Here is a 123269-nt window from a genome sequence, read left to right as displayed (position 1 = left end):
ACCTTGTGTCTTCCAATGTGTTTTTAACCAGTGAATCACATATGAAGTACAGTCACTATTGTAGTTTGGGAAACAGGGCATCGTAACTGCACGGCAGGCTCCCACAAACTGACACAAAAACATGGATCAGGTAATCTGTGTAGGAAAATAACTGCAGATGCTGGTACAAATCGAAGGTATCACAAAATGCTGAAGTAACTCAGCACATCAGGCAGCATCTAGGAGAGAAGGAATGGGTGACGTTTCAGGACGAGACCCTTCCAAAGGGTCTAGACCCGAAACGTCACCCATTCCTTCTTTCCCAGATGCTGCCTGACCTGCTGAGTTGGATCAGGTAATCTGGTAATTTTAAGGATTACAAATTCTCCACACGGAGCCCACGCTCTGACCTTGCCGGGGACTTTATTTGGTCAGGGATCTCATGCATTGTGAAGGTGAGGAAATTGATCAGAGTTACAGGGGGAGCTCACCAGAATAGACCGGCGATTTCAGGGGTCTTCTTACAAATGCAACCTCGTCCTTTGCATTGTTAGATGGCCTGGGAGAGTTAGCCGATGCAAAATTATGTTAGGGGATACAAAATTGGCATCATGGAAGTAAGTAAAGGGTGATGGTGGAAAGTTGTTTTTCAGACTGGAGGCCTGTGACTAATGGTGAGCCTTAGGCATCCATTGCTGCCTGTGGTTAACATCAATAATTCGGGTGAGAATGCATATGGCATGACGAGTAAATTTGCAGATGACACTAAAGTGGGTGGTATTATAGATAGTGAATGTGGTTATCAGAATTACAGCAGGATCATTTGGGAAAGTGGGCTGAGAAATGGTTAATGGAGTTTAACCTGTTCACTGCCAAGTTTTTTTTACACTATTGGCCATGGCCGGAGTATATTCAGGGGTGGCACTGAACAGGTTAATGCAGATAAGTGCAAGGTGCTGCATTTTGGGAAGTCAAACCAGGGCAAGGTCTTTATAGTGAATGGTAAGTCTCTGGGGGTTGTAGAACAGGAGTGCAGGTACATGGTTTCTTGAAGGTAGCATCGCAGGTGGACAGAGGTCATCAAGTTAGGGAATTGAGTATAGAAGTTGGATGTTATGTTACAGTTGTATGAGATGTTGGTGAGGCCACATTTGGAGCATTTTGTTCAGTTTTGGTCACCTTGCTATAGGATAGATTTTGTTAAGTTGGTAAGAGTGCAGGGATGATTTACGAGGATGTTCCAAGATGAAGGCCTGAGTTATAGGTAGAGGCTGGGCAGGCTAGAACTGAATTCCTTGGAGCGCAAGAAGGTGACGGGTGATCTTATAGATGTTTGTAAGATCATGAGGTGAATAGAAAGGGTAGACACACAGTATTTTACCCAAAGTAGAGGGACATAGTTTAAGGTGAGAGGGGAAAGTTTTAATAGGAACCCGAGGGGTAACCTTTTCACGCAGTGGTTGGTGAATATATAGAACAATTTGCCAGAGCAGGTAGTCTTTTAAAGATATTTGGACAGAAAAATGGATAGGAAATGTTTAGAGGGATATGGGCAAACGGGGAAGAAAGGTCTCGACCCGAAACGTCACCCATTCCTTCTCTCCAGAGATGCTGCCTGACCCGCTGAGTTATTGCAGCACTTCGTGTCTACCAGGTAGGCCTCATATAGATCGTCTATCTTGGTCTCATGTGCAACTTTGGCTGAATTAAGGTGATATCGGCTCACCTGCTGAAACAGGTTGTCAGTTTCGGCTTTGGGGCATCTGTTGACACTTCCACCCTCACCAAGTGGTTTCCGGCTTCCGATTTTGCTCAGCTGTTGCTCGGGGCTTCTCCAGGGGGCCTCCCCTCCAGCCCATCATTCCTTCCAGCGCTGGTTTTGTCCACACTTAACAGTGCAGTCCCGCACCAAATCCTGAGGGGGAGCGGTGGTGAACCACAGCGTTTCCAATTCACACAGGTCTCTGCAGAGCCAACAAGGCTCAGGACTTCCTCACGGGGAGGCTGCTTTATCTGCAGTGAGTCTGAGCTCGGTTTGTGCAGGAAACCAGTGCTCAGTCTTGTGGTTGCCTAGTTTTGGTTTCAGTCGTTTCTGGTTGCAGCAACAACAATATCTAGGTGATGAAGACAGAAGTGACTGGAGCTATTGGAATCAGGAATAAAAAACAAAGTCTGTAAAAACTCAGCAGAGGCAAAAACATTGAATTTTTGGGTTGAGACCCTACATCAGGACTAAGTGGGAAATGCTAATCTGTGGAAAGGAAGAGGTGGAGGGGCTGAGACAGAGGGGATGGAGATCTGGCTCACTATGAAGGTGTCATCTGAAAATTTGTAAATGGAGTTTGTGCAGAATTTAGCTACGCAGTCGTGAGTATAATGGGAGGATAGTAAGGAGATCTGTGCAGCGTTGCAGAGAAGGGGAGTTGAGAATTATTATGGAAGATAAGTTGTCTACCTTAACTGACAGTGGTCTGTGGGTCAGGAAGTCATGGATCCAGTTGCAGAGTTGTAGGTCTAGAAATCTGAAGATGATTTTGATGGCAATTAAGGTGTTAAAGTCAGAGTGATAGTCAATGAACGGGACTCTGAAGGTTATATATACACCGATCAGCCAAAACTTTATGACTGCTGACAGGTAAAATGAATAACATTGATTATCTTGTTACAATGACACCTGTCAAGGGGTAGAATATATTAGGCAGCAAGTGAACAGTCAGTTCTTGAAGCTGATGTGTTGGATGCAGGAGAAATGGGCAGGGGTAAAGACCTGAGCGACTTTGACAAGAGCCAAATTGTTATGGCCAGACAACTGGGACAGGGCATCTCTGAAACGGCAAGGCTTGTTGGATGCTCCTAGTCAGCAGTGGTGAGTACCTACCGATAGGGGTCCGAGGAGAGACAAACCACAAACCGGCGACAGGGTGTTGGGCGCCCAAGGCTCATCGATGCGCGAGAGCAACGAAGGCTATACCCGTCTGGTCCAAACTGAAGAAAGGTCTTGACCCAAAACGTCACCCATTCCTTCTCTCCTGAGATGCTGCCTGTCCCGCTGAGTTACTCCAGTATTTTGTGATACCTTCAGCATGTTTGTGATGATTCCATTTGCTAGAGAGTGGTCACGGTGTATGAGAGCAAGTTTATAGTAGATAAGCAGAATAAAACCTGAAATACTAGAAGATAAGAATGCAAACAACTGAATATTGGAAATGTAACAGGCATGTGTGAAATAGCTCACTACCTAAAATGATTATATTTGTCATAGAGTCCTGACGACAACAATGTGCTGAGTTGAAAGATGAGGTGATTTCCTTCCTTCAGTTTATGGCAGATGCTGGAATCTGGACTGATGCACAAACTGCTGGAGTTATTCAGACATTCTGGTACAGAATCTCAGCCCAAACCGTGACAATCCCTCTCTCCCCACAGATGCTGCTTGACCCGATGGCTCGCGAACCGTTCTGCACAATTATAACCACAACCCTGGCTCAGCAACAAACTACCTATGGACGTTGCACTAATAAGGTTGCACTAGATACTTTAGCTTGCACTATCATGGTCTGGTTTTCCAGGAAAATTTGATAATATCATAGGACATTGGTTGGCGGAACGACCAAAATGGAGGCAACCGCTGCAACAGCTCTTTAGGGCCGGTTACAGCTGGGACTGCAAAATGATGCCAAATTTGTGCATCTTGCATCTGTAGTCAGTGGGCTGTTCTGTGCATTCAGCACTGACGGGGATAGTCTTACTGAGCTGTACACGATAAAGGTATTTCACTGTACCTTGAAACGTGATAATTTAAAAAAATTGAACCACTGAATTTACTATATATTTATTTTGTGTGATTGTTACGTTTAATATGCCTGTAAGACTGCAGCAAGTAAGAATGTCATTGTTCCAGTCCCCCTACCTTCCTGACTCTTGTTGACTCAGTTACCGTCCCATGGTAAATATAAGTTGTCAAGAGGAGACACCAGAAGCACAGACTGACAGTAATTCACAGTGCGGTATGGCACCACATCATAAAGGGAAGTTTGTGGTTCACCACAATGTGTTTGTCATTGTCACAGCTTCCTATCGGTGGCCTAGTAGTGAAGATCAGAAGTTTATTGAGCCGACCACATCCGCTTTGTGTGATGCACTTTGGTGAATGGAATTCAAGAGCAAGTGAAGAACAACCATGGACAGACTAGAGGAGCTGAATGGTCGACTCCTGCTCCAATGTTCTCATATTCTTATATATCCTGCCAGACGCCTTTAGAAGTATATACCTCATGACGTTATGACATATATTCAACAATGGAATGTCCTGTGAAGGAACGAACGTTACTTTGTCTAATTCTGTTCCATCTTTTCTCATAGGACTATACCCTGTCCCAGTAATTGATGTAGTGAACCTTAGCTGTACTCCATGCCAAATGAATATTTCCATATGCCAACCACAGATGTCAACAAATGATTCAGGGACAGTTTCTTCCCAACTGAACCGTCCTCTCACCTGCTAGAGAGGGGTCTTGGCATCCCATCAACTTAATTGGAGACCTTTGAACTATCTTTTATTGGACTTTATCCAAATTTATCTTGTACTAAATGTTGTACTCTTCATCTTTTATCTGTGCACTGTGGACAGCTTGATTGTAATCATCTATAGTCTTTTATTTGACAGGATGGTACTCAACAAAAGCGTTTCACTGTACCTCAGTCCACTTGACAATAAGAAACTATAAATAAGCTAAATGTATTAAGCTTTGTAAACTAATTAAACTAATGTAACTAATTTTTTAAAGAGTACTATGTTAACATATCTGTTGTACTGCTGCAAGTAACAATGTAATTGTTCCATTTGTTGACACATGCCAATAAAACATTCTTGACCCTTGTCTCTTGTCTGAAGCCTGATGCATCCACTGAAAACTTTGACAATGAAGAGTGTTCACTGTGTAGCTAACCCCCTCTGCTGGTCGCACTGATATCTGCAGCCTTTGGATTCCTTCAGCTTGTCGAGATTCAGAGCTTGCATTTGCAGCTCAGGAGATTGTGGATTTAATACCCACTCAAGGGGCGTAAGCTGTTGTTCTAAGCCATGCTCTGCTACACTCGGCAATTAACTGGTTTTGGAATGAGAAGCTAAACCAAGGAACTTTCACCTCACAGTGAAATGGAAAGATCCCTCAAAGCTGTTTGATGAGCACTGAAGCTTTCTTGTCCTGACCAACATTTATCACCAAAACAGATGGCTTAGTTATGTTAGAGACACAAGAGACTGCAGATGATGGAATCTTTAACTAACCACAAAGTGCTGTAAGAATTCAATAGGCTAGAATCTGTGGAGCGAATGGACAGACATCGTTTCGGGTCAGAATCCTTCTTCAGACTGACAGTAGAGAGGAGAAAGCTGGAAAATAGAGGTGGGGATGGGACAATGTCTGACAAGTGATAGGTGGGTACAACTGGGGGGGTTGATTGGAAGATGGCTGGAGTAAGTGACAAAGACTAGAGATGGAAACAAAGGTTGTTAGATGAGGAAAGGAGAAGATCGAAGGAAATATGGCAGTAGGGGATGGAAGAGGAGCACACGGAGGGGTTAGTCACTCAGAGATAACTTTGGAGCTGGGGGTGGGTGAGGTCAGGGTGCTATGAGATCAAGGTAAAGAGCTAAACCTGATTATCATCGAGCATTGAATAAGAAAGACATTTCATTTAGTCATACTAATTATCTGCTCTGCTTGATCTTATGCCCATCCTGATGGTGGGCAATTTAAAAGAGAAAAAAACTTACTCTTGTTCTGCAAATAGCAGGGATAATAACCTTGGGTGTGTTTTGATGAAACAATAAACATGTCCAGTTCCTTTCTCCTCTCTCAGCTTTCTGAATAACCAGAGTCAGTGATTTCTCTTCCTCAGTCACAATCTTTACTCCATCAGTTTTGCCATCACCATTGATCCAATCCAGTCTCGTTGGCTCAGTGACGTGAGACACAGAGCAGGTCAGGGTGAGGTTGTCTTCCTCAGTCGCTGCATCAGACGGTTCAGCTTGTGACTGTGGAAAGAAGAAAATTATTTTAATCTCTCACTGTGAGGGAAAAATAAGTATGATTTCTGTTCTGATTTGCAGCTCATTCAGTAGGGGAGGATCCATCATGTTAAATTGGTGCCAGACTCTGGTTGGTGTGTTTCTTAAACATAATCTTATAATTTAAAACAGGCAACGATATTGAGTTTCTTACCTCTCACTGTAATTAGTTTAATGGTTTGATACTTTCTGTTGACAGTTAACGTGTTATGTCGGCATCATTGAACAGCACGGGGCTCTGTGAACAGTAAACCCCCACCAAAATGTTTTCTTGCAATTACATTAATTCAATTCTCAAAGAATATCCGACTCAGTTCCAGATGGTCTTTTCCTGAAGCAGCGACAATCTGCCTGCCTTGGTTTGGAGAATGATATATGACTTCCAAAACAACACAGTTGGTGCCGCTCAGCTAAAAGAAATAAGACGCCAAATCAGGTGAAGTTCACTGTGAACTGTGCTTGACTGGTAACGTGCGTGGTCGTGCCATTCTGTAAAACATCTAACTATAAAAAGCAAAAAAAAAACTTTTCTGAGCAAAGGTACAGAAGATAGAATGCGGATCAAGTTGGAGATACAGCAGATTCCATGTCCCCATTTAGTAAAATATCCTGGTTCCAAGTTCCAAAAAGGCCTTCAAGCAAGTTTATCATTTTATTTTACAGGTGCGCTTTGTAGGTCAGTTGAGGATGGAATGCACCTGAGAGATCTGAACTTTTTTCTTGGATTAAGATCCAAACTGTTCTCTCTATTTACAGTCAATGGCTTGTCTGCCCCATGTCATCCCTCACCTCTCATCTCATACACAACCGTGACCAATAGTCTCTTTCTCTAAAGATCCATTTCCAGCCAATTTTTCACCCCATGATTCCAGGGAATGATTAAATTGATCTTTCAGCTCCATTCATGCAATATCTCCCTTTATCAGGTAAGGAGGTGATCACTGAACATGGTCCTTCATATTAGACCATAAGACATAGGAACAGAATTTGGCCTTTTATCCCATTGAGTGCTCTCCGACATTCAATCATGACTGAATGTTGAGGCCAGTTCATTGGCTATATTTAAGAGGGAGTTAGATGTGGCCCTTGTGGCTAAAGGGATCTGGGGGTATGGAGAGAAGGCAGGTACAGGATACTGAGTTGGATGATCAGCCATGATCATATTGAATGGCGGTGCAGGCTCGAAGGGCCGAATGGCCTACTCCTGCACCTATTTTCTATATTTCTATGTTTCTATTTTTTCCTCACAACTACATTCTCCTGGCTTCTCCCTGGATACCTGCATAATCAAGGACCAATCTCACCCCGGTCACTCCCTCTTCTCCCCTCTCCCATCAGGCAAGATTTACAGAATTAGAAAACGCATAGCTCCAGATTCACAGACAGTTTCTATCAGGCAACTGAACTGTCCTCTCACTAAGTAGGGAGCGGTTCTGACCTCCCATCTACCTCACTGGAGACCTTCAAACTTTCTTTAATTAGACCTTACTATATTTTATCTTGCCATAACCATTATATCCTTTATCCTCTGTACATCATGGATGGCTTGATTACCATCATGTGCAGTCTTTTTGCTGACTGCATAGCATGCAACAAAAAAGCTTTTCACTGTACCATGATGATAATAAACTAAACAAAATTAAAAACAATCTTATGAGTAGGATGTGAGAAGGCTATTAAATGAGCCAAAGTTAGTAGCCAATGCAGATCTATTAGAGTGCTTTACCACTAAAGGAGATCATATCAAGGCCCCATCCCGCCACTCATTAAGGGGACAAATGAAACCATGGCAACGTTTTGAAGATGAGCATGGAATTTCCACTGGTGTCCAAAGAAATGGCCATGTGACAAAAAAACCCATTCTCAACAGTAACTACCTGAGTGGTGGATCTGTCCCAGTCCATTTGTAGGTTTAATAAAGTGAATTGTGCAGATAAATTTAAACATGTGTGGAATGTTGAGGAAATTATTGGGATGGGATGGTTGGAATTGAATGACACTCTGCATCGAGCTAGCGTAGTTTCTATCACAGTTTTGAAGCTATACCGGATGTTGGTGAGGTCACACTTGGAGTATTGTGTGTTGTTCTGGTCACCCATCTGTAAGGATGTCATTGAGCTCGAGAAGGTGCAGAAAAGATTCACAAGGATGTTGCCAGGACTGGACGGTTTGAATTATAAGGCGAGACAGGATTGGCTGAAATGTTTCCCAGTAATATTGAAGGCAGAGAGGTGAATTTAGAGAAGGTTATAAAATCATGAGAGTATAGATAAGGTGGACGGACCCAGTCATTTTCAAGGGTCAAGGGAGTCAAAAACTAATTGAATTGAATTGAATTTCTTTATTTGTCATTTAAAACAGGTTTGAACGGAATTTGGTTACCATGCAGTCACAAGAATAAAAAAGCATCAAAAACACACAACTAAACATAGCACAAAAAGTAAGGAAATTTGTGTTTGGTAGATTATTTCTTTGTTGTAACAATGCTTCTTGGCAATAAATCTTATACCGTTGGAAAGCCTGTTTATTTCCCTTTTAAATGGTGCCACATTTGTAAGGAACATGCATTTGTGGGATGAGCAGCAGAGCTGAGTATGTGGGTTGCGCCCATGAAAAATCTGCCAAATCTTCTCTGCCAATGCCAAACAGCTTATTCTGCCATTGACTCTTGTTCGGTGTTGTTCGGTGGATTGGATGATTGAAGTCTGAAGAAACAAGACATATTGGCAATTTAACAATTTATTCATTTAATAAACAGGAGCCACAGTAGCGTGTGGAAGAACCATACACAGCCATAACAGCCTGGCACCTCCTCCTCATGCTGGTCACCAGCCTGGTCACACACTGTTGTGGGATGGCATCCCATTCTTGTCAGCACCTGGGGGTACCAGAAGCTCAAAACAAAAGTCAATAGCAACAGCAGAATAAGCTGTTTGGCATTGGCAGAGAAGATTTGGCAAATTTTTCATGGGCGCATCCCATATACTCAGCTCTGCTGCTCATCCCACAAATGCATGTTCCTTACAAATGTGGCACCATTTAAAAGGGAAATAAACACGCTTTCTAACGGAATAAGATTTATTGCCAAGAAGCAGTGTTACAACAAAGAAATAATCTACCAAACACAAATTTCCTTACTTTTTGTGCTATGTTTAGATAATTCAACACAAACATCCATCACAGTGACTCTCCTCCAGGCACCTCCACACTGCAATGGAAGGTAAAAAAAGAAACTCATCTCTTTCTTGCTTCTTCATGCACAGTCGGGCAGTCACAACTGCTGCGTCGAGACGATCAAGGCTCCCGACTCTGAAAATCCCGCGGCCAATTTTAAGCCGCGCCGGACGATGAAAAGTCCCGCCAACAGGTCGACCCAAGGCCCACTATACTGGGCGGATGACGATGTTATTGCTGGAGCCCCCGAAAATCAGTCGTCAACCAGGGACCTGTGAGCTCTCGATGTCACAGTCCACAGGGTACGCAGCCGAACCCTCCGAAGTCAGCCAGCACCGCGATGGTAAGTAAGTCCACGGGCTCTGCGACCGGAGCGCTCAAGGTCGATTCCAGCCGGAGGCCGCCAGCTCCCTGATGCTGGGCCACAGCACGAACAGAGACACGGCCCGGAAAAAGGTCGTATCTCCGTTGAAGAGATTTAAAAAGTTTCCCCCCACCCCGCACATAATACACAACTAAAAGTAAACTATAACATTCATCTAACATTAAAAATAAGACGAGAAGGTAATAAGACAAATGGACCGCAGGCGAGCCGTGGCTGCTACGACAGCGCCGCCACCAAAAGAGCATGGGTTTACGGTGAGCGGGAGAAGATTTGAAGGGGACCTGAGAGGTACGTTTGTCACGTAGAGGACATTGAATATATAGGGTGAGCTACCAGAGGAAGTGGTGGAGCCTGGCACAATTACAACCATTAAAAGACACTTAGACAAGTACATGGGATATGGGCCGAATACCAGCAAATAGGATTAGTTCAGAAAGGACCTTGGTAAGTTGGGCTGAAGCACTTGTTCCATGGTACATAAATCAATGCAATTTATTGTGATTCTAACCTTGGTGGACTTGTGAGTGTGAAAGGAACAAAAGGGTATGGTTATGTGAAATCAGAAAATTCAATGGTTATATCATTGATCTTATCCCTCCCACATCTCCAGGGATCCAAGTCTTTTACATCAACTCCATCTCCAACCAAGCAAGTCAGCAAATATTGTCATATTTAGTAACATTCTAAGTAGGCTCACAATCCAACATAGTCTTGAACGAGTGCAGTAAAAATATTGATCCATGACTGACCATTATCTACACCATTATCAAATGGTTATTTATGGAAAGTTTGTGTTTGCAAATTAGCTGTTGTTTCTCCTGCACTAACCACACTTCTGTTCTGAAGGGAACCTGGACATGCCAGGCTCAAGTTGCTTCAGGGACCAGGAAGAAGACAGAGGCAGCTTTCCATACAAATTCCAGAACTAAGGCTTCAACTAACATCGTTAGCAGTGCAATTCAAAGCTAAATGTCCAAATGATTTGTTTTGTCACATGCTACATATAATACCATGATACCGGCAGAAAAGACATTATTGATAATAATAAGATAGCACAAAGTGCTGGAGCAACTCAAGAGGTCAGGCAGCATCACTGGAGAAAAAGGATGTGAGACTTTTAGGGTCGGAACTCTTCTTCAGACTGAAACTGTTATAATAAGAAATTGGTTTCTTACAGACAAGCTTAGCTGATTTGAACATTTTCCATCAGGTTAAGAAGACGAGGCGGCACAGTGGAGCAGCGGTAGAATTGCTGCTTTACAAAGCCAGAGACCTGGGTTCGATTCTGACTACGGGTGCTGTCTTTATAGACTTTGTACATTCTCCCTGTAATCACATGAGTTTTCTCCAGGTGATCCGGTTTCCTCCCACATTCCAAAGACTTTCAGCTTTGTTGGTTAATTGGCTTCTGTAAATTGTCTCTTGTGTGTAGAATAGAACTAGTCTACATGTGATCGTTGGTCGGTGTGGACACGATGGGCCAAAGGGCCTGTTTCCATGCTGTATCTCTAAAATAAAATAAACAATACCATTCTGCATACCCCTGTATTGATCCTCCAAATGGGAAGGAAAAAGGTACTCACTGTGTGCTGGGACGGTCTGAAGTAGGAAAATCAAAAGGCTTGACATCAAACCAACGAGCATGTTTCCCCCATGAATGTAGCACACAGTGTCTCTTGCTTCTTGTCTCTGTGTCCAGTACGTTTCTGGAGATTTATTGAGCTACACACTTCCAAAATGTCGCAAGAGTGAAAATGTTGCAAGAGTGGTTTCAGTCAAAACACTTCCTCAAAGAAATATACAAATAAGAAAGTGTGCTGGTGATTAACATGTTAAAAGTTCAGAGATGCCTGTATCCTTGCAAGCCCCATTGGGAATGTGCTACTGGACTAAATCTTTTTGAAGTGAGGAAACAAAAGAAAAGTGCATATATTTGTGCATGATATTTGAGAAGATTTAACTGTTTTCTCCAGAACCAAGTTTGAAGAGTAGTCAGCATTTAGTTCTACAATACTGGTAGGAAGGAACTACAGATGCTGGTCTAAACCAAAGGTATACACAAAAAGCTGGAGTAACTCAGGGGGACAGGCAGCATCTTTGGAGTGAAGGAATGGGTGACATTTCGGGTCGAGATCCTTCTGAAGAAGGGTCTTGATCCGAAACATCACCCATTCCTTCTCTCCTGCTGATATCTTGTTGCCTCCTATATGCTTCTGAGATCTGGACATTCCAGTGCAGGTATCTCAAGGCATCAGGAGCTATTTTCCTCCCTCACACTTTACAATATATACTCTTGTTTTTGATAACCCTGCCATGGTAAAAATAATGTTGTCTATCTACCTTATCTCTGGTTCAATATTAAAACATTCTCTGGCTCTATGTCAAGCCAGAACAGGGAAGTTATACTCCAGACAATATACGTTCCTCACTCAACATTACAAAAATACAATTTTCTTCTCATTTTCATATTGCTCGTCGTGAGAATTTATGGTTTGCAAATTGAATGGAGTTTTCTGATGAATAGCAGTAGATACAGTCCATTGGTGGGATGTGAAAGGAGCTATAGAAAGGGCAGTTTTAATATTTGTTGCCAAGATGGACTCATAATAAAGGGAAAGTAAATAGGTATCAGCTATTTCATTACAGCTAGAAAGGGGAACAATTAAAGACATCATCATACAAGACTCTTTTTACTGAATAGATGTATTGACTTATCGAAGTTCATGCCAACATTTACATTTCATTTGACGCAAATTCTGATTCTTGAATAAATGCATGAGAATGAATCACCCAAAATCACTGGGCAAGTTGAAGTAACAATACTATAATACAATAATGTAAATGTACAGTATTTACACAAGTGTGGTTTACATTAAGGTTGAAATTTCAACAGATTTTACTGCAATCCAAATTCATTACATTTAAAGTTAATAAGTGAAATGTCATATTATTAATGATACGTGTTTACAGTAAAATTGTGCATACCTTTTACAAGTGGTAAAAAAGAATATATATAATGTACATAACATTTTTAATCATTTGGTTTCACACTTGAAGACTATCCATTATTTACAAGGACAGAATATTGTGACCTACAAAGCTCATAAAACACTTTGGTGTTGGCTATTTCTCAGACAGATGCTAACCTGTTGCACACTTGGGAATGTGATGCAAATACACTTAAGCAGGAGCAAGTGAACTTTATCAATGGACATATCTTCTCTTGCGGGTGATTAACAACACTGACCTCTACCCGTTGGCCACCACAGTTGACAAGCCAACAATCTAAAAGTGTGCTATGCCACAGTGGAGCTGTTCAGAATCCAGTGGATAACAAAGGGATCAGATTTGACATTTATTATCCAGCTGGGGTCATAATAGAAAAGAATGTATCAGCACTTTCACTACAGATAGAAAAAGGAAGAAATGAAGTCAGCACATAAGTTTGTGAAACAAATCGCCATAGGTCTTTGGGCTGGCATCTCATTGAAGATTATTGGAAGCGCTGAGTCATTTTTTAAATCGCAACATCCTCCTTGTGGCAAACTTCTCCTCTCTTCTTCAAGCTTGTGCAGAATGAAACGAGAAAATTGGATTTTTCTTGTTATTCAAATTTAGCCTGAAACCCTGAAACATTGAAATGTCAAACTTTGTAGTCTCAAACTGTCTAATATATTATAAAGATCAAAAGTTCATGGAGACGTGAGGAGAGGTTTAGGAAAAGGATTGGTGTTGCAAGCCCTCAAAGCTCCATTTAAAGCTTCAGCCAGCTGAGGATAGAATCACACTTCATCTGTAATGGAACAGGGGGAGAGAAATAGCCTCAGACTGAATGTCAGAGATGCTCCATCTCTCTGGATCTCAGCACTTGGTTCCTACACCATGTTTTTCCCTCATGAGCCGGTGTGGTTACCACTTTAATCTGTTGCCGCCTGTCATTGTAATTGACGTGATTTTTTGTGATAGGATTACAGAGACCTTGTACTCCTCTTCAGATATCAGGATCATTGTTCATGTGCTCAACCTTTGCCTCCTTCCCTCAAATGTACAAAACTCCAGCTGAATAGGACCACATGACTGCCATTTGTGGCAGAGGTGCAAGGTCTGGTGCATTGGTTGAACAAGATCAAAAGTTGAGAAGGTGTAACAGTCCAATTATATGCTGGATGCCCACAGATAAGTTCAGCACTATCTTTTACCTGGTGCAAATGTGCACGGGCTTAAATATAGCCATTGTTTAAACCAAGCCCCAATCTTACTCATTATTGCCTAATCATTTCAAACCATTGGATTTATTTTCCTGTTTCAGGGCATTGAACCGATACTTTGTTTCATTTGATCACTATTCCATTATATACCTTGCTTTTTTAACCATTCTTTGCAATTTGGGATGCAGTGAAATTCTGAACCTGTCTCAGTAGAAAGTATTATTGTGTCTTGTACTCTGAAGAAGACTAATAGAGAAGGAATGAGTCCAAGAAAGTCAGTTGTGAGCTTCATTTCAATCTCACATAAGTGAGTGGATAAGAGACACAAAAGTAGTTAAGGATCTGCAAACTGAAATAAATAAATCAGTGCGGTGGCTTTCCTTCATCTTGAGGACATTTTATCAACGAGTCTTGTACATGAATTCTGCTCTCAGAACTTGGCTGGAAAATACCAAAGTTCTCCGAGAGATTGACCAGCGAGTGAACCTCAACTGAGCCTCAGGAAATCTCACATTTTAAAAAAACCCTTTTATTATGACATCCTCTTACTGAAGGTTACAGAACAAGCAGTTAAGAAACACATTGAGGAGAGTGTTCAGGGGTGTGTTCAGGCAATCTCCCATCAAAATTGAAGATTTTCTCTGAGAACAATGTGTGACTTCAACTGCCCTTTTCAATAGGTTGTTTAAAGAACATTGAGCACATCTCCCCCGTACATGACAGTGATCGTAGTGGTCATTGATAAAGGAGTGTTCAATTAAGACTGTGAAAGGAAAATCTTACATCAACAAAAAGTATTGCAGTGGAATTCCAACCCTGGCTATTTACATGAGGTGCACAACATAACAATGGCCAGGTGTTATATACTACGTTCTCCAAAAATGCCGGCTCGTTGACTTTGTGACTCTACAATCTTGAAAAGAGCAAGTGACTGAGAATGAATTTCTACCTGTGGTCTCACATTCAGACTGGCAAAATTAATACACCCCAAACTCTCCATAATTGAGCTTATATGGTGCATCAACATAACAATGAGTGGTCCCAAGACCATACACAGTATTCAGTCAGTGAACCCCTGGATTATCCACTAGGTATTACAGCTTGGTGATATCATATTGAGGTTCATTCTTTCTGTGAATGGCTGAACTCAGTTCTTGCAGGAACTTGTCCTGTATTGGCGAGTTTGTGACTGGGTTTCTCTTCACCTGTGTCATCAGGATTGGCATGGGGTCTGTCGGTGAGATGTCTGGGTTTATCGACAGCATCACATTGACATCCTGCACTTCTTCATAAACGGGATCATTGCTGGAATCCTCTTCCTTCTGTTGCTGTTCAAACATGTCTTGCTGCATCTTCATAGGCTGCAAAGAAGCAAAGCAGTAAAATGCAAATGCCTCCTTTACATCAGCGAGACCAAGCGACTGTTTCACCGAACACTTGCGCTCAGTCCGCCAAGGCCTGCTGGATATCCTGGTTGCTAACCATTTTAGCTTCCCTTCTCATTCCCACACAGACCTCTCTGTCCTGGACTTCCTCCATTGTCACAATGAGGCCTCATGCAAACTGGAGGACAGCATCTCATATTCGGCTTGGGTAGCTTACAACCCAATGGAATGAACACTGAATCTTTTCAATTTCAGGCAACTAACCAATAAATACATGCATCACTTTTGACCCTTCCTCTCTTCCCCGTACCCCACCAGGATATGCACCAATTTCTCCTATATTCCCCCCCCCCCTTCACCCTTCCCCTTTCACCTATATCCCTTTCACTCACTTCACATTTCATGATTCTTCTATCCTCAATCATTATCTCACAGCCTTTAAAAAAAAATTGTTATGCCCCACCCTGGTACGCACCCCCCTACCACCCCACCCCCCCCCCCCATCCCCTTCCACCTATTTCCCTCTCGCTGGCTTTACATTTCATTCCTCTTCTCTCCTTGTCTGACACCCTTTAGTCTCCTTTTAACCTCTATCCTTTGTCCACCCATCTGCCAATCAACCCCCATGCCCCACCTGTATCCACCTATCACTTGTCCTACCCCAACCTCTTTTCCAGCTTTCTGCCTCCTTCGACAATCAGTCTGAGGAACAATCTCGACCCAAAGCATTGCTTATTCATGTCCTCCTGAGTTGTTGCCTGACCCGCTAAGTTACTCTAGCACTTTGTCTTGTTTTAAGAAGTAAAGCTGAATTGCCAGACAAGTAAGTGCAGAAGGTAGTCTTCAATGCTGTATTGCCTCTGGATATTCCCCCATTCAAGCAAGGTTACACTGGCTTTCTTATCAAGTTAATTTCTCATAACTAGGCATGCAACATATGAGTTCATGCAAGGTGTAAGGAGTACAAGTTTATGTTAAAGAACAGAATTGTAGGCATTCAAGGAGAACGTTAATTCCTGTGATAAGCAGGAACATCACCAATTAAGGTATTTCTTCATTTATAATCTCAGGGATCACACTTCAGTTTGTAACCAGTTTGCCCATTACTTTAGATTCTATGTTCAGCAAAGTTCCCATATAAGTAGTGGTGGATAGCAGCAGAAGGATTTTTGTAAATATTTGATACTCTGCTCCATCAGAATCTGGAGCAGAGATGAACTTCAACTTGGCCACTGATAATGAACTGACATCAATCAAAATCCCAATGTGTCATCAGTCTGAAGTATGGAGAGTAAATGGTAAATACCTAGTGTATCCTATTACTTTGCTTCGCCAGTATCTGGATTTGTCAACACTCTCCCCATCTCCCCTCATAAAGCAGGATGCCAGGGAGTTCTAGGGGTTATAAAAATTTGTGTCCTGTTATCACTTCATTCTGCCTCAGCAAGGCCACCAGCATGATCAAGGACCAGTCTCATCCCGGTCACTACCTCTTCTCCCCTCTCCCATCAGGAAGAAGTACAAAAGTGTGAAAACACAGACCTCCAGATTCAGGAACAGTTTCTTCCCATCTGTTATAAGGCAACTAAACAGTCCTCTCATCAACCAGAGTGTGATCCTAACCTCCCATGAACCTCATTGGAGATCTTTGAATTGTCTTTAATTGGACTCTATCTGACTTCACTGTTATATCTTTAAGCTGAATGTTGTACCCTTTATCATTTACCCATGCACTTTGAATGGCTTGATTGTATTCATGTGTCTTTTCTTTGACTGGGTAGCAGGCAAACAAGTAGCTTTTCACTGTACCTCAGTACACGTGACAATAATAAATGAAACTACTTGTGATTGCCAGTTTATGAAGACTGCCCCAAAAAGTGTCATTTGGAAGGTATTAAATGGATCAGTACGGTGGGATTTAATGGACTAACTGGGCAAGCGTTAAAAATCATCAATGGCCTGAATATTCAAAAAAAAGATCCATTTGTTAAATTACATAATCTAGAAACATAGAAACATAGAAGAATAGGTGCAGGAGTAGGCCATTCAATATGATCATGGCTGATCATCCAACTCAGTATCCTGTACCTGCCTTCTCTCCATACCCCCTGATCCCTTTAGGCACAAGGGCCACATCTAACTCCCTCTTAAATATAGCCAATGAACTGGCCTCAACAGAGTGATAAGGAAACTGAAAACAGGAAGTTCCCATTGCCTGCACTTCCTGTGGTGCGGACGAGGGAGTGCAGGTTCAAGAGAATTTCTAAAAGAGGAGAAAAAATATTTGCTGATGATTGAAAACCATGCTGTGGCTATGAAATGTAATTCCAGTGAGGTCACCAAGGAGCATCTCCCATCTAAACTTTGTATAAATGAAAAGCTTTACCTTCTTCAAGACCTGACCCTCAAAAGCTTAAACGTGGCGAAAATTTCAATTTGCCACTTTTCTAAATAGAACCACAAATAAAACTGAACAAACAATAACCATGCAAAATCAAGCGTATAAACCGACACAAACTAAAGAAGCAAAGCCATGCTCTAGTGCATTAGTGTATACAGATTGTGGATGCCTCCTCCCTCAGGGTCGCTCTGATCCCCGTTACCAGCTAACAGGCCAGGTAGAGCTGAAGCCCAGCTCCCTGGACAGCGCCTGCCTGCCAGAATACACCAGCACCACGGACAGCGCTCCGCACTGAGCTGAACCCACAGCAACCCCATGACTCCCAGCTGCAACCCCATGACTCCCAGCTCCTCCTCGTCAGTCCCAAGACTGAACTGCTGGGACAAGCCCGAGACCGTCAGCCCCTCGTATTCAAGGCTAAGATTGAATCACTGGGAAGGCCTAGGCCACCAGCACATCCTCTTCGAAGCTAAGGCTGCTGGGACAAGGCTAAGAATGCCAGACTTCTCCATTTCTCTGTACTATCCTTCTTCTCCTCCTCTCTCTCCTCCACCCGGCAGGAACTGCATTGCTTTTAAGGAATAGGTTTAATGAGGTGCAAGCGAGTTGATCCAACCCCAGCTAATTGGATGTGGTTTCAGCTCAGTCCGAAGTCCTTTCCATGGCCCTGATGATTGCTGTCAGGCAGGCGCTGTCCTTGGTGCTGTTTTTCAGCTTCTCCTGACCTCTCTGTCATTAATGGGGAGCAGAGCAACACTTAAGGAGGAGGCATCATTGCAGGAGGCATTAACATTATTACTGAGACCATTAGGCATCAAGTCCCAAGTGAGAATAGGTGTTTTAGTGTTGTAGTTGTCAGACAGGAGCACAAATGTACTTACAAAGAACATTGAGAGTGTTCTCCGAGCATGTAGACGTCGCTAGAAGGAAATGGGCACAAAGACAATAAGCAGAGCAGAAAAGCACAAGAAATCAACGGGACAGTTACAATCAACATTCAGGTAAAAAGCGGAACCAAGCATCAATTTCCTAATCAGTTTGATCCATGTAGGAAGGAACTGCAGATGCTGGTTTACACACAAAATGCTGGAGTACCTCAGTGGGATAGGCAGCATCTCTGGATAGAAGGAATGGCAATACAAATAGACAATGTGGTAAACAAGGCATATGGTAATGTTTCCTTCATTGGTCAGGGCATTGAGTATAAGAGTCAGGAAGTCATGATGCAGCTTTAAAAACATTGGTTAGGCCACATTTCGAGTATTGCGTGCAGTTCTGGTTGCCCCTTTACAGAAAGGATGTGGTGCCTTTGGAAAGGGTGCAAAGAAGGTCTACCAGAATGATGCCTGGATTAGGGAGTATTAACTATCGGGAGAGGATGGACAGACTTGGATAGTTACAATGAGATCTGGGTGTCCTAGTGCATCAGTCACTGAAAGGGAGCATGCAGGTACAGCCAGTGAAGAAAGCCAATGGAATGTTGGCCTTCATAACAAGAGGAGTTGAGTATAGGAGCAAAGAGGTCTTTCTACAGTTGTACAAGGCCCTAGTGAGACCGCACCTGGAATACTGTGTGCCGTTTTGGTCTCCAAATTTGAGGAAGGATATTCTTGCCATTGAGGGCGTGCAGCGTAGGTTTACTAGGTTAATTCATGGAATGGCGGGACTGTCGAATGTCGAACGACTGGAGTGACTAGGCTTGTATACACTGGAATTTAGAAGGATGAGAGGGGATCTTATTGAAACATATAAGATTATTAAGTGGTTAGACACGTTAGAGGCAGGAAACCTGTTCCCAATGTTGAGGAAGTCCAGAACCAGGGGCCACAGTTTAAGAATAAGGGGTAGGCCATTTAGAACAGAGATGAGGAAAAACCTTTTCAGTCAGAGAGTTGTAAATCTGTGGAATTCTCTGCCTCAGAAGGCAGTGGAGGCCAGTTCTCTGAATGCTTTCAAGAGAGAGCTAGATAGAGCTCTTAAGGATAGTGGAGTCAGGGGGTATGGGGAGTACCACGGTATTTGAAAGGACACATTGTACGCTTAAGAATTTCCTATAAGAGGCTCATGATATTTCCATTAAATCAATGGAGATTTTCCAATTTGCACAGTTGAAGTTTAATGCACTTGAGTGCCTGTGTTAGATGGGTGGGAAGAAAGGAGGTGGATTCCAATTTGCACTGCAGGCATGAATGATAAAACATCGCTTCAAGCAAATTGAAAGCTGTTTCCTTACATTTGACGATTAAACTGTACCGACCCAACTAAGGGCTGAGGTGCAAGAAAATTCATTCTGATAGTGAAATGATGGTCGACTCCTGTTAGTCACTCATATTCTACATTGGGAATGTGCCATTTTTTCAAAAGGAACAGCACCACAGACTCAGGTTCAATCTTGACTGTGGGTGCTGTCTGTATGGAGTTTGTACGTTCTACCTGTGACCACATTAGCTTTCCCCGGGAGCTGCGATTTTCCCCACACTCCAAAGACAGGTTTGTAGGTTAATTGGCTTTGGTAAAATTGTAAATTGTCCCACGTGTGTGTAGAATAGTGTTAGTGTCAGCATTGACACGGTGGGCCAAAGGAACTGTTTTTGCGCTGTATCTCTGAAGTCTAAAGTAAACAGATTAAGACTCTTAAATAATGATTTCAGAGTAGTCAGTGTTTCTTCTATCAGTTGCAGGGTGTGCCAGTGCAGAATTCCTATTGATTATTCAAAGTGAATTTCCCTTCAGGGCATTAGGGAAGATTTGGAGGTGGCAGGTTTTGGAACTGACGAGTTTCCACCTGCTATTGAAAATGTAGTTGTGCTCCTTAGCTACAAAGGCAAAAATGAAGGAAGGAACCATAAACAGAGATAAAAAACTGTACAAACAGCAAGCATACAATACACAGAGAAAGGTCTTTGCACAATGCACCTCAACTCATTTTATAATGCTTGTCACTGTGTAATAGTTCCTTATGTCCATTAAACCAGGGGTGATTTCCAATTTGCACAGTTAACACAGTTAATAGCAAGGCTCAGACAACACTTTATTCATTGAAGACGCTATTTAAGATGAAACAATCATCTAATATGGGGAGGGAGGAATCTGTTGCCTCCTTAATCTGGGCCAGGAGTGTTGGGTGATGAAGGCAAAGGTTTATCATTTTAAGATAATCTGTGACTAAGAGGTGAATTTTGCTGTGAATTGTTATGATCAGGAGCATTTTGCCCAAAAGGACAAAAGGTGTAATTTCCACAGTAAAATGGAGATGGGACATGACTCCAAATGGAAGGAACCACAAGAGGTGTCGAGAAGACAACGGAGTGGGACTTATTGGACAGCTCTTTATTCCATTGATCTATCACCTTCTCTGTGTGGCCACCAAGAATAGGCTCACAACCCAAGGAGTAAGTGTTGCTCAATCAGATCACGTCACCTTCCCCAGTGTGGACATTCCTTAGCCAGAGGAGGTAGCCGAGGCAGTACTAAAACAGCATTTAAAATACACTCAGACAGGTACATGGATGGGAAAGGGTTACAGAGATATGGAGCAAATACGGGCAAATGGGAGTAGCTTAGATAGGTTATCTTGGTCAGCATGGTCGAGTTGGGCTGAAGGGGCTGTTTCCATGCTGTATGACAATAGACAATAGACACTAGGTGCAGGCGGAGGCCATTCGGCCCTTCGAGCCAGCACCGCCATTCAATGTGATCATGGCTGATCATTCTCAATCAGTACCCCGTTCCTGCCTTCTCCCCATACCCCCCTGACTCCGCTATCCTTAAGAGCTCTATCTAGCTCTCTCTTGAATGCATTCAGAGAATTGGCCTCCACTGCCTTCTGAGGCAGAGAATTCCACAGATTCACAACTCTCTGACTGAAAAGGTTTTTCCTCATCTCAGTTCTAAATGGCCTACCCCTTATTCTGAAACTGTGGCCCCTTGTTCTGGACTCCCCCAACATTGGGAACATGTTTCCTGCCTCTAACGTGTCCAACCCCTTAATAATCTTATACGTTTCGATAAGATCCCCTCTCATCCTTCTAAATTCCAAATTCCTCTATGACTATGTAATTATTCAGTAGCAGCGGGCTTTCACGTAGGAAACAACTGAATCATCTTATATTGTTGGGAGTGAAACCTGACACAATGGAGTCAATGCACCTTGACATGGAAATGTAACCGCATTTCATTATTGTCGCTGGTTCAAAGTCCCATGTCCAACAGCGCCGTAGGGACAGCGGGAGTCAACAAGGTGGCTCAACCAACAAGGTCAATGGGTTTGAGATCTGGCAAATTCCATTGCACAGTGGGAAGCAACAGGCCAAGTGCGAACTAACCCAATTAACTTTTTAAAAGAAGAAAATGGCCAGGAGGAGCAATCTTGGTTTTACCAGAGTTTGATTTGCAGACAGCATAATGGCGTTGCTTTCATCCCCATGGAGTGAAATAAGGGGCATGGTTCCAAATTTCTGCTTGGATAAATCGGAAGATGAATGGCGTCTTAATATTGTAGGTCGGAGGTCATCATGCTGAAAGGAAGGAAAAAGAACATCACTTTGTACCCTTGACTATGCTTCAAGACTTTATTAACTGTAAAGGGGACTCGAGTGTTATAAGAGCATCAATTTCTTCCTTTGCACTGAAACTAGGAAATAACTCGTATGGAGACACAACGAACTGCAGATGTTGGAAACTGGAGCAAAACCACAAGTGTTGGAGGAGCTCAGCGGGTCAGGCAGCGTCCGTAGTGGGAATAGACAGGCGATGGTTCGGGTCAGAAACCTTCTTCAGATTGAAGGGAGGCACAAAGTGCTGGAGTAACTCAGCAGGTCAGGCTGCTCAGCATCTCTGGAGAAAAAGGAAATGCAGAAAGAGGATTCACCCATCCTTTTCCTCAGTCTGAAGAAGGGTCTCGACCCGAAACATCACTCATTCCTTCTATCCAGAGATGCTGCTTGTCCCACTGAGTTACTCCAGCATTTTGTGTCTATCTTCAGTTTAAACCAGCATCTGCAGTTCCTTCATACAGAATTCCTCCAGGGTTGTGTGTTTAAACTAAATCATCTGGTTTACAGTGGCATCATCTGTGTGCAAATTATGTGAATAAGCCCTGTCTTGGTCTTTTCATTTTTTGGATTGAAAAATGCTGATAATTACATTTGTTTTCCTCCTAGAATAAGTGAGCAACATTAGACAGGTAGAACATAAGGAAGCACATGCTCAACCAATGATGAGATAAATCAATTATACTGTTTAAATTCCACGTGAAGGTCATTAATCCCGCTGAATCCTACACCTTCCGCATCGGATCCATTCTGTCAGGGTCAATGAAATGATATGTAATTTATATATAATCTACGTCTAATTTTATGTTTTCATGCGTTGTCGAGCCTGCGTACCTGTGATGCTGCTGCAAGCAAGATTTTCATTGTACCCGTATCTCACTGTACTTGTGCATCTATATACTAAAATTCTCATTTGTTTGTTTGTTTGTTCCTGAACTACAGCCAAAATGGTACACGATGGTGCACCAATTTTAGGCCCACCTTACTCACCGTCGTCCCTCTCGCGCTAATGGAAGAAGTTTCATTGAAATCGGTGCAATATTTTTAAAGTTATTCACATTTTAAAGTTTAAATCTGTCTCCTATGTTTGGAGGGAGAGGGGTGGAGGGAGGAGGGAGGATAAGGGGGGTTGAGGGGATGGAGTGTGGGAGAGAGGAAGTGGGAGGGGAGGGGGAGGGGGTGGTGGGAAGGGGTGGAGGGGGGGTGGAGGGGGAGATGGAGGGGGAGGGAGGGGGAAGAGGGAGGGTAGGGGGGTGGGGAGGAAGGGAGGGGAGGGAAGGGAGGAGGGAGGGAGGGAGAGGGGACGGGACGGGAGGGTGCTGCACCAATGCAGGAGAGGTTTGGGCCCAACGGGTCCACTTGGTCTTAATAAATTTGACTTGACGACATCTTTTGAAGAACGTCGCACAGAAGCCAAGTTCTATCACACAATCTCTGGAATATTTATCAGCACATTCCTCCCATCACTCCTTGGTTCTCACTTTTGTTTTTTTTTGTATACAAAAAGCTGGTACGTTTGATTAATAAATATACGTGTCATGTGCCAGAAAATAAAATGATGACATTGAACCTTTTCAAGGGTGGCATTGCACTGTATTGGTGTGTACCATCACAAAAACAAACACTTGTTCTAAGAGTGGGAACTATGTATTAAACCCATCAGTTCATAACTATCAGAACAAGTGTTTTTAGATTTAGAGATACAGCGCGGAAACAGGCCCTTCGGCCCACCGGGTCCACGCCGCCCAGCGATCCCCGCACATTAATACTATCATACACACACTAGGGACAATTTTTACATTTGCCCAGCCAATTAACCTACAAACCTGCACGTCTTTGGAGTGTGGGAGGAAACCGAAGATCTCAGAGAAAACCCACGCAGGTCACGGGGAGAACGTACAAACTCCGTACAGACAGCTCCCGGAGTCAGGATCGAACCCGAGTCTCCGGCGCTGCATTCGCTGTAAGGCGGCAACTCTACCGCTGCGCCACCGTGCCGCCCTAAATTGAATTTGTTAATATTTGTTAATACGTTAACATTTGAATCGAACTTTCCTATTTTCATTAAAGCATCTTCCTCATACTAATGCTAATTACTACATCAGCTTTAGTTTCTGTTCCTAACCTATTTCAGAAAATTAGTTTTAATCCCTTCTGTGTAGAGGCGTTTATAATCTGCTTGGGCCCAATAAACCTGGACATGGAGACTTGTCCTGGAATGGAAGGTCTATCAAGAGCTGTAAATCCCTCTGACAGAACAGAACCTAATTGGGAACATCTGCGTTTCAGATGACACATTAAAGTAAGGTCCCAAAGCAGCTGGAGTATGTACATCACTTTTATTAACAGTTGAATTATTCCTCAGCATCCTGGCCAATACCTTTCCCTCATCGTCACAATGTAGTTGGTGGGATCTTGCTGTGTACTAATTAGTGCCACATTTCCTACAGTAACAGTGGGCACACTTCAGAAGTATTTCATTGGTTGTACAGAACCTTGAACGGCCTTCAAAAAGCACAACATAAATGCTAGAATTTATTCCTCTTTCATAGAGCTTAGGACAAGATAATGTAATATTTAAATTGAATGGGTGATTTTTGATGCCTCAAAACATTGAACTCATACAAGAAGAATTAGGGACAGCACGGTGGCGCAGCAGTACAATGCTTACAGCACCGGAGACCCAGGTTCAATCCTGACTATGGATGCTGTCAGTACAGTGTTTATATGTTCTCCCCGTGACTGCATGGGTTTTCTTTGAGATCTTCAGTTTCTTCGCACAGTCCAAAGACGTACAGGTTTGTAGGCTAATTGGCTTGGTATAAGTGTAAATTGTCCCTAGTGTGTGTAAGATAGCGTTAAAGTGCGGGGATCGCTGGTGGTCCCGGCTCGATGGTCCAAAAGGCCTGCTCCCATGTTGTGTCTCTAAAATTTAAAAAACCAAGTCCATATCAATGCAAGATGTTCTTTACCTGAGCTCTAAGGATGCTGGCTGTCCATTCCCACATCTCAGATTGTCCTGAACAGCACAGGAACCTGCAACACAACAACTACAAGCCATCAAAACCACATGGAGAGAGAAATCCAACAACAGACCATCAAGGCAACTGTCCTGGGCAAGTGTAAGACTAGAACTTCCTTGAAAGTAGCATCACAGGATGATCAAGAAGGCATTCGGCACATTGGTCTTCATCAGTCAGAGTATTGAGTATAGAAGTTCGGAGGTCATGTTACAGCTGTATAAAACGTTGGTGAGGCCACATTTAGAGTATTGTGTTCAGTTTTGTCACCATGTTATCGGAAAGATGTCGTCAAGCCGATGGGCGCAGAGAAGATTTACGAGGATGTTGCCAGGACTCGAGGGCCTATCGGGAGAGGTTGAGCAGGCTAGGACTTTATTCCTTGGAGTGCAGGCGAATGACGTATGATCTTATAGAGGTGTACAGAATCATGAGAGGAATAGATCGGGTATAGGCACAGAGTCTTTTCAGTAGGGGAATCGAGAATGAGAGGGCATGGGTTTAAGGTGAAGGGGGAAAGATTTAATAGGAACCTGAGGGGTGACCTTTTTACACAAATGGTGATGGGTATATGGAACGAGCTGCCAGAAAGGGTAGTTGAGGCAGGTACCATCCTTATGTCTAAGAGACATTTGGATAGGTTCATGGATAGTATAGGTTTAGAGAGTTATGGGTCAAGCACAGGCAGATGGGAATAGTGCAGATGGGGCATATTGGCTGGCATGGTCTGATGGGGCTGATGACTTGTATCCAGGCTGGTCTGACTCTATGACTCTATAACATATGTAATAAATGGTCACATCCCACGGAGAACTGAGGAATAGAGGAATCATGGCGTTTAAGTCCAATAAATATTATGTCAGCAGGAAGGCTATGACACAACTTTTCAAAATATTTAGAGAGAAACAAGGAACTGCAGATGCTACCCTAATGTGTAGGGAGCGGATGTAAACTTAGAACTGGTGTAAACAGGTGATTAATGGTCGGCATGGACTCGATGGGTCAAAGGGCCTGTTCCCATGTTGTAACTCTAAACTAAACCCACGGACTTCCTATATTAATGGCACGAATTGTGCTGCAGTGTTCATGCTCAATCACTAGATGGCAGCAGAATACCACTGACAGAACTGACTGCACAGTGGAGCAGTAATTCAGTAACATAACAATCTGCAGTCCAGTGATTCAGTCATTTTCTTTCGTTCATCAATGTTTCACCTGGTTGTGGAACTGCAGGACACATTGCATTGCAACCTTCAACATTCTGAGCTCTCTGCGCCTCTGCAAGTCTGACGTTTGGCAAATGTCCAGTTTGCTTTGTGTCATAATCCATGTGGGATCTTTCAACTGCTTTGGATTAAACTCCTTCCTTTACTCTCCTCACCTCTGTTGTTACCTACAAGACGGACCTTCTAATTCACAGCTTTAATGTTGTGTCTACTTTCTACCTTGTGATCAAATTTCACTTGATAAGTCCTTGTAAATGGCATGGGATTGTGAAGGCACTTTGGAAACTGTAATATGTAGGAACGAACTGCAGATGCTAGTTTACACCGATGATAGGGACAAAATGCTCAGCTGAGTTATTTCAGCCTTTTATGTGTCTACCTTCGAAAGAAACTAATATATGTTTTTAAGTGCATTAACATATTTCATGTCAGAGTTGGTAGATATTTTGAAAAGAGAAATGGCTTTTCTAGAACACAGTGCCTGAGGGGGTGGTGGAGGTACAGAATTCAAGTAGCCTCAGGATGAGCATTTTAATTGTCAAGGCAGAGTAAGTTAATGTTGATAAATGTGATTCGTATATAGGTGGACATAAGTGTGTATGCAGATGGGAAGCCATGGGACCTGATTCTATGGTGAATGGCTCCATGACTACTTGGACTCAGCGGCTCTATTCATGATTAAAAGCCAAGATTTAGTTGAACATGCCCCGGGAATGGTTTTAATCTTCCCATCAGGTGTTCTGCAGATGTGCATTCCATGCTGTGGACTTGCTCAGCTCTTCAATTAGACATTGGCCAAGTGGTATTTCATGCTGGTTATGAGCATCTTAGCCACGTTTGCTTCTTGACAGATTCCTTCGCCACCTTGACTACCTCTCTGTTGCCTGTTTGAAGTTGTGCAATACGAAACAACAAGAATGTGTTCAATAACTGTCTATTTCATCAAGGTCATAAACAAAATAGATTAAATGGAGGCCAGTACATTGAGCACATGGGCGTTACGGACTTTGGACTTATATATGCAAAAAGAATTTCACTGTGCAGTTGCTTATGTGACAAATAAAGCACTCGAATTCCTGAGAAATAAGCTCTTCCGGTAAACATATGGACCTGCATTTTTGGCAATTACAGGAATTTGATTACTGGTGAATTAAGACCACCTTCCAAACAAGACGAGTGAAAATTCTTCCTGCAATTATGTTGGATTTCTACACATTCAGTATGATGTTAGACCTCAACCCTTTCAGCACTTTGGTCAATGTGGGTTGTGTTTAAATGTGCTATACAAATAAAATTGACTACTTGATGCACCCGGTGCATATGGCAAAACTCATTGATGGCCAAAAACGTTTCAGCTCCTTGTCCATGCGTTGCAAAAACTCTATCCACCTTTTCAATGTCCATTCCTAAATACTTATCATCGCCAAGTCTTTCTGCAACTTAGTCCTTTAGTATAAGAAAATAACTGCAGATGCTGGTACAAATCGAAGGTATTTATTCACAAAATGCTGGAGTAACTCAGCAGGTCAGGCAGCATCTTGTGAGAGAAGGAATGGGTGACGTTTCGGGTCGAGACCCTTCTTCAGACTGATTTTTTCGAAGAGAGGAGGAGAACTTCTTCAAAGTGGACCTTTAGTAGGTTTGTTGAAAGTTTCGGCTGGTTTTACTGCAAAGTCTTCACCGACCTTTACTGTGTGAACCCATTTTCACTTTCAGGACAGAAACCTGGGATTGATCCTGACTACGAGTGCTCTCTGTGCGGAGTTTGCATGTTTTCTCTGTGACTACATGGGTTTTCCCCGGGTGCTCCGGTTTCCTCCCACATTCCAAAGACGTGTGGGTTTGTAGGTTAATTGGCTTTAGCAGAGATTGTAAATTGTCCCCTGTGTGTAGGATAGTACTAGTGTATGGGGGATCGCTGGTCGGCGCGGACTCTGTGGCCCCTAGAGCCTGATTCCATGCAGTATCTCTAAACTAAACAAGAGTTCACCTGAAGCAACCAAGGTGCAAGACCCTCAGTGTGGATGGATCACACTAAGATCTTCAACAGAACAAAGTGTGGGAGAGTTGTCCATGTTTACTTACCATTGCTGCTTATCCATAAAAATTGTGAACCCCCACCTAAACAACAAAGGAAAATGATCCATTATTACAATTCAGAGAATAAATTCAAATGCAATTAAGTTCAGTACTTTGTTTTTTTAAACAGAGATACCAGAGCACGGAGTCAGAACAGGACATTGATACACTCCTTATGGAAACAAGTTTTACCATATGGTACGTTGCACAATGGTGTATATTCAATAAATTAACCATCCTTAACAGAACACTGCACTGCAGGAGGACTGACTACTTTCATCAGCACAGAAATGTGTGCACTCTTTTCGGCCTCGCTAATTTTCTGGTCATAATAATGAGCCATGGGAATATACAGTCATAGAAACAGACTGCCAGCATAACCTCCGATCAGACATGCTGACTCGGACTGTCGTTTTGACTGATTGAAAGATACAGCGTGGAAACGGGCCCTTTGTCATGCTGAGTCACAGTGACCATCGATCTCCTGTTCACACGAGATCAATATGATCCCACTTTCCCCATTCCCTGCACACTAGGGGCAATTTACAAAGGCCAATGAACTCAAACCCTCTTATTTTTTAATGTGGGAAGAAACCAGAGCACCCAGAGAGAATGTGGAAACTCCACACCAAAAGCACCTGAAGTGAGGATCTGGAGCTGTGAGACAGTAGGTCTACCAGCGGCACTACTGAGCCGCCCATTGTATCAACCAACCCTGAGGTTTAGAAACCATTACAACCGATTTCCAACATTTCACCCAAGGGTGCTTTAAAAAACTACGGGTTTCAAGTCTAATCATTCTTGCAACAGATCGCATAACAGGTGGAGACCGAAGATGTGTGTCAGTGAACATGACCAAGCTGTCCAGTACAATTTGGGTTTTCATTTCAAATCCCCCTGCTTGTCCCCTCCCATCACCCCTCCCCCCTGAGATTGTTAATAATGCTCTTACTGCACTGTTGGTGCTTTCAGCTTCTTCTTAATGCCCAAGTAAACCTTCAGCGAGAAGACAGACCACTCCCGCTCTGGCTTGGAGCTCTGCAAAATAGGACAATCACATTCTTCATCCATTGCACGTTTATTAACCGAGTCAGCCAAAGTTGTAATGTTGACCTGTTGGTGATGTTGTTTTAGACGTTCTGGAACACCGTGTCACCTGTGATTTCTGCCCATTTCCGTACATCAGAAAATCACATTTCCAGCCATATATCCAGCCACAACCCATTCCAGCACAGCTACCCTTTTCTGCAGTTTCATATCCACATGCTTTGATGTCATCAACGTTCATGACACTGACTAGCAGAAATTGCTCCAGAAATGTGCAACGTATCACCTTCAACATCGGGTAGAGAGTCAGAGTGGAAATGGTAAAGGCTGGAGGGCATAGCTTTAAAGTGAGAGGGACAACATTTAATCGTGGTGTGCAGGGCTAGTGTTTTTACACAGAGTGACGGGCGACTGGAACGTGCTGCCAACGGTGGTGGTGGAGACACGAATGATAGTAGCATTTCAGAGGCTTTTAGACAGGCACGTGGATATGCAGGGAATGGAGATCAATGCAGATTAATTGAATTTGTCATTACGTTTGGTCATGTATTGTGGACCAAAGGGCCATGTTCTATGTTGATCATTTCTGACTCTCAGTCAAACATGGAACAAGAAGTCTGCAATTGGAAGTGAGGGAATCGGGGCATCAAATGTTTGTGCCCTCTGCACATGCTTAACTGAGTTTTTATCTCCCTGCAGATTGCAAAGATCGTTGCTGGGCCCAGTATTTAGTTTGTTTTCATTTAGATACAGCAATGGAAACGGGCCTTTCGAACCACAGAGTCTGCGCCAACTAGCGGTCCACGTACACGAGCACTATTCTACACACCAGGGACAATTTACAATCTTTACCAAAGCCAATTAACCTACAAACGAGTCTGAAGAAGGGTCTGGACACGAAACCTCACCCATTCCTTCTCTCCAGTGATGCTGCCTGTCCCGCTGAGTTACTCCAGCTTCTTGTGCTTATCTTCAGTTTAACCAGCATCTGCAGTTCCTTCCTACAAACCTGTACATCTTTGTAATGTGGGGGGGGGGGGGGGGGGGGAGGGGGGGAAACCGGAGCACTCGGAGAAAACGCTGCAGTCATGGGGAGAACGCACAAACTCGGTACAGACGGCACCTGTAGGCAGGCTCAAACCCGGGTCTCAGGTACTAAACTAAACCCCTCAGCCTCTCATGCTCCAGGGAATAATGCCCTGCTGATCAAACCGTTCCAGATAACTCAAGCCTTCCAGTCCTTCTGCATCCTTTCTAATTTAATGACATCCTTCCAATTGCAGAGCGACCAGAAATGCAAATAGAACACCAAGTGTTGTCTGACCAATGACTTGCACGGTCGATCTTCATTTCAGATTTCCAAGTGACTGTAGTTGGAAATTTTCAAATGGCTTGCATATTAGGCCAAAGAAAAAGCACATTTGGCTAACACGGCTAGCCGCTGTTCCAGAAACAGTTTCAGCACGAATAATATAACCGACCACTTTCAAGAACTTTATCAGTTTACCTTTTTATCCTTAAACAGAAGCAGCTTGCGATCTCGCAGAACGAAATATCGCTCCTGGAACTTGTTTGCAGACAGGAGTTTTGGTGGTTCCTCTCGACATTTCAAGACCCCGCACTTTGGAGTCTCACTATTAGTGGCTGTCACATGTGGCATAAAAGAAAACAGAGTTATGTCTATCATATTGGTTTGTTAGAGCATTTATGCACAACAACAAGAGTAGTAGACTTCTCTTTGATAGATTAGTTTAGTTTAGTTTAGACATACAGCGCGGAAAGATGTCCTTTGGCCCACTGAGTCTACGCCAACCAGCAATCACCCCATACACTGGTTCTATCCTCCACACTAGGGACAATTTACAGAAACCAATTAACCTGCACATCTTTGGCATGTGGGAGGAAACTGGAGCAACTAGAGAAAACTCATGACGTCACAGGGAGAACATACAAACTCCGTACAGACAGCATCCGTAGTCAGGATCAAACCCGGTTCTCTGACTCTGTAAGGCAGCAACTCTACCGTTGCACCACTGTGCCGCCCGAAAGGATTGTGGATTATTTAGACGAGTGGGTTATTTAGAAATAGACAGGAAATTACGGCTGAGGTCAGGTCAACTACGATCCTCCTAAGTTGCACATTTTCCATGAAAGGGTAAATGATTTAAATGAAATGAAATAGCTGCCTCTATTTCTGATGACATGGCTTGCACGTTCAACTTTAATAGAACAATATAATGATTCCCAAACTCTATCTCAGATGACACAATCAGAAAACCTGCTGCCTCACTGTTCCAATGTCTTGAGTTAATTCTTGATTAGCAGAGTTGTCTATGTGGAACCAGCATGTTCTTCCTGTGTTAACATGGGTTTCCCCCGGTTTCCCTTCACATCCCCAAAGATATGACAGTAGGTTTCAGTTTTAGTTTAGTTTTTTGTCACGTGTAGCAGTGTACAGTGAAAAGCTTCTTTGTTGTGTGGCATTCAATCAGCGGTAAGTCTATATATGATTACACTCTAGCCATCCACCGTGTGCAGATACAGGATAAAGGGAATAACATTTAGTGCAAGATAAAGTCTGATTAAAGATAGCCCGAGTGTTTCCAATGAGGTCTATCCGCCCCTACACACCAGGGGGCAATTTACAGAGACCAATTAACCTACAAACCTGCATGTCTTTCAGATGTGGGATGAAACCGGAGCACCCAGAGGAAACCCAAGCAGTCATCGGGAGAAGATGCAAACTCCACACAGACAGCACATAAGGGTGGCACACCCTCGCAGTGGTAGAGCTGCTGCCTCCTAGCACCAGAGACCCGGGTCCGATCCAGACTACGGGTGCTGTCTGTGCGCAGTTTGTACCTCTCCCTGTGACTGCGTGGGTTTTCTCCGTGTGCTCCAGTTTCTTCCCAGATCCTAAAGACGTGCAAGTTTGTAGGTTAATTGGCTTCTGTAAAATGCCTCGAGTGTGCAAGATGCCTAAGTGGAATAATATGGAACTAATTTATGTGTTCGATGGTCAGTGTGGACTCGGCGGGTCGAAGGGCCTGTCTCCATGCTGTATCTGTATCTCTAAACTGTCCTCTTTGACGATGGTTCTGATATATACCCTAATAACACAAAGCATTATCCATCCATTCCCTCTACAGATGCTGCCTGACCCGTTGAGTTCCTCCAGCACTTTGTTCTCTGAGTGATTGGTGGCTGGTGTGGACTTGTGGGGCTGAAGGGCCTATTTCCATGCTGTATGTCTGTACCTCTAATCAGCACCCAAGGTCAGGATCGACCCCGGGGGTCCTTGGTGTCGTGAGGGAGCAGCTCTCGTGAATTCTTACCCGAGTAAAGGTTTCCTCCTTCTTCCGGGAGTCTCTTCACTACCAGATAAGCTGAGCTGGGCTCCGCCAACTTACACCATTGGAGAGCTTGTTCCAGAACCTTTTCCTTCGAGTGGAGAGGCCTCTCTGTGGAGATGAGCGAATATATTGAAGAAGATAAGAAGATGACAAACAGGGAAAAAGCACAGCTCCCATCTCCACACAAGTACAGGAGACCAATATTAATGAGGTGGCATTATCATCATATCATATCATTAGAATACAGGAACCTCATAATTACAAATGTTTTTTATCTACATTCAATCTGCTCACATCATTACTGACCTTCTTACAACCAGAAAGCTGTTGATCTACATTTTGTACTCAATACAGGATTGGATAAGTTTCTAGATATCGGTGGGATCGAGAGATATGGGGATAGGGCAGGAAATTAGTGTGAACACTGCCCATTCCAGCAGTGGAACTGACCGCCCCGCCATCGAAGGGATGTACAAGAGTTGCTGCCACAAAAAGATTCCGTTTAGTTTATTGTCACGTACAGTGAAAAGCTTTTGTTGCATGCTAACCAGTCAGCGGAAAGACAATGCATGATTACAATCGAGCCATTTACAGTGTAGATACATGATAAGGGAATAGACAGCCAGCATCATCAGAGACCCACACCACCCTGGCCACATTCTCATTTCATCCTTACCAGCAGGAAGAAGGAAAAGGTGCCTGAAAACTCAAACATCCAGGTTCAGGAGCAGCCTCTTCCCTTCAACCATCAGGCTATTAAGCGTTACAACCTCCAAATAGACCCGGAACCATATAGATGTGGGGACATTATTTTTGACTTTGCACTATTATTGTTTATTTATTTCTGTGTGTGTGTGATATATATATATATATATATATATATATATATATATATATATATATATATATTGACTTTGTCTTTTTTTTGTAAACCAGTATCTGCTGTTCCTTGCATTTCCAGAGAGATTGGAGTTCTGTTGCAATCATGAATATTAAATATAGCAGCAAAATATAAATTTCGACACACTTTCTCACCGACACTCAAGTGAAAGGATTTTGACACTTACCCAGTTCACCGTTTTCAATGCACTCGAAGGTGACCCAAAACTCTCTTTCTCCTGATAAAATGTTCTTCATGTCTAGCACCTGATTCGTCAGTTCCTGTGATGTCATTGTAGGAGATACCTGCAAGGTCAGGTTAAGTTTAGTTTAGTTTAGAGATACAGCACAGAAACAGGCCCTTCGGCCCACCGAGTCCATGCCGACCAGCGATCCCTGTACACCAGCACTGTCCACACACTAGGGTCAATTGACAATTTTGCAGCCAATTAACCTTCAAACCTGTGTGTCTTTGGAATGTGTGAGGAAACCAGAGCACTCTTAGAAAACCAACACGGTCACCAGGAGAAAGTACAAGCTCCATACAGCCAACACCTGTAGTCAGGATCAAACCTGGGTCTCTGGCGCTGTAAGGCATCAACTCTACCGCTGCGCCACCGTGCAATCAGAAATAATTTTGCAGTATGACCAGTCCAGAATGGCCTGACAGACACACAGCTTATGCTAACAGGAGTTCAAGAAACAGTAGCTCACAGTGTTACAGTGCTAATTTTTTAGGTGCTGGAGCTGTCAATGGTGCCGGAACGGCCGTTGTTAAATTCCCCGCTAGTTAAACTTCCCCGCTGTTTATTTTGGCTTTTTTCTTTTACAGAGGTGCCGGAGTGGCGCTCCGGTGAGCTCCAGCAGCACTGCAATCCCAGTAGCCCAGATGCACATATTAACCCGTCTTCATTCCTGGGGTAGCTGGCAAAGTCACCCTTTATTGTCCATCCTTAATTAGCTTTTGGGTGGCTTGCTGGGTCATTATTGAGAGTATATAAGAACCAACACATCTGTGGGCGTCTTGTCACACACAAGCCAGAATGGGTTCCTCTCTGAAGTACACTTAGATTGTTTAGTACTCTCTGGCCACGTCTCTCACTGTCCTTTACTCTTTGAAGGTTAACAGAATTCCACATTTTCCATACTGAGTGGATGAGAAAATAGGATAACATAGAACTAGTGTGAGCGGGTGATTGATGGTCAGCGTGGACTCAGTGGAGTCAGTACCTTCAGCTGAAAATATGCCAGCAAACCTACCTTGAGGGTCATACAACTGTCAGTTGCTTTTGTCTCAACGTACACCTCCATGATCAGATCCCCAGCCTGGGAAAGCTGTAAACCAAAGAAACTGTCAGGAGAGATAGAAATTGACGACCTTCAAATGACCATATCTATCTGGGATTTATTTTTAGTGGTTAATATTTATCAATTTAATGTTAAAAATAGAAGCTCTGTAATTTTAATCGGCAACAAAAATAATGTGCTGGAGGAACTCAATAGGTCAGGCAGCATCTGTGGAGGGAAATGGACAGGCAGCTTTTTGGGTCAGGACTCTTAACTCAGCATTCTGCAACATAACAAAGGATGGTAGAAACAGTGAACTGCCGATGCTGGCTAATACACAAAAGGATAGAAAGTGGTGGAGTAACTTGGCAGGTCAAACAGCATGTCTGGAGGACATAAATAGGCGATGTTTCAGGTCTCGATCTGCAACATCTTTGGAGAACATGGAATAGGTGGCGTTTTGAGTCTCGAAACCAGATCATATGATATAAACCAGACCACCTAAGGACGGTAAATTTCCCGAAGCATAATGAATAAAATGGATGAGTTTACCGCAATCTAAAAGTTAATGGCTCTGGTAGGCTATGGGACTAGATTTTTAAAAAAAAGTTTTAATTACTTAAGAGAAACAAAACGAAACAGGCCCTCCGGCCCACCAAGTCCACACCGACCAGCGATCCCCATACACTTGCACAATCCTACACAGTAGTGACAATTTACAATCTTGTTACCAAAGCTAATTAACCTACAACCTGTATGTCTTTGGAATGTGGGAAGAAACTGGAGCACCCTGGGAAAACCCACGCAGTCATGAGGAGAACATATAATCCCCAAACAGGCAGCAGCTGTAGTCAGGATCATACCCAGGTCTCTGGTGCTGTCAGACAGCAACTCTACTGCTGCGCCACTGTGCCACACTTGCAGACTTTCTCCAGCAGACATTATGTAGTTTGAGCTTACATTTGGTTGCTATACTCGCCCACGTCCTGACATTTACTTTTCTGTCTGTAATACCGTTAGGATACCCTAAATGCTGTGTAAACTATTTGTCTATTATTCTTACCTAATCTCTTTTCTTCCCCTCCCTGTGCAAATAGATTGGTAGGTGGTTTTGCTGACTGTCTTAAGTTTCAGGCTTCCTGGAACGTTTTAATATGCTATGGATGCCATATAATTTTGGTTGCTGCTGTCCTTTTCAGAGTTAAATTTGGATCTTGCAAACATTGGACAAAATCTGGGCTGTCTGGGCTGCCACGTGACCATCTAGAGGCTAACCATAAGGCACACACCCAGGTCTGATCACCCTGCGGTGGGCCTGCCTCGACTGAGGGTGTCTTGTGATAAAAGGCCGAAACACCCAGTGACGTTGAGGTACACAACTGAAGATGTGTCTGAATGGTAGCAACATCACCTGGTGGTCACCCCCAAGAACAACACCAGTCAATTGTAGTGCAAACCTTAGGGATTGTAACATCTAGTCCTACTAATCAATCCCATTTCCCCCTGAAGCTTATCGGTGATGTCTTGTTTCAATTCACAGTCTTTTACTTCACACTGTCGTGTAGACTTCATGTGTAATTTATATATAATTTACACCTATCTTCAGCTGAATACAGTGACCATTCATTGTTCTCGGGTAAGGTTTGCTTGGCGACCTACCTGCACATCTTTCCATGTTGTGATCAAACTGTTTTCCAAATCCATCTGTGTCACATGTTCATCATCAATCTGCCACAGACAAGAGCAATAGGTCACACAGGGACCTCAGTGATACTCTCCGAATTCCCCACTTACAGAATAGACAATGTTTTAAACCAGTAAGCAAATGAAAACGCCATCTGAATGCATTAGCACAAAGATGCGACAATGTGTTGTGGGCAGATGTGGAATCTTGAGCAAAGCACACAAAGTGCACGAGTAACTCAGCGGGTCAGGCAACATCTGTGGAGAACACGACTAAATGACGTTTCGAGTCGGGACCCTCCTCAGACTCATTGTAGTAGTGGGGGAAGGAGGCTGGAAAAGCGATGGGTTTGAGACAAACCCAGGCAAGTGATAGGTGTGGATACAGGTGAGAGGGGTTGATGAGCAGGTGGGTGGACAAAGGCCAGAAATATAAAGCAGCCAAAAGGTTGTGAGATAAGGAGAGAAAATACATGAATTGTGAGGCCAGAGGGAGGAAGGGATATGGGTGGAAAATGACAGAGGAAGAGGAAAGGGAGGCAGGATAGTGAGGGAATTAGGTGCATATCCAGGAAGAGGGGCAGAAGAAATAAAGGAGGGGGCGGGGGAGGTAGTTGTTGGTAAGTTACCTAACATTGGAGAATTCAATACTCATACTGTTGGGTTGTAAGCTACCCAAGAAAATAATGAGATTCCTCCCGTTTGTACGTGGCCTCTCTCTGGCAATGGAGGAGGCCCAGGACAGAAATGTTGGTACGGGAATGGGAAGGGGAGTTAAGATGGTTAACAACTGAGAGATCAAGGAATCCTTGGCGGATCAAGTGCAAGTGTTCAGCGGAACAGTCGCCTAGTCGATGCTTGACTCTCTGATGTAATGGAAGCCACATCGGGAACACTGAATGCAGTAGATGAGGTTAGAAGCAGCAGATGTGAACCCCTGTCTCACCTAGAAAGGTGACTGTGGTCCCTGGATGGATGTGAGAGAGGAAGTGGAGGGAAAGTAGCTGAGGAGGGGTTGGCGGGAGCGATGTCTGTGGAAAGCAGAAGGTGGTGTGGATGGGCAGGTGTGACTGGTGGTGGGGTCACGTTGAAGATGGCAGATATGTCAGAGAATGATGCGTTGGATGCATAAACTGATGCGCTGAGAGGTAAGGACTAGGGGATCTCTGTCCTTGTTCCATCTGGGTGGAGGAGTAGTGAGAACTGAACTACGAGACACACAGGAGATGTGGGAGAGCGATCCATCTATGAGAGCAGAGAGGAAACCTCATTTTGCTAAAGAAAGCGGACATCCTGGATGTTCCAGAATGGAAAGCCTCATCTTGGGAGCAGAAACAGCAGAATCCGAGAAAGTGGGAGTAGTCGATGTTGACAAGAGTGGTAACAACAACCTGACTGGTTGTACACCTCATGAACCGTTAGTATATTCACACACAGCATTGAAGAGAGGAATCGAGGCTTGGTCTGACTTCTGATCCGGGTCCATTTTGTATTGAATGGAGCCGAGAGGAAGATGAGGAAGTGTAGGCATATTCATCTCCTTTCCTGGCCCTCTGATTTTTCATGTAATTGGGTTATAAAAAGGCAGCAGCCTCCTCGTGGAAAAAAGAAATACCACAGTTCTTGAAATAATTGAATAGCTGCAGCAAAGAATGGTACATTGGGGAGGAATTGTTAAAAGAGCCTCAAAGGATGCTGTGATCCATAAGGAGGCGATTGGCGGGTTAAAGGGACAACAGATAGCTCTTTAGCCACATATGCTGAAAAATGGGATGTCAATGGATACAGGACAGAAGTGATGTCAATCAGACCATAGAAAGGCATTAAATGACCAAAAGATAGTAAACCAGATTGGTGAGTGAGAAAGGGCAGAAATTTGACTTCAGAGTCAGTCTGGAATAGGTGAACTCAGTTATGCCTTCACACACTTATATACACATGCACACACACACACGCACTCTCACGAACGTGTACACTCAAGCACACGCGCGCACACACACACGTAAGCAATAACACCAGTAATACTGTTCATTTCTTCTGTGCACAAACAGTAAACCTGCACAAATATCCACTCGATGGTGCCTCTATGAGTGACAAGTTTTCATGAATTGGAAATTCTTTACTGAACACTTAAGTCAAACAAGCCAATTTGTTTTAACATATTGGCTTGCATCTAACATCTAACCCACCATGTGGGACCTGTTCGAAAACCTTGCTAAAGTTCATATAGATAATGTCAACTACCTTACCCTTATCAGTCCTCAATGCCCCTCTCCAAAGACATTTATGAGACACAGATTACCACTGTTTATTATTAGGGGACACTGTTTCCCCTAATGATTTCTTGCCTTTACAATCAACTCCTATGCTCCAGGAAATTCAGCCGTACGACTCTATGATCTGAGATCAATTCTGATCTCCAATGTTGTCTGTGTGCAGTTTACATCATCTACCTGAGACTGTGTGGTGCTCCTGTTACCTCCCCCAATTTCAGAAATGTGCGAGTTACTAGATTAATTGGACACAGTAAATGGCTGCTGGTGTGTAAATGACTGATAAAGCTTTGGGGCAATTTGACGGGAATATGGGGAGAATTGAAAGGGATTAGTGTAAGAATCGTATAAATGGGTGCCTCATGGTCAGTACAGACCCAGTTGGTTGAAGGTATAAGAAAATAACTGCAGATGCTGGTACAAATCGAAGGTATTTATTCACAAAATGCTGGAGTAACTCAGCAGGTCAGGCAGCATCTCAGGAGAGAAGGAATGGGTGACGTTTCGGGTCTGAAGAAGGGTCTCGACCCGAAACGTCACCCATTCCTTCTCTCCTGAGATGCTGCCTGACCAGCTGAGTTACTCCAGCATTTTGTGAATAAATACCTTCAGTTGGTTGAGGGGCATGTTTCCATGTTCTAAGACTCGACGATCTTTTTGAACGGCAGACTTACTCCTGTTTCCATTTCTTATCTTCTCACGCAGTGCCAAATATCTTGAATTGTTAGCCCAGATCTTCTGCACATTCCTCCCTCTGCCCCTTGCCTATTAGTACGATCCACCAGTGATTACTTACATCAAACACCGTCACATAGTTGTCAACGAGGTCTTCAATAATCCTCACTTCCTGCTCTCCTTTCCCATCGGTCTGAAACAAGCTGGGAGCAAAAAATAGCGACAAGTTCTTGGTGCACATCTGGTTCAGGTCTGCGCATTTCTGAACCCTGCTCGGATCAAGAGAGAGAAGTTAATACTCCACTTGTTCCCAATGGGATGAGCAAACCTGCCTGACGTCAGTCCATCCACTGATTTCTTGATCAAAAGGACAGATTCTGAACTTGAGGTATAGACAAGGTAGACAGAGTCTTTCTCCCAGCAGGTGTGGAGTCCAAAACCAGAGGGCACAGGTTTATGGTAAGAGAGGAGAGATATAAAGGACACTTGAGTGGCAGGTTTTTTCCACGTATCTATTTGTGAATGGCTATTTGAAACAAGCTGCCAGAGGAAGTGTTGGAGAACGAAACAATCACAACATTTAAAAGGCAATTGGACAGGTACGTAGATCGGAAAAGATTGGAGTGATAAGGGCCTAATGCTGGCAAATAGGATTAGCGTAGGTAGGAATCATGGTCATCATCGAAAGTTTGGACCGAAGGGCCATTTTGTGTGCTGCACAAGTCGATAACACTCTATGACTCATTGACCCTTCAGAGGAACAGCATTCACACCATTCTTGGCACATCAATTTGGTTTAATTGGTTATACAATTTACCTTCAAGAAGTCAAAAAACAAATTGGTAGAGCTCATATCTAAACTGCTAGGATGTCTGGCCATAATATCACAGAGGAGGTTTGGTTAGCCCGAAACCTCGGACTAATAGTATAGTGCAAAGCTTGCATGTGGAAAATATTTTTGGAGGCAACTCTATAAAATGCAAGCATTATAAGGTATTAGGGATGTCGGGGATGACATCTAGCTGAAGGTCCTTTCCAAAAATGAAAACAAAAAGATCGCTTTTAGCCTGCTCCAGAAGTGACAACTAAAGGAGACCAACCTGTACAGGTGACCAATCAGGGCAGCAAGAGTCATTCTGTTGACTCGTGGCAGCTTATGAATGATTTCTTTGTATTGCTTCAGTCTCTGGGATTTATGAGGAATATCTGAAAGAAACGGAGAACGAGTCACAACACTTGATATTTGCCTGTGTAAAACTTCAACTGTGTGTGTGTGTGTGTGTGTGTGTGTGTGTGTGTGTGTGTGTGTGTGTGTGTGTGTGTGTGTGTTTTTTTAGTTTATTATCACAGTGAAGTACAGTGAAAAGGTTTTTTGTTGCACGCTATCCAGTCAACGAAAAGACTACACATGATTACAATCAAGTCGTCCACTGTATAGATGCAGGATAGAAGGAATAACTTTTAGTGCACGATAAAGTCCGCTGGAGTCCGATTAAAAGTAGTCAGAGGATCTCAAATGAGTCAGAGGGTCTCCAATGAACACTGTGTGTGTGTGTGTGTGTGTGTGTGTGTGTGTGTGTGTGTGTGTGTGTGTGTGTGTGTGTGTGTGTGTGTGTGTGTGTGTGTGGACATGCATGTGCATGGGGTCTTCAATGATCATACTTTTGTCAATATCGATTGGATACAATTCCTGATATTTAAAATAAGTTTAAGTTTCCATACAAAATTATATTTCATCAATGTTAAATATAGAATGTTGGTAATAAAGCCAAAATAACAACATAATAAAAGGAAAGTATAGAATTAGGAAAGATTATTTGATACATTAGGTCAAAGCAAGTTTCCACTTCTTTTACCCTATTGGAGTCCAATGGTTTGATCAAAGATAGACACAAAAAGCTGGAGTAACTGTGGGGTCAGACAGCATCTTTGGAGGAAAGGAATTGGTAACGTCTTGGGTCGAGATCCTTCTTCAGTCAGGGGAAAGGGAAACGAGAGAAATAGACTGTGATATCGAGATATAGAACAAATGAATGAAAGATATGCAAAAAAGTAACAATGATCAAGGAAACAGCCCATTGTTAGCTGTGGCCCAGGTGAGAACGAGTTACAGACAATGAAACTCAACAAGACAACTTTGAAACAGCCAATCCTGAACACGAGAGCTGAGTGAGGAGCTAAAATTATGACGTCAGCCTTCATCAAATGTGCCTTCAAAAGTGAAGTAGAAAGAAATCTCTATAATTAGTTTTAGTTTTTAGTTTTTCATGCAAATAGGCCCTTCAGTCCACACTCCAAGTTGAACATCGATCACCCATTTGCACTAGTTCTATATAATCCCACTTTCTCCTCCACTCCCCTTCACACCAGGGGCAATTTTATAAAGTCCAATTAACCTGCAGAATGTACACCTTTGGGATGAGAGGGGCAACTGGAGCACCTGGAGGAAATCCATGCAGTCCCCAGGAGAACATGCAATCTCGATACAGACAGCACTCGAGCAGGGCCGTTTTTACAGCATTATGGGCCCCCGGGTAAAGCAGTGTACTGGGGCCCCTACCGTTACTCTCCCCCACGCCCCTTTCCCTATCAGCCCCCCCCCCCCCACCTGTCGTACCAGCGAAAAGCACTTACCGAAAAGCACTTAGCGATGGACTTAGGGTGCTACATTGTTGCGAAAAGCACTTACAGATCGCTGTGAGAAGCACTTAGGGAGCTAATTGTTGCGAAACAGACCGAAAATGTAGCGAAAAAAGCACTTATTGAACCTACATTTTAAAAGTAGTATTTATTTATTGCAAGTCACTTAACATACACAGATCAGCATGGGGCCCCATGCGTTAAGACGGCCCTGCACTCGAGGTCAGGATCAAAGCTGTGTCATTGCCTCTGTGAGGCAGCAACTCTACCACTGCACTGTCCATATATATATATAAGGTGGCAGCAACTTTTTTACTTAAAATTGGCTCGCAAGAGGACTACTTTATGTACATCATTGTATGTGATAAAATGAGCACTAGGAAGTATTGATTAACTTGCAGAGCATGAAAATGGCATTTTGTCCTAGTTTGTATAAATTAAATCAGTTTGCTGACTGAGCACTAGGCAGGTCTAAAATAGAGTACTTCTGTCACTCTCCCGAGAAATAGGGTAAGTGCGGAACACAAAAAATGGAGTTTTTCGTGACACAGTGGTGCAATAAAGCAATAGCCAAAGACTCAGTGAGGCCACACAGTAGCTCCGTGTTAGAGATGCTGCTTTACAGAGACCCCGGTTTGATGCTGATTACGGCTGCCATCTGTATGGAGTTTGTACATTCTCCCTATCACTGTGTGTGTTTTCCCTGGGTGCTCCGGTTTCCTCCCACAGTCCAAAGGTGTGCAGGTTTGTAGGTTAATTGGATTCTTTAAATTGTCCCTAGTGTATAGGATAGGCCTAGTGTATGGACGATCGCTGGTCGGCCCGGACATGATAGGTCGAAAAGCCTGTTTCCATGCCGTATCTCTAAAAGTTGTGGTTCCTGAGCATAATGGAAAGTTTGTTCAGCTGATAATTGGCTTGTTGCATCAACACAATATAACTTGAGCAGAAGCTAGTGATTTCCAACAATACAGAATATTCAAGCCTAAAGCAAAGGAACTCAGCATATCAGACAGCACCACATTGAAGAAGAGACCTGAAATGTCATCAGTCCATTCCCTCCACAGATGCTGCCTGGCCTTCTGAGTTCCTCCAACACTTTGTTTTTCACTCAAGATTCCCGCATCCATAGTCTCGTGTCTCTAACATGGATGATATGCTCCATTATGAGCAGGAAATATCTCACTTGTTTAAGAAATAGAAATTGTGCCTAATGTGTAGAGAGTGGATGCATAAATGGGATAACATAGAACTAATGTGATGGACGGAGTGGACTCGGTGGGCCGAAGGGCCTGGTTCCATGCTGTACCTTTCAATTCAATTCATTCTAAAAAATAAACTGTGCACCTTTTGACATTGGAGGCAATGCCAGTTGCACTGGATTTGATCCAGGAGTACATCCAAAGTGTGTTGAACTGCAATGCAATTATTTTGTAAAGCCATGTGTGAGTGTAACTTGAGCAATCCTGTGGTCCCAGGACAGACTAAGTGGAAAAAAACCCTGCAGATGCTGTAAATCTAAAACAAAACCTGGAAACGCTGGAAATACTCAGCAGGTCTGGCTGCATCTGCAGGAAACAAACCAGAGTTAACATTTCAGGTTGAAGGATCTTTGTCAGAACTCTGCTGATGAAAGTTCTTTGACCCGAAATGTCATTCTGTTTCTCTTTCCACAATTGCGATCTGACTTACTGAGAATGCCCAGAATATTCTGCTTTTGTTTTAGATTTGAAACATCTGCAGTTTTCTTGTGTAAATGTGCTCAGGATAACATGTAATGATTCTCTTAACAAATATTTTGGGCGATTTGATAAATTTAACCTGAAGTATTAAGGTAAGGTTATCTATTTGTATTATTTGAATGAACAATGACATTTGGGGGGCCCTATCTTTCTGTATTTCCAAATAAAGTGTATTGAAACTCTTTCAGTAAATGTGCAAATACATTCACAGCGACAGCAGAAATTCACGTGTAAGTAGAGAGCTGACATAGGAAGGTGCACTAGCAAATCTCATAGCTGACCCCCAACGTAATCAAATAGGCTCCTCCAATAAGGTTCTAGTCATTCACGCCCGGGTGGTACTTGAGATGGACTAAGCACTGTCCACAGGCACCCTGGGGGATTTCAGGGACCGCTGGGCACTGCGGGGGTGGAATGTATCCTTAATAAGGATGGTGAAATAGGTATTTAATGTTCAGTATTAAGAATATTTGTTTTACTTGTATTACGGTGGTGAGTTTGATCGTAGTGTTCAAATTATTGTAAATAATTGATTACGTATATTTTTGGTAAAAATTAAGTTCTAGTAAAGGAAGACAATCTAGGAATGTGAAAGGCATCGTCCCACACCATTGTAACATGGCACCTTACCTGATGCTTCTTTCCATTGTGGATGGAGCTCCGACAGAAAGATTGGATCATCCACCTCTCTGAAAAACCTCTTGAGGACATCGGTGACATCCTCAATGAAGTGCTCTCCTGTTCGTAGCTTCACGTTCCTGGCGTCCTTGCGGAACTCTTCCATCAGGAGTTTGATTCGTGACTTGGCTCCGTTCTTCCTGTAGATCCCCTCGTGACACAGCCCTGCGGGAAACAGTGGATGGAAAACACGATCACACACAGCTGTAGCTCGCCCTGCTAGTGCACCTTCCTATGTCAGCTCTCCACATAAAGGTGAATTTCAGCCTGCAGTCTGTAATTTGTGGAGGCAATTGTCTGTCCTAAATATGCCAGCAGTTCAAAGTGAAGCCAGAACCTTGTGTCATTGGCACCATTTCATTTTAGTGCACTTCCCAGCTTGGGTAAAAGACCTTGAGATAGATCAATCTGCACTCTATTCTTGCCGAATATATTGGTGAAAAGACTTCATGCAACCTTATTATTGTGGAACAAGTCCCTTCATATACACTTCTATCCATTTGTTCACAGACTGTTCTTTACGAAGGGTTTATTGAATCTATTTAGTGCAAGGTAGGCTGATGGAAAAATTGAATACACAACTCCAGTGCTGTTTCGACACAAGCATCATCAGTGATAGACTATCCCTCTCTCATCACAGGCTCAATATTCAGTTATAAACATCCCACTCATTAAGTAAAGAGACGTCCTGAATGTAAAATTGAACCACTGCACATTGCTGTTAGTAGAGAGGATCAATATACAGACAAAGGTTCAATGAAGTCACTGTCATTACATATTTACATCTCAAATTATTGTAAAACATTTCAGTTTCAGGACATGAACTGTTAATTTTATAATATCAATTATTTATCTAGTTTTCACCAATCGCTTCCTTTACTTTCAAAAGTCTCTTTTCAAAAAGGCCCTTATTTGTTTTTGGAGATTATACCCGTCTGGCATTCACCAGTTGAAAGCCCATTGTCGACTTGGATGATAGCTGTGTGCCTCAAAAAGGTAGCCACCAGCATCACCAAAGATCCACACCACCCTGGCCATGCTCGCATTTCGCTCCCACCGTGGGGAAGAACGTATAGAAGTCTGAAAAGCGTGACCACCTGGTTTAAGAATACCTGCTTCTCAACAATCATCAATCTCTTGAACACGTCACAACACTAATGAACTGTCTGAAGAAGGGTCTCAACCTGAAACATCACCCATTCCTTCTCTCCAGAGATGGCGTCTGTCCCACTGAATTACTCCAGCATTTTACGTTTATCTTCGGTTTAAACCAGCATCTGCAGTTCCTTCCTACACTTACCGATGAACTATGGACTGTCTTGGGTTGCAGTAAGGAATTTTATACTAGTATTAGGGTTATTAATTTATTGATTTTTTTGTTTATTATATATGATTTAAGTGTATGATGCTACAGGCCTGTTGTGCTGCTGCAAGTAAGAATTTCATTGTTCCATTGTTGATACATATGACAATTAAACACTTCTGGCTCTCTTGACTTCTCATGAATGGAGAGCTGCCCTTTAGCTGAGGGTTGAAATTCCATCCAACCGAGAATATATAAAACCCTCCTGGGCAGCACTCTATCACATCACTAAAGATGACTGCATGTTAGTTAAATTGCTGCAAACACAAAACAACTGATATTCCACTGCATTGGTTTTGAAGGCCGAGTAATGGTATTCCTGTGGAAAGCTTCAAAGTCATGTTTTACTGAGATTCTGCCCCACCACAAATAGTTTCAGAGCAAAGAGTGGGGAACTAATCATTAGAGCTGAAGAGGCCAATTTGCACTTTAGTCAGTTCCATCAGATCATGCCCGAAATATGAGCTATCCCTGCACATCTCAGATTTGGGATTATCAACTGACCCAGCATGAATTGTCATCCATGAGTGTGTTCCACATTTCTGCCATTTTCATACAAGTGTTCTGCTAGGCCTGTCCCTACTCTTTTAATCATGCCACCCATCCAACCTTCTCTCCCTACACCTTCTCAGTCTCCTCTGCCATCTTGAAAACTTCAACTCATTGCTTAACTATCTAAGACATGTGAAACTGAATCACAACCCTGAATTCATTCTTGAAATTTCAGTACAAGCTGTGTATACTAGGAGTGTACATCTGCCCAAAATTCAGCACACATACAAGGAACTTCATATGATGGTTTACAAATAAAAGGCACAAAGTGCTGGAGTAACTCACCAGGTCAGGCAGCATCCCTGGAGAATATGGATAGGTGATAACTCAGGTCTGGTCTGAAGAGAGGTCCCGACCGAAACGTCTCCTATCCATGTTCTCCAGAGATGCCACCCGACCCACCAAGTTACTCCAGCACTGGGTGCCTTTTTCAGCACAAAGTTCCATGTTCATCTTTTTGTCAATGTCTATTGGAGACAATTCCTAACATGATAGATGTTTGATTTGAGTTAAACATCGGCTCCCTTATTGAATCCCTGAAATTTTGATTTTAAGATGTTCTTTACAGGATAGAGGAATTAACATATAATGAAGTGTTCTCACCAGCATAATGTATGAGCGCAGTGAATATACCCAGAACATGCTCAAGCAACTGTAATGAAGCAAACGATTGGATCATCTACTTCAGCGCTCTCTGTTCAGTGATAAATACTGCCCTTGCCACTGGGAATAATTCATATTCTCTTCTTTGAGATAATGCTGAGGGACATTTGGCATCTGCCTCAGTGGGTAGCTGGTGCTTTACCAGCTCATCTGTAGGACAGTCTCTCAGACAGCACATTGCTCACTCAATAATGCCTGACCGGTGCAGGTAGTTCTTGTGTCACACCTCTGGTGAGAACCTAAATCACTAATCTCCTGATCTCAGACGTGAATATGCTAAGCACTGACCCGTGGCTGGCACAGCCCCTTTAGAAATTCATTACCCTTGCTCGTCATCTTAAGATGGCACAGTGGCGCAGCGGTAGAGTTGCTGCCTCACACTGCCAGAGACGCAGGTTCAAATCCAACTAGGGTTGCTGTCTGCATGGAGTTTGTACGTTCTCCCTGTGATTGCATGGGTTTCCTCAGGGTGCTCTGCTTTCCTCCCACATTGGAAAGACCTGCGGGTTTGAAGGTTAATGGTGCACAGGAGATACACTCGTGTATGGGTGATCGCTGGTCGGCATGGACTTAGTGGACCGAAGGGCCTATATCCTCACTGTATCTCTAAACCAATCTCCAGTAACATACCAAGTGCCACTGACGAAGTGCTGGGCTGACCCGGGAATTAATTTTTGGTAACAAAGAACTGCAGATGCTGGTTTATACCAAAGATAGACACAAAGTGCTGGAGTAACTCAGCAGGTCAGGCAGCATCTCTGGACAAAAAGGATGAGTGATGTTTTGGTTAGGACCCATCTTCAGTCCTGCCCCGAAATGTCACCCATCCTTTTACTCCAGAGGTGCTGCCTGACCCGCTGAGTTACTCCAAAACTTTGTGTCTATCCAGGAATTAGCTTTACAGCTTTACAACCTCTAGTTTTATTACCATCTGTGTTGAGATGACTATGGCCATGACCCTGCTATTTTACATCATAAAGAGGGATTGGCTCTTACTTCAGCACACAATTGGTGCACCATTATGCCCCTCAATAAAGCGGGACAGGCAGCATCTCTGGAGAGAAGGAATGTGTAACGTTTCTGGTCGAGACCCTTCTTCAGACCCGTTCCTTCTTTCCAGAGATGCTGCCTGTGTCACTTACTCCAGTTTTTTGTGTGTTTATCGTCCGTTTAAACCAACATCTGCAGTTCCTTCCCATATATGCCCCTTGATAGGTTACGCTGTGGCCATCACTCACCATATTGTGTAATGAAGGCGATGCAACTGTCCACGATAACGGGGATATCATTTCTGCTGAGCTGCTGGTCACACAGTGCATCCCCCCGACTCCCTGCTGCACTCTGAATATCACTGCACCACACCGAGTAATCCAGGCGTGTCACGCCATGTAGATACAATGTTCTGCAGACATACAGAAGGAGACAGGGTTACATCCAGATACAACACCCAATGTTAATATTTCACCTTTCCATTGCTTGCCATTGTCTCTGTGGACTTCATGTCATTTTCTGTTGTCAATGTTCAAAGAACTTCAAGGAAATTCTCCACTCATTGATGATTGGGTTGATGGATGTGGAGTGTTTGAAGGTTCTGGGCCTGCACTCGCTGGAGTTTAGAAGAATGAGGGGCGGGGGGTGTCATTGAAACCTATCAAACAATGAAAATCTATCAAACCTATCAAACAATGAAAAATGTTTTGGATGTGGGGAGAATGTTTCCAATACTGGGAGAGTCCAGGGCCAGAGAGCACAGCCTCAAAATAAAAGGACGTAGCTTCAGAATGGAGACGAGGAAAAATTTCATCAGCCAGAAGGTAGTGAATCTGTGCAATTCATTGCCACAAATGACTGTGGAGGCCACGTTATTGGATATATATAAAGTGGAGTTTGATAAGTTCTTGATTAGTAAGTGCATCAAAGTTTAAAGGGAGAATACAAGATGATGGGGTTGAGAGGGAAAAATAGATCTCCCCAAAGACCTCCCCAAAGTTTTGAGTAATCCCTGGCCTATCTTGATTCAGGACACAGAGACGGAGGGCAGAGGATGAAGGAAGTCCCGTCTGCACAGATGCTTGAAAACCTTTGCCGAATTTTCACACAGCCAAACTGATAAACCTTTGATCTTCTACTATGAAACTCCATCATAAGAACCACGGAGAACATGGGATGGAGAGCAGTACTGCACAATAACAGATCTTTTGGCCATCAATGTCCGTGCCAAACATAATGCCAAGATAAACTTGGAGGCCAAGAGATCTTGGAGAAGCCTTGACATGAGGTGCACATCGCTCATCTATTCTCACTAATGGAATAAAGGCAAGAAAAGCCTGAAATAAAAACAGAAAATATTTGAAATACTCTGAATGTTGGGCAGCATCGATGGGGATCGAAGTAGTGATGGTATTTCCTTTCTGATCCGATGATTATTTCTAGCAGTTTATGGGGTTTTTTCAGATTATCTGCAACTAGTTTTATGCATCCAATGTACCATATAATGTATTTAAGATTCACAGTCATCGTGGCTAGGATGGCCCATTTCAGTTCTAAAGAGAGACTGGATACACTAGATAAATGGGTTGTAGTGTAGAAGGCTCAAACCTACAGATGGAAAAAAATTATAAGGGGCATTGACAGAGTAAGTAATTAGAAACTTTTTACCATAACATAGGCGTCTAAAGCTAGAGGGAATAGGTTTAGGGGAAGGGGTAAGAGTGTTAGAGAGAATCCCAAGAAGGATTATTTCACTCATAGGATGGTTGGAATCTGAAGCATATTGGCAGTGGTGAAATTAGAGGCACAACATTTAATAAGTATCTTACTAAACATTTGAATCACTAACGCATGGAAGGCTACAAACCAATGTAGCACAGTCTTACAGCGCCAGAGACCCGGGTTCAATCCTGATCTCGGGTGCCGTCTGTGTGGAGTTTGTACGTTCTCCCAGTGACCTCGTGGATTTTCTCCAGGTACTCCGGTTTCCTCCCACATTGAAAAAATATACATGTTTGTAGGTTAATTGGCATTGGTAAGTTGGAAAATTGTCCTTAACGTGTAGGATAGCGTTAATGATCACTGGTCAATGTGGATGTGGTGAGCTGAAGGCCTTGTTTCCATGTTGTATTGCTAAGTCAAATGCAGTTAAATCAAATTAGTACAGACATGTACTTGACAATCGGTATGAAAATGATGGGCCGAAGAGACTGATTATTACTGGATCAAATAGTGAACTGTATCAATATATCCTGCACTCAATAGAAATCTGAAGGTGACCTTTTTGGGATAAACCATCTTTCTGAAAGGTACGACAATTACCTCCAAACTTTGAACTCAATTTATAAATATTGCCCCAGACATATTCAAAAAGCGGTCCAGCATGTGTGGAGAATATATATCTGTACTACCCTGTACCTAAGGTCATCAGGCCACAAGGTCATAAGGAATAGGAGTAGAAATAGGCCATTCGGCCCAGCAAGTCTACTCCGCCATGGCTGATCTATCTCTCCCTCCTAACCCCATTCTCCTGCCTTCTCTCCATAACCTCTGACACCTGTACAAATCAAGAAAGCAATTAATGCCATGAACAAGACAGAAATCTGCAAAGTTGCAGCAACAGTTAAGTTGCAAGAAGTCGTGGCAAAAAATGAAAAATCAGAGAACATTTTCAGTTTGATCCCATCTCACCGTTCTTTGTCAACCAGCCGTAACACTTCCTTCTTCTCGCTGTTTTCATTCAGAATGGTGAAAGCTGTTCGAGGAAAAAGAACAACAGTTAAAAGTGGAAAGTGAGATTTCCCCAGAATAGAGCTTCCTCGAACAAACCACAACAGAAATTGACATCTTTCCATCAGCCCTCCTTGTTTCAGTCACTGCCCTGACAGTTGAATATTGCCTATTCTCAACAAAGGAACAGTATTCACCCATCCAAATTTCTGAAAATGCCCATTTCTCCATCCCCAACCAAACTAAATCCCCACATTACATATTTAATTTAGAGATCCAGTGTGGAAACAGGCCCTTCAGCCCGCTGAGTACATGCTGAGCACCAATCACCCATTCACTAGTTCTATGTTTTACAGCCAATTAACTGACAAACCTGTACGTTTTTGGAATGTGGGAGGGAACCGGAATGCCCGGAGGAAACTCATGCGGTCTCAGGGGGAACATACATACTCCGCACAGACAGCACCCGTAGTCAGGATTGGTAAACGTGATGCATACTGTTTGCAGTAACCTTCTCTGCTGAAGAGCAATAGAATCCACATTATTCCAAAAAACACACAGGATAGTTAAGTTTGATTTAGTTTCATTTCGAAATACAGCGTGGAAATAGGCCCTTTGGCCCAACCTAGTCTGCACCGACCAACAATCACCCATACACTACTTCTGCCCCAGTTTCACATTCTACACACCAGGCGCAATTTACAGAAGCCAAATCACCTACAAACCTGCACGTCTTTGGAATGCGGGAGAAAACTGGCCCACCGGTAAAAAACCCCAACAGTCACAGGGAGAACGTACAAACTCTGTACGTACAGTGCCCATAGTCAGGCTCGAACCCCAGTCTCTGGCACTGTAAGGCCGCAACTCTGCCACTGCATCACTCTGCCACCTTGCACACTAATAACAAGAATTTCTGTGCTAATGCACAAAAAGATAATCCCCTTTACTTATATTCATGGAACAGATTTAAGCAGCGGTTCCAATCCATGTACTGGACTTGGTGACTCACTCAGTTCCTGTAGTCTCTTCAGGTGCAGGGTCTCCTCCACAGGTCCTCCCTCGTCGCAGCAGAACGTAAGATTGCACTTCTTTAGCATGAACCACCCTTCCCTCCATTGCTCGGGATTCCGCATGGATTTATATTGCAGTTTTCCGATACGATCAAACTGCCGACTGAGCAGGCAGTGCAGACTGGCGCAAGTGAACCCCTGTGTGGGAAAAAAGGCCATCAGTTTGTACAGCATTTTATTGGATGAATCATATTGGAAATGAGTGGACTTTAGACCTAAGCGTGGAAACTGGCCCTTCGGTCCACCGAGTCCACGCCGACCAACAATTACCCCATACATTAGCACTATCCTACACACTAGGGACAATTTACAATTTACAGAAGCCAATTAACCTGCAAAACCTGTATGTCTTTGGCATGTGGGAGGAAACTGAAGCACCTGGAGAAAACCCACATGGTAATAGGGAGAAAGTACATGCATGCAGCACCCATTGTCAACTGTCAGCAGAGAGTTGTGAAGCTGTGGAATTCTCTGCCTCAGAAGGCAGTGGAGGCCAATTCTCTGGATGTTTTCAAGAGAGAGTTAGATAGAGCTCTTAATGATAGCGGAGTCAGGGGATATGGGGAGAAGGCAGGAACGGGGTATCGATTGTGCATGATCAGCCATGATCACGGTGAATGGCGGTGCTGGCTCGAAGGGCCGAATGGCCTACTCCTGCACCTATTGTCTATTGTCAGGATCGAACCCAGGTCTCTGATGCTGTAAGAAACCACTGTGCACTGTGACACCCCTAGTTAATTACGGGTGTCATCAACGCCTCTACTTCCTGAGAAGATTACGGAGATTCGGTATGTCAGTGAGGATTCTCTTGAACTTCCACAGGCGTACAGTAGACAGCATATTGACTGGTTGCATCTTGAACGCCCAGGAGCAAAAAAAACTGCAAAAGGTTGTGAACACTGCCCAGTCCATCACCGGCTCTGACCTCCCCACCATCAAAGGGATTTATCAGAGTTGCTGCCTCAAAAAGGCAGCCAACATCATCAGAGACCCACACCACCCTGGCCACACATTCATTTCACACCTGCCATCGGGAAGAAGGTGCAGGAGCCTGAAAACTGTAACGTCCAGGTTCAGGAACAGCTCTTCCCTGCAGCCATCAGGCTATTAAACACGACCACCTCAAATAAGCTCTGAACTACAATAGACGATTATTATTATTGTTATTATTCACTACTATTGTTTGTTTTTTGTGTGTAGGTGTGTGTGTATGTGTATACATTGATGAGCCAAAACATTATGACCACTGACAGGTGAAGTGAATAACATTGGTTATCTTGTTACAATGGCACCTGTCAAGGGGTGGGATTTATTAGGCAGCAAGTGAACAGTCAGTTCTTGAAGTTGATGTGTTGAATGCAGGAAAAATGGGCAGGAGTAAAGACTTCAGCAACTTTGACAAGGGCCACATTAATATGGCCAGACGACTGGGTCAGAACATCTCTGAAACGGCAAGGCTTGTGGGGTGCTCCCTGTCAGTAGGGTGAGTACCTACCGATTGTGGTCCGAGGAGAGACAAACCACAAACCGGCGACAGGGTGTTGGGCGCCCAAGGCTCATCGATGCGCGAGGACAACGAAGGCTATCCCATCTGGTCCAAACTGACTGTGGGAAGATGACCAGCCAGTGGAGGGAGTGTGATGCTCTGGGCAATGTTCTGCTGGGAAACCGTGGGTCCGGCCATTGATGTGGACATCAATTTGACACATGTCACCTACCTAAACATCGTTGCAGACCAGGTACACCCCTTCATGGCAATGGTATTCCCTGATGGCAGTGTCCTCTTTCAGCAGGATAATGTACCCTGCCACACTGCACACATTGTTCGGGAATGGTTTGAGGAACATGATGAAGTGTTCACGGTGTTGCCCTGCCCTCCAAATTCTCCAGATCTCGATCCGATTGAACATCTGTGGGATGTGCTGGATCGACAAGTTCGATCCACAGTGGCTCCACCTCGCAACTTACAGGATTTGAAGGATCTGCTGCTAATGTTTTGGTGCCAGATAGCACAGGACACCTTCAAGGGTCTTGTAGAGTCCATGCCTCAGCGGGCGGCACTGTTTTGGCGGCACACGGTGGACCAACAGAATATTAGGCACGTGGTCATAATGTTTTGGCTGATCGGTGTATACACTTCATATACACTTGTGAGTGTATATGAGTGTACACATCATATACACTTGTGAGTGTATATATATTGAAATTGATGTGTTGAATGCAGGAAAAATGGGCAGGAGTAAAGACCTCAGCAACTTTGACAAGGGCCACATTAATATGGCCAGATGACTGGGTCAGAACATCTCTGAAACGGCAAGGCTTGTGGGGTGCTCCCTGTCAGCAGTGGTGAGTACCTACCGATAGTGGTCCGAGGAGGGACAAACCTGATCTTTTGTTTCTCTCTCGTTTATTATATTGTTTACAGTGTACTATGTTTACATATTCTGTTGTGCTGCAGCAAGTACGAATTTCATTGTTCTATCTGGGACATATGACAATAAAACACTCTTGACTCGTGACTTAATTAAGATGTCAAGCAGGTTCCTGTGAAGTTTGGTACAGATTTCACACTGTACTAAAGTAGGAAGGATTTGGTAAATTTAGTTTAGTTTCGAGATACAGCGTGAAAACAGGCTTCCATGCCGACCATCGATCACCCTTAAACTAGTTCCATGTTATCCCACTTTCCAATCCTACACACTAAAGGGAATTTACAGAAGCCAATTAAGCTACAAACCTGTATGTCTCTGGGATATGGGAGGAAACTGGAGCATCGGGAGGAAACCTACATGATCACAGGGGAACATACAAACATCACACAGACAGCACCCAAGGTCAGGATCAAACCTGGATCTCTGAGGCCGCAGCATTTCCAGGTCACCACTGCACCGCCTCTTTTGAATGAATGAATGAATGAATAGGTTTATTGGCCAAGTATGCATATACCAGGAATGTGCCTTGGTGCTCCGCTCACAACACAAACATACAGTTAACAATTAAGAATAAAGCATAACCACATCAAAATAATAAGGATACAACATTATGGTCTAAACATGTGGGTGCAAATAAACCAGGGCAAAAAAGAGACTACAGAGTTTGGTTTCTGAGTAGAACTATCATTCGTGGAAAAAAAACTGTTTTTATGTCTGGCTGTGGCTGCTTTGACAGTCCGGAGTTGCCTTCCAGAGGGAAGTGCTTCGAAGAGTTTGTGGCCAGGGTGAGAGGGGTCAGAGATGATCTTGCCCGCTCGCTTCCTGGCCCTTGCAGTGTACAGTTCGTCAGTGGGGGGAAGATTGCAGCCAACAACCTTCTCAGCTGATCGAATGATCCGTTGCAGCCTCTGGATGTCGTGCTGTTGACTTTGTTGTCATGATTCTATGATGGTAATGCCCAGAGAAATGTTGTGGGAAAATTCACCACCTCTTCTCCGCACACCCATCAGGCGAGAATTACAGAGGTTTGAAAACCTATGCCTCCAGATTCAGGGATAGTTTCTTCCCAGCTGTTATCAGGCAACTAAATGGTCCTCTCATCAACTAGAGTGCGGTTCCTCACCACTCATCTACTTCGCTGGAGACATTTTAACTTTATTTAATCGGACTTTATCATACTTCAACATTATATCTTGCACTGAATGTTGTGCCCTTTATCCTTTACTGCGGACAGCTTGATTGCACTCATGTATAGTCTTTTATTTGACTGGGTAGCACACAAACAAAACCTTTTCACCCTCCGTTGATACACATGACAATAATAAACTAAGCTAATCTAAACATAGAATATGGGAGAAAGATGACATGATTGCTTATGAGTGAACATTTGGAAGCAAGAGGTACCTTTGCTATGGAGCTTGTCCATGTTTGTAGGGTTTCAGGGTTGTCTGTGCCAAACTGGAAGAACTTTTCTGAAGCCAAAAAGATTTCAAATGTGTACCGAAACCTAAAGAAGACAGGGAAATAAAACAGACTGAAGCAAGATCCAAAGCCAGGCTAGGCTTTTTGTCCTCATATTTTTAAGTTAAAGAAGATTTAATTACTTCATGACTGAAAACAGTACATTCTAGAATGTGAACAGCACCGAACTTGGAAAATTTACTATGATAATATATTGGTGCATATTCCCCCCCTACCTGCCTTAAGGCGGGTAAATTGGCTTATCAGGCAACTGAACCATCTTCTCACCAACAAGAGTGGTCCTGACCTGCCATCTACACCATTGGAGACTTTCCAACTATTCTTAATCAAACTTTTCTGAACTTTATCTTACACTAAACATCATACCCATTATCCTGTACCTGTACACTGTGGACAGCTTAATTGTAATCGTGTATAGTACTTTTGATGACTGGATAGCACGCAACAGAAAGGCTTTTCACTGTACCTCAGTACACATGATAATAATAAACTAATAAATAATAAACTAATACAATTAGTCTGAAGAACCATCCCAACCTGAAACATCACATATCCATGTCTTCCAGAATTGCTGCCTGAAACGTTAATTTATTCCAGCAGTTTGTGTCTTTTTTATTGTAAACCAGCACCTGCAGTTCCTTGAGTCTATCCATGTTAGTACTGTTTAGTAATCAATATGTAGGATGGAACTGCAGATGCTGCTTTACACCAAAGATAGACACCAAATACTGGTGTAAATCAGCGGGTCAGCCAGCATTTCTAGAGAAAAGGAATGGGTGACCTTTGGGGTGGGAATGCTTCTTCAGACTTTGAGTCTTTGAGTCTGAAGAACAGCAAAATAATCTAAATAAATACCAATATAAATATCTATAAAAAAGCAAGAAATAGAAGAAATAGGTTTCATGGAAACCAACAAATGTACTGGAAATTAATTAAAATCAATAACTTACTGTAAAATAATGTTAAATAAGTAGATTACTTCCCTCACGAGCCAAATAATTCATATTTAATGGCTATCTTCAACTGAATATACATCACAAATACAGGCATTTGTGAAACTGGTCACAAAAGTGTATTTTTTGTGTGTCTAGCTCCACAGATGGAGGGATACGGATTGTGTGCAGGCAGATAAGAGTTGGTCTTGGCATCATGTTTGGCATAGACATTGTGGGCCAAAGGGCCTTTTCTTGTGCTATACCATGTTCTGTTCTATGTTCTCATCCAGCTCCTGTACTCTAGCTAGCTGTGCTCCTGCGCTGAACTCAATAGTGAGTGCAGTAGTAAAGGTCAGTGTACTGTCCCGTCAGATCTGTTAGTCTTGTGTCATGTTCTGTGTTTAGATTCTCATTTCAGGTCCCTTGACTTCCTGCCATTGTAATTGTCAGCCCCGCCTTGATTGTTTCCACCTGTGTGCCCTTACCTCATGTATATATAGTCCACGCCTCCCTTTGTCCTGTGCCAGTTTGTCTTGTGATTCATGTGCTCTCGGTTGTAGTATAGCTAGTAAGTAATTTTTGTAAATAATGTTTTTGTAGCTAAGTAAGTTTAGAGTTTTTGGTTTGAATCGCAATGTCCTTTAATGAGAAAATTAAAGAACGCCTTTATTTTCTCCAAATTGACTCTTGGGTGTGAGTCGTGCGTTTGAGTCCAGTTCCTCTGTGCCCCAGAGCGTAACAGTCAGTCACATGAACTGTCGTCTGACCCCAGCTTTGGTTCTGATTTCTGCCTTCCAACTCAGCAGGATTCAGCGAAGTTGAAGGGCATATAGAAAATAACTCACAACTTTCTTTAGAACCACCAACTGAGGTTAAGTATGATCAAGCCTTTTCATTGTCTGAAGAAGGGTCTCGACCAGAAATGCCACCCAGTCCTTTTCCCCTGAGATACTGCCTGACCCGCTGAGTTACTCCAGCATTTTGTGTCTACCTTTGATTTAAACCAGCATCTGCGGTTATTTTCCTACATAACTTTTTCATTGATATCACTGACATGTGTGATTCATTTAATACTACAGAGCCCAAATTCAGATTCAGGGACATTTTCTTCCCAGCTGTTATCAGGCACCTGAACCATGCTACCAACAACGAGAGGCAGCCCTGAACTATTACCTACCTCATTGGAGACCCTCGGATTATCTCTGATTGGTTTTTTTTAGCGTTACCTTGCCCTAAACGTATTGATGTTATTCCCTTTATCATGTATCTGTACATTGTGGATGGTTCGATTGTAATCATGTATTGTCTTTCTGTTGACTGGTTAGCATGCAACAAAGGCTTTTCACTGTACTTCGGTACACGTGACAATAAACTAAACTCAAATTCAAATACTGCAAGGGGTATTGACCAATTTCCCTGTACCTGTCTGTTGGGATGGAGTTGGCCATTGACTGTGGCCTATTCACTCCTATGCAGACTATATCATTCATTTCAATCTTGCCAATCGGTTCAGTGTTCTTGTCTGTTTCGTAAAAAAGAAGAGATTTCTCCATGGTGCACCACTGCTTCTGAAATTCTGAAGAAAAAAAATTGCAATGAAGTACATGGTAATTTTAAAATTAAACAGTTCAATAAAGTTCCTTTGTAATAAAATAATTTGCGCTTGTTCAAAATAAAGTGGAAAACATTATTGTATGGGAGGGTTAGTCTTTTCAACAATGTGTTTCAAAGATAAGCTTTTTTTGTACCTTATACTTAGCCTTCAAGGACCAAATGCGTTTGAACATTCTCAGTCAATTTGCAGTGAGCCCAGGCCTACAGTGAGCCTACAGATTTTTAATTGGTATGGTCAATTTTATCAGGATGTGACATCTAATAAATAATGAATAAATAAAAAATAAATTCTAAGCCTGGGACTGGGGAATCTATTGAGCTAAAGTGGAGAAAGCATGATGTGTTCGGGAAATATGATGTCCACTTTAGGTTTTCATGGAAATCCAACTAATTCTCATTTCTGGAAAGGGAACCACACTGGCTCAACCCAGTTTGGCCTGCATGTTATTCCTGTACCGCATTACTGTTTGTTCAGGGTGATTAAGAATTGGCAATATCTATGCCCATATCAATGTCACACAGATACCTCAGGGGAAAAAAAGTGAAATCTGCTTTGGTCTATATTTATCACGAGGCACCGTCAGCCAGCCATAACTATGTTCGTTTTCAGTCAGCATCGGTCATTATTGATCACATACCATCTTTGCATTTCTTGCTGGAAGGCAGCTTTGTTAATGCTGATGTCTTGTACAGGTAGCCGCAGTGCATGACAGGTTGCGTGATCTCACTGTAAATACCAGTCAAATCCAAGGGGAAGGAGCTTGGAACATCTGAAGGGAATGAACACAATCACTTGAGTGTATGTTGACCAACAGCAATCAGCACATCTCTAATACCCTCAGATGTGTAAAAGCAGGAGGCCAACAACTACAACTTCCACTTGCATAAGGCTGCTAACACTGAAAACAATTCCAAGACCTTCCACAATCATTTGCTTTCATGCGCAAAATGCCATAAGGCGTAAGAGCATAGAAAATAGAAACACAAGTGAACTATATCTGGCCCATTTGGACTTCTTATACCGTTCAAAATGATAACGACTTATCTTCTACCAAAATGCCATTTTCTTTCCTAAATCCATATCCATTAACACAAAGACATTTCTCACTCTGACTCATTCCTTCTGCTTCCCTGCTCCCTTTGGGTAGAAAATACAGAAGCTTGAAAGCAAGCACGACCAGACTCAGGAATACCTTCTTCCCTCTGTTGTCAGGCTTCTGAACGGTTCTTCCATTAGCTAGGGTACAGTCTGATTCACCTCAAATGTGATGGCAGGGGTTTGGGGAATTGGTTAGATGAATGTATTGACTAAAGACATAGGTTTGTAACGTAACTAGCAAGGACCAAAGAACTATATTCTGCACTCTGTATCTTTCCCTTCACTCCGCCTATTGTACATGAGTTGGACATGATTGTTCCTATGTATTGTATGAACTGGTTTGATTGGAGACCATGCAAAACAAAGCTCTTCACTGTACCTTGGTGCACATGATAACAATAAAACTAAACCTAAAACACCATATAAACCAACAACATATTAATTTTTGTTTTATGCATGGTTAACGAATGAGCCTTTACAAGAGTAAAATTCCATGACCTTCTCATTTCCACGAAGTTTCTTCACAACTCTCTCTCTGAATACCAAGGTCTGCCTCTTAGGTCCATCAAAGTTGGCAAATGTGTCTGAATCGAAGGAAACATTATGTAATTTCCAGGTTGGAAACAGCCTGCAGTTCTGTCTAGCCTATCCTGTAGTGCTTTGATGCCTTCTATATTCCAAAATAGACACGGCATATCTGAACAGGAGAACTTGTAAGCTTTTGGGACAAGGGAAAATAAATTAAAATGCACCAGTCAATTACGAGGAGAGAAATAGCAATTTCCTCTCCAATTATCCTCAGGTGATTAAATCCAGCCCCAAGTGGATACAACATCGGCTTCATCAACATCAGCTGTATTTCGAGAACTTCTCTTGTTATGGTAAATTTGTGGTGTAATCCTACATGAGCAGAATGTGATATTCCACCTGGGTATAATTTTACAGGCCAGACCTACCCTCCACACACCACCCTCCAACCCCACACACCATGCAGGACATTCAAAAAGCCACGGCCATTGTGGAGTTAATGGCCGTTCGCTTTCTTTCTACAGGTGCTTACAGGTGAACAGAGATTAGAGATGGATAGGGAATGGGAGATAAACATGCCAGAAGTATTGAGGGGAAATGTGATGGCGGGGGTTGGGGGAATTGGTTAGATGAATGTATTGACTAAAGGTTGGTTTCCATTAATTCCAGCAAAACAATATTTCACAAATAGTACAATGAAGGATGAAAGATTTAGGACCTGTGTGGCCAATCTGTGCAACAGTCTAATGAAGATATTTTTGTAGGGTAGGACATTCACATTACGGTATGGTAGGCACAGTGGCGCAGCGGTAGAGTTGCTGCCTTACAGCACCAGCGACCCAGGTTCGATCCTGCCTATGGATGCTATCTATACGGAGTTTGTACGTTCTCCCTATGACGGGATGGGTTTTCTCTGGAGCTCTAAGGTAGCAACTCTACCACTGCATCACTATGCTGCCCTAAATGTAGGTGCGCCTTGAAACTGATAAATAATTATTTCCATTGACCATCAGGTTTCGGCTTATTATTGTTACTTGTAAGGTACAAGTGTAAAGCTTTGTTTTCAAGGCTGTACAATCAAATCAAATAATACTATACATAAATATACTCAAGCCAAACTCAACTACAATAGGCATAGCAAAAGATAGGGAAAAGATATAGTGCAGAATACAATTCTCAGCATTACAGTGCAACAGTTCCAGAGACTTGTTCAACAATACTCTCTTAAATAATGTAACATACGGCCTTTAATACTTTTAGCTTGCAGCAATAAAAGTAAACATATAGCTATTAAAAATTTTATTGTTTTAAAAGCCTGTGTAAAAATTAATTTTATTAATGCATGTTTAAAATTCTCTAACTCTTATCACACTTTTCCTTATGAATACAATTGCTTTTATAATGCTATTGTCTCCAAAGGAAGGTTACTTAGAAATGCAACTATTGTGATAATAGTACAATTACCTGTACATCAAAATACTCCAGTTTGATGGCTTGTAGACACAAATCTTTCCAAACACATTGCCCTGAGTCTGTCATCCCTACATTGTTTTATCTCCATTCCTAAACTGTCGCCAATCACCACAATGCAAAGATTCAAAACACTGCGCCATGGCTACCCCTTTAGGACACCCAAATATGTCTTTATCGGTAACTGCCCAATCCTATCACTGACTTTTGTGAGAAATGCCAAATCAGATATTATATTATAAGAAGTGACAAGTCAAATTTTAAAATCTGGTACATTCCTCTAAAAAAGGTTAGCTTTTGCAATTCTTTACGTTTCTAATATTAACTGATATGTTGCTTTAAATTAATCAATACATTTTATTAATGTAGACACAATAGTGATATATATATATATATATATATATATATATATATATATTCATTAAACTTGTAGTTTATTGAATAAATACCCGGACTTCTTGGTGATAATCGCTCCAGTCTGGAAAAATGCGTGGGGCTTTGAATTGACTTTGTGTCACAGATATCTGGGTCAACGTGACTCTTTTTATCTGCTTCAGAGAAGACCTGGGGTACTGTCTGCAGGAGATTAGGGCTGCTCACCGCTGTGCAAAGTGCCTGCAAGGTACAGAAACCAAGGTTTATTTCCCTCCAAAGCATAAACAGGCATCCAGTTAGAGAATAAGGTGAACCAAACCGAATTGTCATCTAACATCAATACATACAGCAGGTTGTTCCTTGATCTGGAATCAGCTATCTTGGCTGTCATCATAAGATCATCATAAGATCATGATGGAGCAGGATCTGGCCATTAGGCCTAATGAGTCAACTCCACCATGGAGTGAACTAAATTTCACTCTCAACCCTCCATTGTCCTGCCTTCTCCTCGTAATCTTTGATGCCTTTACTAATCAAGAACCTTTCAATCTCCGCTTTAAAAATAGCCAATGACTTGGCCTGCACAGCCGTCAGTGGCAATGATTTGCACAGATTCACCACCCTCTGGCTAAAGAAATTCCTCCTCATCTTCATTCTAATATCACTTTCCTTTGCTCACTTTATGGCCACTTAATGGCTTTAATAATAATGCATTAATGGCTTTAGATAGTCTGTCATTTCATTAATAAACCACCAAGAGTATAGTATCAGAAATGTGTAGCAAAAGGAAAGCTGAAGCAGATGAGCAATAGCCATCTCGTACCAGAGACATTACAGCATTGTGGTAATATTACTTAATTACTAATCTAAAGGTCTGGATGTGCAAGTTCAAATTCCAATTCAGAAAGACAACTTTGAAATAATGCATTTATAAATGTAACACTTGTTGTTACTAGCAATTTATTCAAATACTTTGCATAAATTGCAAGTAACTACAAATGTAAAATTGACCTTTTCATACATTTATGCTTTGGCTTATTATTAACTCTTAACCCAGTTCAAGGACTAAATTAGCAATTCCCTCAGCCTGTTGATACAAAGGGATCAACTTCCTTTGTCCCGCCCCCCCTGACATCAGTCTGAGGAAGGGTCTCGACCCGAAACGTCACCCATTCCTTCTCTCCTGAGATGCTGCCTGACCTGCTGAGTTACTCCAGCATTTTGTGAAATAGATACAAAGGGAAAAGTACGGTCAGACCACATTAGTACAAATGGCAGTCAAACGAGGTCCACGGTGTTTGAGAGAGAAGTTCAAAAATAATGGAAAGGCTGAAAATCCCTTTATGTCCGAAAGCAATTGATTTGAACTCAAATAATATTGTAAATTTGAAAAGGTAGTTTATTGTTTTGTAAAAGGGAGAAAAAGCAATGGCAGCAGGGTAGCCATGATAAACATCAGTTGTAATGTAATTGAATGACTGAACAGTCCTGGGTGGATGAAAGGCCTCATGTGATTCCGAAATACAATCTAGTTCTGCTCATTATAAGCTTTGAACAGATGAAAACAGCAGCAGGGCCTGATCCAAATCAGTGCACTACAATGTTAATCTCCTAACACCATCAGTGTTTGTACCGCATCCAGGTCAGTAAACGCAGCTCATGATGAAGTCTGCATTCTCCAGTGAGTTATATTGAGCCTGTTGATTCTTCCTATGGTCTCAAAGCTCTTTACAGTCAATGAAATGTTTGTGACTTGTAACCACTTGTTGCATTTGTGGGCAATGTGACAGCCAATTAACCCAGAGATGTCCTCTGAACTTGCTTCAGTTGGCGTTGGTGAAGAGATGAATATTGGTCGGTCACCAGACAAGCTGCCTTGCACTTTTACTTCCTTTCTTATTGGTACTTACAGATGTGAGGCCATGAAATTTGCCCTGGACCTTAAATGGCACTCAATATTACATTGAAATTTATTGAATAATAGGTTATTTAGTTTATTCAGATTAATATTATTATTGTCACGTGCACTGAGGTACAGTGAAAAGGTTTTGTTTGTGGGCTACCAAGTAAAAAAAGACCACATGAATAAAATCAAACCGTCGACAATACAAAGATAAAGGATAAAGGGAACAATTTATATTGAAGAATATATTTCTTCAAATAAGAAATATTATTGAAGAATATTGAAGAATATGTTTGCCGAGGGAAACAAATGTATATAGATAAAATATCAAAATAAATATATAATATCAAGACAAAAAAATATTACTGAATATGTATATGTGTGTGTGTGTGTATACCAAAAATCAGTCCTTTTAACCTAGAGCTGATGCTTTTACTCCAATCTCATCCCTAAATATTTTGTTTCCAATCTGCAAATTAAAATATGACAGACAAACAGAAACTGTAAAAGTGATCCAGAGGCTGTCTTGCTTCTGGCTTAGTTCCCAACGAGAACATCAAACCAATCATCATAATAGCAGGGACTGTACAATTCTGCAATATTTCACTGTAAGATAGGCCAGAGAAATGGCTCAACACCCGTGTTAAAGTGGTTGACAGATGGGAAACGTTTCTTTTTACTGCAAGATCATAAAGGGATGAAATAATTCCATTATCACCTTAAACATCATAACTCTGTTCAGGTAGCATCAGCATTTGAAAATGTAAAGTTATTTTACAGTAAAGAGGCTCATTTTTAAAAAATCTACACGTTGTTTCAGGCTTCTTCAATTATAGGGCAACCATGCAGTTGGCTAACTGAAAGTATGTATCAATAAAATGGAAATCACACCAACTAAATTCTGCTGTCTTGCCCCACAGCAGGTTAAGTAGCGATATGATGGATGGTATCCATCAACTCTCTGGAGGTCAGTTAACTGTTATAGCTGGGAGTGAGGCAATGAATAATGGTCACAAAGATTGATGTTAGCTCCAGCTAAGTGTATCAACATTGTTAAGTACAAGCAGGGGCAATTACCACATTAAAGGTCATAGATCATGAAACACTTCTTAATGGATTCTTTTGCCATTGATTATTTTTGTTAATCATTCTTCAAACATAAGCATCTCTGAGGCACTCTCTCAAGAAGGAGACACCTAGCATTAGGGATCTAGGACAGGGATTCCAAACCTTTTTCGTCCCATTTACCCCAGGCAACTTTTCTAAAGTAAATTTACCCCCACCCTGTTTTGTTCAGTAATTTGAGTTTACACTTCTACCATAATAAAGCAACCGACAAAGGGGAAATTTTAAAATAATGTTTTTAACATTATTATTTTAAGTTCAAAAAACAATAATAATAGCACATAACAATGTTATTTCATTTATTTATGAACAACTATACCAGAACCAAACAGTCAGTCGATATGTACAAATCCAGAATCAACAAATTTACCCCCTGGGTAGGTGAAATTTACCCCAGGTTGGGAACCCTTGATCTAGGAGTACAGGTACGTGCTTCCTTGAAGGCGGCATCAAAGGTAGAGTGGAAAGTTAAGTATTTTGGTATATTGGCCTTTGTCATTCAGGGTATAAAATATAGAAATTGGGATGTTATATTACAGTTGGTGAGGCCACATTTGGAGAATCGTGTTCAGTTTTGGACACCCTGTCATAGCAAAGGATGTTGTTAAGCTGGAAATAGTTCAGAGAAGATTTATGAGGATGTTGCCAGGTCTTGAGGGCATGAGTTATAGGGAGTAGTTAGACAGGCCAGGACTTTATTCCTTAGAATGCAGGAGGATGAGCGAAGATCTTATAGAGGTGTACAAAATCATGAATAGATATGGAAATTGCATAAAATCTTTTACCCAAATTAGTGGAATCCAGGGGACAAAGGTTTAAGGTGAGAGGGGAAAGATTTAATAGGGACCCGAGTTTAGTTTAGTTTAGAGATACAGTGCAGAAGCAGGCCCTTCAGTAAGCCAAGATCATGCCAACCAGTAATCGCCATACACTAACACTATCCTACATATTAGGGACAATTTATAATCTTTACTGAAACCAATTAACCTACAAACATGTACATCTTTGAAGTGTGGACGGAAACCAGAGTGCCCGGGGGAAACCCATGCAGTCACGGGGAGAATGTACAAACTCCGTACAGACAGTACCTGTAGTCAGGATTGAACCTGAGTTTATGGTGCTGTAAGACAGCAATTCTACCGCTGCACCACTGTGCCGCCCCAGTTACCTACTTCTGAAATGGTGGTGGGTTTATGGACCATGCTGCCAGAGACGGTAGTTGAGGCAGGTACAATAACAACATTTGAAAAACATATTTGGACAGGCATACGGAGAGGAATGGATTAGAAAAATATGTGCTAAGCACAGGCAGGTGGGACTACTGTAGATGAGCCATCTTGGTTGGCATGGTGAAGTTGGGTTTCAGGGCCTGTTTCCATGATATATGACTCCATCATGCTATGTCTCTCACTGAAAGGTTTACCTTAATAACTTCCTCTTGAGTTGCATACTTGGGATGAGGTCGCCTGTACATCCCATCTCTGTATTTCGTCGTGATGAATTCCTTCCTCATTTCGACGGTGGCATCTGTGTCCAACTCATCTCCTGGAGTCATCCGAGCTGCCCAGAACCTGTTTGCTTTCTCATTACCTAACTGGATGAAAAGCTACAAGAAAATAGACTTGCATTACAACGTTTCATTAAGTAACAGATCACCAATGTGTTGATGAAAAGGTGAGAGAATAAAATGGGATTAATGTAGGATTAGTATTAAAGTGTGGTTGGTGGTCGGCAGGGACTTGGTCGGCTAATCAACCACCCTTATATTGACTCCCTTCTACCTCACGCTGCCTCGGCAAGGCCAAGAGCATAATCTAAGACAAATCGCACCCTGGCCACTCTCTCTTCTCCCTTCTCCCAGCAGGTAAAAGGTATAGGTATAGGTATAGGTATAGGTATATGTGAAAACGCACATCTCCAAGATTCAGGAACAGTTTCTTCCCAGCTGTTATCAGGCAACTGAATCATCCTACCACAACCAGAGCAGTGTTGAACTACTATCTACTTCTTTGGTGACCCTCGGACTATCCTTGACCGGACTTGGCTGGCTTTACCTTGCACTAAATGTTATTCCCTTATCGTGTATTTACACACTGTAAATGGCTCGGTTGTAATCATGTATTGTCCTTCTGCTCACTGGATAGTACGCAACAAAAGCTTTTCACTGTACTTCAGTACACGTGACAATAAACTAAACTAAAGGGTCTGTTCCCATGTTGTATCTCGCTGTGACTCGATTACTATTTTATTTTCAATGACCATAGGACCATATTGCTGTAATTATTTAACCAATAATTAACTAGTTATCTACCTTTGTATCTGAAGGTAGATAACTACAGCTACATTAAAAATCCTTCTAGATTTGTATTAATCTTGCTTGTATTGGTAATTTTACAACATCTTTATCCTTTCATTGTGCTTTATCTGTGTGACGCAATAACTTCGAACAATGAAGCTTTAGCAAATTGATTTAAGAAAGATTGCCATCTGACCTGTACAATTTCATTAGTCCATACGCTCGTGTCCAATTTCAAACTTTGTACTTTCGAGACAGATGCCCCTAAGCCTCGATGTTCTCCTGTAAAAGTAAAAGAAACTCGATTCATACATATCAAAAAGATATTGCAGAAACACACCCAACTTTTTGAGTGTCATTGTAGGCATTTATACTTCACTCAAACTTCCTCTGACTATCTGCTTCTCTTTCATTCTCCCCATACGTTAATTCAGCTACTCACTAAATACATCTTTGTCCAGTAAAGTTAATGGCAGTTAACTGTTTTGAGTGCAAGATTTCCAAGAGTAGCCCTGACAAATCTATAGTGCAAAAACATTTTAAATAGTTCTCTGAACATGGTGTCACAGGTAAACGGGGTTGTAAATAAAGCTTTTGGTACACTGGCCTTCATCAGTCAGAGTATTGAATATAGAAGTTGGGACTTGATGTTATAGTTGTACAAGATGTCGGTTAGGCCATATTTGGGAAATTGTATTCAATTTTGGTCAACCTGCAACGTGAAGGATGTCATTAAGCCAGAGAGAGTGCAGAGAGAATTTACAAGGATGTTGTCAGGACTCGAGGCCCAGAAATAGAGGGAGAAAATGGACGTTATATTTCTTGGAGCACAGAAGGCGAAGGAGTGATCTTATAGAGGTGTATAAAATCATGAGGGTAACAGATAGGGAGAATGAACAGAGTATTTTATCCAGGGTAGGGGATTCAAGAATGAGAGGACATAGGTTTAAGGTAAAAGGGGAAAGATTTAATAGGAAACTGAGGGGCTGGAGTAACTCAGTGGGTCAGGCAGCACCTCTGGCAAAAAGGATGGGGAGACATTTTGGTTGGGACCCTTCTTCAGACATTAGATCTTTGCAAGATTGAACAGGCGAAAATATTGGTCAGGATTCATTGTCAGGCTGAAAAAGATCCCTTCCCGAATTCTCTCCAGAGATGCTGCCTGATCTGCTGAATTCATCCAGCTGTTTGTGTTTTGCTAAAGATTACAGCATCTGCAGTTCATTGTGTCTCCAATATTACAAGAACAATAGTTATCTAATCTTTATACTTCAGAAGAAACGATTTGTTGCTGTGCCATATGGAATATGTCAATGCTTTATCACTTCCCATCCAGAAACATCACTGGGATATCAGTAGCCCCGAACATCAAAAAAGGCTTTTCCTTTACTAAGTCTTCAATGGCTGAAGTAGAAGAGGAAGAATACTAACTGAAGAGGATGTGATTTTGTGGGCGAGTTTGAGAAAGTTGGGTGGTGTGGTTAGCCACAATGCTCAGACCTAGTGTTGAGGTTATGAGAGGACAAATGAATCCATTAGGTAAATGCATTATGAATTAATGCTTGGAGGAAGGAGTACGGTGGAAAACTGGGGTGCACAAGTAGGGATCCAAAAGATATTCAGCGAGTCAGGCAGCATCTCTGGAGATCATGAACAGGTGACATTTCTAATTGGGACCCTTCATCAATCTGAAGAAGTGGCCTGTTGTGAAACACCACCTGTTCATGCCATCCAGGGAGTTACTGCTGAGTTGGTCCAGCACTTTAGCACTGACGTATTTTGTAAACCATCTGCAGTTTGTTGTATGTCCAAAGGATATTACCCTTAGTAAAAGATGAGAACAGCAAGTATAATCTTTAGAAGAGTTAACAGCTTTCCAGTAAGAGGTCAGAATGCCCTTGACTCTCTGGCAGTGTTCCCTTCAATTTATGCCAAAAATTAAGTCACAAAGTCTATTTTGATGCAAATGTTCCTTCACATGCCTTGGGTGGTTGAAAATGTGTGTAGCAACACCCTGGCATGTTGTTTAGTTTAAAGTTACAGTGTAGAAACAGGACCTTTGGCCCAACGAGTCCACACCAGCCAATGATCACCCGTACACTAGTTGTATCTGACACACGGGACAATTTACAGAAGCCAATTCACTTGCAAACCTGCACGTCTTTTGAATGTGAAAGGAAACTGGACCACCCAAAGAAAATCCATAAGGTCACAAGGTGAACCTGCAAACTCCATACAGACTCCATACAGTCAGGATCAAACCTGGGTGTCTGGTGTTGTAAGGCAGCAACTCTACCACAGTGCAACCTATGTGATGTCTACAAAGGATGGTGGGTATATGGAACAGGCTGCCTGGGGAGGTAGTTGCGGCAGGTACTAACACAACGTTTCAAAAGCATTTGGCCAGGTGCATGGATGGAAAAAGTTTTGAAGTATATGACCCAAATGTGGGCAGATGGGATTAGTGTAAATGTTGGTCAGCATGGGCAAGTTGGATCAAAGGGTTTGTTTCCACGCTGTTTGACTCAATGACTCTGTATTGCGTGTCATGTATATCACTCCATGCGTATGGCCATCATATGCACAGAAAAATGAGAAAGTATTGGAAGTGTGCATTCAGCATGTAAAAATTCAATTGAATTTAGTGTTGGATCTTCAAGTCAGAGTCACACAGCACAGACATAGGCCCTTCAATCAAACTTGTCCTGGCTGACAAAGATGCCCCATTTTAAATAATCCCATCTGCACATGTTTGGGACATGTTCTTCTATACCTTTCCTATCCATGTACCTGTCTGAGTGGCTTTCAAATGCTGTTGCAGTACCTGCCCCAACTACTTCCTCTGGCAGCTCATTCCATATACCCACCACCCTATTCAGCATGACTGCAATGCTGTTTTTGAACAGTTGGTGGCAGTCCAGTGTAGCCCTTACAGACACGAAAAGGGAAATGAAACTGAATGTTTATGAAATTCAACTCTTATGCAGCTCAAATAAAGAACATTACTCAATTTTTTCAATGCAAAAACCTTTAAAGAGTACAATCTGAACATCAATCAAAGAAGAGGAATGCTATTTATATATTATTAGCTCAGGACATTAGAGGTCTAGGATAGGGATAAAAGTTTTGGACGGGATTCAAGGAAGATTTTTTGCACCCAGACGTTGGTAGGGATCTGGAACACACTGGTGGAGGCAGGTACACTCACATCATGCAAGTATCTGAATGAGCAACTGAATTGACAAGACATAGAAGACTACAGGCGGCACGGTAGCGCAGCGGTAGAGTTGCTGCTTTACAGCGAATGCAGCGCCGGAGACTCAGGTTCGATCCTGACTACGGGTGCTGCACTGTAAGGAGTTTGTACGTTCTCCCCGTGACCTGCGTGGGTTTTCTCCGAGATCTTCGGTTTCCTCCCACACTCCAAAGACGTACAGGTATGTAGGTTAATTGGCTGGGGAAATGTAAAAATTGTCCCTAGTGGGTGTAGGATAGTGTTAATGTGCGGGGATCACTGGGCGGCACGGACTTGGAGGGCCGAAAAGGCCTGTTTCCGGCTGTATATATATGATATGATATGATATGATACAGGCCAAGTACTGGTAAATTTGATAGTCCAAGTGGCTACGTGGACAGGATGGGCCGAAGGACCTATTTCGTTCTCACTCTATGACATTCCAAAGCATTCAATGAAATATCCCAGAAATGGAAGGTACAGTTACTATTTTTAAAAGATATTTGGGCAGGTACATGTATAGAATGTTACATGGGGCGGCACGGTGGCGCAGCGGTAGTGTTGCTGCCTTACAGCGATTACAGTGCCAGAGACCCGGGTTCAATCCCGACCACGGTTTCTTGTCTGTATAAAATTTGTACATTCACGCTGAGCATGGGTGTTCTTCGAGATCTTCCGTTTCCTGCTACACTCCAAAGACATGCAGGTTTGTAGGTTAATTGGCTTGGTATAAATGTAAATTGTCCCTTGCGTGTAGGATAGTGTTAATGTGCGGGAATCGCTGGTCGGTGCAGACTCGGTGGGCCTAAGGGCCTGTTTCCGTGTTGTATCTCTAAACTAAAATTAAACTAAATTAAAAATATGGGCCAAATGCAGGCAAATGAGCTTTGCTCAGATAGGCAACTCGAACTGAGGAAGGATCCTGACCCAAAACATTGCATATCCATGTTCCCCAGAGATGCTGTGTGGCCTGTTGAGTTGCTCCAGCACTTTGTGTCCTTTGTGTCGCTTTGTGTAAACCAATATTTGCAGTTCCTTGTTTCTACAACTTGGTCAGCATAGATAAGCTGGGCCGAAAGGCTTGCTTTCATCTTCTGTTACTCTGTTACATTATGAATTGACAACGCCCGCTACAAAATAATATTCATCTAACTAATCCCCCTTTGTATTCTAGTTACACATGATGGAAGTTTAAATTGTCAGCAGAACCCATGAAGATAGTCAAGAAAAAGTACTTCCCAGTTACCTGCACATCTCTTGCAGATGACAACACAGAGATTAATGGACGCCCAGTCAGGGTTTGGTGCTTTGCAGTCTGCACAGGCTTTGTTGGACTTGTTTGACCAAATCTTCTCAGCCACCTCATAATCTGAGAATGTCTCTGCTATGGAGTCCTGTAGAGCCTCCATCCATTCCCTCTTCTCCCGTTCAGATTCAGCTGTAAAACTGCAACATACCAACAGCACAAAATTGTTCTCTCCAATTAGTTTATCGTTTCATTTAATAATCAGTTTAGTTCAGCTTATCTTCAATCATTTGGAGGATTCATTTTAATTTAGAACTGATATTCGGAACAAGGTGAAAGGATGACTTTTTCTTTTTACACTGCTGATTATGTGTACGTGTACATTATTGCTTAAATTCACAGCAGGGTTTAAGATAGTGAAAACCATAATTGATATGAATAGCAGTTAATCAAATAATTAAAATGTTGCAAATAATTCTATATCAGTTGCAAAATTCTTATGTTTTCATTGAATTCTTATCAAAATATGCTCAATGAAACATTTACAGAATTAATGATTCTCCTTTTTTTTAAATATAAACGTTTATGATACTGAAATCAGATGTTAAACATACCAACAAATTTCTGCTTCATCCCAATCTGCTACCAGAGCATCTATAAAGCAACATTATAACTGATTCACCGTGCATCTGGTTTGGTTAATCCCTTCCTCTACTGCACACCATTCATCTAACTATGCACTCGGCTATGCCCTCCCCCTTTGCCACCCACACCCAAGGTTTTCTAGTTTGGTTTAGTTTATTATCGTCATGTGTACCAAGGTACAGTGCCAACCTTTTTTTGCATGCTATCCAGTCAAAGAAGTTTATATACGAATACAATCAAGCGGTCCACGATGCACAGATGAAGAATAAAGGGTGCAACATTAAATGCAAAGATATAACATTGAAGTCCAAAATGCAAAGATGTAACATTCAATGACAAAGGTGCATTGAATTTTAGGATCATATTTTCAAAGCCATTTAAAGAGTTGTTTTGCATCCCAAAGTTAGCTTACTACCACTTTCTAAAAGACAATTAGCAAGAAGCATTAAATATTCAGCTTGCAGGAAACAGACATATCAGTTAAATTATTCTTTTACAAATCCAGAATTCAAAGAATTTCGTGGTCTATTTGTGACACACCTCTTACTAAACATTAGGAGTCAGTAATCTTCCGTGGAAATTCGCAAAGGTCTCTATCATGTCTGCAGTGAGCGTTATATTGGATCTCAAGCCAGAGATCGCAAGAGATGGTTATGCTATTGATTGTTGACTGGAAACGGTGCAAACGCCAAAGAGAAACATTTGGACATAGAATTAGGAGTGGGGAAGGCCGCTCAGCCCTTCAAGCCATGGTTGATCTCATTCTTCCTTCTCCTCACCTACGATCATTCCCCTTCTGTTTTTTGCACCTGCCACCAGTGTCTCTGCCCCCACATGCACTGTAGCCCAGTTCCTCCTCCCTCTGTCACCTCCTCCTGCCTGACAAGATACAGGAAAAAGCAACTTAACTCACCTGAAGCTTTTAAAAGGAGTGATGAACTCAAAACTTTTGCGGCTGCCATCGCGAATTGTGGCTCCCTGCACCGCAATTGTTATGATTCCAATACCAGACTTGAAAGTCTAACATAAAAGACAACTTGTGTTAATATTATTTAAACCGATTTTAAATGAGCTTTTGTGTGCAACTTCCCACTAAACTGCATTACAGGAGTACCTGCACTACCTAGATTGCCAAGGTTCAGGAAAGCAGTTCATCATCAAAGACATATAGGCACAGGTCAAATATGCTGGTTCTCATATCTAGTAAGTGTGTACAATTGTAAACGCAGGAGATACTAGACAATGGAAACCACGGTGATGGTGCTACACAAAGTAATGCCTTTATATTCGGACAGCTTTTCCTGTCTAAAATGCTTATTGTTATATTTCATTTCCCTTTACCATTCCAATAAGTTGGCATTCGTGTCCAACAAAGCTGTCAAGAATCATACTGCAAGAGTGAGGAGGCTGGTCCTAGGCTGCATCAGTATTAGATGGACATAGATAGGGTAGAACGCCAGAACCTTTTTGCTAGGGTGGAAATGACCAACACTAGAGGGCATAGGGGGAAAGGTTTAATGGAGATGCTTAGTTTAGTTTAGAGATACAGCGCGGAAACAGGGCCTATCGGCCCACCGGGTCCACGTCAACCAGCTATCACCGCACATTAACACTATCCTATACCCACAAGGGACAATTTTTACATTTACCAAGCCAATTAACCTACAAACCTGTACGTCTTTGGAGTCTGTGCAGAGCAAGTTTTTTTACATAGAGAGTAGTGGGAGCCTAGAATGCAATGCAAGGTGTGGTGGTGGAGGCAGATAAGATGATTTCTGATAGGCATATGAAAGTGGGGAATAGAGGGATATGGAGCACGTACAGGCAAATGGGATCAGTTAAACTTGGCATCAAGTTCGGCACAAGCATTATGTGCTGAAGGGCACATGCCCGTGCTGTACTGTTCTATGTTCTATGTTAATATTGATGAGTTGATAACATGGACAAAGCTTTGGTAGATTGAATTTAACTCGGATAAGTGTAAAATTATGTATTTTGGGAGGACTCGTAAGGCTAGGGTGAACACAATGAATGATTGGGCACTCAGGAGTATCAAGTAACAGAGAAACCATGGCTTATAAGTCCAATATCCCCAAATGTGTCATGCCCGATAGATGAGGTTGTTAAGAAGGTGTATGCGATACTTGCCTTCATGAGCCAAGTCTTAGACGATTTGAGCAGGATGGAATGCTACATCATTGGAAAATATTGGTTAGGCCTCAAATGGAGTACTGTGTGCAGTCCTGGTTGCATGACATAAGAGATCAAGATTGCATTGGGAAGAGGAATCAAGAACTAGAGGGCATCGACTTACAGTAAGAGGCCAAGATTTAATAGTAATCTGAGGGGCACCTTTTTCATTCAGAGATTGGTGGGTATATGGAACGAGCTGCCAGAGGAGGTAGTGAAGGCAGGTACAAAAACAGCATTTAAAAGACACTTGGACAGGTACAGGTGACCGTTGGTCGGTGCGGACTTGGAGGGCTGAAGGGCCTGTTTCCGTGCTGTTAATAGGGTGGCCTGTTTCTAAACTAAACTAATTCCCAAGAATCAGTTATCACCTTGTGCAAAGAACAGTGGAGCACATTCTCTGTCCAGCAACTCCTTTCTCACCTGTTCACTCTTGTGTAGCCAGAGCACGTCAGTATAAAGGGCAGCATAGACCTTAGATTTATGTCCCTTCAACTCCAAGTGTCCATACTTCTGGCAGAGGGCTAGGGATCCAACCCGACGACTGGAGGAGAAGTGATGGCCCTTGACTGCGTTCTGCAAGTGCGTATACCAGTCGTTTCTCTGCACTGCAATACAGAAAGCACGATACACAAGTAGACTGAGACGTGCATGGGAATATATGGCAGTGTGATATGGCCCAAATTGAAGGGAATCACTAGGATATATAATATTTCTGCACCGAAACAGGATTACATAGAAAATATGAAACAACACAGGGCATTCAGCCTATCCAGTCCATGATGCATTTTCTGCTCGTCTTAAGTTGAAAGGGAAACATTTAATATGAACCTGAGGGATAACTTTTTCACACAGAGGGTGGGTATTTGGAAAGACCTGCCAGAGGTGGTAGTTGAAGCAGGTACTATAACAACGTTTAAAAGATATTTGGACTTGTACATGAATGGAGAGGTTTTAGAAGGAAATGGGCCCAATGCAGGCAGGTTGGACTAGTGTGGATGTGGTACCTTGGTCAGTGTGGGCAAGTTGGGCCGAAGGGCCTGTTTCCGCACTGTATCACTCTATGACCTCCAGAACATCAGGTCCATATTCCTCCAAACCTGTCCTATCCATGTACCTGTCTAACTGTTTCTTAAATGTTGGGATAGTCCCAGGCTCAACTACCTCCTCTGGCAGCTTGTTCCATACACCCACCACCCTTCGTGTATAAGGTATTTAAGGTAAATGGTCACAGTTTTTTTTTTCACAGGGTTGGGGAGACTAGAACTTGAGGGTATAAATTTAAGGTGAGACCTCTGGGGCAAATATTTCACACAGATATATGGAACAAGCAGCTGGAGAAAGCTGTCGAGGTAATTGCAATTACAACACCTAAAGGGCATTTGGACAGATACAAGAATAGCAAAAACTTTAGAAGGATATGGTCAAATACAGGCCGATGGGACTAGATCAGACATACATCTTGGTTGTCTAGTCTAGTTTAGTTTAGAGATACAGTGTGGAAACAGGCCCTTCGGCTCACCGAGTTCATGCCAACGATTGATCAGTTGTACACTAGTTCTATGTTACCCAGTTTCGCATCCGACACACTATGGGCATTTTTTTACAGAATCCAATTAGCCTACAAACCTGCACATCTTTGGAATGTGGAAAAAAAACAGAGCCCCCGGAGAGAACCAACGTGGTTACAGGGGAAACACGGTTAGCATGGACAACTTGAGCAGAAGGACCTGTTTTTGTGCCATGTGGCATCATGGAAGAACATACAGTGCAACTGCCTTACAACTCCAGCAACCCTGGTTTAAACCTGATGGAATGATAGAATTACTCTGTGTCACCATTGAACTCAATCGGTCAAACGGTCTCCTCATACGTCGTAGGGAACTATATCTGTGAATTCCAGCCAGGGAAGGATTGTTCCAAGTTGAAGGTATTTATTCACAAAATGCTGGAGTAACTCAGCAGGTCAGGCAGCATCTCAGGAGAGAAGGAAAGGGTGATGTTTCAGGTCGGGACCCTTCTTTACACTGAAGAAGGGTCTCGACCCGAAACGTCACCCTTTCTTTCTCTCCTGAGATGCTGCCTGACCTGCTGGGTAACTCCAGCATTTTGTGAATAAATACCTTTGATTTGTACCAGCATCTGCAGTTATTTTCTTACACTATTGTTCCAAGTTGATCTCATTTTAACAAATCCAACAGAGCCGTAGAAACCTGAAAGCACAGGCCTGTCTTTCTTCTTCCCTGTGGGAAGTTACTGACAACACATGCCCGTGTACAACGCTTTACACCACTCACCTTCACTCTCCGCCCGAAAAACAAACGTTCTTTGGCTTGTAACTACTTCAAATTTATTTTCTTTAGCTGTTCTTGCCATCTGTATAACGGTCAGGGGGATTACTCCTTTAGGATAAGGGTCCTACAAGAATGAAGCAAAATAGCAGGAAACCAGTGATTAAATATATTAAATGACTGCAATTTAAACAAAGCCCTACTTTCAACTACAAAGAATCTCTTAATGGATTTAAATTGTGCCATGCAGAGCTGCTACATGAATCTGTTCACAACCAAGTGAAACGAGGTCTTGAAAACATTGAGGAAAATTATGAGAGGTATAGATAGGGTAGAGAGTCAGAATCATTTTTCCCAGGGTGTAAATATTAAAGACGCAAGGGCATAGTTTTAAGGTGAGAGGGGAAAAGTTTAAAAGCGATGTGCAGGCCAAGTTTTTTTTTTACACAGATGTGTGTGGGTGCATAGTACGCTTCCAAGGGTGGTGGTGGAGGCAGATGGAAGTGTGGATTTTAAGAGGTTTTTAGATAGGCATTGGAATGCGGGGAATGAGTCATATGGATCATGTGCAGGCTGATGAGATTAGTTTATCTTGTTTACAGTTTAGAGATATAGTGTGGGGTCAGTGCTGGGGGCACTTCTCTTCACGTTGTACATTATGATTTGGATAAGGGGATTGAAGGCTTTGTTGCCAAGTTTGCAGATGATGCTAAGATAGGTGGAGTTCCTGTGCAGAGGAAGCAAGGACTCTGCAGAAGGACTTGGACAGGTCAAGAGAGTGGGCAGAGAAGTGGTAGATGAGCTTCAGTGTAGCAAAGGGCAAAGTCATGCATTTTGGTAATAAGAATAAAGGCGTAAATTATTTTCTAAATGGAGGGAGAATCCAGAAATCGGTGGTACAGACTTGGGAGTGCTGGTGCAGTTAATTTGCAAGTCAAATGGGTAGTAAGGAAGGCAAAATTCAATGCTAGCATTTATATCAAGAGGACTGAAATACAAAAACAGAGATGTAATGCTGAGGCTCTACAAGGCGCTGGTCAGGCCATATTTGGAGTATTGTGAGCAGATTTGGGCCCCATTTCTGAGGAAAGTTGTGCTGGCTCTGGAGAGGGTCCAGGGGAGGTTTACAAGAATGATTCCAGGAATGAGTGGGTTGTTTCCACTGGTGGGAGAATCTAGGACCAGAGGTCACAGCCTCAGAATTAAAGGGCACTCTTTTAGAAAGGAGGTAAGGAGGAACTTCTTTAGACAGAGGGTAGTTAATCTGTGGAACTCATTGCCATAGAGGGCTGTGGAGGCCAAGACAAGGGATATTCTTAAGGCAGAGATAGACACATTCTCAATTAGAACAGGTGTCAAGGGTTATGGGCAGAAGGCAGGAAAATGGGATTAGGATGCAGAGATCAGCCACAATTGAATGACAGAGTAGACTCGATGGGCCGAATGGCCTAATTCTACTCCGATAACGTGAACTTGTGAAACAGGTCACCTGGTCCACTCTGACCAGCTAGTTCACACTAGCTCTGTTATCCCACTTTTGCATCCTACACAACTAGGGGCAATTTACAGAGGCCAATTAATCTACAAACCAATATGTCTTTGGGATGTGGGAGGAAACTGGAGCACCCAGATAAAACCCATGTGGGAGAACGTGCAAACAGCAAACAGAGCATCCACAGTTAGGTTTGATCCCGGGTCTCTTGGTATGATGTTTGACACACATATTGTGGGGTGAAGGACCTATTGCTGTACTGTCACCATTTTGCTGAATTACCCGGAAACAGCACTGCACACTTTCATGCCGAGGATGGAGGTGGCAAAGTGCATTGCTGATTGAAATAGAAACCTTGCCTTTAAATTACCTCGATAAAAGTGACCCCTACTTCCCCATGCTCAACATATGTTCAACACTCCCACTTTACCAATGCAAGCAGGGGTACATGTCTGCTTTCTGGGTCAGACAGCAAGGGACAGGAACAAAGCGAGAGAAAGTGTATCAGGACATTTGCATACCCATGAACAAACCAGGTTAACTTACCTGAGCAATAAGGTCAATGAATACAGCAATAAGGTCAATAAGAGCATAGATTTAAGACCTTTGACAGAAGAATTAGCGAGGGATTTAGTATAGGCATGCTGTGTGGAAACAGGTCATTCGGCCCACCGAGTCGGCGTCAACCAGCGATTACCCCTCCCTGTACACTAGCACTATCCTACACACTTGGGACAATTTACAATTTTACCAAAACCAATTAACCACAAACCTGTACATCTTTGGAGTGTGGGAGGAAACCAGAGCAGCCGTGAAAACCCCTGCAGTCACATGGAGATTGTACAAACTCTGTGCAGACAACAACCATAATCAGGATCGAACCCAGGACTCTGGCGGTCAAAGGCATCAGCTTTACCGCTTTGCCACTGTACCGCTCTGAGACCTGAGCACAAAGGACAAGCATTTTCATTCCAAGTTGAGTTTGGTTTTATCTGCCACGAATGGTTTGATGTCCATATTGAAAGCAATGAGTGTTCACTGGTGATACTGGGATACTGTTGTGTTCCACAACATTAACTTGCTCCCAATATAAAAGGACATAACTTTAGAAAAGAGTTGAGGAGGAATTTCTTTAGCCAGAGGGTGGTGAATCTGTGGAGTTCTTTGCGGCGGATGGCTGTGGAGGCCAAGTCATTGGGCATTTTTAAAACGGAGGTTGAAAGGTTCTTGATTAGTTAGAGTGTCAAAGGATACGGGGAGAAGGCAGGAGAATGGGGTTGAAAGGGAAAGATATATCAGCCATGATTGAATGGCAGAGTAGACTTGATGAACCGAATTTCCAAATTCTGCCCCTATTGCTTATGAACACTGTAACTCTGAATTCTTCATGTTGCACTCCTTTGAATCACTGGCAGGACCATAGAAACAGCCAATTTATCTTCAGCTGGAGTTGAATCTTATCTTACCTTCTCATTGCTGAAATACATCAGGGTCTTCCCATCAAATTTCACGTAGCGTCTCTGAAATACACAGCTTCTAGCTCATTGAAAGAAAACAAAAGGTTCTGTTAGGAATGTTTCAAATTCTATTGCACAAAGTTATTATAAACTTCCTGCTGCATTACTCACACCTGATTTGAAATTATGGACTGGAAGCAAAACAATATTGTGTCACACTATTTATTTTGCCTTTTTATTAAATTTTCATTATGATTAAATTCATTCAAGTTGATCTCGGTCTGGTTTAATAGAGCCATCCTCATGTGCACCTCTGAGAGTTCAACCTAACCTTAGGTGCTGTCTGCGTGGAGTTTGTTTGTTCAAGTGCATGCAATTGATGAATTACAAGAATGATCCTGAAGATGACTGGGTTAATGTATGAGGAGTGTTTGATGGCTCTTCTGGGCCTGTACTTGCTGGGTTTTAAAGGATGAAGTGGGGATCTCATTGAAACTTACCGAATAATGAAAGGCCAAGATAGAGTGGATATGGAGAGAATGGGAGAAGATGGTTCTAACACTCCCCCAACTCTCACAGGGAGAGTCTAGGACCACAGGGCATAAACTCAGAATAAAAAGATGTACCTTTAGAACAGAGATGAGGAAAATTTTCTCTAGCCAGAGAGTGGTGAATTTGTGGAATTCATTACCACAGATGGCCGTGGAGGCCAAGTCATTGGGTATTTTTAATGCGGAGATTGATATGTTCTTGATTACTAAGGGCAACATAGGTTACGGGAGATGGCAAAAGAGTGGGGTTGAGAGGGAAATATAGATCAGCCATGATCAATGCTGGAGCAGACTTGATGAGCCACATGAGCTAATCCTACTCCTAAGTCCTATGGTCTCATGTATGTCTTGATACTGCACAGCTATTCTCAATATTAATAGCCAAAATCATATAATCTGCATTTAGACAATAGACAATAGACAATAGGTGCAGGAGTAGGCCATTCAGCCCTTCGAGCCAGCACCGCCATTCAATGCGATCATGGCTGATCACTCTCAATCAGTACCCCGTTCCTGCCTTCTCCCCATACCCCCTTACTCCGCTATCCTTAAGAGCTCTATCCAGCTCTCTCTTGAAAGCATCCAACGAACTGGCCTCCACTGCCTTCTGAGGCAGAGAATTCCACACCTTCACCACCCTCTGACTGAAAAAGTTCTTCCTCATCTCCGTTCTAAATGGCCTACCCCTTATTCTCAAACTGTGGCCCCTTGTTCTGGACTCCCCCAACATTGGGAACATGTTATCTGCCTCTAATGTGTCCAATCCCCTAATTATCTTATATGTTTCAATAAGATCCCCCCTCATCCTTCTAAATTCCAGTGTATACAAGCCCAATCGCTCCAGCCTTTCAACATACGACAGTCCCGCCATTCCGGGAATTAACCTAGTGAACCTACGCTGCACGCCCTCCATAGCAAGAACATCCTTCCTCAAATTTGGAGACCAAAACTGCACACAGTACTCTAGGTGCGGTCTCACCAGGGCCCGGTACAACTGTAGAAGGACCTCTTTGCTCCTATACTCAACTCCTCTTGTTACGAAGGCCAACATTCCATTGGCTTTTTTCACTGCCTGCTGAACTTGCATGCTTCCTTTCATTGACTGATGCACTAGGACACCCAGATCTCGTTGAACTCCCCCTCCTCCTAACTTGACACCATTCAGATAATAATCTGCCTTTCTATTCTTACTTCCAAAGTGAATAACCTCACACTTATCTACATTAAACTGCATCTGCCATGTATCCGCCCACTCACACAACCTGTCCAAGTCACCCTGCAGCCTTATTGCATCTTCCTCACAATTCACACTACCCCCCAACTTAGTATCATCTGCAAATTTGCTAATGGTACTTTTAATCCCTTCGTCTAAGTCATTAATGTATATCGTAAATAGCTGGGGTCCCAGCACCGAACCTTGCGGTACCCCACTGGTTTTGTGCTTTGCTCTTTATGTTATACTGAATGCAAATTAACTGGTGTGTTTCCTGCGTTACGAGAGTGAGCACAGTTGAAAGATTCTTCATTTACCTTAAATTTACTATGATATTGCTGTGAAAGATACCAGATAAATGAATGCATTTATTCTTTCTTTCAATCTAAATATTAACATCCAGGAAGTGTATTATTTCCAACCGATGCCAGTGTGTTTGGCTCAAGAGAGAGCTAGATAGAACTCTTAAGGATAGTGGAGTCTGGGGAGAAGGCAGGAACGGGGTACTGATTAAGAATGATCAGCCATGATCACATTGAATGGCGGTGCTGGCTCGAAGGGCCGAATGGCCTACTCCTGCACCTATTGTCTATTGATGTCAACATTTAAGCACGACACATGTGGTTACCACCTCCCATTCACAAGACTTCATATTTCAGAATGTGTAACAATGCTATCCTTCAATTAGTAACCTAGCACAAGTTAGAGATTAAAGTAGAATTAATCATGACTGTGTTTCACTGTTCAGTTAATGGGAATGCGTTTTCTCTATTCATTGGGATATGAAGTTGTAGCAAAATTCTTCTCTGAGGAATCTTAGTTTACTTTTGTTAAGAGATACAGCGTGGAAACAAGGCCTTTGGCCCACCGAGTCGCGCCGACCAGAGATCCCCGTCCTACACTAGGGACAATTTACAATCTTTAGCAAGCCAATTAACCTACAAACCTGTACATCTTTGGAGTGTGGTGGGAAACCGGAGCACCTGGGGAAAACCCACGCAGGTCATGGGGAGAACGTACAAACTCCGTGCAGACAGCACCCATAGATAGGTTTGAACTCGGGTCTCTGGCACTGTGAGGCAGCAATTCCACCGCTGCGTCACTGTGCTGAATCTATTTTATCTTTGCTGACAACGGAATAGGATTAGCTATAATAACTATTTGTACCCTTGTGGTGAGAGCTTCTCCAACCAATCACATTTAGTATTTTTTCCTTGTTCTGGAGCTAGGTGGAAGCTTGCATATGGTGATATTTTTAGGTCATCCTCCATATCATCATTGAAGTTGACTGGATAGTCGGTGCCCGGTGTAGGAATGTCTCCTATGGTGGCGTAGGCTGTGGAGTCATTGGCTGACATCTGCATTGGCTGCGAGCTTGCGTCCTCCTCAGAGCGAGATCCCAGATGCTGTCTGAAAATAATAAGTAGAAGTGACACAAAATTGGGAAGGACAATCACAGTGATCACACCTTCATCCATCGCAAACACTCCAGTGTAAAGCAACAGAAAACCATTCAGTTACAAGGGTGACTAATTCATTCTGATCTGAACGATCTGGTCTCTAAACCACCGCGATTGAAGCAAAAGCCCTGTAGAGAAGCATAATTCAAGGATCAGTCTCATCCCTCTTCTCCCCTCTCCCATCACGCAAGAGGTACAGAAGTTTGAAAACGCACACCTCCAGATTCAGAGACAGTTTCGTCCCAGCTGTTATCAGGCAACTCAATCGTTCACTCATCACTTCAGTGTGGACCTGAACTCCCATCAACCTCATGGGAGACCTTTGCACTATCTTTAATCAGACTTCACCAGACTTCCATGTTTTATCTTTGCATTAAATGTTATACCCTTTATCCGTTACCTGTGCACTGTGGACGGCTTTGTTGTATTATATATAGTCTTTTCTTTGATTGGATAGCACGCAAACAAAAACTTTTCACTGTACATTGGTACACATGAAATAATAAACTAAGCCAAACTAAGATTCTTCAGAGTTTAGATAGTGATAGAGCATGGAAGCAGGCCCTTCGGCCCACCGAGTCCATAGCCACCATCGATCACCTGTTCTCACTAATTCTATGTTATCCCACTTTCACATCCACTCCCTACACAATAGGCGCAATTTACAGAGGCCAATTCACCTACAAACCTGCAGGTCATTGGGATGTGGGAGGGAACTGGAGCACCCAAGGAAGCCTGCGCAATGACATGGAGAAAGCGCAAACTCCACACACACAGCATCCAAAATCAGAATTGAACCCAGGTCTCTGGCATTGTGAGGTAGCGGCTCTACCAGCTGAACCATTATGCCGTTCCGACTGAATTGGAGATTTTGAAGAAAGTTGAAAATCAGCTGCTCAATGGTTCATTGCTGGGGTGATGCCATGTGATAAAATCTGATCATTAATGGAAACATATTATGCCCTAAATTCATGCTGAACTAAACTGTGAAAGCTACAGGTAACTTCCCAATCTTGATTTCCAATAGCTAAGGATGAATCAACTTTAACAGGTTATGTGCCGGGTAAATGTTGCTCATCTTAACAGCAGTAGGCTTACTCCTGGTCACAGCAAGAAAACAAACCTCCACCACAACCATCTGTCTCCTCTGTCCAAACCAATTTTGAAGCTGATCTAACCAAGTCTTTATGAACCCCATGCACCTTAAGCCTTACTGAATAAAGGATGTTGCCGAATGTTAATTTGTGATAAAGTAACCCTGATGCTTCTAGTTTTAATGTTACCTGGCACCGATGGGTTTCACTGGATTTTGAAGAAAAGTGAAAATCAGCTGCTCAATGGTTCATTGGTGCTTTATTTGTCACATATGCAACTGTACAGTGAAATTATTTTTGCATATATTACACACGCAGGCTCTGCCATGTTTTGCCACCATTTCCAAAGTCTGAAGTGCGTTTGCTGTACTGAAGCAGTTCCCGTGAACCTACGACTGACCTCATCTGACCATCTTTGTGTCCCGGGGGCATCTCATGCAGCCTTGAAGGCACGAGACATTAACCCGGTTCACCCTCCTAATGGCCCTTGCTCCTCCCATCCGATGTCTCCAACTTCCACCCATTCCCCCCATCCATCCGCCCATCCTTCGGGCATCCTCCTGGTCGGATGAGCCTTTGGACGGGTTCCCAGTCCCACCGACTGATAACCCTTTGGGCGGGCCACACCAACCGATGAGACTTCGGGTCCTCCGGGCGGGCACTGCAGTCGTGGCACCACAGGACGGTCTCAGGTGCAAGGGACCTCAGGAAAACCTCCACCACACTGCACCTGGGGAAGGACTCTGCCACTCGGGCAGGTTAGGTTTGTGCTCCTCTGATTGTGGAAGACTCGGTCTTTGATTTCTCAAACTTGTTCAAACAGAGGGTATCACTTAAAATGCTATCTGCTTCCCTTTTAACATCACAACATTGAAAAAAATACACCTGCGTAGTCTTTATGCTCTGATGTTTTCAAGTATGTTAAATATTGTGTGCATATATAATTAACGTTTCTGTAGTCACAAGATTCGTGTTTGGTGACATGTTCCTGCCCAACTCATTTAATTGTTTTCAAGGTTACTTGTTTCAAGGCTCATGCCAAGTTATTATTAAATAATATGGTTGGGTGGTTCTGCACACTTCTCAATGATTATTACATTATCACAGATCAATTGGACATTAATCAAAGACTCCATGAGAATTCCGCCAGGGTCTAAGAACAAATTTAAATTTGAGAAATTGGATTTAGTTTGAAAGAAATGTTGCCAGCTGGTGACCCATACTAACTGGGCTACTGAAGTCAAAAGACCCTGATGGATCAGATGTTGCATGGGCATGAAACCCAAGAAGATGGTGACTGAGAATACGAAACATATATAGTGCAAATAGGGAAAAGAACCAGAATGTAGAACACAATGTCACAGCTGCAGGGAAAGTGCAGGGAAAGTGTATTCAGCATGTATGATGTGTGTCAATGGTATTTCTTGCTGGGGTGATGCCATGTGATAAAATCTGATAATTAATGGAAACACATTATGCCCTAAGTTCATGCTGAACTAAACTGTGAAAGCTACAGGTAACTTCCCAATCTTGATTTCCAATAGCTAAGGATGAATCAACTTTAACAGGTTATTTGCTGGGTAAATGTTGCTCATCTTAACAGCAGTAGGCTTACTCCTGGTCACAGCAAGAAATCAAACCTCCACCACAACCATCTGTCTCCTCTGTCCAAACCAATTTTGAAGCTGATCTAACCAAGTCTTTATGAACCCCATGCGCCTTAAGCCTTGCTGAATAAAGGATGTTGCCAAATGTTAATTTGTGATAAAGTAACCCTGATGCTTCTAGTTTTAATGTTACCTGGCACTGATAGGTTTCACCGGATTTTGAAGAAAGGTGTAAATCAGCTGCTCAATGGTTCATTGGTGCTTTTTTGTCACATATGAAACTTCACAGTGAAATTATTTTTGCATATATTACACACGCAGGCTCTGCCATGTTTTGCCACCATTTCCAAACTCTGTAGTGTGTTTGCTGTACTGAAGCAGTTCCCGTGAACCTACGTCCGACCTCATCTGACCATCTTTGTGTCCCGGGGGCATCTCATGCAGCCTTGAAGGCACAAGACATTAACCCGGTTCACCCTCCTAATGGCCCTTGCTCCTCCCATCCGATGTCTCCAACTTCCACCCATTCCCCTCATCAGTCCACCCATCCTTCGGGCATTCTCCTGGTCAGATGAGCCTTTGGACGGGTTCCCAGTCCCACCGACCGATAACCCTTTGGGCGGGCCACACCAACCGATGAGCCTTCGGGTCCTCTGGGCGGGCACTGCAGTCATGGCACCACAGGACGGTCTCAGGTGCAAGGGACCTCGGGGAAAACCTCCACCACACTGCACCTGGGGAAGGACTCCGCCACTCGGGCAGGTTAGGTCTGTGCTCCTCTGATTGTGGAAGACTCGGTCTTTGATTTCTCAAACTTGTTCAAACAGAGGGTATCACTTAAAATGCTATCCGCTTCCCTTTTAACATCACAACATTGAAAAAAATACACCTGCATAGTCTTTATGCTCTGATGTTTTCAAGTATGTTAAATATTGTGTGCATATATACTTGACGTTTCTGTAGTCACAAGATTCGTGTTTGGTGACATGTTCCTGCCCAACTCATATAATTGTTTTCCAAGGTTACTTGTTTCAAGGCTCATGCCAAGTTATTATTAAATAATATGGTTGGGTGGTTCTGCACACTTCTCAATGATTATTACATTATCACAGATCAACTGGACATTAATCAAAGACTCCATGAGAATTCCACCAGGGTCTAAGAACAAATTTAAATTTGAGAAATTGGATTTAGTTTGTAAAAAATGTTGCCAGCTAGTGACCCACACTAACTGGGCTACTGAAGTCAAAAGACCCTGATGGATCAGATGTTGCATGGACATGAAACCCAAGAAGATGGTGACTGAGAATACGAAACACATAGGGAAAATAGGGAAAAGAACCAGAATGTAGAACACAATGTCACAGCTGCAGCGAAAGTGCAGATTAAAGTAAAAGTTTAAGGACCACAACATGGTAGATTGGAGGATCAGAATACATCCTTAGTTTATGAGAGCTCCATTCAAAACTTTGATAGTAGTGAGAAATAATTCTTGAGTCTGGTGGTATATATGTTCAAACCTTCAGATTTGAGTTACAATATAGTTTCCACAATACAACTATTAGAGTCATGGAGTCACACAATCATACAACGTGGAAATAGGCCTTTCATCCCAACTTGCCCACATCGACCAACATGTCCCATCTACACTGGCCCCACCTGCCTGCATTTCACCCAGATTCCTCGAAACCTGTCCTATCATGTCCCTGTCTAAATGCTTCTTAAAAGTTGTGATAGTACCCGCCTTAACTGCCTCAATGAACAATGTACCTGCACTCCTAGATCCCTCTGCTCGACAACACTCCCCAGAGCCCCACCATTCAGTTTAGTCTTCCCAAAATACAACACCTCACATGTCTCAGTATTAAATTCCTCAGCCCACCTGCCCAACTCATCAAGATCCTGCTTCAATTTTTGAAAAACATCTTCAATACCACCAACATTTGTGTCATCAGCAAACTTGTTAATCATACCATTTGTGTTCTCATTCAAATCTTTGATGTAGATGACAAACAGCAATGGGTCCAGCACTGAACCCTGAGGCACACCACAGGTCAGAAGATAGGTCTAGATGCACAGGAGACCACAATTGAGTGACCACAATTCAAACACCAGATTAGAAGATCAGAGCATACAATTGAAACTGAAAACTCACTGCCATGTTGTGGGATTGCTGCAGCACTGGAGGTATCACCTGATCAGAGATCATTGAATTGTTGGTTCCATCAAGGTCTTTCTGCACTCTCAAGTGGACATAAATGATCCCATGGCACCAACTACAGAAAAGTAATGGAGATACCCTGGTCCTCCTGGCCAATATTTAACACTCAGAAAACGGAGCTGGACACATTGGCAACCATGTTACCACATCATAACACCTACTGTGTATCAACAAAGACCAGGCATGTTCATTTAGTGCAGTGGATAATGACACATTCATGGCCAAAATGTGAAATTCAACTTCTCTTCAATCGGGACATAAAAAACATCCATTTATCTCACACCCAGTGAATTGTACCTTTCTGTTCATAACATTGATGAAATTGTCTTGGCTTGTTTAAGGAATCATGTGCTGCATTAAATACTTTTTCATGCACCTTACCTGGAATTTTACACTTTCCAAGAGACAACACCACTGCCAGGGTGATGTAGAGAAGAGAATTCAGAGTCCCCACAATAATGTTTCTGGAGTAACTCAGCAGGTCGGGCAGCATATCAGGAGAGAAGGAATGGGTGACGTTTCGGGTCGAGTCCCTTCTTCAGACTGATGTCAGGGGGGTGGGACAAAGGAAGGATATAGGTGGAGACAGGAAGATAGAGGTAGATCTGGGAAGGGGGAGGGGAAGAGAGGGACAGAGGAACTATCTAAAGTTTGAGAAGTCGATGTTCATACCACTGTGCTGCAAGCTGCCCAGGTGAAATATGAGCTGCTGTTCCTCCAATTTCCGGTGTGCCTCACTATGGCACTGGAGGAGGCCCATGACAGAAAGGTCAGACTGGGAATGGGAGGGGGAGTTGCAGTGCTCGGCCACCGGGAGATCAGTTTGGCCAACGTGGACCAAGCGCAGGTGTTGAGCGAAGCGATCGCCGAGCCTGCGTTTGGTTTCGCCGATGTAAATAAGTTGACATCTGGAGCAGCAGATGCAATAGATGAGGTTGTAGGAGGTGCAGGTGAACCTCTATCTCACCTGGAAGGACTGTTTGGGTCCTTGGATGGAGTTGAGGGGGGAGGTAAAGGGACAGGTGTTGCATCTCGTGTGGTTGCTGGGGAAAGTGCCCGGGGATGGGGTGGTTTGGGTAGGAAGGGACGAGTGGACCAGGGAGTTACGGAGGGAACGGTCTCTGTGGAACGCAGAAAGGGGAGGGGATGGGAAGATATAGCCAGTGGTGGGGTCCCGTTGTAGGTGACGGAAATGTTGGCAGATAATTTGTTGCATCCACTGGCTGGTGGGGTGGAAGGTGAGAATGAGAGGGATTCTGTCCTTGTTACGAGTGGGGGGAGGGGGAGCAAGAGCGGAGCTGCGGGATGTAGAAGAGACACTAGTGAGAGCCTCATCTATAATGGAAGAGGGGAAGCCCAGTTTCCTGAAGAATGAGGACATCTCTGATGCCCTAATGTGAAACACCTCATCCTGGGCACAGATGCAGCGTTGACGGAGGAATTGGGAGTAGGGGATAGACTTTTTGCAGGAGACCGGGTAGGAAGAAGTGTAGTCCAGATAGCTGTGCGAGTCAGTGGGTTTATAGTAGATGTCAGTCACTAGTCTGTCTCCTGTGGTGGAGATGGTGAGGTCCATAAACGGGAGGGAGATGTCGGAGATAGTCCAGGTATATTTAAGGGCAGGATGGAAATTGGAAGTGAAGTGTATGAAGTCAGTGAGTTCTGCATGGGTACAAGAGGTAGCACCAATGCAGTCTTCGATGTAGCGGAGCTAGAGTTCGGGGGATGGGGCCGGTGTACGCCCGGAACAGGGATTGTTCGACGTACCCGTCAAAGAGGCAGGCATAGCTAGGGCCCATGCGAGTGCCCATAGCTACGCCTCTGGTTTGGAGGCATTGTAGTGAAGTTATCTGTCAGAAGAATAAGCACATACTTAATGTCACATTTAGATTCTATCTTTTTCTAAAGCTCTTCTAATGATAATGTGACCTGATTTATAATTAATCTACAGAGACCCGTGGTTCTGGGGATTAGTTGCTGATCCAGGATAATTGACCTCACTCAGGAGGATCTGAGAGCCATAAGTTTCCTTCGTACCATCAGTCAGATGCAGGTAATAAATCAGGCTGGTTTCTAGTTACTGGTTTCAATCAGGCAACTCTCTAACAGATGTGTTTGTATGGGTGGTCGATGAAAGATCAGATTTAGGTATGTGACCCTGTCAAATCCTGAAAAAAACACTGCAATTGGACAGGAGGGAAGGCACAAATGATGGGTCCTGTATTTTGTTGTCTTTATGATCTCCATTCCTTGTACAGGTGATGATCAATGTACTGGATGCCTGTTTTGTTCAGGACCATCCTCGTGTCAGAGGGCTGGATACACCAGCATTGTTTTGCTGCGGTGCAGGATTGGAACATATTCTCGTAATCCAAGCTGACTAACAGTTCACCGAGAAATGTAATGACTCACAAGCCATGACATCTGCTGAGAACCTGAGTGATCTGAGAAAGTCACTGACCAATTCTTCCTGGTGAGATTAGCACTGAGAGAGAAAACTATAATGAAGATGGTTGTGATCCTCACACTGCACCTTAAATGTCCTGAATGAGATGAGATGATTGTACTGAATAATTACTGAATAATTTCTCTGGGACTGTTGAAAATATCTTGTGAGCACTGCAAAAGCTGATGAAACTGTCATCAGTTCGGAATTTCGTGAAGTTTCAGACAATTAGCATCAAAGTAATGACTGATAAAATTTGCAGAAAAGCAGGAATTTGAAAAACATTTATTACATGTTTATGTTATATTACCAATCCCAACTATCTTCTGCTGCATTCCAAGTCACATTTCACAAGACTGAGAACAGGAAAGGACAAGCAAACATTTTCCAAACCAACCTGCCACTCTGATTATTTTCAATTTCCAGAAAAATTGGGATGCATTTCCACACATCTAAATTTAGTTCCCAGGTGCGTGATCAATTGTTGGGTGATATTACAGGGAACGGCAGTGTGGTCAGACACAGTGAAGACATGAGTCTTCCCCTCACTACACCCTTTGGTGAAGTTATCGAGGTTGCCCTGCCGAGTGTGCTAGAAGCTGGAAACCACCACCCATTGACCCCATTGCCCATGACACAACTGCTCTGATGTTTGAGGGCACAGAATGTACAAAGCCTGCTTTTAATGTTAAGCCTCACCACTTAGGGGGGCATTGATTGGGTACGAGGACAAACTGTAGCACACATTTAGTGCACGAAAAATGGGTAAAATCCAATTTATGGACAGATGTGTCACATTTCTCATAATTATCTGCCATCAGCATGCAACTGACATCAGCTTATTACAGCCCCGAGCCAAATTTCTGCCATTGTGTGGTCCAATTGGATTGTGACTTTGTGACTAATATAGGACAAGTGCAGACCCATATGGGACAAACCAATTTAGCCCAAAATACGGGACGTCCCGGCTAATACAGGACAGTTGGCAACCCTAGATACCACACGGAAATAGGCCCTTCGGGCCTCCAGTCCACGCCAATCTTGGTTCACGAGTACACCTTAGTTTTGTGTTATCCCACTTTCTCTTTCACTCCTTGCACACTGCTGGGAATTTACGGAATTAAGCCACAAACCCACACAACTTTGGGATGTGGGAGGAAACAGGAGCACCCGGAGGAAATCCACTCCATACAGATAGTACCCAAGGTCAGGACCGAACCCGGGTCTCTTGACCTGTGAGGTAGCAGCTCTTCCAAATGTGCCACTGTGATTTGGGTGGTCTGGCAGTTTAAAACTATATCGATTGCAGCGGATCATGGTGGATTTTTGGTTTTGAAGGACACAAATGAGCTGGAATTGATAATAAAAATACTGCATTTTGTTTAGTAAGTCCAATATTGAGCATAATGTTCTCCTGACTTCCCATTTTCTTCATGGAACCTTCAGCCACCATCTTGATAATCATCCAATTTTCTCCCGCATCTTTCAGTATTCTCCAAGTCTAAGCTCACAGAGTGCACCAAGACTTTTGCAGTATCTGAGAATAACGCACGTGACATCCCAGTTCTCCAAAGCAAATTTCTCAACTTGAAGCAATTTTGATTTGCAATATCATTTTCAGCTATTTAAAGCAAGATTACTCCCAAGTAAATCAAATCGTATTAAAGAATGTTTATTCACTGGCTAGTTTTCGCCAGTATCAATGAAATTACAATGTTCTTATATTGTAAAAGGACACTTAGATAGTATAAATAATGCTATTTGTAATTGAGGTTTAGAACAGTTACTGGTAGCACTGGTTCAGGGAACTGTTCCGGTTAAAGTTTGAAATCTATTCTGAGCACTTCCTCAACTGAACAAAATACACTTGCAAGATACAGCTGATACTGCTGTAATGCAATAGCTGTGTTCCTAAGAAACCATTGTAGTAGAAAATCGTGTTGTGAAGATATTCATATCAATGGGAGGTGGGATGGGGGGGGGGTGGGGTGGGGGGGTGGGTGGGATCGGAGCTACATCGCATCAGTCTCGCATTAACAACATTATTTTTTCCTTCAGGATTTTCAAATAGGGGACAAGATGTAGATGGGCAGCAAACAGTTACAAGCCAGAAAAGAGAAGTGGTTAAAGAAAGAGACAGAGGAACCTGCTGATGGTGAAATCTAGAGCCACAAACAATCTGCTGGAAGAACTCATCATAATGAGTAGCATGGGTGAGTGGTGTGATGTATGTAAAGTAAAGGGGGAGATGTGATGTATATGTAATATAAATGCCAGTGCCCCCTTGAGGCCAAGAGCAGAAGCTGGCCAATGGGCTTGTGCCTCGTGACTGAGGTCTGGTGACCTTCTAGATGTTTCCTGGTGAAGGATCATTAATAAAATCTTCTTAAAAGTTGTCGGGCGTATATTCATTGTGCTAGCCACAATAGGGTCTTACAGTGGACATTACATGGTGTCAGAAGTGACGTTCGTGACGTTGAGTTCCAGATCAACACTTCTCCGCTGCCTGAGCCAGTGGACGACAACGTTGATGTATTCTACATTGACGTGATTGACACTGTGATTGAGTCGACGCGTGAATGGGGACAGATGTGCAGCATCAACAACGTGAACATTGAGTTCAAACTTGACTCTGGAGCTCAAGTTGACATCCTGCCAGAGCACTTGTTCAGAAAGACTGGTCTTGCCTTACTGAACACGAACGTAACACTGAGATCATACTCTGGACATACAATGAAGCCTGTGGGACAGGCAAAGGGGAATGTCAAAGTAGGTAAGAAAGAATATAGGGTTGTCTTTCAAATAGTGAGGGGGAATGTGAAACCCATATTTGGGAAGCTAACATGTGAAAAGTTGTTCCAGTGGGAACATGCTCGATATGCCAGGCGACTAGGAAAGCACAAGCAAGCGAGCCGCTACAACCACATCTCATCCCCAGCAGACCTTGGTCTAAGGTTGGCGCAGACATCTTCCATCTGGATGGAGTTGACCATTTGCTTGTAGTGGACTATTACTCCAAGTACCCAGACGTAGCGCAGTTGACAGACATGACGTCACATTCGGTGATACGTGAGATGACGGGCATGTTTGCCCGGAATGGCATTCCTGACTTAGTGATGACAGACAACGCCAGACAATTTGACTGTGCAGAGTTTCGAAGGTTCCAGGAGGACTGGGAATTTGCCCATGTCACCTCAAGTCCCATATATCCACAGAGCAACGGGCAGGTAGAGCGCTGTGTACAAACTATAAAAAGTCTCATGAGAAAAGCAAATCGCAGCGGCCTTGACCCGATGTACGCCATCCTCGAATACCGCAACACCCCCCCTTGATGGGCCAGGCAGCTATGCCCCCTCACAGTTACTGAACAGTAGACTGTTAACAAGCAAATTGCCGTCGCCTCTATCGCTCTTACTGCCGCATCATGTCCCTCCCATGGGACCACAACTGGTCGTCCGACAAGATAAACAGGCAGCATACTTCAATGAGAAGGCAAGTGCCAAGCCGCTGCCGCGCCTGGAACAACAACAACAGGTGTGGTTTCGTGCCAAACCAACCGAGTGGCAACGTGGCCGCATTGCAAGAGAAAACCTTTCCCCTCGGAGCTACGTCATCTCTACACCGAGCGGTACTGAGTTCAGCAGAAACAGGAAGGACATACGACCTGCGCACGAAGCAGTTGAGCAATGCCTTGGCAACACGCAGCAGACCAGCGCGAGCACTCTCCCACAAGGAGGACCCCTCTCCCAGAAGGAGCTCGTCTCCCAGACGAGATGGAGAGTCAACCAGACGGAGGAGCCCCTCTCCTAGAAGGAGCTAGTCTCCCAAATTCAAGAGGACTATCACAGGCCACATCACAAGGTCCTGTGGTGGGGGAACCGGCTCAAAGCGTGCCAAGCCACACACGCATACAACATAAATACCACACAGAACGGGTTGGAAATACGACTTGCACGAGAAGTGGCCGATTGTCAAAACCCCCGGCACGGCTTGTTATGTAAAATTGATAGTTTTGTAGTTTGAAGAGCATTGTGTTATTTGTGGTGTTTCATCCACATTAAATTGATTAAAGCTTCAAGTTATTAGTTTTCACCCCAAAGTTGAAGGGGGAGATGTGATGTAAGTAAAGTAAACGGGGAGATGTGATGTATATGTAATATAAATGCCAGTGCCCCCTTCACACACCACACTTTATATCTAGTGCTACAGCTATTCATTGTGTTCATTTCTACCTCCCATGGTTGTTGGCTTGAACAGATCTAAGTATGGGGTGCTACACTTCAAAATACACACCACCTGCACTGGATCCACATAATGGATCTCGAACATATTTGTGACGAGCCCCCAAATGTTGTGAATGACTGAGCCAGTAAACGTGAAAGGTCCTTATACATCACGACAAACAGGCATTATCTTGGGGACAATCTCAGCAGAATCTCTCATACTTGAGAAAACCATTCCACTTGCATAGTGATTAAGCGAGAGGTTACCATGCAGCAGTAGCAAAACTGTCACACTTGCCATGCCTCCAGACACTTGAGACTCCTTCCACACTCTTCCCCTGAGCTACCAGGTGTTACACCTGCATTTAATCTGCTTCCCCAATCTATCACTTGGTATAAATACCTGAAATCATCACCAATTGGGTGCTGACTAATCAGTTCTGCATTCTGTCGGTTTGATAGCAGTTCTGAATTCTGTCGGTTCCTGGTCTATGTCTTTTGGTTCCATTCACATCTGGATTTTGGGTTTTCTTCAGTACTTCTCGGTGAGCCTGCATTCGAGTCCTTTCCATTTCAGGTCCCTCTGACAGATTAGTCGGCCTCCTGCTCTGCACCGCTTCCAGGTCTAGAGGACAGGCGGATCATCACCGGACCCCTGCCTTGGTTAGAGGGTATGGCTGTCCACCCGAGACTTCCCCCTCCACGTTGAGTCCCGTAGGTTGGCACCCTAGTTTATTGGCCCATTCTCGATTCTCAAGATCATTGGTCCAGAGGAGAGGAGCTGGACTCATGCCCATGACATCCTGGACCCCTCCTGATCCGTGACTTTCATCAGCAGTATCCGACCAGCCAAAGAGATCACCAGGAGGCATCCATGGGAGAGGGGCTCCTGTCACACTTGCCATGCCACGAGACACTTTCCACACACCTCCCCTGAGCTATTTGGAATTAAACCTGCATTTAATCTGCTCCCCTAATCGATCACTTAGTATAAATACTGGAGTTTATCATCTATTTGGTGCTGACTAATCAGTTCTGCATTCTGTCGGTTCGATAGTAGCTCTGGAAAGACTGGGCTTGTATTCACTGGAATTTAGAAGGATAGAAGGATGAGAGGGGATCTTATAGAAATGTATAAAATTATAAAAGGACTGGACAAGCCAGATGCTGCAAAAATGTTCCCAATGTTGGGGGAATCCAGAACCAGGGGCCACAGTCTAAGAATGAAGGGGAGGCCATTTAAAACTGAGATGAGAAACTTTTTCACCCAGAAAGTTGTGAATTTGTGGAATTTTCTGCCACAGAAGGCTGTAGAGGCCAATTCACTGGATGAATTTAGAAGAGAATTAGATAGAGCTCTAGGGGCTGGCGGAATCAAGGGATATGGGGAGAAGGCAGGCACGGGTTACTGATTGTGGATGATCAGCCACGATCACAATGAATGCTGGTGCAGGCTCAAAGGGTCAAATGGCCTCCTCCTACACATATTTTCTATGTTTCGATGTTTCTATATTTCTATGCCGGGTGAGATATGGGAACATGAGGTTAGTCACAAGTGGGAGAGGAGAAACTTGGATAATTTTAAACTGAATAATTTCACTCTGTGGATTTTGACAAAAGTAAAGAAAAGCAGGTTGACATTGTCAGAAAGCTGGGTAATGGGGATTTAAGAAAGATTGACAAGAGGTTCTATTGACACTGCTCCCTTTACAGTGGAACCTCAAATAATAAAGTATTTGTAAGTATTTGAATATCATGAATCCAGGTGTACTTGATTTTACTTGTGTAACATTTCTTTACTCATTCAGTTATTTTCTACAGTTTGAGCATCACTGTCAAGGTTAGTGGTTTCCCCCCATTGTTAATGGCACTTAAGACAGTGGTAGGTTGCTTTCCTAAACCCCTCCATTCCTTCCGATGAAGGTACTCCCACAGTTATACTAGGTAGGGAGTTGCAGCATTAAGAAGCATTATCGATAAAGGAAAGGTGATTCATTTTTTGTTATCATGGGGCAAGCAATTCCTGACACGACACAACCTCACCATCAACTGCAAGGCTGAATTAAGGAGGGTGCAATGCCTTGATGAATGTAACTCCAGCGATACTGGAGAAGCTCAACATCTTCCAGCACATAGCATGTCCCCATCTACTACTGTAATCTTCTTTGTTTCCACCACTTGTGTACAGTGTCTTCAGTCTCTATCATTCACCGCAAGGTGTCTCAATGTTCAATGCCAAGGCTACTTGAATAACACCTCTCATATATGTAGGTTAATTGAGTCAAAGTCAAGTCAAAGTCAATTTTATTGTCAATCCTCAGCCAGTTTACACAGACAGAAAATCGAAATACCGTTTCCCACAATCCCGAGGAACAAAGTGCATAAAACTAAGTTAAAATTAAAAAGGCACAGCAAACAACAATCAACATAAAATATAAAATATAGTCACTTCAAATGCGTTAAATTTTTTTTAAAAAAGTGTCTGGTGCTGGATGTGCGTGTGTGTGGGGTGTTAAAGTCCAGGTCCAATAGGGGCAGGGGAGAGAGGAGGAAGGGAGGGGAGAGAGTTCAGCATCCTGACAGCCTGGTGGAAAAAACTGTTCTTTAGTCGGGTGGTGCTTGACCTCAGGCTGCGAAACCTTCTCCCTGAAGGCAGGAGGGTGAAGAGGCTGTTGGAGGGGTGGGAGGGGTCACCCACAATGCTCAATGCTTTGCGGGTGAGGCGGGTGGTGTAAAGGACCAGGAGTGTTGGGAGTGAGGCGCCAGTGATCCTCTCAGCAGTGTTCACTGTGCGCTGCAGGGTCTTGCGGCTGGAGGCTGTGCAGCTGCCGAACCACACAGTGATGCAGCTGCTGAGGATGCTCTCGATGGCGCCTCGGTAAAAAGTGTACATGATGGGTGTGGGGGCTCCCGCTCTCTTCAGTTTGCGGAGGAAGTAGAGGCGCTGCTGGGCTTTCTTGGCGATGGACGTGATGTTGTTGCTCCAGGAGAGATCCTCGGTGATGTTCACCCCCAGGAATTTGGTGCTGCTCACCTGCTCCACAGCAGCACCATTGATGGTCAGTGGGTGGGGGTGTTGGGTGTGCGTTCTCCTGAAGTCGACAACAATCTCCTTTGTTTTCTCCACATTCAGGAAGAGATTGTTGTCTGTGCACCACGCGGCCAGCTGGTCCACCTCCTTCCTGTAGTGGGTCTCGTCGTTGTTGCTGATGAGACCCACCACTGTTGTGTCATCCGCAAACTTGACGAAGTGGTTGGAGCTGTATGTGGGTGTGCAGTCGTGGGTCAGCAAGGTGAAGAGCAGGGGGCTTAGCACACATCCTTGTGGGGCACCCGTACTCAGCGTGATGGTGTCCGATGTGTTGCTGCCGACCCGTACGGACTGGGGTCTGGCAGTGAGGAAGTCCAGCAGCCAGTTGCAGAGAAGGGGGCTGAGGCCCAGATTTGTTAGTTTACAAACCAGCTGCTGGGGGATGATGGTGTTGAATGCTGAGCTAAAGTCTATGAACAGCATCCTAACATATGAGTTTTTAGTGTCCAAGTGGGTGAGGGCTGGGTGTAGAGCAGAGGAGATGGCATCCTCAGTGGACCGCTTAGCTCGATATGCAAACTGAAACGGGTCCAGGGAGGGGGGGAGGTTGGATCTGATCTGCTTCATGACCAGCCTCTCGAAGCACTTCGTGATGGTTGAAGTCAGCGCTACAGGGCGGTAGTCGTTGAAGCAGGATGGAGAAGACTTCTTGGGCACAGGTATGATGGTGGTTTCTTTGAAGCACAAGGGAACAACAGCCTGGCTCAGGGAGATGTTGAAGATGTCTGTGAGGACATCTGTGAGCTCAGCTGCGCAGTCTTTCAGCACACGACCAGGAATGTTGTCCGGTCCAGAAGCTTTCCGGGTGTTAATCCTTAACAGTGTGCTCCTCACACTGCCTGGAGACAGACAAATAGCCTGGTCGTTGGGGGGGGGGAGTTGTTTTCTGCGCAGGTGTGTTGCTCTGTGCTTCAAAGCGTGCGAAGAAGCCGTTGAGGTCGTTCAAGAGAGAGGTGTCACTGTCACAGGTCTGTGGTAAGGGTTTGTAGTCCGTGATAGTCCTAATACCCTTCCACAGGCTCCGTGTGTCTCTGCTGTCACTGAAGTGGGCTGTGATGCGCCGGGTGTAGTGTTGTTTGGCTTTCCTGATGCCACTGGAAAGGTTGGCCCTGGCTGCTCTGAGACCGGCTGGATTGCCCTCTCTGAAGGCAGCGTTGCGGACCCTCAGCAGCCCATGGACCTCCCCTGTCAGCCATGGCTTCTGGTTAGCCCGGATGGTGATGGCTCTGGTGTGGGTCACATCATCAATGCATTTGGTGATGTAGCCTGTAACTGTCTCTGTGTATTCCTGAATGTTGGTTATGTTGTTGTATGTTGCTGCCTGCTTGAACATGTCCCAGTCTGTAGTCTCAAAGCAGTTTTGGAGTGCAGCTGTGCTGTCCTCTGACCACACACGTACCTCTTTTGAAACCGGTTTGGTGACTTTCACCCGGGGTCTGTATGCCGGTTTCAGCAGAACGGTGAGGTGATCAGAGAGGCCGATGTGGGGGAGGGGGGAAGCCTTGTATGCTCCTTTGATGGTCGTGTAGACAAGGTCCAAGGTGTTGTTTTCTCGTGTTGGGAAATCAACATGCTGGTATACTTTGGGCATGACAGTTTTTAGGTTAGCATGGTTGAAGTCCCCAGCTACGATGAGAAAGCCATCTGGGTGTGCTGTCTGCTGCTCAGAGATGGCCCGGTACAGTTCGCAGAGTGCCTCCTCTCTGTCCTTGTTGTTGGAACTGGGAGGGATGTAAACAGCGACTAACAGGATAGCTGTTAGCTCCCTCGGGAGGTAGAAAGGTCGGCACTTCACAACCATAAACTCCGCCAGCGGTGAACAGTGTTTGTAGACCAACACAGCGTCCCGACACCAAGCATCACTGATGTAAACAATCACACCGCCGCCGCGAGTCTTCCCCCCGCTAACCGTAGCTCTGTCCGATCGGTAGCATGTTAGCCGGTCGAGCTGAACAGCGGAGTCCGGGATGTTGTCATTAAGCCATGTTTCCGTAAAAACGTAAACACAGCATTCCCTCACCTCACGCTGGGTTGACCGGAGAAGTCTTATAGTGTCCATTTTATTGTCCAGTGAGCGTACATTAGCCATTAGCATGCTCGGAATAGCCGGTCTGTGTGGGCTAGACTGGGTAAATGTAAAAATTTTCCCTAGTGTGTGTAGGATAGTGTTAATAGTGTTAGTGTGCGGGGATCGCTGGGCGGCGCGGACTTGGTGGGCCGAAAAGGCCTGTTTCCGCGCTGTATATATATGATATGATATGATGATATGATATCAGTGATCCCATCAACCAAGAAAGACAATGGTAACAGGCCCATGGGATCACCACATGCTGTGGGTGCCTCTCCAGTCATGATTTGGAAATACATTGCCATTCCTTCATTACTACTGGGGCCATGTCCTATCAAGAGCACTGTGGGAGCATCATTGACTGGACAACTCAGTGGCTAAATAAGGATGTTCACATCCTCATGGGCTAAAAATGGAAGCCTGAGCAGTGAGGCCCACATCCTAAACAATTGATTTCTAAGCAAACATTCTGGGTGGAATCAGAAAGGGCAGCTCATCATCAGTTCAGCAGTTAGTCTTGTCTGCGTCGTGAGGAAAAATCTTATCAGGCTCCTTCCTTAATCCTTGTTCACAACTCATTACCCCCATATTGTGTGCATTCTGTAGAGAAATAAAGTTCCTTTTTATTGCTGCTTCACCCTCTGTTTTGATATTTTTCATATTTTGATATTTGATATTAATGATATTAATGATTCGTAATTTATCTCATGGCCCCTTGAAAGTCACATTGTCCGTCACTCTCACATTCTAAACATTGGGATCACCCCCCCAAGAGTCTTCTCTGGTGCAAATGTCTCTGTTGGGGCACTTGCCGAGTTTCGCAGCAGTAATGAAAACTGGACCTAACACAGATCCTTCCTCTTTTACGCTGATGTTATCTTCAGATACAACTTCTCTATTTACCCGTTACATTTAAAAGTAATTCCTTAGTATTCTATTTATGTAATTTTTAAAAATACTTTGAGAACAGAACATATCTGTATGTGCTGAGGATGCATTTATTATAAGGATAGTAACTAACAAGACAGAGCAGCTCATTTGTCATTGTCAGTGATTGGGATAAATTGTGGCAGATGTATGATGCCAAGGAGAAGATTTATTCTAATTAGTTTTTAATCAGTATCTAGATATCAGCATCAAAGTCAATATTTATTATCCATCCCTAACTGCCTTGGAGATGGTGGTGAGCTGCCCTCTTGAAGTTCTGCAAAACTTTTGGTGAAGATGCTCCCACATAGCTATCAGGACTTAATCAGAGTCATACAGCACAGAAACAGCTGCAACTCGTCCATGCTGACCTAGTTCCCTCATCAAATTTAGTTCCATCTGCCTGCATCGCTCCATAGCCCTCTAAACCTTTCCTTTCCATGAACCTGTTCAAGTGTCTTTTAATTGAAATTTTAGTACCTGCTTTGACTACTCCCTCTGGCAGCTCATTACATATACCTACTTTCCCTTGAATGTAAAGAATGCCCTTCATGTTCTTATTAAATCTTGCCCCTTGCCCTTTGCACCTTAAGCCTGTGTCCTATGGTTCTTGATACCCCCACACTGGGTAAAAAACTATGTTCATTCAGCCTATCTATTCCCCTCAAGAGTTTAACTATCTCTTTAAAATCACCCCTCGGTCTCCTGCACTCCAAGGATTAAAGTCTGAGAGAGCACAAATTTTCAGGCTCAAACAGCTGATCTAATATTGGTCTCAACACCACCTTCCTACTTTCCCCACATCTCTAGACTTCTGTCGAGTTTAAAGTCAATCAACCTCCACCTTGAGCATAGTCAATGTCTCAGCCTCTGCAGCTCCCTTGGGAAGGTGACACCAAAAGCTGTTTTGCCGCTCAGAGCAATATGGGATGACTTTGGTGTAATGACAAAAAATTGTCTTCAATGCGAACTGTGCATTGGTCTTCTGATTTCTGCCAAAGCCATGGTTAACAGGTTCACCTGTTGCAGGTGGACAGGAGAGGAGGAGGAGGCCAAGTAGGTAATTCCCCTGTGTTGGCTCATTCTCTACCTGTTGTAGAAAGAGCCTGGCAGCAACATCTTCAGGGTACAGCCATCACAGTGAGTGGCCGTGTGACCAAGCCACTCCCAATGATGGATGCTGAGGTCCACCCCCAGTGTACACTCTGTACTCTGCTTCTTTTAATGTTGTTTGAGATTTTGTTCAGCTGAGCAATAAAGGTGAGCATTCATTAAGACAGTGAAAGCAGCCCATGGTGAAATCTGTGGGCTCCTTCCCACGAAGGGGTAAGTGAGGAAACAGTATGTTCTTTCCCCTTTCACCAGGGCCAGTCCTCTCTCCGGAAATGGTTCAGTTTATCCTAATGGGTGCAATGGAATTGCCAGCATGTTTAATGAACACAACCCTCTATGGAGGTTTTATTCATCATGAAATGGCAGGACTTCCCTGGACTGCTTGTACTCACTTGTGGAACATTATGCCCTCATTACTTCACACACCCAGCAGAACGCAGCAAAGCACCTGGAGCTCTCCCATTTGAGATCCATTCAAAATGTGCAACGGTGCAAGTTCGATTCCAAGTGAAATGCCCTTGAGCTCAAAACTTTCCCATTTTGAACAACCCTTTCTTTATTTGTTGTACAATTCTGTACCTTAACCAATTTGGATCAACATCAGTGGTGCCGGAACCCTGAGGTGGAGGGGGAGTGTCCTTTGGTTTGACAAGAGATAACGTCAGTTACTGTGCAGAGTGAAGGAACCGCAGCTTGTCCTGTGCTGAGCTCAAAACCACATTGCTGCTTCTCTGGAATTCTACACAAGTCCCTCTGCAGAAGGTCAGTAAACTTCAGACATTATTCTTCATTGGTAAAAGTGGATTAAATGAACGGGTTTAAATGATTGAAATGTAGTTTGCAAAACTGATGTACTTCAATTTTTATTTTTAAATGAGTTCTCCTATTGCAATGATGGTGTCTTAACTAAAAAGGGAACAATTTTTATTATTTATGCAACATCCAACTGATTAAAATCTAAAATAGTGATTTTTCTCTTGACTAATCAAATGAACTTTATTCTTTCCCACATTTCAAATTTCCTGTGTGCTATCTGCTGTATGAAAATATTTCAATTAATAACCTTTGCTGTTTCTGTTTTCCAAAACAATGTTTTGATATTTACTAAAATAAATTGTTGGATTAAACATTTTCCTCCACTATATGAAATAATTTTCCTCCACAAACTGAGCCGCTGAGTTCCTCCAGACGTTTGTCTTTTTGCTTCTGGAAGAAGAAGTGGATGTGTTGAATTTTCAGAAGGTCTTTGATAAAGTCATGCATAAAAGATCAACAAGGAATAATAAAAGATGTGGACTTGACAATGTTCAACTGGCAGGCTTGGAACTGAGGTTTATTTTGGGTGGCACATGGTGACAAATAAGCCATCATGGAAACCATTGCTTGAGCCTGTTATTTTCAATATACATTAATGATTTTGACAAGGAAGTAAATTTAATATTTCTAAGTTTGATGACATGAAACTGAGAGTAATTAGGAGAAGCAAAGAGGATGCAATAGACAATAGACAATAGGTGCAGGAGTAGGCCATTCAGCCCTTCGAGCCAGCACCGCCATTCAATGCGATCATGGCTGATCACTCTCAATCAGTACCCCGTTCCTGCCTTCTCCCCATACCCCCTTACTCCGCTATCCTTAAGAGCTCTATCCAGCTCTCTCTTGAAAGCATCCAACGAACTGGCCTCCACTGCCTTCTGAGGCAGAGAATTCCACACCTTCACCACCCTCTGACTGAAAAAGTTCTTCCTCATCTCCGTTCTAAATGGCCTACCCCTTATTCTCAAACTGTGGCCCCTTGTTCTGGACTCCCCCAACATTGGGAACATGTTATCTGCCTCTAATGTGTCCAATCCCCTAATTATCTTATATGTTTCAATAAGATCCCCCCTCATCCTTCTAAATTCCAGTGTATACAAGCCCAATCGCTCCAGCCTTTCAACGTACGACAGTCCCGCCATTCCGGGAATTAACCTAGTGAACCTACGCTGCACGCCCTCCATAGCAAGAACATCCTTCCTCAAATTTGGAGACCAAAACTGCACACAGTACTCCAGGTGCGGTCTCACCAGGGCCTGGTACAACTGTAGAAGGACCTCTTTGCTCCTATACTCAACTCCTCTTGTTACGAAGGCCAACATTCCATTGGCTTTCTTCACTGCCTGCTGAACCTGCATGCTTCCTTTCATTGACTGATGCACTAGGACACCCAGATCTCGTTGAACTCCCCCTCCTCCTAACTTGACACCATTCAGATAATAATCTGCCTTTCTATTCTTACTTCCAAAGTGAATAACCTCACACTTATCTACATTAAACTGCATCTGCCATGTATCCGCCCACTCACACAACCTGTCCAAGTCACCCTGCAGCCTTATTGCATCTTCCTCACAATTCACACTACCCCCCAACTTAGTATCATCTGCAAATTTGCTAATGGTACTTTTAATCCCTTCGTCTAAGTCATTAATGAATATCGTAAATAGCTGGGGTCCCAGCACCGAACCTTGCGGTACCCCACTGGTCACTGCCTGCCATTCCGAAAGGGACCCATTTATCCCCACTCTTTGCTTTCTGTCTGTCAACCAATTTTCTATCCATGTCAGTACCCTACCCCCAATACCATGTGCCCTAATTTTGCCCACTAATCTCCTATGTGGGACCTTGTCGAAGGCTTTCTGAAAGTCGAGGTACACCACATCCACTGACTCTCCCTTGTCAATTTTCCTAGTTACATCCTCAAAAAATTCCAGTAGATTTGTCAAGCATGATTTCCCCTTCGTAAATCCATGCTGACTCGGAATGATCCCGTTACTGCTATCCAAATGCTCAGCAATTTCGTCTTTTATAATTGACTCCAGCATCTTCCCCACCACTGATGTCAGACTAACTGGTCTATAATTACCCGTTTTCTCTCTCCCTCCTTTCTTAAAAAGTGGGATAACATTTGCTATCCTCCAATCCACAGGAACTGATCCTGAATCTATAGAACATTGAAAAATGATCTCCAATGCTTCCACTATTTCTAGAGCCACCTCCTTAAGTACTCTGGGATGCAGACCATCAGGCCCTGGGGATTTATCAGCCTTCAGTCCCATCAGTCTACCCAAAACCATTTCCTGCCTAATGTGGATTTCCTTCAGTTCCTCCATCACCCTAGGTTCTCCGGCCCCTAGAACATTTGGGAGATTGTGTGTATCTTCCTCAGTGTTTCCAGGTGATCTCTGTCAGTTGAGCTAGTGCCTCCAAAAAACACAGATGCAACATAGAGTTATTGAGCTGTACAGCATTGAAATAGGCCCATCGGTCCAATGCATGTCTATCTGAGCCAGTCCCAACTGCCTGCACCTAACCCATGTCCGTCCATACATTTCCTAAACATAATATTGTGGATAAACATGATTCTGTGATAAAAAAAGCAGAAAGACTGAGAACTATATGAATTGTGCTTGATTCAGAAATATTAATAAGATATCTGCATCTTTGTCCACCAGTCACTGAAAGCAGACATGAGATGCAGCACGCAATAAGTAGGCAAGTGACGTTTGCTGGTCTTCTCTTCTGGAGTTTTTGAGCACAGTAACAAGATGTCTTGTTGCCATTTTACAGGATATTCCTGATCCCACCCCTTTTGTGTTCTGTTTTGTCCTCCTTACCCGAGAAAGGGTTTTCTGCCACAGAAGGAATTCAGCCAAAGCTGACCAGACTGATTCCTGGAATGGCAGGGCTAACATGTGAGGAGAGGAGGAACCACTGGGTCAGTAGTCACTGGAGTTTGGAAGAGATAAACGGGACCTCACTAAATCAAACAATTCAGGCAGAGCTAGACAAACTCCATATGTAAGGATTTTTTCAGTGACTGGAGGATGTAGAACAAGGGGTCAGACTTAAGACCTTATGGGCTGAGATGTGGAGAAATGTCTTCATGCTGAATATAGTGAGCCTTTAATAATTCACCCCACGGAAAAAATGGTAGATGACAAGTAACTGAATCAGGTAAGTAGGGGATAATTTTAACACAAATGGCATCAGTGATTATAGGGAGAGAATTGTAATATAGGATTGACAGAGAAGATTGTGTTGAATGACGGAACCTGCGCTGCCCTAGCAGATGCGGCTTACCTGCAGTCCATCTGTCTTTGTGTTTTATGTTGTTTTTTTGTCTTGATTGTAGTGTTTAGATGTGATGTAGTTTTTTGTGGTTGTGTACTATGTGGGGAGGGGGGGGGAACTGTAAAATTGTCTCTCCTGAACGGAAACGCACATTTTTCTGGGCCGTGTCTCCGTTTCCGCTGCGGCCTACCATCGGCCTCCACCTGGGACCACCTGGGCTCTGCTTCGCAGGGCCTGCGGACCGGACTTACCATCTGGACGTCGGAAGCTCGCAGGCCCCGGGGTGGGGGCCGACATCGGGAGCTCCGGCAGCGGCAGCGTCTTCGCCCGCCCCGAATCGCGGGGCTTGGGTCGGCCCGCTGCAGACCTTTCACTGTCCGGCGCGGCCTGGAACGTGGCAACTTCAACAGCCTGACCACGGGAGAAAGCGGCAGGGGAAGAGAAAAGACATTCTGGCCTTCCATCACTGTGAGGAGGTGACTGGAGGAGTCTCACTGTGATGGATGTTTCTTTTTGTTTGTTTGTGTTGGTTGTGATTGTGTGTGGAATGGCTTATTTTTATTGCTCTATTGCTGGACTGTGGGTGACCTTTCATTTCACTGCACATCTTGTGACATCTTGTGAGAAATAAACTTGACCTGAGGCTCAAAGTGCCAAATAATCCCTTCCTGCTCCTCTTTTGCATGTTTCAATAAGGTTTAGTGATGGTTTGATCTTTTCTTTGCCCTTCACACCTCTGCTGCCTACTGACACATTGTGAAATTTAGTTGAGAAAAAAACAGAAAGAAAAACAGCCCAGAGCTCAGAATAGCCAAATCTTTGTGGTTAAATTGTAAGAGAGCTCTTAATGCAGCCTTGACCATTGCTCTGAATTTTGCTTCAGGTCCTGAATGTGATGTGGAGAAAGGCAGAACCCCTCATTGCTCTTGGGATCTCTCAGATCTATATAATCTTCTGAATGAGCTTGAAAAACACAATAATTACACCTTGCGCCCTTCTAACCTCACATTTCTTTAAAATTTTAAAAATAAACTTTAGGCACAATAAAGAATTTTTTACAAAACTAATTTTGAAGAAAAGGGTCCTGACCCATTACATCACATAGCCATGTTCTCCAGGGATGCTGCCTGACATGCTGAGTTACTCCATTATTTTGTGTCTTTCCTTGGTAAACCAGAATTTGCAGTTCCTTGTTTCTATACAATTATAAAACGACATAAAAACATCTTCAGACACTGTATACATTCAATACTGTCACACTCAATAGCATTAGCATTTATCTTTTCATTAAACACCTTTAACACTCATGTGGCCCCCTGTGGTGATATCCCTTCTCTTGTATGAGGGGTGTACCCACCAGACTCATCCCTCAATGTGCAGCAGGAGAAGGTCCCTTGACTGTGGTCCTCCCCCTTAGGGTTTTTATGGTGGCTGCACCAAGCTTCAGTGCGTTCCTCAGCACGTTTTCCTGCAGTCTGGAGTGGGTCAGGTGGCAACATTCCCCGATGGACCTCACTTTGACATATCGTTGCTACATTCCTCAGCATAGTAACAGTGTGTGGGGTAAGTCCCTGTCCTTATAATCCGGCACAGAAACACTGCAATTGAACTTTTATCTTTAGAAATGAAAAAGTCACTTACTCACTCTTACTTTCAATGGCCTTAGCATTGAAAGCAAGCAAACCGTATGCCTTCTTAATTACCCTAACCACTTGTGCTACCACCTTCCGTGAGCTCTGAACTTGGACTCCAAATGCACTGAAGATATGTGTCTCAAACAGACTCAGTCTAAAACTTTGTTATTTCCCACAGGGAATCCACAAAATGAGGCCAACGTTTCTCGGCAGCAGTTTGCCAGCTGGTTTGATGTTTGGTTTCTTTGTTTTCCTGCTTCGACCTGTTTCCACACAGAGTAAGTACTTTCTCATACAATACAATACAATACAATATATCTTTATTGTCATTGTACAGGGATACAACGAGATTGGGAATGTGCCTCCCATACGATGCAATAAATTAATTAGCTAGTCAGTATTAATTTAAACAACCCAATGAAACAAATTGGAACAGTTTTAAAACAGAATAAAGCGTAAGTAGATCTGTGCCGGTTCACTGTGTGATGTGACCATCCGGCTAAGCAGGACTGGTTCATAGCAGCTATGGCCCTGGGGATGAAGCTGTTCCTGAGTCTGGAGGTGTGGGCGTAGTAAGCCTTGTATCGTCTGCCCGATGGTAGAAGTTCGAACGGACTGTTGCAGGGGTGTGAAGAGTCTTTGTGGATGCTGGTGGCATTTCTGAGGCATCGTGTATGGAAGATTCCCTCCAAGGTAGCTGTGTTCCGATGGTCCTCTGAGCTCTATGGACTACCCGCTGAAGAGCTTTCCTCTCTACCTCCGTGCAGCTGAGATACCACACAGGGATGCCATGTCAAGTCAAGTCAATTTTATTTGTATAGCACATTTAAAAACAACCCACGTTGACCAAAGTACTGTACATCTGATTAGGTACTAAGGAAAAAATGAGACATACAGTAGCACACAAACATAACAGCATATAAAAAATCAGTTCACAGCGCCTCCTCAATGGGCCTCAAACGCTAGGGAGTAGAAGTAGGTTTTGAGCTTGGACTTAAAGGAGTCGATGGAGGGGGCAGTTCTGATGGGGAGAGGGATGCTGTTCCACAGTCTAGGAGCTGCAACCGCAAAAGCACGGTCACCCCTGAGCTTAAGCCTAGACCGCGGGATAGCGAGTAGCCCCAAGTCGGCCGACCTGAGGGATCTGGAGTTAGAGAGGTGGGTTAAAAGATTTTTGATGTGGGGGGGGAATGTCCATTTAGGGCTTTATATGTGAAAATGAGTAGCTTGAAGTTGATTCTGTACCGTACAGGGAGCCAGTGGAGAGAGGCCAGAATCGGCGTGATGTGGTCCCTTTTTCGGGTACCCGTCAGGAGTCTCGCTGCGGCGTTTTGGACCAGTTGCAGGCGGGACAGGGAAGATTGGCTGATCCCAGTGTATAGGGAGTTGCAGTAGTCTAGGCGGGAGGAATTGAAAGCGTCAATAATTTTTTCAGTGTCGCCGAATTGGAGGAAAGGTTTAATTTTAGCTATGGTACGAAGTTGGAAGAAGCTGGCTTTTACCACAGCGTTGACTTGCTTGTCAAACTTTAATGCAGAGTCAAATATCACGCCAAGGTTTTTGACATGCGGTTTGACTAGGCAGGATAGGCTTCCAAGACTGCCTGTTATCGATTTGATGGAGTCGGGGGGGCCGAATAGGATGACCTCAGACTTGCTCTCGTTTAATTGGAGGAAGTTCTGTGCCATCCAACATTTTATGTCCTCAAGGCAGTGTAAGAGGCTGTTTAAATTTGACTGGTTGTTGGGTTTCAGGGGGAGGTGAAGCTGAGTGTCATCGGCATCGCAGTGGAAAGAAATGCCGTGCCTTTGAATGATTTGGCCAAGGGGGAGCATGTATAGAGAGAAGAGAATGGGGCCTAGGATGGAGCCTTGTGGAACTCCGCAGGAGAGGCTAGCCGGAGAAGAGGAATAACTGCCTATGATGATGGCGAAACTCCTATCTTTGAGGTAGGAAACGAACCAGCTCAGGGCAGTGCCATCAATGCCAACCGCGTACCGGAGACGGTCAATAAGGATGGTGTGGTCCACTGTATCGAACGCTGCGCTGAGATCAAGAAGGAGCAGGATTGCACAGTCGCCGTTGTCGATGGCGAGAAGCAGGTCGTTGTGTACCTTCAACAAGGCAGACTCTGTGCTGTGGTGGGCTCTGAAAGCTGACTGGAAACTTTCCAGGATGGTGTTTTGGTGTAGGTAGGGCACTAATTGGTTTAGAATTGCCTTTTCAAGGACTTTTGACAGGAATGGCAGTTTGGAAATGGGTCTGTAGTTGCTAGGCAAGGTGGGGTCTAGGTTAGGTTTTTTCAGTAGGGGCTGGACCACCGCGTGCTTGAAACAGGTTGGAACGGTGCCAGTGGCCAGTGAACTGTTGATAATAGAGAGGATGCTGGGACCGGCTATTGCAAAGACATCCTTCAGAAGGGCAGTGGGGGGCAGGGTCAAGGGGGCACGTTGCATGTGGGACCAGCTCCCGGGAAGGATTACGGCGCCTCGGTCCGACGAGTACTTCCGGTTGAGTGGGGGTTTGCTCAGCCGCAGGTATTCCACACATTTGAGCCCCCCCGACACCCGGCGGGGCAGGACAAGGGCCGGCTGCTCTCATGCCTGGGCCACCACCCTCTGTCAGCGGAGGGGGGGCCCGGTCGACAGCAACCAGGTTCCAGACTCTCAGCAAGTCCCGGTAGAAGCCGGGCATCCCCAGCAGGAAAGCACGGCTGACGCCCACCATAGGGATCCGCGTACCTGCATGAAGGCAGCGGCCCCGTTGGAAAAAGTGCGTCGCCAGCACGTGCCATCTGGGAGGACGCTCCTAGTACAGGTATCTCTGCAGAGTCCTGAGGCGGAGAGCCGCCAACTGGGTGCGGATGCACACCAGCGACTGCCCGCCCTCCTCAATCGGGAGACTCAGGACCGCTGCACAGACCCAGTGCTTTCCGTTGCCCCAGAAGAAGTCCACCAACTTCTTCTGGATGATCCCAGCAAAGGTGGCTAATGGGACCAATGTGGTCAATCTGTACCAGAGCAGGGAGGCCACGAGTTGGTTAATGACCAACACCCTGCCCCAGTAGGAAAGCACCCTGAGGAGACCTGACCAGCGCCCAAGCTGGGCGACGACTTTCAACTCCAGCTCCTGCCATTTCGCCAGCCAGGTCTCCGCGACAGGACTCAGGTAGACTCCCAAGTAAAGGAGGCGCATGGTGCTCCATGTGAAAAACCGCATCTCCTCAGGGAGGGAGTCCACCTGCCAGGGACCCACCAAGAGTCCAGAACATTTCCCCCAATTGATCCTTGCAGAGGAGGCGGCCGAGAAGACTCGTTGGCACTCGCGCATCCTCTGCAGATCAGCAGGGTCAGTGACCATGAGGAGCACGTCATCGGCATAGACCGAGAGGACCACCTCCATATCTGGCTCGCGTAGAACCAAGCCCGTCAACCTCCTCCGAAGCAGACTAAGGAATGGCTCCACGCAGATGGCGTACAGTTGGCCTGACATGGGGCAGCCCTGACGTACTCCTCTGTGGAAGGGAATGGGGGCCGTCAAGGATCCGTTGACCTTGATGAGGCACTCCGCAGTGGCGTATAGATGTCGGATCCGGGCCACAAAGTGCGGTCCGAACCCAAACGCCCGCAGAGTCCTCAACAGATACTCGTGATCCACCCTGTCGAAAGCCTTCTCCTGGTCAAGGGAGAGAAAGGCAGTGGGTACACCGGTCTCCTGAGCCAGGTAGACCAGGTCCTGGACCAGATGGATATTGTCCTGGATGGACTGGCCCGGGACTGTGTAAGACTGGTCAGGTTGGATCACTTGGGCCAGCACTGGGCCCAGACGGTTGGCCATTGCCTTGGCAAAGACCTTGTAGTCGGTACAGAGGAGGGAGACCGGGCTCCAGTACTTTAGTAGGCGGAGATCACCCTTCTTGGGCAGAAGGACCACTACAGCCCTCCGCCAAGACAGGGGCATCTCCCCGGTCGCCAGGCTCTCCCTCAGGACCATGGTGTAGTCCTCCCCCAGGGTCCCCCAGAAAGTGCGGAGGAACTCTGCTGTCAGGCCGTCCAGACCAGGGGATTTGCCCCTTCGAATCTGATGGAGGGCCACGGTCAGTTCGTCTAGTGTCAGGGGGGCATCCAGACGCTCGGCACCCTCCGGGCTGAACATGGCTAGACCTTCCCACAGATCACTGCACTCGTCCCCGCCAGAGCTATCCGGTGAAAACAAAGTCCCATAAAAGGAACGAACCGCCGCGTTGATGTCTTCTGGTTCGGTGACGGGGGAGTCATCGTCAGCGAGCAGCTCCACTAACTGCTGACGGACTCCCCGCCACTTCTCCAGCGAGTAGAAGAAGGGTGAACCGCGGTCCAAATCGTGGAGCATTTGGATCCGCGACCTCACGTACGCGCCTCGGGATTGCTGTAACTGCAGCTCCTTCAGCGCGTCCTTCTTCTCCTGGTATTCCCTCCAGAGGGTCGGGTCCCCACCGGTCTGACTTAGACGCGAATCCAAATCGAGCAGCTCACTCCCGAGCTGTCTGACCTTGGAATCGCGTCTCTTGGTCGACCCCCTAGTGTACTCCTGACAGAAACGCCGGATGTGGGCCTTGCCCACGTCCCACCATAGACGCAGGGAGTGAAATCCTCCCCTCTTCCCCTTCCAAGTGGTCCAGAACCTCACAAACGAGTCCCGGAAGTGGCGATCCTCCAGCAGCCGGTTGTTAAAGTGCCAGTACGCGGACCCTCCCCTCGTGCGCAGCGGGGTAAACTCCGCCCACACCAGGTGGTGGTCCGAGCAAGGCATCGGCCGTATGGAGGCCGCCGAGACGCGGGAGACGTACGCCCGAGAAATGTACAGGCGGTCGATACGAGAATCACCCCCTTCTGACCTCCTGGAGAAGGCATTGGAGTCGGGGTGGAGGTTCCTCCAGGTGTCTACCAAGTCAAAGGAGCCCACGAGCTCCTTCAACTTCTTCACCGACTCCTGGCCGCGCTGGATACCGGAACGGTCTCCTTCCTCGAGGGTACAGTTGAAATCTCCCCCGAGGATCACGCAGTCGCCAGGGTCGATGGAGCTCAACAGGGTAGACACCTCCCGGAACAGGCACGTCTGCAACACGGCGGGCTTGGGGGCGTACACGTTGACAAAATGCAACGGCACGCCATCCAGGCGCACGGCCAGGTGAAGCAAGCGGCCTGGCACCAATTCCTGGACCTTTAGGATTTCTGGCCAGAAATTCGGGGCCAACAAAATGGCCACCCCACTGGAAATGGAGCTGAGGTGGCTCATGAAGACCTCACCAGCCCACTCCAGGAGCTAGGTGGACTCGTCTCCTGGGATGGTGTGGGTTTCCTGCAGGAAGCTCACCGCATATTTCCCATCCCTCAGGGTTGAGAGATGATTAAACCTGCGGAGAGGCCCCCTGCTGCCATTTATGTTATAACTGGCTATGGTGATCGCCATGTCAGGAGTACACTAGATCCCCTCACCAGTCCCCTGGTCACTGACAGCAGAGACACCTTTGCCGCTACGGACCCTAGATGGATTGGCAGTGCGTTTCACCTTCCGGATCTTGGCAACAAGGGACGCTCTACTGATCCCCCTACCCTCAGCAGGAACGACGCTGCTCTGGGCCTCGGCGTCCTTTTCCAGGTCGTCCAAGAAAGACCTGACCTGATGCCGGTCGTTCCCCTTCACCCCTGTCCCCCCTTTCCCCTCCCCCTCCTTCTGAGGATGAGGTTCAGGGAGCTGGTGACCCCTTGTAAGTTCGGCCACCGGAGGGAGGCCAGTTTGGGCCGATGTTGGGCTCCTTCGGTGGCCGCGATGAACTCGCGGATCTCCTCCACTGGAATGAGAGGAGTGGCGTCGGGGGCAGCGAGAACATCCATTGACTCATTGTCCGAGGAGTCCCCTTCCACCCGCCCACTGCAGATGGAGTCACCATTCCCATCCTTGGACACACCTTCTGTGCTTGAGACTCCCGCCCCACCCTGCGCAGCGGTTGCCTCTTCCCCACCCTCTGGTCTCACCTCCACCTCAGTCCCCACCATGGGGCCAGTGGCAGAGGGGCCTTCCTCGGGTGTACCTGGGGAGTCAAGACCATTGACAGTGGGGTCTATCCCTCCACCAGTTGGGCCCAGAGTGGACTCTGGTGCCCCAGACTCAGGGAGTCCCTCTGGAGCCAGGTCCTGTGGGAGAGAAGGGCTGGTTTCCCCTTCCCCCTCCCCGCCTACTATCCCTAACTCCACAGGCATGTTCTGCACATCGTCCTGGGTGGGTTGCTCCTGGGCTTCCTCGGGTGCATGAATCGGGATTCCCTCCCCAACAGGAATCTCTCCCTGCTCCATTACACCCGAGTGGTCCCCATCACCACCCTCCCCAGAAACCCCTTCAGAGCATGGAACCGGGGCCTGAACCAGAGGGCAGGAGTCATCCTCCACCACAGTACACCCCGCCCCACTGGAAGATTCCCCTATGTCCCCCTTCTGCTCCTCCCTGGAGAGATTCCTCCTTCTTTTTTTCGAAGGGGAGGAGCTCACAGACTCTGGGGTCACCAGAGCAACCCTAGTCTGCGGCTCCCCCTCCTCCCGCCCAATCCCCTCCGCCCCTGGCTGGGTTATGGGGCTTGTGGACTCCCTAACGGGAGGTGACGGGATGGGTGGCAAAGTCTTATCCCCGGGGGGTTTGTTCCCCAGGTGCTTTATCTTCTTCGCCACATTGGCCCCCCTTCTTTTGACCCTCCCCATCCCCAGGATTCCCTGACTCAACTACAGGGGGAGTGGGAGTGGGGTGGGGGGGGGAGGGGGGTTTGTGGCACCGGAGGCGGAGGCCTCCGCCCGGGATTTGGGGCAATTCCTCCGAATATGCCCCACTTCCTTGCAGGCGTGGCACCTCGGGCGGTCCGATGTCCAGAAGATGGTGAAGTCTCGCCCATCCTGCTGGACACAGAAGCGCCCATCGACCACCTCCTCCCGGTCCAGCAGCATTGTCAACTGGCGCCGGAGGGAGAGAACGTGCTGCAAGTCCTTCCTGCGAAATCCCATGGGTATTGGGGTGATGTCGGTGAGGATCTTCCCCAGGGTATGAAGGTGGGGAAGGAGGGCCTCGTTCTTGATGCAGGGCGGGATGTTGGATAGGACCACCCGCTGCGCGGTGGACCCCAGGGGCTCGACCTGTAAGAAAAGTCCACCCACTGTGACCCCTTTACTTACAGTCGCGTTCACCCCCTCAATGGACTCCAGAAAGAACACGCCCTTCCCAAACATTATACCCACATACACAATACCTGCAGGCTTGGCCGCCACTGCCACAGCAGCCGTGCAGCCCTCCAGGTTCATTTGGGGGGGCATGTAGCACCTGACCCCATGTTCAAAGGGTAGGTTCCTCATGGGGAACCGGGCCCCCAGAGGAGCAGCCGAAGCAGCTGAAGCAGCCGCCTTAGCATAACTCCCCGAAGGCCCCGATCCCCCAGAACGCTGACCCTGCATGATGTCAGGCACTACAGTGAAACAAAAACACTGATACAAAAAGACAAAGACAATCCAAAAGGCACGGGGCCAAGTCCAAACACAAAAACAAGTGTAGAACAGTTCAAGGGAGGGAGGCGAGTGGTGTTGCCTCGAACGTCAATAATGGCGGCTCCCACTAATAAATCTGCTGCGTCACGGCCTCTTGGTCCGGGTATCTTGGCTCTCCTGCGTTCTCTGGTGAGCTGCAGACTTTCTCAAGCAATCCCCGCTGGTCTTCGCTGCTCCTGCAGCAACGAAAGGGATTCACCTGCAGTCTGTTGTTGTTGGAAGCCTATCTCTGATAGAGAGGAGGCTCCTTCAGCTCCAGGTCTCAAGGCCGCAGAAGAAGGTCGAGGGTGTAGAAAACTCCCACACCGCACGAAAACCAGACCGGTCCGGTCAGTAGCGACGAGGCAGTGTGGGGGGGGGGGGGGGGGGGGGGGGTTGTTCTGGACGCAGGTGTATCAGTCCAGACAGGTTTTTCTCCCCCTTTTTGTGCGCCACAGTTTCCTGGCAGGTTGCCAGCCTCAGTAGTGGGAGCTGAGCAGTCAGTTGATAACACCGCTTGCAGCCCCAAAACACACAGAAACCTTTTAAAAAGATTTCTGTAGCGTCGCAGCGATACCCAAAGATGTTTAGAGTACCGCTGTACCTCCTCCGAATTCCAAAAAATGTTTAGAACTCACTTGTTCGAGTGATTGAAACAGAGCTCCACAGCACCACACCTGAGCTTGGTGGGGATGACCGTGTTGAAGGCAGAACTATAGTCAATGAATAGCATCCTCACGTACCTGCCCTGTCTCTCCAGGTGAGTCAGGACAGTGAGAACAGCCAGAGAGATGGCGTCCTCAGTGGATCTATTTGCCCTGTATGCAAATTGATGTGGGTCCAGTGAGGCAGGGATGCTGGATTTGATGTGTGAGAGGACCACCGGTCATAAAAAGTTTGTCTTACTTCATCATTGTCCGTGTAAACCCACACCCTATTGTCAATCTCGCTTCCCTCTCCACGTCTCTGAATGTGCTGCTGCCTCACAAATCCATGCCATCCTTGCTGGAGCTCCATTTCTGAGCCCCTCCCATCAGCTCCTTCTCCTGCACCGACACGGTCCATATCAAAGTCAGAAATGGCCCCCGGTGAGCTTGTTGCAGAGGTAATCTCTCCCTCCTCTTCCTGCCCAGCCTGTCTGCAGCCTTTGACACGGTTGTCCACACCATCCTCCCCCAACACTTCCCCGGCACAGTCCAGGCGGGTGGAACAGCCCTCGACTTATCGATCCAGTCGCAGCCCGAGAATTACCTGCAATGTCTTCACTTCACGCTCCCGCACAGTTCTGCTGAGCACCCTTCGACAATCTACCCTGGACCCCTCCTATTTCTCATCCTCACGCTGCCCTTCGGTGACATCAGCTAAAGTTTCAGCGTTGCTTCCACAAGTTGACTGTGGACACCAGCTCAACCCCCCCCCCCCCCCCCAGCACCTCCCTCAACCCCTCCATCATCTCCACATTCCCAGACTACATGTGGGACATCCAGGACTGGATGAGCAGAATTCCCCTCCAACTGAACACTTTGAATCCCAAAGCCGTTGTCTTCAGTCCCACTACAACCCCTTTCCCCAGCCCGCAATTCCATTCCATTCAAATCCCAGAATATTTGGGGGCTAGACAGGAGATTCAGTGGCAGCAAACCAGACTCCAGGATGGTGCGTTGCCTCCCCGGTGCCAGACTCCAGGATGGTGTGTTGCCTCCCCGGTGCCAGGGCCCAGGATGGTGCGTTGCCTCCCCGGTGCCAGGGCCCAGGATGGTGCGTTGCCTCCCCGGTGCCAGGGCCCAGGATGGTGCGTTGCCTCCCCGGTGCCAGGGCCCAGGATGGTGCGTTGCCTCCCCGGTGCCAGACTCCAGGATGGTGCGTTGCCTCACCGGTGCCAGGGCCCAGGATGGTGCGTTGCCTCCCCGGTGCCAGGGCCCAGGATGGTGCGTTGCCTCCCCGGTGCCAGGGCCCAGGATGGTGCGTTCCCTCCCCGGTGCCAGGGCCCAGGATGGTGCATTCCCTCCCCAGTGCCAGGGCCCAGGATGTCTCCCAGCAGCTGTAGGACATTCTCAAGGATGAAGGTGAGCAGCCAGAAGGTGGTGGGCAATTTGGCACAAATGAGATGAGTAGGAAAAGGGATAAGGTCTGATATTTTCCCTACCACTGACGTGAGTCTCACTACATCGACAACTCTCCAACCCTTCCAGGATCTCACCTGTGAGTGGAGAACACACACGCAGAGCTTTGTTAAGGCTAGCCGGGCTCGCCATCTCTAGATTCTGTCCGGTGCCATGTGTTAATGAGGATAGGAATAGGAAGAAAGAACAGATGAATGTATGGTTCAGGAGTTGGTGAAGGGGGCAGGGATTCAGATCTTTCCGCCATTGGGATCTCTTCTGGGGCAAACGTGACCTCTACAAGAGGGATAGTTTGTGTCTGAAATGGACGGGGACCAATATGTTTGCATGGAGATGCACTAGTGTTACCAGGAAGGTTAAACTGGAGAGGCAGGGGGGTGATGGGAAGATGGAGATGAGGATAAGTAAGTCTCAAAGGAAGGACAGACAGAGGGAGGTGAAGTTATATAGTGAAACTGATGGGCGGAGGTATGTTTATTTCAATGCAAGGAGTATTGTGAGCAAAGTAGATGAACTTAGAGCCGAGATCACTGTTGGGGACTATGACATTGTGGTCATTGTGGAAATATGATTGTCACAGGGACATGACTAGCAGCTCAATGTTCTGTATTTCTATGTTTCAAATGTGATAGAGAAGGAGGGAAAAGAGATGGAGGGGGATTGCTCTACTAATGAGGGAAACTGTCTTGTTGGGACTCAGAGAGGACACACTGGATGGTTTGTCCATTGAGGTGATATGGGTAGAGCCATTTGAAAGTAAGGAAGATGCAAGCAATTCAACGGAATTTTACGAGAGATCCCCCAAGAACAAGCAAGAAATAGAGGAACAGATATGGACACACATTAGTGGACGATTACACAAAGGGACGTCTTAGGGGGTGACTATTGGTATATCCAATAAGATTTCTTGTGACAGCTGTGAATAGTGCAACATGAGAAAGGAATCCAAAATGGACCTTGTGTTGGGAAATGAGACTGGCCAGGTGACTGGTGTTTCAGTGAAAGCGTATTTTGGAGATAGTAATTACAACTCCATAAGTTTTAAGATTGATTTGAATAGGGGTAAGTCTGGACTTTGCCACAAGACATTAATTTGAGTAAGGCAAATGACAATATTATTAGGCAGGAGCTTGGTAAGGTACACTCAGAGCAGTTGTTATTAAGTTACTCTACGTCTGAGATTGAGAGTTGTCTGAAGGATAGTTGATCAAAGCTCAAGACCGGCAAGTTCCACTAAGGAGGAGGGATAAGACTGGCAAAGGGAACCTTGGATGGCCAAAGAGGTTTATAAATTTGGTCAAAAATAGAAAGGAAACACGTGCAAGGTTCAAGAGTATGATAGCAGAGAGGGCCATTGAGGAATATAAAGCAAGGAGGAAAGAAGTCAAGCGGGCGATTAGAAGGGAGAAAAGAGGCCACAAAATGGCTGTGGCGATTTGGAGCAAAGAAAGTTCCAAACCTTCTTATACTGACATTAAAATCAAGACGGTAAACAAGGAGAAAGTAAACAAGAATAAAGGAGGGAAACTGAGACTGGAGTTAAGGGATGTAGGTCAGGTATCAGATAATCCCAGGGAAGAGAGGAGCAAGGGAAAAAGACAAAATAGTGAAATAAAGTAAAATATGTCAGTAAAACAGGTGGGGTAGATTGTTTGGGGATTCATTGCCTGAAAGTCATTAAGTTGTAAGATACCCAAGAGAAATACGAAGTATGGTTTCTTCAGTTTGCATGTGGCCTCACTCTAGCATTGGAGGAGGCCAAGGACAGAAAGATAAGTATGGGAATGGGAGTTTAAATGGTTTATTTGTTTAAAATGGGGATAGAGAATTCAGGGAATTAAAGAACTGTGAGTCACACATCAATGGTAGGAAACAATTGGAAAGGATTCTTTGGGATAGAATTGACTCCCATTTGGAAGTCAACGTGGCATTGTCTGCAATGATTTTAGTAAGGCATGATAGACTAATGCTGAAGATTAATAAGCATGGGATCAGCATTAAATTGTTTGTCAGGATTCAGAACGGGCAGACTAGAAAACATAGGAAAAGACAACATTCAGGCAGGAAGTCTGTGACCAGTGGAGTTATATATAGATCTCTGCTAGGACCACTGTCGTTCATGATTTATACAATGAATTTAAATGTAGATGGGTCGGTTAGTACATTTGCAGATGAGATCAAGATTGCTGGGGTTGCGCAGTGTGAGCAACGCTGTCAAAGTATCAAAGTATGTTGTAAAGTAAAGTATGGGATATAGAGCAGCTACGGAAATGGGTGGACAAATGACAGATGCACTTTGGGAGGTTGAACGTAAGGGGAAGATATACAATGAACGGCAAGACCCTTAACAGCATTGATGTACAGAGGGACCTTGGGATCCAGGTCCAGAACTCTCTGAAAGTGGTAATACAGGTAGATAGAGTGGCAAAGAAGGCAGATGGCATGTCTTTGGGCGGATCATTGTGTATAAGAGTCAGGAAGTCCGGATGTGATGCAGCTTTGTAGGACTTTGGTTAGGCCGGATTTAAGCATTACATGCAGTTCTGGATGGCCCAATAGAGGAAAGATGTAGAGGCTTTGAAGAGAGGGCTGAGAGGGTTTACAAGAATGATATCTATATTACTGGGTATCAGTTACTGGGTATCAGCTGCAGGGAGAGGTTGAATAGACATGGATAGTTTGCTATGGAATATTTGACGTTGAGGTGAGGCTTGATAGAATTATACCAAATTATGGTCAGTGTATACAGTCAGAATCTTTTCCCCAGGTTGGAAATATCAAATGCTAGAGGGCATGGCTTTAAAGTGAGAGGGGCAAAGTGTGAAGGAGATGTGAAGGGCAAGTATTTTACACAGAGTGGTGAGTGGCCGGATCATGCTGCTGGTGGTGATGGAGGTAGATGTGTGAATGGGATTTAAGAGACTTTTGGATGGGTACATGGACATGGAGGGAATGGAGAGATATGACTTATGTGTAGGCAGATAAGAGTTGGTCTTGGCATTATGCTCGACACAGACCTTGTGGGCCGAGGGGCTTGTTTCTGTGCTGAATTGGTCTATGTTGTAAACCACTGCTGAACGAGGAGCAGGCAGGAGGCAGGAGCGTGTTTATTCTGTCCCAGGTCGGTCCCACAAGGGCCGGGGATGCGGTGTGTACAGGATCCGTCTGATCTCCATCCACTTCAGGAAGCCCCGCCACAGGGAAGGCCAGCTGGAGACCCAACACAAACACCCTGTCTCCCACTCACTCTTCTCATGTCACGAAGTATCCCTGGATCAGGCCAGGTTAGTCCACACATCTCTTCACAAACTCTGCCCGTCTCTCTGGAGGTTCTGTGGGAGATCAAAACATTCAGGTGGAGGAAATGTGCTTAAAATGTTAATTCCTTCATTTTTCCTCTTTCCAACAGAAAAGATAAATCAGATTTATTTCATGGATAATGGAGGCGACATTGTGTTAAAAGGACCGAAGAATCCTGGGAGTGACACTGTTGTCTGGGAATTTGAACCACACTCAGGGCTGGTAAAACAGACAGTGGCAACTCTCCGCTCGACTGGCAACGGCACGTGGAGCGAGCAGATGGGCAATGGCGTGAGTCACAAGGAGGAGCATGTGGAATACCGCACTGTTGATCTGGCAATTAAAAAACCCACATTTAAATGGTCGGGATTGTTCACTTTGAATGAAAAACAGCCGAAGAACCAGATCCTGAGACTGTATGAAATATATGGGATCAAAGGTAAGTGGGAGAGACACGGATCAACAATGTGTTTCTCTGTAAATAATGTCATGTGTAATGATGAGAGATGGGGGGACTGGTGAGACTTCTTCCCCTTGTGAATCTCTCAATGAAACAATTGGGGGAAAGATTTTCTGCATTGATTCTGTGGGTCTGGGGTGTGATTGCCCAGTGACACTGCTGCTCAAAGTTACCCAGTGAACCAGGTCCATGCCTCACTTGGTTGAGATCCCAGAGGAAGTCCATCATCTGTGGAACTTGCACTCAGTCAGAGAGTTCCCACCTTGAGGGCGTTCGGGGGAGACACGACAGGGACAAATGTATCAATCCAGTTACATCTGAACGGTGTTTCCATTCACTGGTCAGGGTGTTGCCGGTTGTACCAGCAGTGCCACAGTGAACAGCCGGCGTTTACCTGCACGAATGTGAACAGATTCAGGACTTCCACCCACGCGTTTCACAATGAGGAATTCCAGAACTTGCTGACGGTTCCTGCGGTGAATCTGCCGGCGCTCCCCGTCACTTCTCCACATGGAGACCAGGAGTGGATCAGGAACACGCTGATATTCCCCGACCCTGACACCGGGAAAACTGCTCCCGGATCCGGTATCGGGTGGAAACTGTTTAGGAATCGAAACTAATCGTTTTTGTAGAATTAGAGACCCTTTTATTATTAAAAAATGAAATATTCAATATTAATAAATGTGTTTACTTCTAAAGGTTGGTGCCATTCAGAACCATTCCATTAGCTTGAGTGCTTCATCAGAGGATGAACAAGGCCTTTGCCTCCTTTAGATAATTCTCCACAGGTAGAATCCAAAGGGATTTGAATGAAGTCATTGCTCTAACGTTTGCCAATAGGGAGTGAATGAAAAGTTGGATCCAACTACTTTGTTCTTCATGCTTTCCCCAGCAAAATCTCCATTGCAGAATATTCTAGGCAGCAGGAGTACATGCTGAGAGACACACTGAAGATCGGTGCCAACACTGCAAAGGCATTGTGGAATAGAGCTGCAGTCCATGGTCCTTCTGCCACCAGGTCCTGAGGAGCTAAATCTAATGTACAAACCTTTGAAACACTTGAATTCGTATAATCTCAGGATGCAACATGAGTGTCAAGAGTGTTGTGTACACAATATGTGTGAACACTGCCAAAGTGAGGAACAATAACAGTCAGTCAGTCAGAGAGTGGTGAAGGTGTGGAATTCTCTGCCTCAGAAGGCAGTGGAGGCCAGTTCGTTGGATGCTTTCAAGAGAGAGCTGGATAGACCTCTTAAGGATAGCGGAGTGAGGGGGTATGGGGAGAAGGCAGGAACGGGGTACTGATTGAGAGTGATCAGCCATGATCGCATTGAATGGCGGTGCTGGCTCGAAGGGCTGAATGGCCTACTCCTGCACCTATTGTCTAACACAGTGTGTAGTCTGAACAATATCAAATTCAGATTTAGATTCAGATTAGTTCACTGTCACATACATTTGGGTAAAACACATTAATTGTTTAGATGAAGTGCAGAGTAAATTATAATAACAGGTACAGTAAAAACATGCAACAAAAGCAAAACAGCAGAACGGTGCAGAGATTACAGTGCAGTCTGAAATAATGCAAAATAAAACTAACGTTTAGGAAAATGCCCCAGGGGATGGATGATTGGTTTAACGTATTTTGACTGTTTGTGGCTCTGGGCTTGGACCAGCTGGAGTTTGGCAGAATGTGGGGCGGGTCTAGGTTTTCAGCTGAGGTGGGATTGAGCCCAGTCATTGGACTGGACACACCACGACTCACTCTGAATCCCATTGATCTGTTGTTCACAGTTGAAGCAAGTCCACAGCGCCCTCTGCTGGGCAGTGACGTCACACTCAGCTGCACCATCTCCAGACTCTCAAATACAGTCAGTCTTCACTGGAGACCAAAGGACTCATCCCAGCAGAACAGGAGCAACACTGAGCAGATCCGCCTGAATAACACGGTCTATCTGATGGTCCGACATGTCACAGTGGAGGATGGGAAGTTGTATGTGTGTGAAGTGCAGGAAAACGGAAAAATCGTTCACACAAGTAATGGAGATTTTACTGTAGACGATGGTAAGTGTAAATACCTCCCATTGGATATCAAGTAGACACTTGTATCACGGTGCTTCTTGTAATGTTATGCGTGCGCCCTGTGATGAACTGTGGACAGTGA

The 123269-nt window shown here is 44.4% G+C and overlaps 1 protein-coding gene across 1 annotated transcript; it reads right to left on the bottom strand.

Annotated features, from left to right (window-relative positions):
• Nucleotides 1-14373: 14373 nt before the first annotated feature.
• arap3 (ArfGAP with RhoGAP domain, ankyrin repeat and PH domain 3) lies at nt 14374-84673 on the bottom strand. The gene is made up of 30 exons (XM_078411010.1): nt 84642-84673; nt 82855-83097; nt 79933-80002; nt 76981-77101; nt 75107-75291; nt 73407-73513; nt 71849-72048; nt 67564-67649; nt 66495-66677; nt 62118-62283; nt 59210-59341; nt 58380-58533; nt 55945-56047; nt 52048-52246; nt 51000-51063; nt 48557-48720; nt 44693-44905; nt 40781-40886; nt 39802-39949; nt 36709-36777; nt 35023-35097; nt 33951-34068; nt 32866-32991; nt 31038-31174; nt 29436-29521; nt 28490-28525; nt 25131-25194; nt 21985-22122; nt 18487-18525; nt 14374-15180 (listed from the first exon to the last, which is right to left on the bottom strand). The coding sequence occupies exons 1-30, from the start codon at nt 84671-84673 to the stop codon at nt 14914-14916; spliced, it is 3831 nt and encodes a 1276-aa protein (XP_078267136.1). The 3' UTR covers nt 14374-14913.
• Between the last annotated feature and the right edge of the window lie 38596 nt (nt 84674-123269).

The sequence above is a fragment of the Rhinoraja longicauda genome, chromosome 14, assembly GCF_053455715.1.
Source record: "Rhinoraja longicauda isolate Sanriku21f chromosome 14, sRhiLon1.1, whole genome shotgun sequence".
NCBI classification, from domain to species: Eukaryota; Metazoa; Chordata; class Chondrichthyes; order Rajiformes; family Arhynchobatidae; genus Rhinoraja; species Rhinoraja longicauda.
This window is presented reverse-complemented; position numbering and strand designations above follow the sequence as displayed.

Coding starts and splice junctions, on each gene's coding strand:
- arap3 (XM_078411010.1), bottom strand. CDS start 84,673: ATGCCCCCGGGACACAAAGATGGTCAGATGAG. Junction 72,049..73,406: donor ACTCCTTTTAAAAGCTTCAG/GTGAGTTAAGTT, acceptor GGTATGTTGCAG/TTTTACAGCTGAATCTGAAC. Junction 48,721..50,999: donor CGGCTGGTTGACAAAGAACG/GTGAGATGGGAT, acceptor GTATGTCTGCAG/AACATTGTATCTACATGGCG.